This window comes from Dipteris shenzhenensis, chromosome 13 (genome assembly GCF_047967505.1).
Source record: "Dipteris shenzhenensis isolate YYH24624 ecotype China chromosome 13, Dip_SZ_1.0, whole genome shotgun sequence".
Lineage (NCBI taxonomy): Eukaryota > Viridiplantae > Streptophyta > Polypodiopsida > Gleicheniales > Dipteridaceae > Dipteris > Dipteris shenzhenensis.
In genome coordinates this window covers 8,795,214-8,918,315 of record NC_141608.1, presented here as the reverse complement: position 1 = coordinate 8,918,315, position 123,102 = coordinate 8,795,214, and the positions used below count along the sequence as shown (strand labels likewise).

The following is a 123,102-nucleotide window of genomic DNA, read 5'->3' as shown; positions in this document are numbered from 1 at the left end:
GGGCTACACTCAGATTCATCTCCCACATGCACTGAGAATCTCTATGGTGGTGTAGTTTAGGGTATCTCACATAGACTACAAGCTCAAACAGCATGAGTAGAGGGCATTCCATGTGAGACGGATCTGCACTTTATGTGATATGCAAGGGACCGAGATAGAGGATCACTATGCTTTGTAGATGCCCTATATGCTATGAGATTCGCAAACGACACCATTGTCTTTTTAGTACCAATTGTGAACCACTCAAAGAGTCCTAGCATATCCAAATCAATGGAGGGAGGTTGTTTTCCTTCTTGAGGCCCAGAGACACAAAGACTAGCTCATGCGAGCATAGAGGAGAGCACTTGAGGGTCTGGCTGAGCCCAGTCAGAGCACGATCATGGAATTTTTTTCCAGTGATTGAAGCTAGGGACAACACAAGATCACATGTAGGAGAGAGCCAAAGGACATGACCCGTCAAATCCAATCCGGAACACTCACATGAGAGCCACAGACATTTCCTCTCCCTTTGATGTGTGGAGATATACCACTGGAGTGACAATAGCACTTGTTAGACCATGGGCCAATCACGGAGACCATAGAGGAAGATAGATCTAGATAGACCAAGTGACAACAACATTATATATCACACTGATTTTCTCTCTCAATGCTAGCCCTTGCTAGATCTTGAGCCACTATCAGATTAGCTCTTCTTGCCTCCGCTCAATCATCCAGTCGTGTTGGTTCCACAGATAGCATACACAGGTCTAGTCACTCGGGGATAGGTGATAAACTGATAGATGATCAGGGGATTCTCCTTGGAGTTTGATCCCCCTTGATGGGTTTCACTCGCAGCAGTGATAGAATGATGTACTACTTTTATTTCTCCTCTTAGGCATTACCTTGGGCAAAGGAGCCCATTTTAGTGGCCCTTCCCTTAGGTTTCATTGTATCTGGTTCATTTCAGTCTTATAGGCCTTTTGGCATTTTTAAGACATTAATGAACTTTCTTTATTTATGGTCTAGATGCATGAGACTTGCCATGGGAAAAGGGTCTCATACAATAGAAAATCATAGACTTCATCTCTCACAAGAGAAGTTGATGGGAGACATCAAGATGAGACCTTGATTTCTTGTCATGCCAAGAGAGCAAGAGTATGGATAGAGTTCCAACTAGCAAGCACTCATCCCATGTAAGGTACCATCATTTGTGACATCTCAACATTATATTACCGCATGCCACCCATGAGTACATCCACCAAGGGGAGCAAAGGATGCTAGATCTTAGACATGTTCTTGCAATCCATATCTAGCATGGCACACATAAACCTCAGGTTACTCATGTTTGTCACGGGACATATGAAACATCATAGGAATTCCTTACGATACGTGAATTTTCTCCTCTGCATATTCTAGTTTCAACAACAATAGTTTCCTTAGAGGTATGATAGACACCTCAAGTTCCCCTCATGAGAAGTACACTCTCGATGATTGCAATTCTCATGTTGTAGGAATGCATTTGAAATGTTGGACAAAAACCTATGTCACCTCCTTTGTGAGCAATTGTGTACCACCACAAGCAATGGTGGGCAACCAAGAAGTTGCAACTAACTATGGGGAATCATGAAAATGACATCTTTGCTGCTACATTCAAATTAAATGACCATGTGACACTAGCCCTTCTATCATCAAACTATATCATTGTGAGGCTAAGCAATACATAGGTGGTAGCTTGTCTATTATGCCCCTCAACAAGTACTATATGCATCCTTCAAAGGTGATTTTCTTGTATCTCATGCATCTTTCTACTACTAACATTCGTTATCAATAAAGTGATTTCCTTAGCAAAACTCAATCTTCATAAGTACCAATGAATAAGATTTGCTCTAAGCAAACACATGGTATGAGGCAAGTCACCTTTTCTCACAACTCACTTGCACAACTCACCTACATATCTTGCTTACGCCCACTCAACAAACATTCTAGAATTGTAGGGGCCCGAGAGATGGAAATCATATCACTCTTAAGAGTGTGAGAAGGTAATGGCCCCCTCAATACTCATATGAGGGGAGATAAAACTATAGGCTTTTATGACAACTACCATGGAATCCTTAAAGGTTGGTGAACCCAAAACCTAAGCAAATCCCTATACACTATTTTTTAACAACTAACATCTAGTCTTAAAAAACCTTACTAGGTGCTACCCTAAAGGAATTTCATTAATGCTTTTTATGCTAATGATCAAAATATATGGCTCATGTAAATATGTGTGTAAACCCTTGAGTACATGAACTAAGAAGTATTTAAATAGGGTGATGATCATGTGAATCGTACCCCATAGAGCATTGGTACTAGTGCAGGAGAAGGGTTGTAGAGGTAGTTGTGGCCTTTGTACCAAAAGTAAACTATGGTAGAAAATGTGAGAAATGTTAAACTCGCTTAGGTCAAAGGAAAGGACATGTGTCTTAAACATGCATATATGAATTTATTTTAAATGGAATATAAGCTCCTTATTTATTTTTCCAACTTGCGTGCATTTTTTTAGCTGTGCATAATTGTGAGTGAACCAATGCTGACCTTGGAATGGCAGTGAGGGACATTTTGCAAATACCATGAGTGCATTAGCTAGATCTCACAAGAATTGCATGGTCAAAGTTTATAACACTTTTATGCTCTCTCTCTCTCTCTCTCTCTCTCTCTCTCATGTTTGCATCATAAGTTTGAATGTCCTTTGAACTTTATCTTTCCTACCCTTTATTTGGCATTCCAATCATTATGCACATTGTGCACTAGAGTAGTATCCCATTCAAATAAATCGTGTGAGCAATTACCTCACTCAACTCCTTTTTATTCTTTGTTTTAGTATTGATAGTCACTGTTGTGCCTCGTACTCCCATTTGATATAGAGTAAAGTGATAACTTGAGAGAAATAAAAAAGGGAAGAGAGGGATGTGGACAACATGATGGTGTTGAGCCTATGAGATGGTAGCACATAATAGATTGAGTATGGTTGAATGGAGCTACAGTGTCACCCTTTGGTCTTACCTAGGAGGTTTCTCGAAGACCACCAACAAAGATTTTGTCTTCTACACTGAGGCACATGATAGGCTAGAGAGAAGACTTTTCATAGTGAAACGAAATACCTAGAAGTTGGCTGACACGAAGGAGATGAGGAAAGACAGTAGGATACAATGTTTTGGCTTGTAGTTATTCTTTTCAAATCGCACTTGAGACAACTTATAGCTGTGATGCAAAAGAAGGAGCATTGATAGCACATGTAGATATGATTTCAGTTACTTGATGCATGATTGTTTTTTATTTCTATGCGCTACTTTCCCCAAATACATTGTCCTATGCACATGAGGTTACCATAGAGGGTCACAGAGCATATGAAATGATATACGATGATATCACAGAGTTCTCTAGGTAGGGAGCGATCTGCCTTCTAGGTGACTTCAATGTACATACAAGAGATGAATAGGTGGGTCTACTAGAATTTGGAATGGACCCCTTAGAGTATCAGAGATGGACCTAGTAGAGCTTGGCATAGAGGCACTTAGAGGATGCACCACATGTGAAAATGTGTGGTAACACTTGCTGGAGATGCGAGCAGTAGATGACTTTATCATATCTATTGATCTTTAGAGTTGGTTGTCATCCGGAGTGGTCACGTGTTTCCCACATGGAGGGGGGATAAGGACCATGGATTAATTGATGAGTACCCCAACTTTTGTGTCATGATTACATGCCTTTATTGTCCCTTTCCCTCACTTGACATTGACCTCTCCTATCTGGCATTCAACATCTCAAATACATTATGACTATCACATAGGCGGGACGTACTGATCCTCCTGCCGCCACCATCGCATCCCAATATACTTTGACCATGTCGTTATTGTGATCTATGCGAGCCACTTGTTCCATAATCTGCTGACCTCCCTTAGAACACTCTTGTATCAATGGTTCATGGATTTCATGATAAAAGCATTCCCACATGACTCGATCTCCAGCATGCCTTCCAGCTGAGAAGATGCCCTATAACCCATGGTTTGATCTTGAGTGTTGATATATGAGATCTCACCTCATACATGAGCAAGATTTGGGGCACCTAACGATGCCCAAGGTGTGGAAAATCCTCGCATTGCCTAACATGCCGTAAGAGATGGTCGCATATGATGGATGAGATGATATAATATTTCTAAGGAGGGGATCCCACTATTGTATGGGGGTTCTCTTTGATGTAAATCCACTTACCCCCATCACAAATCTTGGTGTCTATCACACATATGCAACATCAATCTACAATGTCCCGATCCATGCACCACCTTATATGTCCTTTCTCATCTTTTCACCGCATAGGATGTGCGATCTAGATTGCATTGGCTCCAGAACTATAGAGTTCAAGACCTGAGGGGCTATAGTTTGAGCACTTTACACATGGATAAGACGTCTTGGCTTTTATCTTAGCCCAAATGTTCAATCATGCTATATTCCATGACTTCCCTCTTGCTTGAAGTACCACCACCATCATGCCAATGCACAAAGTAGGGGATGCCATGGACACTAGGAACTAGTGCACTCTCATGATTGGTCACACATTGGCCAAGATTTACAGATGGATACCAGAGATAGAAATAGAAACGGCTTGCTTTCTAGACTTTCTAGACTTTTAGAAGCCTTTAACACAGTCTCATTTGATGGGTGATGACTCTACTTGAGTCAATCAGAGAGAGAGTGCATACCCCTAGAAGCCTATCGGATTAGATTGAGAGCATGCTAGGAGTGAAGCAAGGATGTCCCCCTCTCATTGACACTCTTTGGGATCTACATTGATGAGATCACAACTTTCATTGATTGCCTAAGAGGTGAGGGATCACTGCTTGCTGATTTGATTATATAAATACCATTGTGTGTAGATGCCATAGTCCTCATATCCTCTTTAGTATAGCAAGCCTATAGAGATGTCTGCAACCCTTAGAGGTGTTTTGTAGGGAGAGATACTTGACATCAACCATCTCAAGACCAAGTCTCTGATTTTAAACACCTCACAAGTAGTACTTCATCAACACAACTTTACTTACAGAGGGGAGTTGATGGAGATGGTGCAGTCATACACTTATATAGGGGCAATCTTCATGGCACCTATTTTCATGATGACTCATGCAACAAGGGCACGACTTACATGAGAGTAGGGAGCTCTAGCCTAGCTAGAGCGATAGTGTTTTTAGGCACACTTACAAGCCCCCCATTTAAGGTATGGTTGTTGTTGTCAATGTCTCTCCCAAGTGGTTATGAGGGTGTTGGTCACCTATAACCATGTCATTGCTCATTGTAGCATAGGTCTTTACAAGTGTAGCATAGGTCCTTGTGTTGTATTCTGGTGAGAGGTGTAGGCTAAAGTGTGAAAATTAGATCTCATGGGTGCATGGGTGAGAAATAGGTCTTGATCACAATGATGGATGGAGGCTATTGCCTCCACAAAAGTTCAAGGGATTAGAAGGAGGTTGCATGGTTTAGAATTGAGAGAGCTAACTAGGAGCTCCAGGGTTTAGAGAGGGGTGTAGGGTTTAGGAAGGAGTTCAAGGTTGAGGAGTGGAGAGCTAGTCTCCTTTGTGACTTCAAATGGTAAAGGGTTGAGGAGGAGAGTCAAGGGAGGGAGGAGGAGGAATGCTAGAAGATGGTAGTGTAAGGGAGCATGGATGCAATGGAGATCAATCACATGAACACAGTAGTAAACTTGAACATTGAACCCAAAGAGTGGGAGATTCATTCCATTGAGAGAGATTTATACATGTTGATCTCTACACAATTCGTAGGAATCTCAAGGGGGGGACCTCTTTTATAGGAGACCTCTTGGGTAAGAGTCCCTCCACTTTTTGCAAGAGCCTCAAAGGTGGGACCTCCTTTGTAGGAGACCTCTAAGAGTCCATGCACTTTTTGGGGGGACCTCTTGGGTCTCTCCACTTTGTGGGGAAACCTCTTGGATCTCTACACTTTTTGGGGGGACCTCTTGGATCTCTACACTTTTCGGGGGACCTCAAAAAGTGTAGGCTTTTAGACTCTCTCTCTAGTTTTAATATTTATCTTTCTAGATATTGATTTTGCAAGTATGATTGGATCTTTTCTAGAGAGAATTTTGGCGATTACCCATCCTTGGTTTATGGTTGAGTTTATAGCCAATGTTGTGATGCGGTTGCTTTTACCCAATGAGTATGGTAAAGATGGCATTGGTGATAAATGGATCGAGCTTGTTGTCTATATTTTCTATGTAATCCATGAACACTGTAGATTGTTTGCTCAGTTTTTAAGAATCAAGTATCAACCATCTCTTCAAACAAACACACATACCACCCTTGAAGAGATATGGATCTTTGAAAGAGGCCATTGGTTGTTTGAGCATCTATTGATGATTTGGGTTGAAAACTGAGTGTGGGTAGATGGTCATCAATGGTGAGGGACACCTCCAAGATTAATGCTAGAGCTTCACTATATTTGGCACTTTCCTTGAGTGTTTTGTCATAACTACCTTGCATCTGTGATGCATGTTTGTCCAAGGCTCTGATAAGTGTTTCTTGGCTTGCCGATTTGACCTTGGAGTATCTATTTATTAGGGGCAAATCATGAGGAGCATCTTCCCTTGTCTAGATCATGCCTATTGGCATCCTACTTGTAGCCACGAGGAACTGCATCAAATGTGGGATGTGTATAAAAGAGAGATGGAGCTTGTAAATAATCAAGGTGGTACTTTTCTCTAAGCAACATTGGTCTATGCCATGTAGGTTGTGGGCCCAATTTGTCACTAATGTCTAGAGTGATTTGCGATTTGTGAATGTGCATGGAAATCCCAGAGAGATCCCATCCTCCTCTTGACTGCATGTCTAGGTATTGCCTCCAAAATTCACCTATGGGATTATCAGGCATTGAAATCATGTATGTATCCCTATTCAACTGCCATGTGGGTGTTCAATTTGGATTATCCAAATCGTGAAGCTCATTATTGAATCATTGATGGCACCTTCCATTGGAAATTCAATTGTGATCTGAGGAATATGGGGCAATAGGGGACAAACATGAGGTGGAATCAAGTAATAAATTAGAGAATGGGGGAGGGATGTTGGTGGCAAGTGGACGAAGAGCAAGGAAAATGGATTAGTGACTTGATAATTCTTGAGGGAAGGGTTTTAAAGCGGTGGGAAAAGTTAGGTGTTACTAGATGGTAGGATTGAGACTCTTGGATTACTAGGAAGTGTTACGAGGCATAGGGAAAGAGGCATGGCAAGGAATCTTGGCTACAATGGATTTCAGGAAAGATACAGAGGATGTTACTGGAGCTAGGGAGAGATGTGACAAAATAAAAAAAGAGAGTGGCGAGATAGGGGAGATTAGATTGAAGGTAGATCGCATCTTCTTTGGGCAGCTCTTTGTCGAATTTTGAAGACATTATCAATTTCAATGTTGGATTTGATGTAGAATTAAATCCCCAGCGAGGTTGATGATGTTGTAGTAGGGGTAAAAATCTAGCTAAGGTTTGCATGCACTGAGAGACAAAAGATAGTTTGCTCATCCTGGTCCATTCTTTGGCATAGATTGCAAAGAGTCTTTGTGCTCACTGGCCTGGTCCAATGAAGACCATATACCACATGTAGCATCTTGAGTTGCAAATGTTTCCACTAAATGGAAAATCTTCCTTTGAGATGATCCTCTTGCTTAAGGACTATAACAAGATCTTGGTATAATGTGGTGGTGCCTTAGAGAAGGCAATGGTCAAGAAGGACATTGCCTCTTTTAAGACACTGACAAGACACATGTATTGCTTGAAAGGAACGTTTATAAAGGACAATAATCTTAATGGCCTCAAGTCCCATGATTGGTACAAGCTCTTATAGGTATTCTACATGTTTCATATTGTTATTAGTGTTTGAACGCTCTTATAATTGTGATGCATTACTATAACTAGGATTGCAATACATTTCTTTGTTGCTTGGATAGTTTATCCTCCCAATTATGGTGAAAAGATGCTTATCAAAAGAAGTTAGAAAAGCTATCCAGATGATCAGTGGCATTGTGAGTATGCTTACTATCACATCATCTTTTATTCTATTTAATTTTGAATGAGTATAAAATTTAGAATCTTATCTTGGCATATGAAATAGGTAGATATCTCGAAACTATATCTCCTCAATGAGCATCAATAAGGCTAGGGCAGACTCCATCACAGTTGTGTGCTTGCTTGAGAAGCACTTTCCCTCAAGCCTTATGACAACTCAGGTGCACTTTCTTGTACGCATATAAAGGTCGCCATTGTAAAAACTACTCATATTCATTGGATATGTTTCCTCGAATGATTTATGAAAACTTTGAAAAGATTTGTAAGCCAAAAAGCATGGTAGAGGAGTCGGGTGAGAGGATGGAAGATGGAGATTGATATGGTGTTAGTGGCAACCTCCTTGACCTAAGACGTTGCATTTTGCTCCCCTCCTTCCTCAGACCTAAATACGGTGCCATCAACAAGATAAAGATGGAGATAGATACTCTTTTAGTGGGCACTATTCATCCGTATAATTTTGATTCAAGATCGTGGTATATGGTCCAAGTTTCTCCTCAAAGTAAACCAACTTTTGAAGATAGGGATGTGGATATAGAGATGCCAATGAATCCTAATTGATGCCGATGGATCTAGAGAAGAAGTGAAAAAATCACGATATGAGAGAAGAAGGTGGAAATAATGACATCACGATAGAGGAGGGTGAAGATCATGACATCGGGGAAGAAGATGGGGATCAAGCAGAGTCCTTGCCCTATTCCACGTAGCCTATGATCCTGACAAGCTGAAAAGGCATGCCCAAAAGATATCATTTGGAGAAATAGATAGCCTACCACTTGACTATACATCAAAGACCAAGGCATCCTCCTGTTAAGAGAAGGAATGACCTGAAGAGGAATACCTATACTCAAAAAATTCCCCATCCACTGTGAAACAAACTATAGGTCTATCATTTGTATCCACCCAATCATGGGGTAAGGCTGCATCTATATGAAGAATCGTCCTTGCACTTCCTTTGAGGTGACTGACCAAATGCTATTGACGATCTTATGGAAGGTCTTGAAGGCTTTCCAAGAACCTACCAAGGGGGAGGCCCTGTCTCCCACCTGGACCACTGCATATAATGAGACAGATGCCTACCATGCTCATTAAGCATATTGTCATTCCACATGATAGGTTGCCTATCAATATCTTAATGTGAGTGGAAGCATTGGTGCTCAACTCTGGTGAGTGCGGCATTTCCCTTGCCCAAATGAGCCTACATAGCCGAATCCTAGCTAGTTGCATCTTGAAATTTGAAACTAAAAAGAGGACACCCAAGTATGTGTAGGATGCAACAATCGCGATGGGAGCTCCGGGAGCTCCATCCAAGGTAAAAATGCTCTCTATGTACGGCCACCCGAGATGTGTTGAAGGCAATAACCCATTTTTTCACCTAGGTTGACCTTCAAATCATGTGTATCACAGAAAGATTGGAGCGTATCTAAATGTAGTTTGAGACCCTCAATTGAGGAGGAGAGCAGGACCATGTCATATGCATATAATAGGATTGGAATCAAGGAGCCATTTAAAGAAGAACCTATGCCTCCTAGAGTCATGATGAAGAACTCGGTCTCATCGATTTACAAGCCAAACAAGGTTGGTGACTCCGATCATGATTATGATCTCCTCTTCCCACCTCATCACAGTCCTAACTCTACCTAATACAAGTGCTCGGACTGCCCAAATAATGTCCTAACCCAAGATCAAGTAGGCATTTGAAAATTTAAGCTTGTGGTACTATGTCGAAGGCTTTGTGGAAATCCAGAAAGCAATAATAAACTCTCTACTTTCGTGCTCGAGCCTTCTTGACAATAGCCTGCAAATTAAAGATGTGATCTAGTGTGCTATGATCTACTGAAAAGCCTGCCTGTCCCATCGCTTTGTGTCCCGTGTAATCTTCCTCTCAGGTAACATGAGTATCAAGTGTACTGCATAAATCTTGAACACGACATGTCCAATCATGACGGTCCTGTAGTCTTCTAGACTCATGGGATCCCTTGCCTTGTGAATTGGAATAATAGTGTTAAGGGTCCAGGTGTTGGGAAAACCATGCAAACCGCTTCATTGAATAGCTTGTTAAGATCGGTGCTAGTCTATTAATACCATGTGTACTATACTCTGTACAAAGAACTTCATGATCTTGATCTTTGGCTCTACCATTATGTGGCTTGAGGATAGCATGTTTAATATCACCAAATAGTGAAGAGTGCCCAAGAAGTGGGGTGTGGTAGAGTTGTTGGAGGTTTGGTGAGGGCTGGTGAGGAATGTCATAGAGTGTGCGTGTGTAGGTGTGCTAGATGATCGGGTCAGTGAGGATGTGAACCTTTGCTTGAGAAACTTTCGGCAAAAATACTTAGAGTTGTTGCTAATAGAATGTTTAGTAGTTCTTCCTCATTCTGACGGATAAGGTCTCTCTTCTTTCGATGTAAAAGGTTACGATATTCTTGTAAAGTGTCGATCGCACTCGAAAGATGATGCTACGGCACAAGCCCTTACACTCATCATTGTACCGCTATTATAGGTGGGTGGGTGGATCTAGTGGTATGTGGGAAACACTGAATGGCAGCATCATGCAAGGAATGGGTGATATGTGGGAAACACATCATGCAAGGAATGGGTGATAAGTGCAGCTCTGCCCTCTAGAAGATAAGTGTAGCTCTGCCCTATAGAAGTAGGATATCATCAAGGTCCTCAAGCATACAAGAGAGGCGAGCAGCATAGGCAAGGCCTAGTTTATGCTCAAAATGAATCTCTTGAAATGTAGTGTAAGTGGGACGTGGTGTGCTTTGAGGAGGTAGGGGGATGGATAAGCTAAAGAACATGTAGGTATGATTGGCTCCAGGGGTGGTTGGGGAATGGAGAAGTCTGTGATGTAAGAGGTGAAGGTAGGGGATCCCATGATATAGTCAACTATGCTGGCCCCTCCTCCATGGGGGAAACAAGTGAGCCCACCGGAGGATGGCTATATCTCTAGACCATTGTCTAGGATTAGATCATGCATCCTACCCATATCAATAAGAGCGTGCCCATATGAGGTGATCGGGGATCGACAATCTGCAAATACTCGTGAGAAACCTCCCTTATGTATATCGATCTCATGCAACAGAATCAAGTCATGCTGAAAATTAATGATGGGTACCTGGCGATCGGCGGCCCTAACGTTGAAGGACCTCCCCGCTATGACTCAAGAAATTTATGATATCCTGATATAGCACAATGTACAAAAATGTCTCTCCATTCTCCAGAAGCTTGATGGCAAAATACGATGTTTCTAGAGGAAAGTAGTAGACCACAATAAAAGTATCAAGAGCAGAGGTGCTCCTTATCTAGATGAATCTGGCATGTGGGTCTCTCCATGGTGATCATCCCTATGAGAGATGATTCATATGTAACCGCTACTCCATCGGGACCATGTACTCCACCACCCTCCTTGGTCTTATCCTGATAGGCAGACTCCATGTGTATCCATGGACTAGTGGTAGTGGGTGCTCTGGGCTCTGATGAGTCTCCATAGAGAGAGAGAGAAAGAAAGATGTATTAACATCCTTGGGAGGCCTCACGGCGGGCCTATGGGACAAAGTGCAACAAATGGAAATGAAAACTCATACAAGCCACAAAGGGCTGAAGCAAAGGGCTTGCTAAGGCCCTTGTTGAGTGCGATGCTTAACTAAACTATATAATAACCTCATAGATAAAAACTCATTGCCAAAACCCAATACTGTGGCAGCTCTCTGGTGGTAGCTCTCATTGCCGAAACCCAGTACTGTGGTAGCTCTCTGCATCTGTCGGGTTGTCTCCTGCTATGGCAGAGGGCATGATCTCCTCAACCTCTATATCTAAAGAGCAATATCAAGGGTGACACCAGGTCTCAAGTGATCTCCTCCAAGGAGGGCGAACATGGGTGGAACCTTGAGTGTGCGTGCTTTGGTTGCTCTCCGTATCATGCGTGCCAGACTCTGCACCCCTCGCTGGATTGTACTATGTCACCCCTTGCTGTTGCATGTTGCTTACATGTATGCTAACTCCTCATCCTCCATTCCTCTATGTCTTAGAGTGGACTCGAATGCATAGAAGTCTGCGACGACGTTGTGACCGGTCTGCCTGAGTGCCCTATGGTGCTGTCAATATATGTTGTTGCTGTTTGATTTGTCATAGTACCATCTCTCTATGTCGTCTCACCTTGATCATATAGAGTCCAATACAAACCTGATCATGGAAGTGGATAAGTCGGTAGAGTGGGCCAAAGGCATGACCCTCCGGAAAGAGGCAATAATAGCATCATCAAATCTCATAATAGGCTGGGAACACACATAAGAAATGCTCCTATGTCTCAACTGTATCCACCAGTGTGCATAGTCCACAGATCCCCTGCTCTCTAGGTATTCATGCGGCTCTCCCTAGCTGATGTGGCGAGACCTGCATCTAACCAATAGCGATTCTCAATGCATTCCATCCTTTGATACTCTCAAGAAATGATCATAGTAGAACTGGATCTTAGTGGGGAACTCATGGTTCCCTCGCCAAGTCCGTGATGTATAGAGCTGGAGGAGATCTAATCATATGATGCGCTTAATCTCATCCCGAGGGAGCAACTTCGGTGGTGCGGCCATGCTGTACTAGAAGGGGGCTAACCAATCCATCTAGATACTGTGGCTAGCAAACCATGTGGAGACACGTGCATATCGTGTATTAATCCCACTCTCTACTAGTCATCTGGAACACTCTAATGCTAGCCTTGATAGTCTCCCACAAGGTAGGGCCCATTCTCTGTGGAGGTAAGTCACTGTTTGGAAGATGGCGTTGACCTGGCGAGGTGTAATGGTGAACTTTGCTTGTTCTATCTGATGTGGGACTGAGGGCTACTTCGAGTTATCCTCGAGCCCATAACCACTTGTAGCTGCTCAAATCTCTTCCACTTTGCTGCCGAGTGGCCACTCCCCTAGAAAGGTGTTGTGTACATGGAAGTCGGCCTCACTAGGGTGTCGAAAAGCAAGCCCTTTGTCAATGGGTCTTGAAAGTGAGCATAAAAGTACTACCTCTCTAATCGAGCCAAGGCTCCCTGTCCACATAGGTCCACATGTGAGTCTAGGATTTGTTTACATGTATCATCTTGTAAATTGACCCTGTGAGGACTGCCCCCAAGTATGTGTAGGACTGCACTATCTCTACTGGCTCACCTCGGTAAGTGAAGTGATGTCGGTGTAGCACAGCATAAGAGGTCTTGAAGATCATGACCTTGGTCTTCCCAAGGTTGACTGTCAAGTCTCTCTCCTTGCAGAACACCTCTAGTGCCTCCAGATGCTTCTACATCCCCTCTGTGCAGATGATAGAAGGACTATGTCATCTGCATATAGCAATATCTGTATCATCAAGTCGGCCAGTAGTGATCCTTCGCCTCCTAGGCGGTCAATAAAGGATGTGATCTCATCAATGTAGAGCCCAAAGACGGTCGATAAAAGAGGGCATTCTTGCTTCACCCCAATGGTGTTCTCAACCCTATCTGATATACCTCCTAGGGCTAGAACTGTCCCTTTGACAAACTTGTATAGACTCATCACCCCCCAAATTAGGACCTCTCGGATCTCCATCTCTTGAAGCCTCCCGATCATATGGGAGCATGGGATAGTGTCGAAGGCCTTCCGGAAGTCTACAAAGCAAGCATAGACTTTCTAGCACCTCGATTTTGCCTCCTCGATGATAGCCCTCAAAGCGAAGATGTGGTCAAGGGTGGAGTGCTATCATCAGAAGCTTGCTTATCCTAGAGCCTACTGCCCATATGGCTATGTGTGACTGTTGATCTCCCTCTCGAGTATCGACCCATAGATGTTGGCCAGAGTGTGGCCAATTATAAGGATGTGATAATTACCCAATGTCAATGGGGTCTCCCGCTTTGTGCATTGGCACATTCGTCGTAGTGCTCTAAGTTGATGGGAAATCGTGGCATACAACGTGGTTGAACATCTTTGCTAAAATCAGAGCTAAAACCTCCTGTCCATGTACGAAATACTCTGTCCATAGTCCCTCATGATCTTGAGCTCTCCGATTATGGAGCCGACGAAGTGCGCCCTGTACATTCTCTGTAGTGAACAACCAACATGTGGTGGGCTTGGTGGGCATGGACAACATATTAGGTCGTGTCTACATCGGGACATCATAGAGTGAGCTCACATAGGTGTGCCAAACCCTTGGATCTGTGATGAGAATAGGCGACCTCCCTTTGGATAAGAGCCCCCATCCAATGGTAGGATCTCCTCTTCGAAAGGATCGGATCACCACCTCCTCCATCTTGTGTGTGAGGAAAGCTCGCCTCTTATGACGTGTCAGTTGTCGTGTAATCCATTGCGCCTCATGTGCTATAAGATGGGCCAAGGCTTGCTCACGTGTAAGGTAAGATCTCATTTGTCTGCACTCGTCATCATACCACGGATTCTGAGGCATCACCCCAACTGAGGGATGTGTTGTAAATCTTGTCATGGGAAAGGATCTAGCTGCAATGTCCCATACCACGAGGGGGGTGTCACACACGGTGCAACGGCTTGGAAAAGGCCCGTAGATGTGGTGCGGGAGCCTGGAGCAAGCCCACGGGTGCAAGCGGAGCTCAATTTTGTTATTATATTAAGTTGTCAATTGTACTCCTAAAGTCGATCAATTTTGGAGAGAGAGAGAGAGAGAGAGAGAGAGAGAGAGAACTCCTCATTAATATCATTACACGGGCATGGTCTTTGTTTCTTTTAATATTTTAGAAGCAACTATGGGTAGAGTTGATGACCTACAAAGTTTTCATGCTTTATGTATATACTTATGGAACATTTCAATGAGCCATGATTGGCAGTAATAGAGACAAACAGCCTTGCCAGACATGTGAGGTTTTTTAGAATGAGAATATATGGGTTGGGTTTCTAATGAAGACATTGCAAGGTTACAATTAAAGAAAGCAATTAATTCATTTCTTTGCAAGACCCAGTTGCAAGGCCATTTCCTTCTCTTTTTACTAGTATTGGCATACTAAGAAACAATAATATCCCAAGGAGTAAGAGATTGTTGAATATAAATTCTCCATACAAGTCCCCTTAACAATGCCCATGTCCCAGCTTGGTGAAGTAGGTGAAAAAGTATAACAACCTTTATTGTAAAGGGCAAAGGTTGTAATGACTTCTAAGTGATGGTCCAAAATAGATCTTTTACGTATATTTAAACCATTGGTTAGAGGGCTCTTTGCTGATGCCTTATTAAACCATTAGCACAAATCAGCAAGCTTGTTATAAATGAAGACTCAAACAATACTCTAAGAACACTTGACAAAGGTTTCTCTAAATCTTCAAGCGACTTGAGCTAGAAGTTTTACTAGATTATTTTACCTTTCTGTCTTCCAAAAACGTCTGTTTCCCACAAGGCGACTCTTAACCTCACAAAATTATTGCAGTATCCAATATGCTGCTTTTATCAGACAACTTTTAACAATGACAAAAGAATACAACAAATTAAAATCTGTATTTAGAATGAATAGACAGGAATTCAAGCTAGTATTTGTCATATACAAGGAGGCTTCACTATCACCAGAGACTTTCATCTCCTGATGGACATGCTGCAGCTGAAACTTTTTAACCAGCACTAGCTTGAACTGGCCACTAATTGTGTTATAGTGTCTTGCACCGAAGCCACTGCATCCATTGCTGACTTTGTAAACCAGCTGAGACCAACTTTCAATCTGTGTTCGTTTGTTGGAAGGCGGTACAGGTACGCTAGTTTCCGAGCTGTCAATTTTTTGGAACATGCATAAAATTACCAGGAGATAACATTATTACTGCTTCTCCAACCAAAGAATACAAATATCAAACTAGTTTCTTAAGTGTAAGGTGATTCATCTTTATAATTTGCCGACATCCCAGTTAAACTTTCTAATCCTGCTTACCTGTGTGACCAAGCGGTCCATCCAATGTAAGGCCATCAATAAAGCTCAAAGTCACAGCAGCATCATTCTTCCCAAGTGTCATCATTTCTCCTAGATTTTGATACCTGCAACTTATAAAATAAGCAGCTCATTAGAATATTCTGTTTCAGAAATACAATTCTAGTCTTCTATTGTCCACGACTTAGATTAGCATCTAAAAGACACTCAAACATCAGCAGCTCTATTTTAAGTAAGTTTGGAATCTTTCATTCCCATCCTTCAACCCGAAGGATGACAAGGGACAGATCCAGAAGAATAAATAAATGGGGAGCATGTAACCTGAAAGGTAGCAAAGGTCTGCCATTGATTGCAGCCCATAAATTCCATCCAGCATAATCTGCCTCCTGAAACGCCACCTGTAATGAAAACTTTCAAGTTGCAACTTCAATACCTTTTAATAAAGGAGGATTTACTTGAAACCTGCAATATAGGTTAAATGTATCATAAAAAATGTGATAAAAACAGGTTTTCAGCAAGCTGCAACAAAAGTTCAAAGGAAAATATGAGGCAACAAAAAATGGCACAATGACAGCAGACATTAAGCCTACGAAATGAGGGAAGCGACACAGAAGCAACTCAATCTTCCCAATGGCATATCAAATGCACGAATTTGAAGATGAAGACAATGCAGGGTATACAGCCCCTTACCTGAGCTGTGGTTGGCAGTGGCCTGCCTGAACTATCCCTAAGGCTAGCAGAGTCACCGACTGCAAAAATTCTTGGATGCCCTTTTACTCTTAAATTCTCATCAGTCTCCACTTGCCCACGCCCATTCAATGGAAAGGGTTGAATGCCTGCACTTGGAGCCTCAGGAGGTATGCATGGTCTGCTTCCGACGGTCCAAAGAATTAAATCAGCCTGTAACGTGACAGTATACAGCCCAGAACGTTTTGACGTCTTATTTGCAGGCCTTAGGTCAAGTACGTAAGGGCTCACTTGGGACTGCTCTGCAGAACCGTCTTGCTCCAAAGATGCTTTCCTAATACTGCTTGCAAGGAAACCTAGAATGAGCTCAACATGCTTGGATGAGAGCACCTGCACAACAAGAATTGATGAATCCATCATAGATGTCTTCTTCCCCCACTCAAAACTCCTCGCTCTGCATCCAATAATATGAGGCATGCTTACAGGCCTAGATTTGCAAATGCAGATATGCACAATTCAACTCAAGCAAGTATAATTAAAACGTGCATTCATAGATCAAAGTACTTCAAAGTGGTTGCCCGTGACCAACTCTATACACACGTACATGTTTGTACACAAAAACATAGTAAGGACATCTGCATGTTAAGGTCCTCTTAACTAAAGCTCACAGATTCAAAGTAAAGTGAAATGTCATCTGAACTAGCCAAATTTTGTAACGAGATTGCTAACTTAGATCTTCTTAGTGCTGAGAAATGTCAGCTTGAATTAGCTAAGTTATAGTGAAGACTTGTATTTCCAAGTTTCTACAGCAAAGCATGAAGTTGAGGTACACACGAAGATTCTTCCCGCAAGGCATTTCGCAAAAAATTAAAACGATGTAGTGACTATTATGCACTTCAAGTGTATTGGACACAGTTAGTTCACACCCCGTAACTTAAAGAAACAGCACACAAAATTTGCCACTCATGTGGGATGTGAGTCATGATACGCTTTTTGTTATCTCAAGAACCTTCTATGTTTGCTACAAATTCGAAACTCCAATCCTCGGAAATCATGATTTGTTATGTGAAGTAAAGAGATTCAGAAAGACAGATTTGGATCTAGCTGTCATTAAAAAATCAAAATAAAATCAGAAAACAGATTTTGTAGTGAAGAGAGGCTATATGAATATAACACAATGGCTCTTTGAACTTGGCTAATAAATCCACCCCTTTGTAAACAAACTCCTCCAGCCTTATCAGCCGGTTTTCTTTAATGGCATTTCAGCAAGATTGAATAAATTTATGTAGCTTGGAAGAAATGAGATCTCTAGTGGATGCAGAGACTCATCCATGGGCCCACACCACAAATGCATTATCCTATTGACTTGTCCAATAAGCCAGCATTGTTTTTGGACAGAGATGCTTATATTTAGAGAATCTCTGAGATGCCCATGGAGATCACTGGATATCAGAACATTGATTGCGTATTCTTTAAATCCACATCTAAAAGGGAAAAGAATACCCTTGAGTACTAGGAGACATACGTCTATTCTACTCCTTGGGAGAGGGATTTAGCTCTAGGATTTTATCACAAATGTGACCTTATTTGGTGTCCACAATTCTACAAATGATTTTATTGGTTAAGGAATTGAATTTGATCATTGATAACATTTATTCCATGATCCCTCTTGTTGCCAAGTTGCAAATTGCAATTGCAACCAATAGGAGTGTTCAATAAGGGCATGTGAGGGGAACTGGAGTTCCTACTCAGCTTAAACAAAGATAAAAAACCGTTGAGCACAAGACAACTGGAGCAGTTGGTGTACTTCCATGCAAATTCGAGACTTATCCAACAGCTTGTCGTAAGCTTCCAATTCATGAATCGTGAGACTTGGGGTATGAGTCAAGACTCAAATGTTCATTCATGATGATGATGCTTTACAACAAGTTGAGTCTTAACAATTGCCAAATGGTAACTTGGTTTCACAACAATCCAGATAAAAATAGCTGCCTACTTAAGCTGAATTATAGCTGACGATGAGGACATACATGCACAACTTCATGGGGAGCTTCAGACCATACATCTATGGGTTAATTGCTCACGCCACAGGGTGGCAGTTTTAGCTTGGAGGGGAAGAGGCAGAGATGGAGGCAGAGGCAATGATGGAACCAAGAGATCATGGTTGTACTATTTGATGAGGCTACAGTATCCAACGTGGCTTGAAAACATTGAGAACCTATACATGTCAAGGCCAGTATCTCCCATCCTAATCTTCAGGAGTTAGCTCAGACTCAGAGGAGGAGGACAAGAATTGCTTCTCTCTCTAGGCCTCTAGAATGGCTGTCTCTATCTCCTAAATCTGATATCACGGTCCCCTCATGTGCACCAACGTACTGAGATGCAGCTCTGGCTGTTATAGTAGGCATCTTCATGTCTCCATAGACCTGGGATGGGCCACCATCCCTCTATGCCCAGCCAATGTCCATCTTATGCCCTCACATGAAACTCTCTAGACCTTGGACCTCTGGCTGCCAAATAATCAACTCACGTGCAATATCCTCTCTGCACTGTGGGCTGGCCCTGATAAGACCTGTCAAAAGACACATTCGAACCTCACCCAATTTTGCCTCATCGGGAAGCCTTCCCAACGAAGGGGACCTTTGTGACGATCCATCTATATGTAGGCTCCCACTCCTCTCATGTACCGAACTTGCAATTCCATAGTTATACAAATTTCACTTTGAATTATCTACTCATTCATATAATATTTGTGCACATGCTTACTGATCACACGTGGGAGTTTCAGAGTCGATTCTTGTTATAGAACTTCACACACCAGCTGGTTTGCTTCTACAAATCCAATGCATTGGTCTTCACTTGTTACCCAGATCTCTTTCCAAGCTTTTCACGTAAGGTTTCCACCATCCAACTGTAGTGGTGGAACCTTGCAAGGGTAGCACATCTAACACTTTTTACAGTGTTCATGAAATCACACCAGGTGGCAAGATGTTGGAAACTGAGTAGAATTATTTCAGACTATTAAGCTTGTTCAATTTTACCGAATCACCTTCCACCTGATCTTAGATTATCAACATTTCATACCAGAACTTCGCACATCCGCAGGTTTCCATACTCGGTAAAATTTTTTACACCTTTCAAGTATTACAAGATTTTTTATAGCTATCCCTTAAGGCAGACGTAATACAGGGAGCCACATATCTTTTTAGCGTCGTCCTAGATTTTAGATTACCTTGTTAACTCACATGCACTCCAGGTATTGAATGTTCAGAGACCTAACCATTGCTTTCATTTGGGGTTTAATCCAAGAGTTGTCTTGCATGAGTTATGGCACTAGCAAACTTAGGATAAAATGTTTGTTCTAGGCCTAACGTTTATGTATTGTGTGGAAGGGTGTAGGGATCAAGGGACAAATTTTGTTGTTCTCCTAGAGAATAGTCAAACTTCGGAAAACCAAGGTTATAATCTCAACACACCTTGGGTAGCCACCCATCGATAGCTCTTCACTTTTGGACAGGGCAACAATAGAGATTGTTGCATCTTATAGGTGCTTGGGAGTTTTCTTTTCAAGCCCAATCTTCATGATGAGACCAACTATGTAGGCTTGACTAAGTGGGTGATATGCCGCAGCGTCAGTGCTTCCAATCCCATTTTTGTTACATTATGAGTCAGTGCTTCCAATCCCATTTTGGTTACAAAACTTGAGCGTCAGTGCTTCCAATCCCATTTTTGTTACATTATGAGTAGTGTGCACACCTTTGGGACAATTTTTCCTCAAGTTAGAGGTTTTTCCTCTGAAGTTTGCATAAGGGTTATGATATATTTCTCGTTTTGGTTATTCTTTGTAACACAACTCTTGCATTCTTAATACATCACATTTTGGTGTTCTCCTCTGATCAATAGATGAAGGGTGGGTGGGTGGGAGTGCCTTCTAGTTGTTCATGCAACTGTTTGTATGGTTGTTCATAATTGTAACCTACTCCAAGTTCCATCACCTCCCGCCTGAGTATAGTGAGCCTTGTTAACTGTTTAGATGACCACGTTATACTCTAGTGTCCGGATATCTCTCTACCTCGATAGAGAGCCCAGATCGCGGGCTGACAGGATTAGTGTTAGATTTGCACGACCTTTGGGCATTTGTCAAGAGATTGCCCAAAGAAGAAGAAAAGGCCTAAGAAGTCTTCAACCATGCTGCTGCCTCAAGCTGTAAACGGCGCCCAATACGAGTAGTGTACGAGAAGAAAGAGACCTCCTCCAGCCGGTCTGAGTGTCTGATGCGACTTGGCCACAACCACTCCCTTGGGTCCCGCTGAAAGTCACATAAAGGTCTGCCCTCCCAAATCCATAAGCGCCATACTGATCCCTCTGGGCTCGATAAGACTATGGAAGGGTCAATGTACCATGCCCTGCCCAAGCGCCCACTATCCTGACCCTCTGACACTCGTCCTCTAAGTCCACCTCTGTCACCTCCTCCATCTCCGACTCAGCCTGCAAAGATCCTCCCGGTCCCACTCAGTAAAAGCAAGACTGGGGGAAGCCAAGAGTCTCTCGAAGGAGCGTATCCGGAGCTGTACTCCTGTCCGTGAAAATTGTCCTGACCAACAATAGCCAAGGGCTCCGTAATCCCTCCCACAAGAGTCCGGGATCGCCTCCTCAATCTCCTATATCCTGGTGCCTGCTCCTCAAAGGTAAGAGAGAGCTTGTCTACGAGCCTCTATCTCTCTGGGAAGCCGTCTCCACGACCCAAAAGATCTGGCCGGTCCACTGTCCCATTGTGCCCATCCGACATGAGTCCGCTGCCCAAGCATGCGCCCTCCGAGTCTCTGACCTCCGGGTGCCAATTAGCACATGTCTCTCAAACTTCTCTCTGCAAGACGGCCTAGCTTGGATGAGTCCTCTTGCCAATCTCTGCCACACTCTATAGAGACTCCGCATCAGAGGAGAACCCTTCCTTGTCAGCGGAGCCTCGGAGAAAATCCACCTGTAGGACTACTGCCATTGGCCCCCAATTCCCAAGAAGCCCCTCCTGTAGTAGAAGCTTCCAAAGTTCCACCCCCGGGGTGAGGCCTTGCACTATCAGCTTGCCCAAGAGGGCTCTACTCTGCATCTCAAGATCGATAATGCCAAGTCCACCTTGTGCCTCGGGCAAAATCATTGTCTGCCAAGCCACCCTGACTCTGGTGTTGCCGGTGCCATCCGATCCCGACCAAAGGAAGTTCCAAACCAATCGGCATAGCTGCCCCATGCAGCCTCGGTGAAAGCACCAACAAGAAGCGATGTACCAAGATGTGGCAAGGAGGACCTGGTTCACCACTAGAGCACGACCTGCAAGAGAGAGTTTCACGGAGCTCTAGTACAGGAGCTTTTGCCGAGCACTCTCCAGAACCAGGCTGAACTGTTGCTCTGCCACATCGATGCCCACCTGACATCCCAGGTATCTGGCCGTCTCTCCTTTCGAGATCCATCGAAATCCAAAATCTATGCCCCAGCCTCGAACCTCTTGCCTCTCCTCCATGCCTGTGAAGAAGCCAACAGATTTGGTCCAATTTATGCGAGCTCCGGAGGCCTCGCAATAAATGGATAACGCACCTCTGACCCACTCTAGACTAGCTATCGCACTATATCATCTGCAAACTCCGAATCAAGGAGCTTCCTGCAAATGCTGGTTCACCAAGTTCATCTCTACATTGGGACCTAGACTGTCAATAGCAAAGAAGGCTTCCACCTACATAGTGAAACAAAAAAATTCTGTTAGAAAAAAGAATGTAGAAAGTAGAGACGAAGCATCAGTTTTGCTTCCACAAACAATGGAAAGAAATGCACTGGTATTGATTTCAAATAGAACTAAATCCCCTGAAGGACTGATTTTAAAATTTTCTCCCCATAACCTCTAAACTCACTCTTCTACCTGTTAGAATTATAGATATAATTCAGCAGTGACCAATGTAATTTAATAAGCTAGTTAGGGGCACTTTTCCCTCTTTAAGAGGTTTTTCCCCCTAACCGCAGTTAGTCCACTAACTATGGTTAGTGAGCTCCTCCTCCTGTCGGATTAGCAACCTCATCCCTGTAAGGCCAAGTGTCTGAGAATGCAGAACATAGCCCAGGGCTTCCACCACAAAAAGAAAAAGATAAGGAGCCAAGGGACATCCTTGTCTCACTGAGTGGGAAGATCTCGCTTGTATGGCTGAAACTAGCCTTAACAACGTAAAGGGTAGTAGGATCCACTTAATTACAACATACACAGTAAATTGACAAATAATTATGCACATATTAGATCACAAGGGAGCTAGAGTGCTCCTACTCAGATATAAGGACACCGATTGGCCCCAAACATTGGCACCTCTGTCACCAGAAAACGCGTTTCGGGCATTAGAAATGTGAAGAAACGTTTCTAAGAAACGTGAAAGTTTTTTTGAAAGTTTTTAAATAAAAAATACACTATTTTTATTATTTATATAAAATATTTTATATAAAATACACTAATTTTACACGTTTCTAGACGAAACGTCTGTCAAAATCTAGAAACGTTTCTCAAAACGCGTTTCTAGAAACGTTTCTTGTGACACTGATTGGCAGCCCTTGCGGTATTCATTTAACATTCATTTGAAGTCAAGCGGCTGATTACAAAGGTCTCTGGGAAGCTGCACCACAAGCAAACCACGCAGACTCCCCGTCCATCCCACCCTGTATTTCCTTGCTCAACTTCAAACGGTTAAATGGCATCCAATTACTAGACAACCCTCTGTCCTCAGCCAACCAAAGAATGCAACAGAGACCCCAAAAGCATCCACTGTCTATGCCACACCTGCGATTGCACAAGTGCCCAACCAGCCATTCACGGCTGAACAACTGCAAGACAAGCCAAACTCTGGTGCAATCAATCAACACAACAATTCCAAACAAGTTGCCTCAATCTATAGTCTCTTTGGCCACTGCCCAATAGCATAAATCAACCTTTCTTTGCGAGGAAAGAAACCCAAACGCAATAACTAGCCAGCAACCAATCAAGGAGCAGCAAAAGCAGACAAAAGCAAGCCTTCTTCTACCCAGAGTCCACAGAAGATAGGTCACTCGAGCTGGAAAACCCTAGATCCTGCAGAGAAAAGCTGATTCAGCTCTGGCACAGCCCCCAAAAGCAACTTAGAAGAGAACACCCACGCCTGGAAAGTTACCAAAATCAGCAGCAACACCCAGAAAGCTCCAAAAATCAGATCGCAAGTTCCCTGCAAAGCCTGAATAAGCAAATCACAATCTTCTACAACAACCTATACAACTTAGAATCACCTGGAACAAGTCGCAGTCACCTAGCACAGCCCTGAGAGCCTGGAGATCAAATCGCAATCTGAAGAAGACACCTTGGCTGAAATGACAATCTGCAACAGGCTCCTGGATCAAGTGCGATTTCTTCTGGCAAGCCCTAGATGCATTGGAACTGGCCCTGGCTGATGGCGATTTCCCCTGGCAGGCTTTGGATGCTCTTGGCAGATGGTGATTTGGATCTGGCAGCTCGCAACTGATGATTTGGCTCCTTTTGCCCCCAAAAACAGGGCTCTCTGCTCTTTTTGGAGTTCTGTGCTAAAATTACCAATTTTTTATTGCACCACTCTTTTGGGCCTCCTATTGCACACTTTGGCCCTAGGAATTAATTGCCTAGTAACTGGGCGCCCTTCACAATTTCCAAGGGCCCACTAGGGAATTTTAATTCCCCAAGTCCCGCACACATGGCCGGACCCTCGTGCCCCAGAGGCTCAAGGCAGTCATGTGCAAATTACCAGAGTCACAAAACAAAAGTTCCATAATTTCACGTCCTCGTGACAATGGCCTCCGATGATCACCTGGCTGGAGCTGCCTGCATATAGAGCTGAGATCCCTCAAATACACCTCTCTAAAAAGCCAAGTCTCTGCATAGTCCCCTCCAGGAAGGACCACTCAACTTTGTCATAAGCCTTCTCAAAATTAAGGAGAAGGATAGCAAGAGGCTATGCCTCCTCCCTGGCCCAGTCAACTGCCTCCCAGAAAGTGAAGATATTATCTCGGATGATGTGCTCCTAGACAAAATCGGTCTACGTCTCATGAATGATATCCGGAAGGTGGGGTCAGGTGCAGACTCAAGACCTTAGCCAAGGTCTTGTAAGCTGTGTCTAGAAGAGTGATTGGTCTCCACTGTTGAATATTTGCTCTATCCCCCCCCTTCGGAATCAGGCATATCCAACCTCAACTCAGGGAATGGGGAAGAAGTCCTGAGTCAAAGATCTCCTGATAGGCTAACTAAAATGTGGTGGAGACGTGCTGCCAAAAGCAGCGAAAGAAGGTCGGGGTCAAACCATCCTCTCTAGGGCAGTTCTGAACTGGAATAGCCTGTAGGGCCTCCCACAACTCCAATTGTCTGCTAAGGCTTGGTGAGACAACTGTGGGGAACTGCTCCCAAACTGCCTCTCTAGCCAGAAGAGTGGTAGCCGAGGCCTCCTCCGACTGGGAAAATTGGCTATAGAAGGATGTAGTCATCTCAAGGATCTCCTGTGGGTCTGAGTGCATATGTCCCTGGGAGTCCCTAAGACATTGTAGCAATGCTGACCGTGGTCCTGTGGCCTAGAAAAACTGGCGGGTCATCCTGTCCCCCTGTTGGACCCACTTGGCCCTAGAAGAGTGGTAAGAAAACTCTGCTCTACAGACCTCTAGATCCTATAGCTCCAAGTGTGCGCACTCCAGGCGGTCCCGAAGCCACGGGGATCCTCGGTCCTGCTCCGTAAGTCTCTCAACGGACACATGATCTTGACGCATAGCCCGCTCTCGCTCCTGAAGAGCAGCTCGTCGTCTCAAGGCCTAGCTCTATAGCTCATGACTACTCTGTTGTATCCGCTCGCCCACCCACTCCGCCCACCCCTCGATGGGACTATCCACGGGCTGACTCCAAATCTCTACCAACACCAGCTAGACAACGTCCTACTGTAAGAGACCGTCTGGTATGCGGACCCCCTTTTGGGGGAGTCCACAGCGGGGCTGCTTGACATGGAGAACTGCTAGCAGTGGTTTGACATCGTGGTACCTGCTAGAATGCCGATGGCCCCGCCACAGAGTAAAGCCCAATCGCCAATATAAAATTTGTCCACATGCTCTAGCAGTCCATCCTTTTGTCTCTGGCCAAAGGAAAAGCGCAGGCTGCATGGAAGTCTGGTAAACTCTGGCTCCCACCAAGGATCCCTGCCGCTAACCGCAAAAATAAACTGCTCCCAGGTGCTCTTCTCCCCTACTGGCATCTCTGCGAAAGAGGCTCCTCCCTGCTTATCCTCTATGAACTCAAGGTTGTTGAAATCACCCCCAACAATCCATAAGTCCATCTCTAGGAGGCAACCGCCGCCAAAAAGCCAAGCGGTGCTACACGTTCAGGATACCAATCCATGCCTCTCCTGCCTGAAGACCCATCCAAACTCCGTGGCATGGAATGAGCTCACCTTGTGCAAAAATCTCTGGGGCCAGCACCTACGATACTGAAATGCAAACCCCACCGCTCCTACCAATTGCTAGGGACCAGATCTCTGGGCCTCGCCCAGGGAGAAGGTAGTGACGGCGTGCCACGTCTGTTGCTGAGAACATATGCTCCTGAATCAAGAGAAGATCAACTGACCTGCCTACTAGAGCTCGCTATAGTTCGTGACGTAAAATCAGGTATTGCAATTGGCTTCGTGCACGGTCATGAAGCCCGCGCACATTCCAACTCACCACCATCAAACTCATGAAGATGGGACGGTAGTGAACAACGCTCCCCTATGTGTAGGAGCCTGCTCAAGGAAGCTGGATTTTAGTGACTTTCCCGAGGGTTCAGAAGGCGAATAATTGGTATCTGTGCGGTGCAAACCAACGTAGCCACTGGCTCAATCCCCACTCTTTGAGCCCAATACTGCATGAAAGAAACATCTATGCCAAACAGGTCGGTGCATCGCTGAAGCACCCAATAGCGAAGCTATGAAAAAATTGTCTCTGTAGGTAGGCAGATCACGGCTACAACCAAGCTTGATGCAGGCTTTACTGGAGAAAAGCCAAGCTGAAAATATGATGAGCTACCATGGGCCAACCTTACCTCCACGCTCATGCCGGATCCCAGACTCCATCTACTCCAGAGCAGCGGTTCGCAGCAGGATAGTGGACCTGTGGGAGCAGGATTGGGACCCCATGGGGGATATGGCAGCTCAGGTAGCTCAGGTTCTTGCCGAGTCTAGTCTCATCTGTCAGCAGGAGGCGATTCAGGTCAGGCAGCAGTGGTGGGCGAAGGAGAGGGGTCTCAGACGAGATCTTGCCTCGATACAGCGGATGCGGCAGTCTTCTCCAGGCTCTGAGGAGCTCATACTACAGGAGGTTAGAGCCCGAGCCATGCTAGAGGAGATCACTCAGCGACGCTCAAAGTTCTCGTTTCATGCTTCCAAGTCCTTTTGGGCTAGGAAAGGCGACAAGATGTGCAGAGAATTGTTCAAGACTCATGGCCAGAGGTCAGCAGGGGAACAGCTCCGATCTCTTAGAGCGCAGGATGGTAGTGTCAGGACAGATCCAGACGAGGTCCGGGACTTGGCGACAGATTTCTACAGATCCCTGTTCCAGCAGGAGCCCCCAGACCCTCGTGCCCGCCGTTGCAGGGAGGAGGTGTGGAGGTATACACTGTCGCTCGTGCAGCCTAGCATGAGTGAAACCCTTCTCGCCCCTTTCACCGTGGCAGAGATGCAGGATGCGGTGAGCGCTATTGATGGGCAGAAATGCCCAGGTGAGGATGGGCTCTCTAGAGCTTTCTTCACCACCTTTTGGGAGCACGTCCACCAGCCCTTGCGCGCAGCCTTCCAGCATATCTTCTCTAGCGGACAGATGCCAGAGAGCCTTGCGACAGGCTTGATTTGCCTCATCCCCAAAGGGGGGGACCGTCAGGAGATCAGACACTGGCGCCCTATCACCCTCCTCCCGACTGCCTACAAAATCCTCGCCAAGATGATCAGTAGCCGCATCCGCCCCCTGCTACATGACTTGATCCATGACACCCAGACTGGTTTTGTCCAAGATCGTAGCATTTCGGACAACATTTTCACATTCTCAGAGGCGACGGAGTGGGCCCAGCACAGTGGCCAGCACCTTGCCATACTCCTTGACTTTGAGAAGGCGTACGACAAGGTAGACTGGTCCTTCTTGGAAGGTACACTCTCTCAGTTCGGTTTTCCGGACGAGTGGATCAGAGCTATTGCTAGTCTCTACATGTCGGCCTCCAGCCGGGTTATCATTAGCGGCAGGATGGGGGAGAGATTCACCCTCGAGCGCTCGGTGCGTCAGGGCTGCCCGCTTGCGCCCTACCTCTTCCTATTTTTTGCGGAGGCCAGGACTCACTTCCTATGAGCCGTACCACTGGTCTTCGAGGGATGCGCCTCCCTATTCGGGACGATGCAGAACTTCTGGACTCCGAGTATGCAGACGACACGGCCCTGTATGTGCAGGATGATATCGAGTCACTGGAGCGAGTGAGACTGTCTTTAGAGGTTTTTTGCCTAGCCGCTGGGGCGAAAATCAACTGGCATAAGTCAGTTGGTTTTCTTATGGATCCGAGAGCCAGCTCACACTGGGGTATTTTCCTGGGGTTTCGCTGGATCCCTAGAGGACAGACGACACGTTACTTGGGATTCCAGGTAGGTCTGGATATCACGCCGGCTCAGCAGTTCTTACCGGTCCTAGTCTCCATACGACGGAAGCTAACCTTCTGGAGCACGGCTCGGCTATCTTTGGCAGGCAGGGCCCTTGTGGTCAATCAGGTCCTTCTTGCCACCGCTTGGTACGTGGCATCTTGCTGGTGTTTCTCGAGATCGTGTGTAGCCCAGCTGAGGAGACTGGTGCGGAACTTTCTTTGGTCTGGCTCAAATGGTTCCGGCACCACCAGAGCCGGGGTCGCCTGGCAGACGGTCATTCTCCCCCAGACAGAGGGCGGGGTCTTGGCATCATAGATCCAGAACTGCAGAGTCAGGCATTACTTGGCAAGTTAGTCATCCGCGGTCTGACCCCAGGAGGGCAGACGTGGAAGCTCTTGCTTCAGCATGGTCTCAGCGCGTGTATCCCCCAGCGAGGGGGTGATTGGCAGCCGTCTATCCAGTGGATTTTCTCTTCTGCCCCACTAACTCAACCCCGTTCCCCCTTCCTCCGTAGCCTCGTCTCGGTCTGGAGGAAGTTGCGACACAGCCTCTCTCAGGTTCCCCCCAGCTGGCGAGAGGAGATAGACATAAAGCCCCTGATCTGGAGCAGCCAGATGACAGATGATACAGGTTGCCAGCTTGGAGAGAGATCCCATATCCCATGGGTGCTCTGGGCGCGTGGGCCTGCGCGCTCGCTCCGGGTTTGGAGGGACGTCTATAGCCAGTTGAGCCCAGGCGAGCTGGCAGCAGCAGTAGGTACGGCACGTGGGATCCAGGCTCGGCGAGCAGAGATCGATGCTGCCATTCCTGCAGGTTGGAGGATTCCCATGATCACCAGACAGCTCCTCCCGGGAGATGAGAGGTGGCTAGGGCAGTTCACACCCCGTGGCATTCCTTTGGTGGTTGCAGGCCTTTTCTCGGACTCCTCGATTCACTTCTTCTCCGTCGCTGATGGTAGCCGTCTCCAGAGCAGAGAGGCCGTGATCGACCCCCAACTTCCCTGGCAGCGCCTTCGCATCATAGGGCTGCAAGGGAAAACGTGGCATATAGACCCCCTGATTATGCAGGACCAGGTTTGGAGACTCTAGATTTGGGAGGGCCGCTCCTTGACAGAGGTGGAGTGGGACCCAGGGGAGTGGCGCTGGCCACCACTGGAGACCTCAGAGAACCCTACCCCCTTCTTCTCATACAGTGCGCGTACTAGTAGGCGTGCTCTTGGGGCTCTCCAACGCAGGCTACCCACACATGCACATAGTTGGTATGCCCAAGGGATATCTCTGGTTTTTCTTCGCACATTCTGGAAGACTCTTTGGGCAAGCTGGCGGCCGAGGAAGATCTCTTACTTTCTTTGGATGGTGGCCCACAAGGGGCTACCAGTTGGCAACTGGCTGAGGCAGATGGGGCAGGAGGGGCACTGCCAGATGTGTTTTCAGGAGGAGTCGTCCCTGAAGCACTGCCTTTGGAGCTACTCGCATGCTCAGACAGTGTGGAAGGGAGTCATGGGGATCTTAGCGAGGGCTGCACCCGAGCTAGGACCGGTCACTTGGGGAGCCGTTTGCTGGTGCAGCACCGAGATGGGACATCACTTGGCTTATGAGTTCTCTAGGCAGGATCCAATTTTCTTCATCACGCAGGCCACCTGGGCATACATGGACAGCTTCCCTTGGCATCTAACAGAGACAGATGCAGGAGCAATGACTCGGCACCCAGTTTGGGAGATCATAGGGAGTATTGTAGGCTGGCATATCTGGACTTCCAGATGCGCGCAGACCTTAGGAGATCAGGCTTCTTCTGCTACCCAGACCCTAGCGGACATTTGGAGCACGATCATTCACACGCTCAAGGGTTAGTGGGATCAGATTCACGGGGAGTCCCGGGTAGGGAAGGAGAAGAGACGGTGCTTCCTTCGCGACTGGGACCATCGAGAGCTGTTCTTCCAGCACTCTGCTCAGAGTCTTCAGTGGCATTACTCCCCCCCACCATGGCTGTTTGTCCACACGCCGATGATTATGCCTTGAGAGGCTTGTAATTAGTATTCCGTTACCACGGGCTGTATCCGTTTTGTGATTACAGCCCGCTAGCCTTTAGGCCCTCTTGTACTCTCGTTTTCAAGCAATATAACTAGCACTACTTTTTGCACAAAAAAAAAAAAACCATGGGCCAACCAGAGATCCATACCCTGAGGTCCCATCCACTCGTCCATCGTCTCGTATACCTGATGTTCCATCATCTCATCAAAAATCTCTAAGGCCCACTTCTCCATCCCGGTGGAGGCGAAATGGAAGATCCAGACTGGACGAGTGCGGGAGCCCACTGCACTAATGCCCCCTTTTTGGGGCAGTAGAATCGGAATGATCAGCTCCAAGGGCATAGGGTACGTATCCCGGGATCCCCAAATAGTTCCAGGGACCCAGTCGCCAAAACTCCCTCGACAATGGCTGGCCCGCTCACATGTGAAGGTCTGAGGGCTCAATCTTGGAGGCCCTCTTCTCGGACTTGTGAGAAGAGGCTATATCCTGAGTGGGCTGCAACCTGGGAGAGGTAGGCATAGAAGCTTATGCCTTCCCCTTACCCACGAAATAGGAGCCCAACGTTGGGCCTAGAGTGGTGCCTGAGGAGACGGCCCTGAGCGAGGCTGCTGCTGTCTGTGAGGAGGGAGAGGGGATTGATGGGGAAGGGCAGGTAGCCTCCAAGTCCCACCCTCTCTCATGTCACTATGCTGCCCTCGTGATTCCTGTGAGGAGGGATGCACCCTACTCAGTCCTCTCGTACAATCTCTGGCTAGGTGTCCCTTCTGCCTATACCTCAAACACTACCTTGGTAGACTGAGGGGTACTCTAAACTGTGCCAAAGGCCCGCCCTATGGAAGGGAGGATGGACTTGTATTCCCCTTGCAAGCCCCGGGAAGTGGAGCGTCACAGGAAAAGAGGGGACATGGTGAGTCGAGTCCATCTCGTCCACCGTAAATCCATGGTACCAAGGGATGAGATAAACCAAGTGAGGGCCCAAGAGAACGGGGCTCCTCTCCACGAGAGCCAGAGCACGCTATCAAAGAGCGGAGTCACTAGGATAAGCAGTAAACTGCACCTCCCGCTGAATGGCGGGAATTGGGAAGAAGAGGGTGAAAAGAGGGAAGGAGAGAGCCTGTGAGGAAAAGGTCCGCCAAGAAAGCAACGAACATGCAACCACCCAAGAAGAGCCTCTAGCTGAACTTTGGATAGGAGAAAACTTGGAGGTGGTTTAGTAGAGGAAGATTGAAAGGGAGCCTTGCAAAGATGCTTGCACAAGCAAGATCAAGCTCTCAAAACCAGGATGGGAGTGGAAGGAACAAGAGCTGTTTCGAGGCTCGAACTTCAACAAAGGACTGGCTGTAACTTCGAATGAATGGCTAGCTGAACACTTTCACCAGTCCCAGCGCCAAAAGCGGTAGGGGGATAGGACACTGAAGAAGGCCACTTGATGCGCTGATGGAAATGCTGGCTGGTCGACGTTTTGAGGCGAGCTTGGGCACTGGAGCGGTACCTGGAGGGGCACAAGACCTGTCTACAGCCAGCCCTTGGAAGGCGGGCTGCTGTACGTGGCGGCCACAGCCCGAGTGCTGTGGCGACAGACTCACCTTTCACTGCAATGCAGCGAAGGCGAACGAGCTGGGGGCGGTCTTCAATCGCGGGAGCAGTGCCTAGCTGCTGATCAAGGTCCGCGGGCTGGAGCACACCCTTGAGAGGCAAGCTGAACGGAGGCCACAGCCCGTGCGGTGCCGTGCAGTGAGCTGTGGCGTCGATGTCGCAGGGGGGGTGTCGCAAGCCCATCGCGCCCCAACTTGGAGTCCTGGGGTAGCGCGCGGTCGACCAGCAGGCAGGACAAAAGACCAGAGCAGGCCAGGGGGCCACAGGGGGGGCGCCCAGCTCGCAGGGAGGCAGTGTCATCTAAGACAATGTTGTGCATACTCTTTGGAGCTGTGCCTGGGCACTAGAGATTGCTAGAGTCCTGTTCAAAATCTGAAGTTGGTTTGCATCTCCTTTACATGCAATAGCTAGAAAAATACTTTTGGTAATCAACCCTTGAATTGGGTGGGCCATATTCACACCGTGTCTTGTGGAAGTGCTATCGCTTTTAAACCTTACTCCTCTTGGATGATATGTGAATGGATGCTTTCTGTTCTCTTTTTCCACATACTCTTCAAACGGTTAAAATTCAAGCTTATAGATGGGATGCAGCATACTCCATTGCTAACTGATGATAAGAAACAAAGCAAATAAAGATATAATGCTTCATTTTCTTGGCGACTTTTCAATGTTGAGTTATGAAAACTACAATTAAAAAGTATTCCATGAATAACCCGCTAATGGAGTCATTTTAACAAAAAACTGGTGGTATCCAATTTTGCATACAGTGGCTCTATATCAGACAAAAGTTATACCAAAATTTTACCTTGTAAGCAGCTTCTCGATTTCCAGCTGGTGCAGAAGGACAGATATCTGAGGTAACATCAACCACCTGCACCTTACCCCGTTCCCCAAGCCTTTCCGCCAAAGTTGCAGCCAGCTCCACTCCACAGTAGCCCGCCCCAACAACAACAATTTGGATTTGAGACTTTTCCATCCCAAATTTCTCTCGCTCTAGCTTTTTCAACCTTTTGTCCACTTCCTGCCATCATATCTCACATGCACAATCCAATAATTTTCAGGCTCTAGACCATGTGTTAATGCTAAAAGCGGAACACTTTCACTAGGATATACATGATTTATGCATTCCAGGGTTCATAGGCATTCAACAACAATGGTATTGCCAGGGAAAAAAAACACAAAAGTGTGAGGGAATTAAAGCACTAACAAGAACATCTTCCAGTGATGAAAATGGCAGTGCATATTCCACAGCCCCTGGTACAATGTCCCTCTTGCTTTCAGCACCCAAAGCCAACACCAGCCTGACTGATCCACCAATTCATCAGAGATTCAAACCTGAGTATATTACTCATTCTCGTATATAATTTTGACTGGACAGCCATAACTAGTTAAATAAAAATATATGCATTTCCAAAACTCAGCTGCATAATTACCAATGCCTCTTCCACACACAACGAATCAACTCAAGCATTCCGAATCATAAAATTGAAAGACACAAATCTGAAGTTAAAGCAAACACTACAGAGGGTTCTGATTTTCTATATCTTGATTTCAGGTCAGTTACTTTGCTCTACTTGAGGAAAACAGTCCATGCATTTGTTGAAAGAAGACCTGACAATTATTAAAAGAAATGGCAAGAGAGATAGATCATCTACAAATTAGATCAAACCTAGAACATTCTGTATTTCACTTCTGATCCCATAAGAAGTCAGATTAACCTCAGGATTGTCATCTTGAAGATAGGCTTCTAAGATGGGGAAACATTCCATAGTACCTTCTAAACAATCTTGTGAGGCCCCTGAACAGGAAAGTTTCGCACTTACAGTGACAAACTTTTGAGATATTGGGCATGTATAAACTTAGAAAAAACCTAATTTGTTTTCTGATTATTATGGTATTCCTAGGCATGCCTCTTGATCTCATAAAGAGGCATATGGTAAAGACCAACACTTGAAGACATCTAGTTTTGTAATACACAAAAGAAACTTCGCTAACATTACAACCACCCACTATTTGTCTCCATCCTGTCAAACTCCCTAGTCACCCTTTCCCCCTTCTTGCCTTTACAACTCCTACTCTCCCTTGCTTCTTGTTCCCCTTTTGATCTCCTCGAATCAGCCAGACCATCATGCCACTTCCATTTTCCCTCTTTTGTTGCCACTTAGCCCTAATATGGCCTGGTAGGCCAGTTAGGACTTCTAGTCCACTTTGGACACCTACTACATTAGGTAGGACACTTGGTCCACCTAGGACAGTAGGGTGTACTTGGGTCTACATAACCCTTCATTTGTAATTTCTCATTATCTATTTTCAAGTACACTCCATTGCTTTCAGCTTGTTGTCTCCTCTCTTGCATTCCATCTTCCTTCCATTGCTCCCTGCATCCAATAGTGGTATCAGAGCACATTGTGTGATCCAACCTGCCTCCCCCGATGCACTTGCTCCCAATTGCAGCTGCTTTAGCTCAAGTTTGTTGTAGTTCAGCCTCACCATTTCTGCTATAGCTCCTACTATAGTTTAGTGTCGCCACACAACAATCCGCTGATTGTCCCGCGACTAGCACTTGTCATCCTGCTTCAACATGTATCCACTTGCTTGGTACTATTTCTTTTTGTTTTTCAATAGTATGCTTATTAAGAAATGAAATGTTTTCCTACTGTTCAGTTACGGACAATGGGGACTAGGTCTAGCATTTGAGGGTGGACCCCCTTGCTTGGGGTTATGGGCATTAGTGACCCACAAGAGTGATGGCCTCTCTTTGAGAGGGACATCTGGAAACCACACCCCACCTGAGTACCCAAACATGGGACCAATCAAATGCACACATTGCATACCGACCTAGGAACCATTCAAGAGAATGTTCCCTGAGCTTTGGGTGTGGGCCTGGCAGCATGCTAAGAGTAATGGAGATACAAGATAAGACGACAAACAAATGAGCTTAGTATGGCTCAATTATGACCTTAGAGTATGTCAATAGATAGTCCAAGCTGTTAGGAACCCGTGGGTGCGATCAGAATTGAATTCTGACAACTTTGAAATTTTAGGGTTTTTGGGAGTGACGTGGCAGCTGACACGTGGCAGGCTGACACGTGGAATCTGAGCTGGCAGGTCAGTCCACCTGTCCCACACATGTGGCAGCATGCATGGCAAGTGGCAGGGCATGCAGGCCAAGTGTTTGGCCCCAAATCTGGTAAATTTGGGGCAGGTTGTGGGCTGTCCTCTTTGGGACTGCAGCCCACCAAAAATCTGGGACAAGTGTCCACCTTCCACTCTAGGCCTTGGGGGGGGGGCTGAGCCTATAAAAGAAGGCCTCTCCCCTTCATTCTCTACATGAAAAATTCGTCACTTTTCTTCTCTCTCCTTTTGGTTGATGCAGCAGAACCTCTCCAGCTCCTTGGGTGCAGCCAACTTCTCCCTAGGCCATTCTCTCACCTCAGCAGCACTTTCTCTCTCTACAACAGCACATTCTCTCTCTACAGTTCCAGCCCTTCCTCTCCAGAAATATGCCCCCTCCCAACTCTTCTGGAACAGCAGCAGCATCCTCTCTCCTTCTCCTAGCCTGGAGCAGCCACAGCCCCGTTCTCTCCTGCTGCAGTATTTCTCTCTCTACTACAAAATTTCTCTCTCTACTGTTCCAGCCCCTTCCCCTTGCAGAAATCTGCATTTCTGTGCACCTCTGGAACAACAGCAGCTCCTCTCTTACATCCCCTCCCTTGGGATCAGCATTGGCACTCTCTCTCTACAGCTATCACTCCATAAAAGCTTTCTCTCTCTAGCCTACAGGCTGTTTTTCTAAGCTGTTCTCATTCCAGCCCCATTTCCACACTCTCCTCACCCAAGGTAGCTTCAGAGGCATCAAGGACTTCATCTACAAAAGGGTCAAGTCACGAAGGGAGCCTGTATTGTCAAGTTTATCTCATTTACAGCACTATTTCATGTTGTTTCTACTATCTTTCTAGAAACTAGTGCTTGTCTCTAATGTTGGATGTAAGTGGTGATTGTTGCAGGCTTCTTCCTTGTGGATGGGGCAAGCCAAGAGTTGAAACCTGAGCTTGAAGTCCTCCGTTTTGTTGTCTACCTTGTACATATGCTCTTGAGTCTTGTATCTAGGTCCTAGGTTTTCACTGAGTTCATCAGTTTGGAAGGTGCATTGCACTTGGTCTTGTATCTCCATTTTCAAGAATAAAGTGAGCCTGGATAAGAGGGGGGGCCGTCTTGGCCCCTCAATCATATTGCATTTTCCAATGATGTGACTTTGTGTTTAAGCTGTATAAGTCTTAATTCCAGCTTAATTGCAAACTCTTAAGTTCAAGTATATGTATTTGGCAACTCGCAATCATCTCATTCAAACGCCTCTGCAAAATCCGTTGTCTGAATTGATAGAAAGCACCGAGTAGTTTACATTGGTATCAGAGCTTAGGCAGTGGTCCTGTACTCTGTGCTTTCTCTTGTTGAGTCTCTCCTTCATTGAGTCATCTTGTCATCATGGTAGCCAATGGACCTGACCCTCCTCCTAACCTGCATGAGTTGAGTGCTCTCTTGGCAAACATTGCTCAACAGGTTCAAGTGCTGTAAAGCAGCCAAGCAGAAACTCATGACATAGAGCCCCAATCCCAAGGAAGAGGCCGTGCGGACAACACCAACTCCAACAAGGAGGGAAGATCATCCTCTTCTTCCCCTCCTCGAGGTAGACGGCGTCATCGGAGTCCATCTCCTTCGAGACGTCCATGGAGACGAAGGTATGCAAAGCATAAGGTACCTCTTGGAGATAAGCTCTTCAAGTTTACCAAGTATAAGTGAGACAAGCCCGAGGTCTTGCTGGCCTGGATCCGCTGGCCTGGATCCGAGACCTTGAGTATTTCTTTGAGGGGGACGAGTACGAAGACAAGGCGAAGATCCGGTTTGCCGTCCTGCACATGCAAGACCGTGCTTCACTCTGGTGGCCAGCTATGGTCAACACTGGACAGCAAGCCCACACCTGGAAGCGCTTCAAGAAGAACTTGATGAGGCACTTCCTGCCTAAGGAGTTTAAGAGAGATACAATGGTGCAGTGGGACATCCTCCGCCAACGCCAAGAAGAGAAAGTCAGTGAGTATGTTGATCGTTGATACTTTGTTAAAAGTTCAAGCATTCAGTAGGAAGGATAAAAAAGAGCAGCAAAGGAAGTTCTTTGCTGGCCTACGGTATATCGTTCAGCATGAGGTGGACATTGCCACTCCTACTTCTCTCGAAGACACCATCAACATCGCCTTGAAGGTGGAGAAGAAACAATCTTTCTCCAACAAGTGGAATGGCAGCAACAACAAGTGGAAGTCCCAGGGAACCTCTTCCAAGGAACAAAAGGGTAAGGAGACAGCAAAGGACGCACCAAAAGAACAAAAGTCAGCCAGCCAGCCTCCTTCGAAGAAAGCAGCCCGCACTTTCAGCTCATTGTCTCCACAACAAAAGCAAAAATATTACTCCAAAGGGCGGTGTTTCAAGTGTGGCGATCGAGGCCACAACTTCTATGAATGCCCTCAAGCTGCCAAAAACAGCAGCAACAAAGAAGCAGCCCTCAAAAAGCCAGTTTTGGTAGTTAACAAGGTGGAAGCACCTCCAGAAAAGGAAGCTGTAAACGACACCCATAGTTTGTTGAAAACATGGGGTCACATAAAGGATCAATCCGCTTTGTTTTTGTTCGATAGTGGAGCTACTCACAACTTTATTTCTCATGAGATGGCACAGAACTTGGGGATAACCCCAGAGGATAAAGGAGAAGCCTTGGAGGCAACTGCAGCCTTCAAGAACCAAGAAGAGAAGGTGTACCCCATCATCGGCAAGCTTCAGGTACACATCCAGGGGTACTTGGATCATCTACCCTTCATGGTGGCACCACTTCAAGGATCAGATGTAATTCTCGGCATGCCCTGGCATAAGCAAGTCAACCCCCGAATCAATTATGTGAAGAATATTCTAACCCTCCAGCATAAGGGTAGAGATGTGAGCATTACAGCGGGAGTTTCAGGAAACACCATTCCTATGTTCGAGCAGCCATTCAAAAGGCACAGGAGAAACAAAGAGCAGCTGCAAATAAAAGACGGAGGGCGTTTGCAGTGAAAGAAGGCCAATGGGTCTTATTGAAATTTGAGAAAGCCCGATTAAAAACCAAAGTGGGCAAAAAGCGCATCTACTTCAAGCTATCCTTTCGATATTATGGTCCTTTTCAGGTGTTGCAGGTAAAAAATGATGTCTCAGTTTGATTGAGACTTCCAGGGAGCCCCCCTATTCTGATCTTCAAAGCATCATCACGCCTAGCTGCATGTTCTTTAATCTCTTCCTGAATGTCAGCCTTATTTATCTTGCATCAAACTCCACAATCACTTCCTTCTTAGCGGTTTGTACTTTAATGTGAGCTAGATCTTTGACTGTGGAGACTAGCTGGGGGGGTAGGGGGAAGCCTTGCAAGACTTTACAACCTCATCAATTACTGCCTGCTTGCCAGGTCCTTCTAGAACCTGAATTCTAGCTACTGCATCCGCAAGTTGCATCTTTAGCTCTCTTACCTGCTCCAATACATAGAAATATGTTCATGGTGCCCAATGATGGATCAGTTCACACCTCCTCGTAGGTATGTGTGTGCATATGGAGAGGGTGTCTTGGCTGCAACATATCGGGCGTTTGCATACGTAGATGGTGTCATAGCTGCAACTGTGCAATATTAGGCCCTGTTGTTTGAGGTTGTTGGGGTTGGAGGGGGGGGGGGGATTCGAAGAGAGGCTCGGCCCTTCCTTACTGGCCATGTCTGCTCCTACCCCCTGGCTGAGCTAGTCCCCCGTCTGGGCTGGGGGTCTACCAGCCCCTGGGTTGGGTTAACTTTTGTCGAGGTTAGGTTAGGTCAGGGATGCCTGGGTTAGGTTGTAGGAATATAAAAGAAAGAGCTAGAAACTAGAAAACTAGAAGTAAAATAAGAACAAGATTGAAAGACAAAGAAGTACCTTGAGATGAGTGTAGACAAGACACAAGCTAGATAGATTGCAATGATGTGACCCATGAATATATGGGCCAAAGTACAAGACATAGAGCAAGAGTGCTCATGGGATAATTGTAGAGGTGCCACATGGCACACACTCAAGACACAGAGACTAAATTGAGACTAGACAAATGTAGACTAGGGAAATAGTACACTTAGTGTGCACTTATCTCCAACACCCTCCTTAAGTGGACACTAGGAGGAAGACAGAAAGACAAGACTAGAAGACAGACATAAAGACCAATAGACTGAGAGACAAGACAGAAGACATGACAAACAAAGATCCTGAGACACCCCTCCTCAAGTGATATCCTCATATGGGTCCACAAGGGTAGGGACAAGATGGATCTAAAACAAAACACAGTCAGATTGATAGACAAATAGACAGACAAACAAGACTAGATAGACAGAAGACTGACTGTAGACAAAGAGATAGACCTTGGAGACATTCCCTCCTCAGGTCCAAAAGCAGAATGAGTAAGACACTAGAACCCCTTGACCTACATCATCGGTGGTCAAAGTGGTAGACAAGAAATATGAAGTAATCAGAAAGCCCACTTCTCATCATATGAGGAAGGAACAGCAAGATCTGCTGATGGAGATGTTGCAGCAACATGGGCTGAGGTAGATGCAGGGGCTGATGGAGATGTTGCAGCAACATGGGCTGAGGTAGATGCAGGGTTTGGAGTAGCAGTCCTTCTCCCGGTGATTATCACGGCCATAAATGGTGCATGGATGAGCCTTGAAACAGTCCTTCTCAATATGATTAGTTTTGCCACAATGGGTGCAAGGCTTTCTTTTTTTTTTTTGCGCAAAAAGTAGTGCTAGTTATATTACTTGAAAGCGAGAGTACAAGAAGGCCTGAAGGCCAACGGGCTGTAATCACAAAACGGATTCAGCTCGAGAAGTCAAACTGCTAAATACAAGCCTCTTAGGGCCTAATCATCGGAGAGTGGACAAACAACCACGGTGGAGGGGCGTAATGCCACTGAAGACTCTGAGTGGAGTGCTAAAAGAATAACTCCCAGTGGTCCCAGTCGCGAAGGAAACGTCGTCTCTTTTCCTTCCCTGCCCGGGACTCTCCTTGAATCTGATCCCACTGACCCTTGAGCGTGTGAATGACCGTGCTCCAGATATCTGCTAGGGTCTGGTAGTAGAAGTAGTCTGAGCTCCTACAGTCTGCGCGCATCTGGAAGTCCAGATATGCCAGCCTGTGATGCTACCTATGATCTCCCAAACTGGGTGCCGAGGCATCGCTCCTGCATCTGTCTCTGTCAGATGCCATGGGAAGCTGTCCATGTATGCCCAAGTGGCCTGCGTGATGAAAAAGACGGGATCCTGCCTAGAGAACTCATAGGCCAAATGATGTCCCAGCTCAATGCTGCACCAACAAACGGCTCCCCAAGTGATCGGTCCTAGCTCGGGTGTAGCCCTAGCTAAGATCCCCATGATTCCCTTCCAAATCGTCTGCGCATGCGAGCAGCTCCAAAGGCAATGCTTCAGGGACGACTCCTCTGGCAAAGCCCCTCCTGCCCCATCTGTCTCAGCCAGCTGCCAACTGGAAGCCCCTTGTGTGCCACCATCCAAAGGAAGTAGGAAATCTTCCTCGGACGCCAGCTAGCCCAAAGAGTCTTCCAGAAGGTGCGAAGAAAGACCAAGGATATCCCCTGGGCATACCACCTATGTGCCTGTGTGGGTAGCCTACGCTAGAGAGCCCCAAGAGCACGCCGACCCGTGCGTGCACTGTAAGAAAAGAAGAGGGTAGGGTTCTCTAAGGTCTCCGATGGTGGCCAACGCCACTCCCCTGGGTCCCACTCCACCTCTGACAAGGAACGGCCCTCCCATATCCAGAGTCTCCAATCCTGGTCCTGCATAATCAGGGGGTCGATATGCCACGTCTTCCCTTGCAGCCCTACAATGCGAAGGCGCTGCCAGGGAAGCTGGGGGTCGATCACGGCCTCTCCGCTCTGTAGGCGACTGTCATCAGTGATGGAGAAGAAATGTATCGAAGAGTCCGAGAAGAGGCCTGCCACCACCAAAGGAATGCCTCGTGGAGTGAACTATCCTAGCCACCTCTCATCTTCCGGGAAGAGCTGTCCGATGTCTACGGGAATCCTCCAACTTGCAGGGATGGCAGCATCAATCTCCGCTCGCCGAGCCTGGATCCCACGTGCTGTACCTACTGCTGCTGCCATCTCGCTTGGGCTCAGCTGGCTGTAGACGTCCCTCCAAACCCGAAACGAGCGCACGGGCCCATGCGCCCAGGGGATATGGGATCTCTCTCCGAGCTGACGACCTGTATCATCTGTCACCTGGCTGCTCCAGATCAGGGGCTGTCTGTCTGTCTCCTCTCGGCAGCTAGGGGGAAGCTAGGAAAGGCTGTGTCGCAACTTCCTCCAGACCGAAATGAGGCTACGAAGGAAGGGGGAACGGGGCTGAGTCAAAGGAGCTGAAGTGAAGATCCATCGGATAGAAGGTTGCCAAACACCCCCTCTCTGGGGAGTACACGCACTGAGACCATGCTGTAGCAAGAGCTTCCATGTCTGTCCTCCTGGGGTCAGACCGCGGATGACTAGCTTGCCAAGAAGTGCCTGACTCTGCAACTCTGGATCTATGATGCCGAGGCCGCCCTCTGCCTGGGGGAGAATAACCGTCTGCCAGGCGACCCTAGCTCTGGTAGTGCCGGAACCGTCTGATCCAGACCATAAGAAGTTCCGCACCAGTGTCCTCAGCTGGGCTACACAAGACCTCGAGAAACACCAGCAAGAGGCCACATACCAAGCAGTGGCAAGAAGGACCTGGTTGACCACAAGGGCCCTGCCTGCCAAGGAAAGCCGAGCCGTGCTCTAGAAAGCAAGCTTCCGTCGTATGGAGGCTAGGACCGGCAAGAACTGCTGAGCCGGTGTGATGTCCACGCCTACCTGGAATCCCAGGTAACGTGTCGTCTGACCTCTAGGGATCCAGCGAAACCCCAGGAAAATACCCCACTGTGAGCTGGCTCCCGGATCCTTAAGAAAACCAACTGACTTATGCCAGTTGATTTTCGCTCCAGCCACAAGGCAAAAAATCTCTAGGGACAGTCTTACTCGCTCCAGTGACTCGACATCATCCTACACATATAGGGCTGTGTCATCTGCATACTCGGAGTCCAGCAGCTCAGCATCCTCTCGAATAGGGAGACTCATCCCGCGAAGACTAGTGGTACGGGCTCGAAGGAAGTGTGTCATGGCCTCCGCAAAAAATAGGAAGAGGTAAGGCGCTAGTGGACAGCCCTGACGCACCGAGCGATCGAGTGTGAATCTCTCCCCCATCCTGCCGCTAATGATAACCCGACTGGAGGCCGATCTGTAAAGGCTAGCAATACCTCTGATCCACTCGTCCGGGAAACCGAACCGAGCGAGTGTACCTTCCAAGAAGGACCAGTCTACCCTGTTGTACGCCTTCTCAAAGTCGAGAAGGAGTATGGCAAGGTGCTGGCCACTGTGCTGGGCCCATTCCGTCGCCTCTGAGAAAGTGAAGATGTTGTCCAAGATGCTGCGATCTTGGACAAAACTAGTCTGGGTGTCATGAATCAAGTCGTGTAGCAGGGGGCGGATGCGACTGCTGATCATCTTGGCGAAGATTTTGTAGGCGGTCGGGAGGAGGGTGGGTGCAAGGCTTTCTTACCTTAGAACTTCCTTTCTTTGCTAAAAATGCAATGTCAGTTACCTTTCGTTGTTGAGTTCTTTCTTCTTCTTGGAGAGCATTGATGATCACTTTAAGAGTAGGACTATTGTGATACTTGGAGGTAGTGACAAGAGTAGCATAGGTGTTAGGTAAGCTTTTGAGAAGCACAGCAATAGCAATATCTTTGGAGATGGGGAACTTCACTGATGCAAGCTGAACCATAAGACTGCGAAGATAATTGACATGAGAGGCTATAGTAGCTCCTTCCTGCATATGTAGATCAAAGAATGAGATCATAAGTGCAATCTTAGAGTTTTTAGATCGGGGTCCAAAAAGGGTATCCAAAGTGATCCATGCTTGAGAAGCAGACTGTATGTCGGAGATGTGATGAATGTAATCATCTCCAAGACCGGGCAAAATGATAGCATAGGCTTTGTCGTTCTTGGCAATGACAACTTGCTCAATGTTGGAATCTTCGGGAGCAGCATGGTGAACAGCGTCCCAAAGACCTTCTTTCATAAGATGGCACTTGATTTTGATTTGCCAAGTATGAAAGTTGGACCCATTGAATTTGTCAATAGACATGAGAGAATGAGTAGAAGAGGCTATGTGGGAAGGTCTTACCTCTTGCTAAGATGCAAGGGCAATGTCTATTCCCTTACAATATTGCAAAAATGAATGAAAGAAGAGATCCAAGAAGCCGGCTTGCTCACCACTTGTCAAGGCCATAGCATGTGACAGCCCATCGAAGCATGAGGAACCAGCAAAAAGACTGCTCAGCAAACTGAAAGAGGCAATGCACAGTACCTTAATCCCAGGCAGAGGCAGAGGCGCAGAAAGGGGCGCAGTCCAGGAGGTGCAGGCAGCGCGAGCTCCAAAGCAATGCCCTAGGAAAGACGTGGGCAGCTCTCAGGCGATCTCCGTGGTTCGCAGCAGCAAGACCTTGAGCTTGAGCATCAAGGGAGAAGATGGCGCAGATCACGAACAGCAACTGGAGAGGTGCAGCCTGTTGAAAGAGGTGAGCGTGCAGATCTGGCAGAGAGCGGAACTGCGCACAATGGCGCGCAGATCTAGCAGAGATGGCGCGTTGAGCGCAGCAGATCTGGCAGCGCAATGGCGTGCAGATCTGGCGCGCAGATCTGGCAAAGAGAAGTGGTGGCGCAGAGAGTGGCAGGGCAGACAGGAGCAGCCCGTTTCGGAGATGATGGCGTGCAGATCTGGCGCGCAGATCTGGCAGAGAGAAGTGGTGGCGCAGAGAGTGGCAGGGCAGACAGGAGCAGCCCGTTTCGGAGATGATGGCGACCAACTGAGCGGGGCAGAAATCTGAGAAGAGGCGGCTCCTTCAGCTCACCAGATCGGGGTAGAAGCAGAGGATAGTTGGGAGAGGTGCGGCTATGGCTACAACAGACTGAGGAGAGAGAAGAGGGATCTACATGGCTCTGATACCATGTAGGAATATAAAAGAAAGAGCTAGAAACTAGAAAACTAGAAGTAAAATAAGAACAAGATTGAAAGACAAAGAAGTACCTTGAGATGAGTGTAGACAAGACACAAGCTAGATAGATTGCAATGATGTGACCCATGAATATATGGGCCAAAGTACAAGACATAGAGCAAGAGTGCTTATGGGATAATTGTAGAGGTGCCACATGGCACACACTCAAGACACACAGACTAAACTGAGACTAGACAAATGTAGACTAGGGAAATAGTACACTTAGTGTGCACTTATCTCCAACATAGGTTAGTTTACTGCTGGCTAGCGGCTCTAAAGAACCAAAGGAAGGGCGACAGGATGAGAGGCTACGACGGGCGATGGGCTGTGCGACGCGATGGGAGGCTGAGCAACAAGCGACATGAGGCTGTGCAACGGGAAGTGAGGCTTGACTGCTATGACGAGCAATAGGAGGCTGAGATGGGCAATGGGACGGGAGACTACGACGATATCTTATGGCACATACTTGTGCACATCGTGGCAAGATGTGTGTCCCTCACCTCCCTTTTAGGCATCCTTTTAAAAGAAATTCCATTCAAGTGCACAATCAAGAAAGATTGTTACAGCTTGACTCTTTGTTTCCCCCTCCTTTCTTAGTGAACAAAAGATCCTTTTATAAAGCTCGAAAAGAAAAAAGAAAGAGCGATGAGAAGGCCCCATACCACTAATTGGTCTACTGACTCACAATTCCCATCCTACTCTACAGCCTTGTGGAGGCTACTACCCAAAAAGGCCAATTGTTCCATCCGAGACTTTCCGTACCACTATGTTCCATATGGCGCTTGTCACAAGCACCCCTGCACTTGGGTGCAGGGTGACAACTAGCATCATCAACGAAGTGAATAGTTCCTATTATAGGATATTTGTTCGTATGCCGTGACCCCATTGTGAGCCCTTGTCCAGGGACAGTCAGGCAGCACGAGTTTTTGGAGGTCAGTCTCTCAACCTTAGGTCAAGTTAGAAGTAGTGATTCCTTCTTAGGGTTTTAGCTAGGTCTAGGTCTCAGCCTAGGACAGGAGTGCAGAAGAGCCCCCACAGGCTAGACCAAGGATTAGGGACAGGAGCAGCCAAGGAAGGAGCCCCAGAAGGGCCCCTGAGTCAGATCTCCATCAAAGGAAATGGGCTGGGGGAAGGTCACCTTTATAGGTTGCCTTGTGCCCCTCCCTAGGCAGCCAAAGGGCTGGGGAAATGAGCCCAACAGCCGACTGGCTGGTCGGCTATTTTGGGTGGTTGGCTCAGCCCTCCCAGACCCCTATATAAAGGGAGGCTGCCTGCCTTCATTCCTCACTCAGCTCCCCTCAGATCAGCCTAGCTGGTGCAGCTCTTAGCCCTTCCAAAAGTCCCCGCAAGACAGCCATCAGTTCAGCAGTCCTAAGGGTGATCCAGGAAGGTGTCCATGCAGCACCATAGCCCAGCTTGGAGTAGAGGTTTGGGGTTCCTGTTTCAGCAGCTTTCTTTTACAGTTTTCGGCTCTTTCACAGTTCTATCTTCAGCTCTCTTTAGCTCCATCTCTCTCAGCTTCCATATAGATCTCTCAAGCTCCATATCTCAGATTTCTGTCTTCCCTTCATCCTTCTCACTCACGCAGCTCCATTGCATGCTTGGGGACAGCACAAACCTCTTCAATAGCCTTGCACAGTGGTCCACAACCCTGGTGTGGGCAGCGTTGGCCTTGGTTGAGATTAGGTTTCTTCTCAAGCAGTCATGGGTCAGCTTTCAATGTCGAAGGGCCATCCTCAAAGTTGCATCCCGCGCTCTCTGAAGGAGTGTTATTTGTATATTTTGCAGTTCTCCTCCAAATATAAAGCAATTTCTTCCCAATTTGGGGAAGGGCGCCATCCGTGGGTACAAAGACCCAATCTGGTGTCGTCTACATTCTCTTCGTAACCCTAATCTCTCTTCCTCTTTATGTTGCATACGCATATGCCTCACACAAAGGTCTAAAGAAGGTCTCGCTGCGATTACACAATCATTAACCATTGCATGTTACAATGCTATAACCCCATGACATTGAGAAATTTTGCCACCTTGAACATGCCATTGCATTTGGCTTAAATCCCAGGACTATCATTGACTTATAGCTCTACAACAACTTTGTGGAAGGATAAAGATGCCCCCAAATTTTGCACCCATTATGCATAGCAAACATTAGCAATCAATGAGAAAAAGTGAAGAACACAAAGCAAAAGCATTCTGACGAAATATGACGGTGCAAAGATACAAGTAGCACAAATTAGGACTGAAACCCAAAGTAGGTTAGAAATACCCTAAGCCTAACCTCAAAACCTAACACTAAAAGGTGATTGTGTGGCATCATGACATGGCACACTCAAGTCACGATAAAACCTTTTAACTGTGATTGTTTGCTCAAATCCTCTAGTTTGATTTACTTCACAATTGTACAGCATCAGAGGCCTCTATTGGAATCGTACCAGTCATATTCAATCTCAAGTCCACTCTCCAGATAAACTGCCCCACCAATATCTTTATTTGTTGAGGCAACTGCTTCAGATCTTGTCAATCCATCACAAGGTGAAATTTTTTGAACCTTATCGCGCCGGAACTTTATATTTGTGTTGGCCAAAATATCTTCGAACAAAGGAGCTATCTCCCACAAATCAACCTCTGTAACAAGTTTTAAAAAAACTCTGCTTAGAGAAAGCATAAAATCTAAAGGTGTGCTTCAATATCAAGCTTGTCCAGCATGTCCTAGGATTGTAGTGAGAACTAACCTTTAGAGAGCAGCTCGTACATCATGGGCTTAAAAACAAATCTATCAGATTGGTCAACAATCAACACCTGCATACCATCATTTAAAGATTTAAAAGCCCTACTGGCTTATTTTGTTTGATTTTGAAGACCCAGCAAGCAATAAGAAGGTCCATCCAATACAAAAAGGTCAACAGAAAGTAGCCAATATCTACAATAAAATAATATGAATAATTGTTTTCTTGCATGGAAACATAGAACAAAGCTCCAATCAATCAGCTTAGCCTGTACAATTATATTCTCACATCATCACTTGGATGTGGTTTAAGAAGCAGAGTGGACTGCTTTAGCATGATTGGCTATGGTAGCAAGCTAGATATAAACAGAAACAAAAAAGGCAAGACAAGTAATATCGTCTAAAATTGAAAGGAGCATAGTAAAATGTAAAACCTTCATGCCTTTGTAGTTGAAAGGAGCATAGTAAAATGTAAAACTTCATGCCATATTTATATAAAGGCAAAACTTAACGGCCTAAAAAACATGTACAGCCAGCAAGCAATAAGAAGGTCCATCCAATACAAAAAGATCAACAGAAAATAGCCAATATCTACAATAAAATAATCTGAATAATTGTTTTCTTGCATGGAAACATAGAACAAAGCTCCAATCAATCACCTTAGCCTGTACAATTATATTCTCACATCATCACTTGGATGTGGTTTAAGAAGCAAAGTGGACTGCTTTAGCATGATTGGCTATGGTAGCAAGCTAGATATAAACAGAAACAAAAAAGGCAAGACAAGTAATATCATCTAGAATTGAAAGGAGCATAGTAAAATGTAAAAACTTCATGCCTTCGTAGTTGAAAGGAGCATAGTAAAATGTAAAACTTCATGCCATATTTATATAAAGGCAAAACTCAACGGCTACAAAACATTTACTACATTCAAATACCTCTTGGCCAGAAATACAATGAATATATTGCAGATCTCAAATCTGATTTCCATGTTTCAAGTTCCAATTTTTTAAAAACAAAAATCCACAATTTGAACCCTGAAATTTTTTCGACTAGCAAGGCTAGTTATTCTAATAGCATCAACTTCCTCACATGTCTTGTTTAACTATTGCATGTGGTTGGGCATAAGGTCATGGATCGCTTTCCCCCCCCCCCTTTCCCAAAAAAAAGTGAATGTCTATTAAGGATGAACAAAATACATACATCCAGGATAAAATCCTACGGAAACCTCATACAAATCATGTGGAAAAGAAATGAGGCTATCATAACCAAACTGAGAGTAGAAGTGCCATGAAGGCCCTATCGGTGTAGAAGCAACAATGATTCCACTTTGCCTTGAAGAAACCTCTCCTAGCCACAAGGAGATCCATCTACCATCTTGGTCAGTTTGACTGTCTAGGATCCCTTCACTGAAATGTGAGAGAAGTAGAGTCCTCAATCCTACCCCAAGTAGTATCTTTCAAGATTACTAAAAGTAACTAGAATCTGCCATGTGGTAAGGCTGGCAATGATCTCCAAAGCCGAGTCTATAGAAGGAGACTGAGGTCTGCACAAAGAAACAAGCATTGCATCTCACGTGATGAGCGGAGGGACTCCTCTGGCAATAAAGCTGGCCCTGTCCAAATCTGCTCCTCATAGAAGACTTGAGGACCTGCTTGTGCGAGCCAAGCCGTGATGTAACAAGTGCCTCTCTTCATCATGCCGAACAAGTGTGCAACCGTCATAAGTTCCTTCCAAGAAAAATCATTTCACCTTGTCATATGCCTTCTCAAACTCAAGCAGAAGAATGGCCGAGGGCCAATGACTCTCTCTTGATCACTCCATTGCTTGCCAGTCTGAGTATTGTGTATGAAGTTAGGTAGGAGTGGCGAGAGTCTAAGGGTTACTGCTATGGCCAAGATTTTGTACGTAGTAGCAAGGAGAGTAGCATGCCTCTATTGGGAGATAGAGGGTCCTATTGTCCCTTTGGGGATGAGATATATGAGTTCCTCGAAGAGATAGGGAGGCATGATACCGCTACCCCATATCTCTTCAAAGACTAGAGTGATAGAGCTTCCTTTGGAGTTCCAATGAGTGACGAAGAAGGTAGGTTGATCCCAAGAAACAATCACATTACATGGGGTGCAAACGAGGATCACCCCTTGCCTGAGCTAAGCACCTTGCGTATTTATGTATTCCAATAACAATGGTTTTTTGAATACAATTCTAGACGAAACCAGACGTAGATCCTAGGAGGAGCTAACTGAATAGGAGGAGATTATAAAATGAAATAAGGAAGTAGAACAGCTCCAAGATAGCTCGGAATAGCCAGTATGTATGCGAAACTCTAACACCACCTGAAAGATGCCAATACTCGGCCAAAAGATTATACGTGTAGAATTTAGGGTTCCACCACCTATCTTCCATGAAGACATTGAAACAATCACTACACACATAAGCCTCACCAGTATCCCGATCCAAAACACGAGTTCTAGTCGGAAACCACTTCAAAAATTTCAAACAATACTCAAACTTCAGTAGAACACTCCAATCGATGCCCAAACAGCTTCAAACTGTCAAAACTCCCAAGTAGATGCTGCTAGAAGAAGACAAACAATGAAACAACTAAAAAGATGCATGTTATGGTTAACTTATGTAATCTTGTTCTGTCCTAGTGGGATCATTACTGCCTAGCACACCAAGGCTCACCCCCAAATTCCAGTACAGAGGAATGCTGGCAAATGAAGGAAAGAATATCATGTCCTATGGACATGGACAGCCCTGTGGGTTGTGTAATAACTCCATATATAGTGGAGTACATACACCCCACGCTGTAGCTCCCAAAATCTTGTCACCTATATGTGACTAGCTACGCGCTATTAAAGTGTGAGATGTGGCTTACCCTCATGAAAGGCACCGCCACCATTGTGAATGGTGTAAGGTCACAGTGTACAAACTGTGGAAAGTGATCACTGAAACTATAAGTACAGATGCATTTGATTTGATGTAGATGTTTGGCTGCATGTGCAAAGTCTTGTATGAAAATTAACATAAAATACTTCCACATGTGATTAGTAATATGTGCACAATAAAATAAAATAAAACAGCTGAAAAAGAAGAAAACATGGTACCGGTGTCCATGGAAAAGTGTTGGCATGTTACGTTCCCTCCATTATGATAGCAGTTGTCCATGTTAAATTCCCTCCATCGTGATAGCAGCTGTCCCCAACTGGAAACTTGTACAGCTTTCTCATAAAGCTGAATTAAATGAGGATACTCAAAAAGCTACTATCGGTCTACCCTCTTAGCATCAGTAGTAGGATCATTCTGAAATTTCAGAAGATACTTGCATTCATAGTGTCCTCCACAGATATGCTTATCCTGACGATAGAGAATTTATTCGGGTACTATAAGTTCATCCTAATCTATGACCTGTGGTCGTGGCTCATCCCAGAAAGCAGCTGGTGTAGGTCCTTCATAATGCTTTAATAACTGACATGATAAGCATTATGGATCTTCCATTGAGGTGGCAAATGCAAGTTGCCACATGTGAGAACAGAGCACAAGGTGCATATTTGGTTTCTACATCCACCTCTACCATGCAAGATGCAGAGTTGTGGCATGCCAGGTTTGGGCGTCTAAACTTTGGTAGTCTTACGCTTTTTGCAGAAACTTCAGATGGTAGATGCCTTGCTTCCTTTGGAAGCTCCTCCTAACCATATATGTGAGGGGTGTACTCTTGAACAAATGCATAGATTCACATTCTCTAAGGAAAGTGCAATCAGGGCTGCAAAGTAATTGTAACTACTTCACAATGATGTTTGCAGTCCTATGAGGACACAATCGCTTGGAGGTCACTGTTGGAATCGGAGTCCTAGTGTGTGTGGTCCTAGTGTGCGTGGTCCTAGAGTCCTAGGAGTGTCCTATAGTTGTGTGAGTGTGAAGAGTCTTGAGGCCACTTGTGCCACCTCATGTGGTAGGTGTGATTCCTCCCCTAGATTATAGGATATAGATTCCGTTGTGTGTGACCTCATCTATGAGGTGTCTGTGTGGGAAGATAAGGCTTGCCCAGCCTATAAAAGAGGCAATGTACTTGCTGTGAGAGATAATCTATCTATCAATCAACATCAGTTTTTGCCTCAGCTCGTCTCCAATCATGTGTCTCTCACCCTCTCCCCATTTTCAACAATTGGTATCAGAGCGGGTCTTCCTTGACTGAGCCTTACCTCCACCGCACGTCGCCATCTCTACGTTGCCGTACAGCAGGCCCATACCAAACAGCCTCAAAATCTGCGCCACTCCGATGCTACTGCCCTGATTCTCCTCTCCCTTGCCTCGTCGTTACCCTCTCCATCGTCTTCATTTTCAGCCCGCAATAACGTGCCCAAGAGCTGCGCCATTTTTCTCTTGAGATGTATATTTTTTTTGGCCCACGCAGTTCTGCCCGCTATCTTCCCTGATGCTGCGCCATTCTGCCCGCTATCTCCCCCGTACACCTCCTGCTTGCCTGCCGTTCGTACTGATGGGCCATACTGTCACAACTGCTGCATGAAGGAGCTGATCTATATCGACATGTGCTACTGATACTCACGCTGGATGTTGCGCCCCTTTATCTCTGGTTCCTGCCCGACATATTCTTTGAAGTTGCATCGCTTATCTGCAGCTGTTCATCGCGTATCTCTTGGGCTGATCTCCTGAGTACAGGTCGTGAGGTAGGCAAAGGTTTTCTACGTGGCTGCTCTGCGTTTGCATTCTTCCCATGCTTTCCTCTGCAAACTACCCAGTTCGTGATTACCTATTTTGCAAGCTGGAGTCTAGATTCTGATGTAATGATGTTCCTCTATCTCTATTTTTGGAGCTACGCTGTTGATCTTCTTCGTTCGCCTCTCCACATGGGGTCCTACCCAAGCCTCATCATCGACTGCTCTTTAGCCTCAGCATCAGTGTACAAGAGCCTGTATCAGCCCGGACCTATTCCTCTCCACCAACATATGAAGATAATGCTGCAGCAATTCAGTCGTCATTTTGACTGCCACAGGCCCTGTTCGTGACCGATTTCCTGCCCGAAACCCTAATTTTCGCCCCTTTACAATTTATGCTCACCTTCTCGAATTTTTTGGGTGTTTTCATGATGTGAGGGTTCCCAACCGTTGAACGAGAACGCTTCTGTCAGAAATTTAGAAAAGCCCCAATTTTCTGCAAACCCTAACCCAAAAATTTAGGGCTTTTCTGTTCTATGTCTTCCTTTGGCATAATTGAAGCTTCTACTATGTAAATCTTTTGGGGATTTTGCAAAATTCGTGTAATTTCATCACCATTTGGTACATTCATTTGGGAATTTTGCCCCCCCTTGGGCCTAATTGCTCAAACTTGAGATTCTTCTCCGACATTTGGTGACTCTCACTCTGTCACTTTGAGAGTAATGGGATGATTGTCCCATGTAGCTGCTCCCATGGCCGACATTGACATATCTTCCGGGCATTCCCGTCATGCACTTCATCGACACTTCATCGATACGAGAGAATGTGCACACTCTTGAGCAAGCAGCTACTTCGGGCTTATACGGGTTCTCTGCCCTTGCTATGCATAAAATAAATATATATTTTCTATATTCCTTATGTGTGAGTCATTAGGTACTCTGCCTTGGGTAGTCCCCCTAAAATGATGTAATAATTTGTCATTTTTGTGTGCCTTGTCCTATAAAAGGCTCCACTTATTTCCATGTACCCAGTTAGGAGACAGGGGGGGTTGTTATGTCTTTCCTTTATCAGGCCTGGCCGAGTTCCAGGATGTTGGTGTACTCCCTAGACCTATGAGTTGGTCATGCATCCATGCTCAAATTTGAGTCTCTAATCACGTTGACACCTAAGCCATGAAAGTGCTTGGTTCAACCTCTGAATTATACTCAGCTGTTAGCCTCTGAGATTGCCTGGGATGCACAGTCTGGATGATGTCATAGTTTCTCACCCTAGCTCCGAAGGGGGGTTTGTTGGAATCGGAGTCCTAGTGTGTGTGGTCCTAGTGTGCGTGGTCTTAGAGTCCTAGGAGTGTCCTATAGTTGTGTGAGTGTGAAGAGTCTTGAGGCCACTTGTGCCACCTCATGTGGTAGGTGTGATTCCTCCCCTAGATTATAGGATCTAGATTCTCTTGTGTGTGACCTCATCTATGAGGTGTCTGTGTGGGAAGATAAGGCTTGCCCAGCCTATAAAAGAGGCAATGTACTTGCTGTGAGAGATAATCTATCTATCAATCAACATCAGTTTTTGCCTCAGCTCTTGTCTCCAATCATGTGTCTCTCACCCTCTCCCCATTTTCAACAGTCACGTCTATTTTGTTGCTTTTATAGATGACTTCTCAAGATTCACTTGGGTCTTTGCACTCCATAACAAATAAAAAATGTTACACCATGTTTAAGCATTTCATTGCTTTGGTGGAGATTCAATCTTGTTTGCAGGATATAAACCCTATCTTTGAACAAAGGGAGGAAGTACATGTGCAAGGAGTTAGCAAACTCATGGGCGAGAAAGGCATCATACATTGATACACGGTCCGCTATACTCGTTAGCATAATGGATTGGTAGAGAGGTGACTAAGGCCAAAGGACTAGCTCACAAATTTTGGATGGAAGCAATAATGTGCTCTAATCATATTTTTAATAGGTGTCCCACAAAGCACCAAAGGTTATGACACTGTATTAGGCTTGGTATGAAAGAAGACCAAATGTCAGTTACTTCCGTACATTTGGATGCATAGCATATGCACATGAACCTCACAAATTGAAAGGGAAGCTTGATAACAAAGCTGAGGAGTGTGTATTTGTGGGCTAGAACATTGAAAGCAAGGGTTATATACTCTAAAATTCAGCTACCAAGAAGGTTTTACTAGTAGAGATGTTATTTTTGCTTAGAAGCATATTTGCTCTTTGCTGTATTTGACGAAAATCACGGTTCAACGGCATTTGAAGGTCTATTGCCGATACTAAAGCTGATATGCTTGTTGAATTTGCAGTGGGATTCACAAGTTGTTGATGCCTCAGCCACTCGACAAGAAGTTGAGGATGTTGTGGCACAAGAAAGTCCAGCAATGCTAGAAGCTAGGACAGTCCCTCACTCACTGCTCCGCACTCTCCCTAGGAGAGCGAGCTCTCTGCACCACTTCCTTGAAGCACACTTCATGAAAATAGAGACACTAAGGATGCCAACTGTTTTTTCTCCCATGAAAAAGACTTCTATTAAGTACGAACAAAACACACGACAACAAGCTCAAAGTGGAAATACAACACAATGTGCAAGAAAATAAGACATCAAAGCGGGCCAAAAAAGCTTTTCAAAAAGAGCTAGAAAACAACCATGGTTGAGGCTGAAAATGCCATGTCAACCCTATTGTAGACTGTGAGAAGAAGGGGAGCCTCTCAATTCCCTAAGGAAAGTAACCCTCCTAGCAAAGCCAGGCCTTGCATGCTCATCCAAGTGGCCATCGGTGTATGTATAGTATCTATCCAAATCCTACCCAAAGTGAGGGGTGGGCCAGGGATCCATCCGAATGCTCTGTGCATCTGGCTCTCACGTTGAAATGCTCGATAGAAACTCCCGAGAGGAATCCACAGGGGCATGCACCGCTCTGAAGGGTGAGGTTTCAAGAACATCATCTTGATTCAACTAAGGCCAGTAATTTGCTACAGTTGGATAAACCTAATTGTTTTGATGATGCATGCAATAATGTGCAGTAATATGCAGGCTATGTAAGCAAAGATTGACTCCATTCTGAAAACCCACGTATGGGATCAGGCAAACTTGCCTATGGGCAAGAAAGCAATCTGTACAAAGTGGTATATAAGCTGAACTGTAGATCAGATGAATCTACTGATAGGTACAGAGCCTGTCTTGTCTATGCTCAAAAAAAGGGTATAGACTATGACAAGACCTTTGCTACCACTTCTCATATGACCACTATTAGGTATGTGGTTGCCATGGCTGCATTTTATGGATGGCAAATCCATCAACTGGATGAATGGGGACCTCTTCGAAGAGTTTTATGTGTCTCAACCCATTGGTTTTGTTATACATGGCAAGGAAGACAAAGTTTGCATGTTAAAGAAAGCCTTGTATGGCTTGAAGCAAGCTCCTACATCCTAGTATGCAACAAAGATTGATGCCTTTTATACCAGCCAGGGAATGCATAACAGCCTAATGAAAGCACCTGAAACCAGCCTCAACAACATAAAGGGTGGTAGGATCCACGTAAATACAGCATATACAGTAAATAGACAAGTAAATTTGCACCACACCACAAATCACAGGGGAGCTAGAGCGCTCCTACTCAGAAACAAAGACACCGATTGGCCCCAAACGTTGGCGCCCCTTGCAGTATTTATTTAACATTCATTTGAAGCCAAGAGGCTGATTACAAAGGTCTCTGGGAAGCTGCTCCACAAGCAAACCAACGCCCCCAAGCTTCCCGTCCAGCCCACCCTGTAATTCCCTGCTCAACTTCAAATGGTGAACGGCATCCAATCAATAGACAGATTTGAGTCTTTGTGCAGTAGTCTCTCAACTATTTAGGCAGCCCACAACAATATTTCTCAACCTGCTCAGTGAAAGGAACAAGCCAGTAGGAGCTAACGGGCAGCAAAGCCGCCCAAAACTTGCTGTTATACTCCCCCAAATTGCGACAATTAATGGAATTCAGCTCATGCCAAGCAGTCATAATGTCAACTTCAAAAGTCGTGGTAAGCCACGCGGCTGAAACCTGCCCACGTGTTTGGTGCAGTGTTTTGCATAAGCATAGTGGTCCACCACTACAGTGCGTTCCCCTTTAGAAAACTAGCAGCCCGGCGTATCTTAGATGACTCTGTGAAATTCCCTCCTGTGTTAGCTGCATCGAACTACAGCAAAAAGGTCAAGGCCTTGAGTTTTTCATGCACCCCACTGAATGTCTCAAATTTCACGGCTGCACCTGCCTCCTTAAAGTCCTTCAACTTCCCTTGAGGTGCCAAATTGTCATAAACAGGTGCCTGGGCAAACGGGACAGCAGCACTCACTCTATCCCCCACACTACCAGCATTAGGAAAAGCTGTACTATTCAGACCAGCATGCGAATTTTGCATATTTCCCAAAGCAAGGTTACCTGTTGCTGCGTTAAGCATACCTGTTTGCATCCCTGGGGCTGCTCCAACATTTGCATACATCATGTTCTGTCCCATGGGCTGTAACTTAGGCTGAAACCCAACTGTTTGACTAGCAAGCATACCCAAAAATTGGGCTTGGGGGCTGACCATAGCCTGAAACACTGAACCACCACAAAAATAGCCTAGCTGAACCGGCTTTGCCAAAACTCCCTGCTGTCCGGAAACCATGGACTGAAAATTATTACCTTGAGTTGGTCCCGAAATCGTGTTAGACTGCTGCTGACCATAAGGGATTTGAGAGGGCTGATCCTGAAAAGTAACATGTAGTCGGTTGTTAGCTTCAACATCCCTATCCCCATCATCAGGCTTCCTTTTCTTCGGTTGCACATCTAAGTTCATCATCTTCTGGAAGCGAGGATCCTCTGTGAACTTCGTGAAAGCACTAATGAAACTCTGCATCTGTGCCTTGAATAGTTCCACATCCTCCGCATCCGTCCGATCATCCTGATGCTCTGCAACATGCTAGGTCTCCTCTCCTACACCCTGGTCCCCTCCAAGAGACTTAGACATCTGCTCTTCCTCCTCAGTAAGGCTCACGGATCTCTCCTTGTGTGACATATTTACTGAATAGTATGCTATCTTCTTCACCTAGTCTACTGGACTTGCACCAATCCAACCACAGGCTCCCCTCTTGAAAAAGTTAGGTGGATCCCGGCAATGGAACCACTGAAATCAGCCTCAACAACGTAAAGGGTGGTAGGATCCACGTAAAAATAGCAAATACAGTAAATAGACAAGTAAATTTGCTACCACACCACAAATCACAGGGGAGCTAGAGTGCTCGTACTCAGAAACAAAGACACCGATTGGCCCCAAATGCTGGCGCCCCTTGCGGTATTTATTTAACATTCATTTGAAGCCAAGAGGCTGATTACAAAGGTCTCTGGGAAGCTGCTCCACAGGCAAACCAACGCCCCCAGACTTCCCGTCCAGCCCACCCTGTAATTCCCTGCTCAACTTCAAACGGTGAGCGGCATCCAATCACTAGACAATCCCGTATCCTCAACCAACCAAAGCATGCAACAGAGACCCCAATAGCATCCACTGTCTGAACCACTCCTGCAATCGCACAACCAAGTGCCCAACCAGCCAAACATGGCTGAATAACTGCAAGACAAAGCCCTCACAACAGCTGAACTCTGGTGCAATCAAACAACCAAAACACTTCCCAGTGGGTTACCTCAATCTATAGCCTCCCTGGCCATTGCCCAACAAGATAAATCAACCCTTCACGAGGAAAGAAACCCAAACGCAATAACTAGCCAGCAACCAATCAAGGAATGGCAAAAGCAGGCCGTGGTTGCTTTAAAGTTTCAAAGACCTCCATAAGTATATGGACATTATGCAAAGAACAACATTAGACTTATATTCTCACTGGAAAACGGGATGTCCCAACACGGGGTTGTACAAATTTATTCTTACAATAAGAATGGTGATGTGAAAAATGGAGAATAGTTTTTTATTTTATAATTAATTTATGGATATCAATAATTTAATTTCTAAATCTCTATTTTCACTATCTTAATTTGAAGACATTCTTCATATTTGAAGCTTACATATATTTTTAACATACACATGCCACATATGACCTCCAAAACATGTAACACTTTCACAAATTCTTGCTCGACTACAAAATACAGGAGTGCTCGAGATAGACACAAGTACTACTGGTTGACTGCCTCGTGTCCAAATATGCAATTAAATGCAAGTTAAGTACTACTGGTTGACTGCCTCGTGTCCAAATATGCAATTAAATGCAAGTTACCCCCTGGGAAGTAGCAAACCAAGAGACTGAGTACCTTGCATGTACCTGAAAACAAACTTCATAGTCCTTTGGTGTACATTTAGGCATTGTCACTGCAGAGTATTAGAAATATAAATCTCTGAGGCAATGGCCAATGTAATAAGGGTTAAGGACACTTTTTCCTTATATAGGGTTTTCTCCCCCTAACCACAGTTAGTGGTTGAGTTAGTCACCACATTTGTGTTGACCTTGGTTAAGGTCCATTCTAGGGTTTTTTCAAAAATGACTACCCTAGTGTAATCTCTCATGGTGTATTGCTGAATTCTCAATACAGCTTGCTCCCGCTTGTGTTCTCAAACTCTCGCTCTATTTTCAACACGGACAAGCGAATCCAAGGAGCAAGTGAACTTGGAACTCGTAACAAGTGAATCCAGAGCAAGTGAACCCAAAACCTGGAACAAATGGTCTTGGAACCCAGACGCCAGGACAAGTCAAATCATTATATTTGACATCCACACACATTGCAAATAAACAATAAGTTGAAGTAACAAACAATAACGCCAAAGACATACTGCATGTGAAGCTCAATCAGCAAAGTGTGAAACCAATTGCTGTCAGCAAAGTCATAAAACCAATTGAAAAGTTGCAGGAACACAAGCTTCACAATTTCGTCACTTGCTCGATCAGAAGTGTTTCAATGTTGGAGAGAGAGGTTTACCAACAACAAAAGCTGAAAGTACCTGTGGCTTCTTGTCAGCAGGCCACACAAGAGATTCCAGTCGTAAGGCTGTGTATAGCCCACCAAAACCTCCTCCTAAGACGCATATCCTCGGCTTCTAATGCAAAACAACAAAGAAAGCAGTTAAGGATGACGTATATGTCATGATATGATTCATACTCGAGCAAGAAGATAAAATTCCAGGCTTTAATAAGCACAATTCCACATTGAAACCTTTAAAGCGTGGGAGGGGCATCAAAAAAGCATAAGACATTGTAAAGCTTCTCACATGTAGATATGTGATATATACTCAGGAATGCATCCATTAACGACAATGCATAAGTGCAACACATATCATTATATTTGAATTCTGTGTGCAATGCTACTAACACTTATATCAAAATACTGTTTGGATCTCTTAATAAATCACTTCAAATCTACACCGTCTAAATAGAACTGTCGATTTTGCCGATTAGACAATAACTTTTTCTCATTCAGCTACTCCATGCATTACTAGTATCAAATGCGATAAGCGCTTTCTTACCAGGCCCCATATGAAACTTGCAATCCTTCTATGGGTGAGTCAAAATATGCATCAGAGATGATTGATTGAAAGAACTATGCACTGGTCTGGCCTTCTCCCGCTTCTCCCCATTTGGTATTAAAGAGTAAACAAAATCATCAATGTTATATAGGAGATCTAAGGTGTAACTTTACTAACTCAGCATCCATGCCACAATGCACATATCTTAGCAAGGATGTTGAAACCAGCAAGCCCTCCATTTTTAATCAATGCCCGCACCCTCTTTAGAAGCTGACTCAAACAGCAGTAATAGAGCAAGCCTCTGAAACTATTCTGAGCATACATTAGGAATCCTTCACTTTACCATGAAAAAACCTGTAATTATCTGATACCTTAGGCCTTCACTCTCCCTTAGTATAATCTCACCAGATGGCAGAAATCTGCTGACCACTAAAGTCATGATCCCATGGCGTTGTAACAAATACAAGCCTTCCATCTAAAACGCCTCTCTTTTCAATCACATTAACATGGCGCTGTCAAGCTATGCTTGTTGCTCTATACGTCAAAAGGATTTGATTTTAAAACTTATGTAGGTCTTTTGGATTCATTTGCAACCGAAGTCTTCCTTATCTCTATGCAGCCTGGAAGTTTCATAAAAATCCTAAGAAACCTAGATTCATTGCAGCGGCTTCTACGACTTCTCTAACGGATGTCTCAAAGTGGTTGAGTTATTGCTTCAAGGCATTTTACTAACTGTCCATGAACTTTGGAGAAACTTATTGAGAGAAGCTGATGTTCCAATAGATTTAAGTTGGATTTTGAATGATTCGGTGGGTTGTACCAATCATAAAGTTTTTTAACTCCTCTTGGAGTGTTAGAAGAGAAGTGTACTCCAATCTTGCTTGAAACATTTGATTTTACTAACACTCTAAACTAAGATAGACTTGGAAGATTTAAAGTCACGAATAGGAAAGCTTGTTTCACAAATTTTCAACTATAGATATGAAAAAGATAGATGCAAAGTTTTAAGAGTTGAAAAATCAGCCTTGCATTTTGATTTTTGTTGGATGAAATAAAAAAAGCAAGACTTGGATTTGAAAAATAAAAGGTGCACAAAAGTAGTAGCTGTTGAATATGTCCTTTGTTGGTTTAACTTCCTTCTACATAATTTGCTCATAACTCTAGGAGACTCTTTATTTCAACAAAGCATTGGTATTCCAATGGGCACTAATTGTGCTGTTTTCTTAGCAAACTTCTACTTTTTTACTTATGAATTCGAGTTTATGGAGTGTTTGATCTCTTGTGAGACTTGTCCAATTGCTCTTCATAAACTAAGTCATGTTAGGAGATTCATAGATGACTTAACTGTCCCAGACATTCCAAACTTTAAAGATTATATGTACAAAGATCCAAACTCTTTTGGTGGAGGAATTTATCCTCCAGAGTTTTGTGAACTTACTTGTGCAGCTAGTGGAAGCTTTTTTTTTTTAAGAAAAAGTGATATATTCCATTCAAAACGAATCATACAACAGGTAGGAGAGAAAGTACTCTATCCCTAGCCTCAACAATGTGGCAAAAAAGCCATGGTGGTGGTCTAAAATGCCACGACATCCCAAAAGGGGTCAAATGAAAAAATAATGAGCAGTTTCATGTCCTCAAGAAGGATAAAAGTCTCCCACGAGCTACCAAAGAGGTGCCTGTACACCGCTCCCACTGACTCCTGAGAGTGAAGATAATCTCCGCCCAAATGGAAGCGAGAGTGTCAGCCTCCGTGCATAAATGGCCCCCAAGGACAAAAGAACATCGCGAACACCATATCCGCCATAGGGTAATGCTGGAAATCACCTCCCAAGCTGACCCTGCAGGTGAAGTAGGCATGGAATCCTGAGCTGGTACAGGTACCAAAAGTAAATCCTGCGGCTCCATGATGCTGACATCTGTGGGACCCCGTCTCTTGCGATGCTGCATGAAGAAACCGTGGTCTCTTGGCTCTGACTCAAAGAGAGCAAAGGCTCCAGATCCTCTCCCCCAAAGGGCAGCGCCCCATGTCATCAGAAAGGACTCGGATGTAACATATGAGAACAACCTGAAGATACCTGTCCATACCACTCTAGAGCTAGGGCAGCTCCATAAACAATGCTTACTAGATTCCTCTGCAAGCTGACAACGCATACACAAGGAGGGTCTACCCATCTGCTAAAGCCAAGTACCCACAGGTATACCCCTATGTATAGTGAGCCAAAGAAAGTAGGAGACTTTCCTGGCTCTACTGATGCCCCAAAAGTGAGTCCAATAGCTCAGCAAGAGCTCTGCAGTAAGTCCCTGTGCGTGCCAATGCTGTGAGGCAGATGGTAGGTGATGAGAGTCTCTCTGTTGAAGCTTGTAACCTACCCTTGTCGAGTACTGGAAAAAAGGAAGAGGAGGAACGCCTGCCACCGGAGCAGGCCACGCCCACTCACCTGGGTCCCAGTCGAGCTCCGCATGAGGTCGACCCTGAAAATTCCAAAGTCTCCATCTAGGATCCTCTGCAATGGTCAACCTGGAAGGATCTGTGGCCTATTCCTTACCCAGGCAACCAATGACCCTGACTCTCTGCCAAAGGAGCTCCTGTCGATCTAGGGGCTGAGTGGGATACAATCTGTGAGAGGAGTACGTCTCAAAATAAGTAAACGGTGCCGGTCCTAAACGAACTCCAATGCATAGCCCAGCCTCACTAAAACAACCTGACCAAGTAGAGATGGGATGAACATAGGCTGGATCTGTAAGCATATCCCTCCACTCCTGAGGAATAGCTCTCATGATCAGTAATCTGGTGGCAGCAATCTGTCCAAGTGGCCCGTGTCTATCTCTGATCTCCTCCTCTGACATCTCCACACCTCCCCTGAACCAATCTCCGACTGTCACAACCCCCTGAGCATGCCATCTGGCCAAGGGAGTCCTAAGTTCTGTACCAGGGGAAGATCCCTGATACCCAACCAGGGGGTTATGATAGAGTGGCTGTCGGGCAATTTCCTCTCTGGAGGAGGGAACTACTCTGATGAGGTGTTGTCGAAAATGATCCCATATCTGAATAAGCCTTTTCACAAATGGTGAGGAAGGCTGAGAATGCTGGTCCGTCAGAAAGATCCAACTGACTCTACCTGTGACCTGCTGCTCTGGGGGTGCACTTGTGAATCCCATGCAGTAGGAACTCCTTCCACGGCTGATCTCTTGGAGTCAAATCTCTAACAAGAAGTTTAACTAAAAGGGCTCTGCTCTGCATCTGGATCAAGAACCCCAAGTCCTCCCTACGAGAAGGGTAAAGTGATAGTATCCCATGAAACCCTGGCCCTAGTGTCCTCAGAACCGTCGCCACCACTCCACAGGAAGTTCCGGAGCAATCTCCTCACCTGATGGATCGAGTCAGCATGAAAGCACCAACATGACGCAACGTACCACATACTCGCTAGTAGAACCTGGTTGAGTACCAGCGCTCTTCCGGCCAAAGAAAATCTAGCCGTGCTCCAGTAGGCTAGCTTTCTCCGGATACTCTCAAGAACTGGGGCAGATTGTTGCGTCGGGGACACCTCAATGCCAATCTGGAAGCCTAGATATCTCGTGGAGGTGCCTCTGGGAATCCATACAAAGCCTCTGTCTCCTCCCCATGCTGGGGTATCCTGCTGAGCTCCTGTCCAGATGCCTTTTGATTTGTTCCAATTGACAAGTCCCCTTGAGGCTAGGCAGAACTTGTCAATTGAATCGGCAGCAGTAGCGAGACTATAAGCATCTCCTCTGACTGTCAGTGCCGTGTCGTCCGCAAACTCAGTGTCCAGAAGCTCCTGCTCCTGCCGGATAGGCAGATGGAGGCCCAAAGTGCCATGACTGGTAGCCTGCATAAAGTATCCCATAGCCTCCGCTACGAAAAGGAAAAGGTAAGGTGCAAGCGGGCATCCCTGTCGTACCGATCTGGATAGCTCAAAAGCCGGTCCTCTGCCTCCACAGACCACCATCCTGCTAGAAGAGTGGGAGTAAAGTGAGGAGACCCAAGAAATCCATCTATCACTGAAGCCTAGCCTCCTCATAGTGCCCTCCAAGAAACCCCAGTCCACCCTATCATAAGCCTTCTCAAAATCGAGAAGAAGAACTGCAATCTCCTACTAACTCTCCTTCGCCCAGTGAGTGGCCTCCCAAAAAGTGAAGATGTTATCCAAGATACTCCGATCTTGGACAAATCCTGTCTGAGTAGCTCTGATGATATCTGGCAGCATAGGCTTTAGGCGAAGAGCCAAGGTCTTCGCTAGGATCTTGTAGGCTGTTCCTAGAAGTGTAATGGGTCTCCAATTACGTAGAACTGTCTTGTCTCCTCCTTTCGGGATGAGACAAATCATACCTGTGCATAATGTCTCGCCCAAAGATCCTGTATCGAGAGCCTCTAAAAAGGCAGAGAGTAGATGAGGCCCAATCGTATCCCAAAGAGCTCTAAAAAGAAGTGGCGACAAACCGTCCTCCCCCAGGCATCTGTCTCTGGGCAGCTCATGTAACGCGTCCGTGATCTCCAGGAGTGATAGTGGGCTATCCAAAACATGACTCATCCTGTCTGAGACCATCAGGGGGACATGGCTCCAAATCTCCTCTCTGGCTTTGATCATCTCCTCGGTGACTGGATCGGCGGTGTAAAGAGTGGAATAGAAATCAGAAGTGATCTCAACAAGACGGTGAGGGTCCGTCTGAAGAGACCCGGCCTCATCCACAAGTCTACGAAGACTGTCCGAAGAGTATCTATGACCCACTGCCCTGAAGAACTCTCTAGAGCATCTATCCCCCTTCTGAATCCAGAAAGTCTGCTGGGAGTAAAACCTGAACTCGGCCCTCCTGCCCTGAATCTCCTCTAGTCTCTCCTGAGCCTCCGAAAGCTGCCCTCTGATGAAAAGAGAATGAGGAAAACTCTGAATCAATCTCTGAAGTCTGGATACCTCCGCTCTTGCATTCCGATCTCTGATTCTAAGCTTTTCCTTCTCCTCTTTTGCCCTCAACTGGCAGGCCATGCTGACTCTAGCTAAAGCCCCCTCTACCCACATCAACCAGCCCTGATCAACAGAAGTGTCCACTGACAACCAAGTCTCTCTCAACCGTTCCACGAACTCTGTATCCTGAAAAACAAAGTCCGGAACTCTCACAGAGCCTGTGCTCTCCAATCGAGAGGTAGGAAGAATCTGTAATAGGACTGGAGCATGGTCACATAAAACATAACCCGGGTGGATCTCAATCTGTCCTCTGGCCTGACCCCATTGGCCAATATAAAATCTGTCAAGTCCGACCAAAGAAAGAGAGCCATGGAAAACCCCAAACCAAGAGAACTGAAGACCGTCATCCAAGTGACAAAAGTCGTCCAATCGAGCTGCATCATGAAGTCTAGCATGCAAAACAAAACTATCCCACTCCACTCTCTCCCTATCAGAAAGGCCACCCTCTGTCTGACCCGACTTGTCTTCAGCGAATTCAACCATGTTGAAATCACCTCCAACAATCCAGGTGTCTGCCTGAGGAAGGGACTCTCTGAGCTGTCTCCAAAAAGCACGTCTGTGGGCTGGATCCGTGGGAGCATACACATTGAGAACACCAACTGCTGTGCTCTCAATATGAAGAATAACATAGCATGCTCTGCTCTCCACTAGTGTACCCTCTTGGGTGATCTCTGAGGCCCACCTAGCTGAAACTGAAATGCAAACTCCTCCCCTCGTGCCATCCGCTGGGCTCCAATATGTCCGGCTCTGTCCTCTGAGTAAGGATCTGCATCTGTCAATCCTGTCCTGGGAGAGCTTATGCTCCTGGATAAGCACAATGTCTGGAGGGGACCCTGAGGAAATAAACCGAAGGGAGTCCCTAAGCAACTACAATCTAGGAACTCCCAATCTACGACCATCTGCATCTGAGGTAAATCTGCGGCCGTTCAATCCTCACATTCCAAGAAATGATGGACAACCTAGACATCGGATGGAAGTGAGGGTGTGCCAGTGGCAACCGCACAAAACTCTCTCTCTGACGGCGCAATCCAAAGTCGGTCTCTGATCAAACTCCAAATCTGCCCCAACTCATGTAAAATGGCTCCATCCAAGGGAATAGTACTCTGGCGCGAACCGAGGAGCTGAAAGTTAAACCAACCAGCACTCCTGGGCAAATCAAACGAACCGAGGAAGCTTTTGTAGTTTCTTGAACCTTAGCGTTACTCAATCTTCCTTAGGTTTAGAAATTGATATCTATGATAAACAACAACAACCTAAGTATGTTATGTTGAATGTCATACGAATGCCTCACATTGACTCAAACATCTCTAATATGACTGAATATGGAGTGATTACTTCCCATTCTATAGGTTCTCTCGTCTTTGCAAAAGTAATGAAGAAACTCCGCTCTGTCCTTCGTTGTAGTCATTGTATCTTCGGAATTTCGGCTTTGGGTATGTTTAGGATCCTTGATCGTAGAATCAAAATCCAAATTGGGGAGCTTCATAGCCCATTCTCTTTTTAATTCTTAGATTTGTTCTATTTTTGGAACTCTTGTACTCTTAGTACCTGTTTAGTTTAGCTCTGCTGTGTGTGTATATTTTTTCCCCCATTTCTTTTATATATATATATACTTATTTACTTATTTATTTTTATTATTATAAATTTAAATAAACAAATAAAAACCCAACTAATTACAAAATAATGATAATAACTGTTTCCTGATAGGTGAGAAAAATTGAGTGTATAAGATCTAAGCAAGGCACTCTATTGTCTCACGCAAGCTCAGAGGATGAATGAAACCCTACTTTTGAAACCATTTAAGATATGGAATGGTAATATAGGTTTCAACTTCAGTTATGAAGAAAAACGGATAGTATTTTTTATGCAATACACAAAACATGCGCTCTCAACAGAATTTGCATACTTTGGGATATTTTACACTAATTTTGGCATTCAAATAAAAAAATGACAGCAAATAGCATGAGAATTATAGTGGGCGCTACATATTTTTCTAATTTTTTGTTTTGCAGAGTAGGTGACAAATGGCACTCTTTTTTTTTCCATTCATTGAGATATTTGGAGTAGCATTATGCACCCCATCACAAGGTAAAATTTTGTGATAATAAAGACAAGCAAGAGCTCACCCCACATGCTCAACAGCCTTTCCCTGCTGTGCATAGAAGCAGCTCAAGCAAACCAATAAAATTAGCAACTAAAACCTTTGATTCTTTCTGTTTTTGTCAAAAAACCAATGTAACAAAAATCAGCAGCATGTGAAAGTATGTCCTATTGGTATGATTTATTATACATATAAATAACCCTAAAGCATGACAGAAATATTCTGCAGCAAGATATACAAACAAAGAAACATGCATGCAGGCATATACACACTGCAGAAGCAGATTGCAACATCAATTAGATCTCAATATCAAATCTTTACTTCGAGATAGCATATTTGAGCACAGAAAAAATCCAAACCTTTGCATCATCCCAAACATATGGCTTCAGAGAAGGCTCTTCTACATTCGACGAGCTTTCATTTTGCACTTGTTCTCCCTCAGTAGCAGAAGCAAAAACTAAAAACCAGTTTTTGGTGTGTGACCGCAATCCTTTGATGCATTCTCTTCTCTTTGGCGAAGAGTTTGCTGCTGATAAGAAACCATGGCTCTTGCAAAGATCGTTTGCTGCTTTGATCGTACAAAAGGAGCATTCATGTATGCAAGACAAGTGCACTTGGTAACTGTGCATTCCGCTGAATATTTTTGTGACCAACACTTGATCATGTTTACTGCACGATCCTGAAGAAACAAGCAACCAAGGTTACTCTCTCTCTCTCTCTCTCTCTCTCTCTCTCTCTCTCCAGCCGCCAGCACTCTATCTCTGACTTCATGCCCTCACTACCTCGTCCCCCTTGATGCTCTGATGATGATGATGAGGATGTTAGTGTTGTTTAGACGATCATCATCTGGACATGACTATGTAGCACTCAGCACTTATAGCTGCATTGAAGTGGATGCTCATTTAGTAGCTTTACCCACACAGCTTGTTGCATCAGGTTCTTTTCCACAGTCTCATAGACCCATCAGTCTTTCGAAGACTTTAATAAACTCTCTCTCTTATCACACGCCTACGGACACTGGGATTTGATCAGGAGATCATCTGGGCAGTCATGGCACTGTATGAGAGAGTCTCAGGCCGAGTTCGTATAGGCGCAGGTTGGACAGATGAGATCCTGAGTACCATAGGGGTCAAACAAGGTTGTCCCTTATCACCGACCCTGTTTGGCCTCTACATCGATGAGCTTGAGACTTTCATGGGGACGTTCGGAGGGACCGGTTGCTCACTTAACGGGATCATCATCAGGATTCTTCTGCAGATGACGTGGTACTCTTGTTGTCCACACCCGAGGGGCTCCAGCGACAGCTGGATGCACTGCAGGCTTTTTGCTTATCCCATGATTTGGAGGTCAACCTTGGCAAGACCAAGGTCATGATCTTTAACACCTCTCGAGCAAACATGCAACGGAAACAGTTTACTTTTACTTTGGGTGGGTCACCAGTTGAGATCATATCCTCATACACTTACTTGGGGGTCATCTTCTCCGGCCCGATCTTCATGATGAGACCGGCGATGCAGGCCAGACTGAGCAGGGGATACGCCTCACTGGCTCGGCTAGAGAGACAGTGCTTTCACTCCCACTTCCAGGACCCTCGGACCAAGGCTCTTCTCTTCGAGTCCTTGGTCCGACCAGCCGGTATGTATGGTAGCCCTTGTTGGGGGCCTGACATGTCAGAGGTAGAGTAGACACGGGTGGAGCGCTTGTAGATCCTCATGCTCTCACGGATGATCCGGGGGAAACCGTCTGTACCACATTACATCATTCAGGCCGAGTTTGGTGCTTCTCCACTCCAACTCGATGCAGCCTTTCAGACCATCACATATCTTAACTGGGTTAGATCATATGGGGACTGCACATCAGGGAGACGAAGGTTGCCGTGGTTGGCTCTCGATTCCTCCATGAGGTTGGCAGCAGAGGGAGACGAGCGATGCTGGTATGCACGGACTCACAGATGGTTTGTGAGACTAGGGTTCCACATCGATAGGATACCTCCTTTTCAGTACAGTTTAGATCCCCCTCCGGTACTCCCACCCACCATCCCGATTGGGCCACATACCAACCAGGTCATTCGAGAGGATCTCCTGCAGCTACACACCTTTAGGACCTGGTTGGAGCCGAGGGAGCTTCCAGTGAAGCTGAGTTTCTACAGAGATTACTGTCTTCGCATTTCGGAGGAGGGATTCATCACACCACCGGGGTACACTGAGCTTCATATGCCTCACTCACTATGGATCTCCATCGGACAATTTCGGGTATCATCACACCGCCTCCACATAGAGAGCGGCAAAGCAGAGGGGATTCCTAGGGAGCATCGCTTATGCATACTGTGCGACTGTCAGGAGGTTGAGTCGGAGGAGCATTTTATTTTCAGGTGCCCAGTGTACTACGAGATCCAAGGTCGCTACCACTGCCTCTTCAGAGATGGCTCCGGGCTCCTTTCGAGATTCCTCGCCTACCCAGATCAGAGATGCCTCGCGGCCTTCATTCACGAGGGAATCCGACATAGAGAGTACTTACTCAGGCGACGGGGCTTGGTCACATCATCAGACACCTCTCAGAGCAAGATCACAGAGTTCTTCCCATCGAGTGACATTGATCGTCCAGTCTCTAGCCGCCGACGTGACAGAGACCCCGACCCGACGATCGCAGCACGACACACGAGACATCGAGGGGACACACAGATCACTCTGGGCTGTCATTGTTTAGACCCGGGATACGTCCCACGGGAGTCACGGTGGCTCTGGTCTTGCGTCGAGCCTCGTCCAGGAGACCGAGACGCACGGCACCCATTGACGGGCACCAGCGTCCCATCACCAGCTATGCTCCAACCAGGGGGACATGACATACGGAGGATTCCACTCCGCTCCACCAGTCCTTTTCTTTTCATTGTTACATCCAGATGTATTTGATTATGTATGATCAGACTTAGGATTCAGCACGGGTGATGATGCTCGTTTCAGTAGCTCCACCCTTACTGTGATTTGTATCAGGTTTTCTTTCAGTCTCATAGACCCATCGGTCTTCCGAAGACTCTAATAAAATTTCTTTCTTTCTTTCTTTCTCTCTCTCTCAGCTTTTTGCACATTTGCATTTTAGCACTTAGTACTCAGCAAGGGCCTTAGTGAGCCCTTTGCTTCAGCCCACAGTGGCTTGTATGGGTTACATATATCTTGTATCTTGTCTCATAGACCCGTGAGGTCTCCTGAAGACTTTAATACACCTTTCTTTCTTTCTTTCTTTCTTTCTTTCTTTATCTCTCTCTCTCATCGAGGTTATTAGCTTAGCTTAGCACTCAGCAAGGGCCTTAGCAAGTCCTTTGCTTCAGCCCATAGTAGCTTGTATGAGTTACTCTATTCTATTGATTGTACTCTTGTCTCATAGGCCCGCGAAGCCTCTTGAAGATGTTAATACAACTCTATTGATTGTACTTTTGTCTCATAGGCTTGCGGGGCCTCTTGAAGACGCCCTCTCTCTCTCTCTCTTTCTTTCTTTCTCTCTCAGTGTATCCGTTTCACAAATTTTCTTTTCATCACATATCATAGAGGAGTACTACACACCTCTAGTTCCACTATCTAAGTAGTATGACCATGATGTATTTCAGACCTTGGTTTCATATGTCCCTTTTTTTTTTTTTTGGTTAGGGGGGGGCGGGGGGGGAAGGCAATGCATATATATCCTTTTTGTAGACGGCAAGACCTAAGGTCCCTAGAGAAGAAAGAATATGAAAAATGTTCCCGCCAGGCAGATTTGATGAGCAGCATGTACACCTCAAATGTCGGGCCCACACACACATCAGAGAAAGGTATGATGACAACGGAGGCAGCCTGAAAATTCTATTGAAGCAGCCAGAAACAAAGCTAGCAAGTTACCTAAAAGAAGTGTTGGAACACTGCAACAAGGTACTTGGGCTAGCACTACCATGGCTGGCCTTATCTTCCTCCATGACCTTAGCAGCTGAGGGTGATTAGAGATGTTAGTATGTATACACGTGCAGGTGGTTTGAGAGTTTGGGACTCCACAAGGATAGATTACCCCCTTTCTGTTAGAAATTACCCAACAGAGGGTACACACAGCGGAAGACTTATAGTAATGCCCAGGAGCTCACACAGTGTGCGTGTGGGATGTGGAATCACAAACTTCTTTACTTAATGTGCATCACATAGATGTGCAGACTCATCAATAGACAATGAAAACCAGCCAGATATAGAAGACACCAAAACTTATATATTTTCGTCCAAAACTATGGACACAATACAAAAGAGATAGATCCAGAGTCCCACCAATGGTGTGGTCCTCTAATCTAACCACAAGGTCCTTCTCCTATCTGCCGGCTATCTCTAGACTCGAGCCCACGTGCTCCACCTCGAGCGTAAGTAGACTTTCCGTCCAGTGTGTTCTTCTCCAACTTACTGCCTGTGAATCAGCCTAGGTGGGCAGCCCCTGCCAAGCTTTGTCTGCAGCACACAGGTCCCTGTTCCACTGCTCCAACCTGCTTGTGAATGGCTGCTCCAGAAGGTATGATGATCTCAGCACCTTGCTGCCCTAGAAGACAGCCAAGGTCCAGCCTCTCTCTAGAGCTAAGTCTGCAGCACCTGTTGCACTCTGTCACCTCCTGTAGATAGGCCCAGAGAGTAGGCTTCCTGCTGCTCCTTTCTGCCCTGGAACTGCTGGCTGCTGGATACTGAAATGAGGCCAAGAGCCTCTCCTTATATAGGCCCTAAGGCCTGCTGAGAAAACTGACCAGCCAGCCTCATACTGGCCGACCAGTCTGCTGCTGGTCCAGCCCTTTAAGGGCTCACAAAACTAGGCCTTTATGGCCCACACTTTTAGGGCTTTTGGCCCTCCAATCTAGGCAAGGGCCCAGCCCCTAGGTCAGCCCTATATAAGGCCTGGTTGGCTGCCTCAAAGCAGCCCAACCAGCCTCTCTCCTAGCCGACCCATGTGCTGGTCTGTCCCGCCTCTGCTGCGCCACTCTGATCTGCCCACTTGCAGGCCCGCTCCATCACTTGGATGCCTCGCCATCTACACTGTAGTTCGTGTCATCTGTTGCAGCCTTCTTCTCTTGTGAGGTGCTGCCCATGTGGCGGCCCCCTCTCTCTCTCTCTTTTGGGCATCTTCTGCCCTAGGTCTCCCTCCCCCACGCTCTCCTCATTTGGGGGCTTACAGATGGGGAGGTGACCTTTCCAACACTTTCCAATATGCATTGAGGCTGAAGGTACGGAACGAAGAGAGAGAGAGAGTGCAGGTACAAGACAAGTCGATTCAGAGTAGTCACGTCAAATCTTAGATAACATAAAAAAGACACAAGTCTGAAGGTACGTGTGTACGGGAAGCTGGTACAGGCTGCTGACGACTGATCTGTAGGTACGGTGCAAGTACCTTGTACGGAGTTCCTACGCACGTACAGTTGTACGGCATAGGTACCTTGTACGGAGTTCCTACGCAAGTACTACTGTACGGTGAAAGTACCTTGTACTCCTACGCATGTACAGTTGTACGGCGTAGGTACCTTGTACGGCGAACTGAAGGTACGGACGTGCAGTACGGCAAAGCAACGCGTACGTACGGACGTGCAGTACGGCAAAGTGACGCGCAGGTACGGACGTGCAGTACGGCAAAGTGACGCGCAGGTACGGACGTGTAGTACGAACGCAAATACCAGGCCTTCTGTACGACTGTACGGAAGGGAATGCAGTTACACCTTTTGTTTGGGAAGCTGGATGCCTCGATCTTGGACAGTAGCTAAAGAGCCTCGAACAGGCTGGGGATGTGTCGACCAGCAGGGCAGAAAACTCCCAATGAGCAATGGAGGACTCAAGGGCTAAGGCGAGCTGAAAGACTAGAGCAATACCTACTTTGATACCATTGAAGTACGGAACGAAGAGAGAGAGAGAGTGCAGGTACAAGACGAGTCGATTCAGAGTAGTCACGTCAAATCTTAGATAACATAAAAAAGACACAAAGTACTTGTACCTAGACCTAGGACTAAGTGTCCTAGGTGTCACATAGGACTAAGTGTCCTATGTGGCCTAGAAGGCACTAACACTATAAGTGCCTACACTTATGCCTACAAGGCACATACCATGGCCTATAGGGCATCACTAGAACCACCAGAAGATGGCCTACAGAGGCTCCTTCAGTCCCGCTAATGTATCATGAGGTCAACCAAGTCATTCAAGAGGACCTCTTGTAGCTACACATTCAGGACCTGGTTGGCACCCAGCCAGCTTCTAGTGAAGCTCAGCTTCTACAAGGACCATTGTTTAGGGATTTCAAAGGAGGGCATCATTGATCCATTAGGATAACCCGGATCCACCTCCTACATGCGTAGAGGATATCAATTGGACATTTCTATGTCTCATCACTCCGACTCTAGAATGAGAGTGGATGGGCAGAGGGCATACCTTGAGAGAGCTGCAAGTGCATCCTGTGTAATTGCTATGAGATCGGTTCGAAGGAGCATTTCAATGTCAAGGGCATTTCAATGTCAAGAGCATTTCAATCCCTTGTGCAATATGAGATTCGAGGTCGTTATCATTGTTTACTCGGAGATGGTTTCGGGCCCCTCTCCAACTTCCTCTCATACCCAAATCGGAGATGCCTTGCTGCCTTCATCCATGAGATATCCACACGATTTGCCAAGCACGGTATCCTAATGGATAGACTTCCCCTCTTTCAGGGTAGGATGGACACGCCACCTAAGTTAATCCCACAAGATGAGATCAACCGTATCATACAGTTAGATCTTCTTCAGCTACATACATCTTGGACTGGGGGGAGAAGGGACCAGGAGCTCTCCACCAAGATCCATTTTTATCGCGACCACTTCCTGAGAGTATCGCAAGAGAGATTCATCTTTAGATCCCATTATCTCGAGGACAAAGAAGTCTCACATGCATTGAGGATCGCCATTGGACAGATGTAGGTTTTGTCCCATCAATTGACGATTGAGGTGGCGAGAGCCACAGGTATACCCAGATAGTAGTGGATCTGCATGTTATGCACATTGGGGCTGGTTGAGACAAAGGATCATTTTCTTCATGCTTGCTCGACCTACTATGAGATCTCGGGTACACTACCAATGTCTCTACCTAGAGGAGAGCGGCTTCGGTCCACTCTCACAACTGATCTTCCATGGTGAGGTTTGCATTGGGTTCTATCTAATGGAGATACGCCAACACGGGGAGTCCAACCGTACTATGACAAATTAGAGAAAGAAAGAAAGAAAGAAAGTTTATTAAAGTCTTCGGAAGACCAATGGGTCTATGAGACTATGAAAATCCTGATACAACAAGCTGTGGTAGTGGAGCTACTAAACAAGCGTCCATACCAATGCAAAATGCAAAAATGCAGAATGGAAGTACTAAGTCCTAAGTACAACATAGTCATATCGATGGTCGACTATATATCAATCTCAGCATCGTCATCAATATTATCATCATCATCGGCAGTAGCAAAATATCACGATGGATGAGGCAGTGGAGGCATGAAGTCGGCAATAGAGTGCTGTCGGCCACGTCCTGGCACGTCTCCTGGTCGTAGCTCTGCGTCAAGGGCTATGTGACCCCCGTTGGTCGGGCTCCGACTCTAAACAAGGAGGGGATGTCCCCAAGTGTGATCTGTGTGTCAACCCTCTGTCTGAGCTGTCGGGTCACGGTCATGTCGAGGCCTCGTCTCGTGGGGATTCATGTCATCTAGTTGAAAGAACTCCGTGATAGAGCTCTGAGAGGGATCAGCCGAGAAAGAAGTATGCTCATGTCTCCATGCTCGGAGTATCCTCTCAGGTGTCTAAGTGCCTCATGAATGAAACTTGCCAAACACCGCTGGTCTGGGTAGGAGAGGAAACATGCCAAAATCCCAAAACTATCCCAGAAGAGGCAGTGGAAACGCCCTCGGATCTCATAGTACACAAGACACCTGAAGATGAAATGATCCTCTGTCTCAACCTCCTGCATGTCACACAGTGTGCATATGCGCCTCTCCCTAGGTAGTCACTATGCTCTGCCGCTCTCGATACGAAGTCTGTGTGAAGAGATCCCGAACTGCCCAAGAGAGATCCTTAGCGAGTGGGGTAGGTGAATCTGCGTGTATCCTGGTGGGTCAATGAAGCCCTCCACTGTGATGTGTAAGAAGTGATCTATGTAGAAGCTAAGCTTCACTGGGAGTTCACTCGGTCCCAACCAGGTCCGAAATGTGTGTAGTTGTGGTAGATCCTCACGGATAACCTGGTTGACCTCATGTGATAAGAGGGGAGAAAACGGAGCATCCATGCTGTACTGGAAGGGAGGTAGTTTATCCATGTGGAGCCCCAATCGCTCAAACCATCTCTCTGTACGAGCATACCAGCACCTCTGGTCTCCTCTTGCTGCAAGTGCCACAGAAGAGGATAGAGCTATCCATGGTAGCCTGCTATGCCCCGAGGTATAATCCCCATATTCCCTAACTCGGTACAGATACGTGATGACCTGAAATGCAGCATCTAGTTGTAAAGGGGGTGACCCAAACTCAGCCTGAATGATCTGGTGAGGAACGGATGACTTACCACGAATCATCCGTGATAACATGAGAACCTGTAGCCGCTCCACATGGGCCCACTCTGTATCCGACAAGTCTGGCCCCCAACAAGCACTGCCGTACATCCCCGCTGGGCGAACCAAGGAGTCAAAAAGCAACCCCTTGGTGCGTGGATCCTGAAAGTGCGAGCGGAAGCACTGCCTCTCTAGTCTGGCCAATGAAGCATACCCTCTACTCAAGCATGCTTGCATCGTGGGTCTCATAGTGAAGCTGGGTCCGCAGAAGATAAACCCAAGATAAGTGTATGATGAAACTATCTCAACAAATGACCCCTCAAATGTGAACTCCTCCTGACGCATGATGGCTCGAGATGTATTGAAGATCATGACCTTGGTTTTACCCAGGTTGACCTTCAAATCATGAGACTCACAAAAGGACTGTAGTGCGTCTAGGTGTCTCTGAAGCCCCTCTGCTGAGGAAGACAAGAGAGCCACATCATCTATGTAATCAGCGTGCCCGCAAGAGAGCAACCTACACCCCCCCGTGTCTGCATCACTGTCTCAAGCTCGTCAATGTAGAGGCGAAACAAGGTAGGCGACAAAGGACACCCTTGTTTGACCCTGATGGTGCTCATGATCTCGTCTGTCCACCCAGATCCTGCCCGAACTCTGCCTGAAACTCTCTCGTAAAGTGCCATGACAGCCCAAATGATCTCTTGGTCATAACCCAAGTCCTATAGGTGCCGTATGAGGCGGGCTCTCGGACCGTGTCAAATGCCTTGCGAAAATCCACAAAGCAACAATAAACCCTCTGCTTCCGTGACCTCGCCTCCTTGATGATACATCTGAGCGTGAGAATGTGGTCCATGGTTCCATGATCACGTCAGAATCCGGCCTATCCTGCTGCTCTAAGTCCTCGACACTCTGCAAGTCTGCTACCCTTGGAGTCAAGTACTCATGCATAAATCTTGGACATGACATGTCCAATCATAATGGTCCTGTAGTTCTTTGGGCTCATGGGATCCCCTGCCTTGTGGATGGGTGAGATAGTATTAATGGTCCAAGTGTGTGGAAATCCCAAACAAACTTCATTAAAAAGCTTTGCTAAGATCGGGGCTAGGAGGTTAATCCCATATGCAATGAACTCAGTGCATAGCCCCTCATGATCCTTCGCTCGGCCACACGATACAAAGGCTAACCGAGCACAACGACGCATCACAGACTTCTAGTCAGAGCACGACTCACACGGGAGTAGAGTGCTTTGTCCTGACTAGAGAGACAAATTTTCAGGATCCACCAACGAAGGGCTGGCTCTTTGACACTTTTGTGCGGCCAACTACCATGTATGCAGCACACTTCTAGGGAGTGATCTTCCGATGACAAAGTGGAGGAGATTTGAACCGCTACAGGTGCTATGGGGTTTAAGATGATTCAGAGTAAGTCCTCAGTCCCACATGAGCTAATACAGGCAGAGTTCGCCATGACACCTCTCCAGATTGATGCCATTTTTCAGACCATGACATTCATCCATAGAGTTTGGGACTTCCCTCACTGAAGACTAACAAGGCTAACCTAGAGTCATCCAGACGACTAGCAGAGAGCGGAGAAGACATCTCTCTCTCTCTCTCTCTCTCTCTCTCTCTCTCTCTCTCTCTCTCTCTTTCGTATAACTTGTCGTACCCTCTCGCCCATCGTACCCTCTAGCACGGCGTCTATTCATCGTCCGTACCCTCCCGCCGTCGTTCATACAGCCGTACAACCCATCGTCCGTACACTACACCCCCTCTAAGCCTGTCATCCATACAACCTCAGTTCATGACAGCCCGTACCCTCTCCGTACCAGCCCGTACCCTCTCCATACTAGACCATCATACAATCCGTACGCTCTCCGTACAATCCGTCGTACCAGTACCGTACACCTCTTGTACAAGCGTTTGGTCTTAAACCCCAGGCTAGGCTGAGCCCTTGGCCTAGCCCTAGGGGTTAGATATAGTCAAAGGGCAAGACAAATTCGCACAATGCATTTCTAATGGAGTTCCCCAAGACAAAGCTATTCCCCTCAACTCCAGCCAACAAGAAGCCATCCTATGCTGATATGGCTTCAACACCCTCCCCCTATGCCTTAACATACCACATATTACAAAGCCAAGGAGACCCACATGAGAAGATTTATTTCTTACAGCAAGAACTCAGGGATGCAAAGCTTCGAATTGCTTCTCTGGAGAAGACCATTCAAAAATGAAGAGCAATGGCAAACAAGAGGTAATCCACGAAGTTTTACAGCAATGTAGTATTGCAGCTCCTACACCACTTGTGTCTAAGGTACAAGAAATTGTCACTACTCAACTCAAATCTATGGTTTACACCAAATCATCCTAGACCCCATAATGACCTGTAGCCGCTTAAATCTCCTTCACACTGTCGCCAATAGATCACTCCCCAAAAAAAATGTATACATGGCAGTCAATCTCACTAGGGTGTCAGAAATCCAGCCCTTTGTCGTCGGATCCTGAAAGTGTGCCTGAAAGCACTGTCTCTCCAGTCGAGCTATAGCTCCCTGTCCTCGTGTGAGTCATGCCCTGGCTGCTTGGGTCATCGCCAACACTGGCCATAAGAAGACTGCTCCCAAGTATGTATAAGACTGCACAATCTCCACTGGCTCACCTCGATAAGTGAAGCTATGTCGGGTGGAGCATTGCATGTGAGGTGTTGAAGATCATAAACTTGGTCTTCCCAAGGTTGACTGTCAGTCCCTCTCTGCAAAACACCTCCAAGGCCTCCAGATGTCTCTGCAGTCCCTCTACTAAAGATGATATGAGGACTATGTGATTGACGCGACCCTAGCTCTCCTGAAACCTCTGACCTACAAGCAAACACAAGAACACACCAAACGTGAGAAATCTGAGCAGGCTGCTCACCACCCAACCATGACATCTACGGGATGCGATCCGGAATCAAGAGATGTCCCCTCCAAGCCACGAGCTGAGCTACTGGCACGAACTCCCAACCAGATCCTAACCAGCCTGGTGTCACATACCACCAAGTGGCGCCGTGAAGCCTAGGATCTACTGCTGGGCCTTGGGCTTCGCTATGATGCAGGCGCGCGTCCGCGACTCAATCCAGGATTAGACCTAGCACCTGGGAACAAGACTTGCTCCCATCGGCTCACTGAGAACTGAACCTCTGGGCCCCTTATATAGACTCGGGCCCAATGTGCCAAAAATAGCGAAGACCTCTAACTGGTTTCTACCCTTGCCACTCAACCTGAGAATCAAGCATGCCTAGCCCTAAGCCTCCCCAGGCTACCTGAGCTAGTATTGTGTACCCCGTACACGTCGGATACCAATCCGTGCACATGACATACTTCCCCTCCTCTAAGAACTCACTCTTGAGTTCGCTAAAAAACCCAGAAATGTCCTCTGGAGGTTCTATATTGTCTCCCATGTTGCATCCTCCTCAACACGATCCTTCCACTTGATCTTGTATTCCGTGATAGTTCTATTACGAATCTGTCTTTCACAAAATTCAAGAATACTCTTAGGTTCGTGTGGAATAAAAGTTAAATCTATAACTTCTATTATTTCTTGAGGAGAAACAAGTTAATCATCGGCACCCAGTAACTCTTTCAGTCTGCTGACATGAAAGACTGGATGTAGTTTAACATTAGGAGGCAATTCTAGTTTATATGCAGCTGGTCCAATTCTTTTAATAATCTTGAAAGGACCACAGTATCTGGGGGATAACTTCAGAACCAAACCAGTACTTAGGCTCTTGGATTCCTTGGGAATACGCAAATATACCATCGTTCCTTCAACGAACTCTCTGGGTGAGCGATGTCTATTAGCATAAAATCTGTCCCAATCTTGGGCACTTTTGATAGACTCCTTGACAAACTGCAACGTTTCTTGCATGTCTTGCAAGAATGTCTTTGTAGCATCATTTTGGATTCCCTTTAACCCAACCATAACTGGTGACTCAGGTTGAAACCCGTACATAAGCATAAAAGGATTGTAACCAGTACTCGAATGCTTTGCACTGTTATAAGCAAATTCTATCATAGGAAGATAATCTTCCCATGAAGATTGTCTCTTAGAAACATATGTCCAAAGCATATCTTCAACCAATTGGTTGACCTTCTCTGTACTGCCATCAGATTGTGCATGATCTGAGGAACTCATACTTAGAGTAGTTTCCAACTTCGCAAAAACAAGTGTCCATAAGTTACTTGTAAACTTCCAGTCCCTGTCGATGACTATGTCAGACGGCAAACCATACAACTTAAACAAGTGGTCCACAAACTCGTGAGCCAGCTGAACAACTGAAATAGTTGTTCTAGTAGATAAGAATCTAGCCATTTTTGTCAATCGGTCCACTATGACCCAAATGGAGTCATGACCCTTGCGCGTTCTAGGCAACCCCGTAATAAAATCCATGGAAATACTTTCCCATTTATTACCTGGGATTTGCAATGGCTGTAATAAATTCGCGCTTCTGTAATAAATTCGCGCTTCTAAGGCGTTCTGTCTTAGTAACCTGACAAACCCGGCAACCTACAACATAGTTTTCAATAAATGCACGCACCTTAGGCCAATAAAAGGTATGTTTCACAAGAGACAAAGTCTGATGTATACCTGGATGTTGTGCACTAGGAGCGTCATGACACTCCCAGAGAATCTTGGATCAAAGATCCAAAACATCTGGCACACATATCTTTTTATTTCTAATCATCCACTAACCTCCTGCCGCCTGTACCGTAGGTGATACAATCCCTGAGTCCTGGTCAACCATGGAGCTCCCAACCTGAACTTTCTGCCAATAAGAACTGAAATGACTATCAGTTGCGCAAAGCCCTCTCAAGGATTGAAATAGGTCTGAGGATGTTTCCGTAAATGACATAGCATTTGCAAACTTGATTCGACTTAAGGCATTCGCCACACTTTTCATCGAACCCTTTCAATAACGTATTTCAAAATCAAAATCTACTCTGTCCATCTAGTCTTTCTTCCTCTCAATTCAGACCCGTCACACACATACTTGATTGACTGATGATCGATAAATACAAGAAACTTCGAACCATACAAGTAGTGTCTCCAAACCTTCAAAGCATACACAACTGCATAGAGTTCTTTTTCTAGTGTGGGCCAACGATATTGGGTGTCGTCTAGCTTCTTACTCTCAAAAGCTATAGGTCTGCCCTCTTGGAATAAAGCTGCCCCAATCGCAAAATCACTCGCATCGGCCTCTAAAACATAAGGCCAGGTAGCATCGGGTAATGCAAGAACGGGTGCTTCCTTAATACTTAACTTGAAGGTTTCAAAAGCTGTGTTCAATGCATCATTCCAAGAGATCGGCTGGGTAGACCGGTGTCCACGACCTTTCAATATGTTGGTTAGGGATGCCGTGATGTGTGAATAATCATGCACAGACTTTTGTAGAAAAACTGTGAATCCTAGGAAAGAACGAAGTTGTTTCACAATCTGAGGGATAGGCCATTCCAAAACCTTCTGGATACGATCTAGATCAATGCTAATACCTTCAGAAGAAATCTTGTGTCCTAAGTAAATGATCTCCTTCATAAAGAAGTCACATTTACTCATCTTGGCATAGAGCCTATGCTGTCTTATAATCTATACACATTCTCCACGAACTTTCTTTGTTCATTCTTAAGAGGACAGGTGCTCCCCAAGGTGTCTTATAATCTATACACATTCTCCACGAACTTTCTTTGTTCATTCTTAAGAGGACAGGTGCTCCCCAAGGTGATTTACTCGGGCAAATATAGCCCATATTCAGATAATCTTGTAGCTGTGAAGCTAACTCATCCTCTTCAAGTTGGTTCATCCTATAAGGTGCAATACTAATAGGTTGAGCCCCAGGTGCTAAATCTATGCGATGATCTACTGCCTGTTTTAGAGGCAAACCTTCTGGCAGTTGAGCAGGAAATATATCCATGAAATCATCCAACAACGTTCTCAATTCACGGTGTTCGAACACGCTTAAATCATTTTTGTTATTAACAGAGACAACAAATGAAGAAAGCGGAATCAAAACACATTGATACACATCATAATGAGAAGTGTTTATTATATTCCAAAGATGCATCGCAGATACAATAGGTCCCTGAGAAGAGGGAATATTATCACACTGAATATAAAATTGGGTGTCCTTGAGTGTATGCTCTTTCCATCCAATCCAAATATCGTGGGTTTTAAACCACTCTATTCCGATTAACAAGTCCACATGTTCCAAGTGCATGACATAGCACGTAAGAGCAACTATGTAGTCTTAAATCCGGATAGAAAGTGCTTCAATCTTGCGATCCCAAAACTGCTTCCCAGTTGGAAGCTGCACCTCGTAGGTGTGATCGCTAGGTATCGTAGACAGCCCCATCCTCTGCAAAAGTTTGTGATTAACAAAATCGTGAGAGCTGCCCAGGTCAAAGAGAATGTGAACTCTTTGGTCACTGACTTCTCCATAAACTCGAAAAAGATCATGGGAACCAAATAACGAATTATTAAAAGTGCAATTACAAGAAAGTGGGCAGGTAATGACATTCACAGAAATACCTATCATCGAAACTTGATTAGCTCCCTTAGCTTTGGTACCTGGACCCGCATGGAGCTTCGGTCCCGGCGCTTGCATCGGGTTCTTGCGCTTAGGACAATCATTATGAGTGTGGCCCCACTCCTCACATATGAAGCAACGTCCTTCTTTCTTTAACTTCAATGTGCAAAGGAAATGGGCACGACCAATCTTCGTCTGAGTCGAGTTTTTCTTGGAGGCGTTGTCTATAGACTTCGACTCCCCGATACCAGTGGTAGACTGGAAGCACTTCCTCTTGTTCTTCCCACTCGTGTCGGCAATGGTGCTTACCTTTGCGCTGGCCATGGTATCATCATAGATGCACGCATAGTTCATGGCCTCTTGCAAAGTGGTACACTTGTTCTTAATCTGAAGCTTGTACGAGTCAGGCAAACCATCCACAAAGAAACCTAAGAAGATCACTTGATCTATCTTTGTAGCTCTAGTCTGCAAATCCCGAAACCTCTAAAGATAAACCTCAAAAGTCAGATTCAGCTTGGACATATCGAGGACTTTGAGCTTGCCTACGATATCGTAATCTTCCTCCTTTAGAAACTCTTTCCTGAAGACCTCTTCGAATTCTATCCATGTTACTGGCTTGGGTCGGAGTTCCTTCCACCACAATAAAGCCTTCCCTAACATATACCCTGCTGCAAGCTGCATCTTCTTGTCATCTGGATAAGGGTGAAACTCGAAGTGTACTTGCCACTTCTGCAACCAAGTGTCAACCACCTCCTTGGTACGAGACTTCTGATCTTCGAGAAAAGGATATGGAGTGATATTTGGACCTAACACTGAAGCCAAAGCATTCACATGCGTGAGCGCCTAAACAGTGCTAGTCAAAAGTGAGAGTGAAGTCTGAATCCCTTGGAGTTGCTTTGTCAACCCCGTTTGATTCACATTAACTCGCTCGAACTTTTCATCGAGAGCAGTGGTGAATTCACTAAAGGCAGTCTTTGTAATCAAATCATCGTAGAGGCCTTGGTCACCATCATCTGCAGGGTAGTTCATATCTTGATCACCCATAGCGAGCCCAGGGTCTACTGAATAAGCCATGAAGAAAGTGGAGTAAGGGAAACTCTGTAGGCCAAAGGGAAGGGAAAGGGAATCATGAGGAAAGGAGTAGGCAGCAGTGAAGATGGAATCCCAAAGCAGGCTGCAAGCAACGAGCTGCCAGGAGATTGTGTCAGGAGGGAGAACGATGAAGCAGAGAGGTAGCAGGTTGATGAACTGGAAGGCGATGAGAGGGGGGCTGGTCCGTATTGCGCCTAAAAAGCAGACCTCTACTTTTAGTAGAGCCTTTGCTTTTCTTAGCTTTCCCAGCCCAAATTGGACGTAGCTTTCCCAGCCCGTCCAAACCAGTCCCGAGAGACTGGCATCTGCTACGCACCACTTCTCGCTTCCGCCATCAACACCGGCTCCCCAGGTACTCATCCCGAAGGATGCACGCAGCCTTTCATCCCGTCCTTGCTCCTGGCATTCCCTCCGGCATCTTGCTCCTACTTCTTCCCTGCGCCATCCCCTAGAACTAACGATCCACCCCGAAACTCTTTCCCTATCAACAATCTTTCTCTCGGTCATTCTTCCTCTCCACCCTGCTTCCTTTGCATTCACCCTTCTCTCTCTCTCTCCTTCCTTCTTTCCCAATCCAGCACCACAACCCTTAACGATGAACCAATCAAGCACTTGCAGGGCATGAACATGAATTTCAAAATTGGGGCATACCTGGAGAAAAATTCATCCAGAGATTCCTACCTCAGGAGTTGGCTATAATACCAACTGACACGACCCCAGCACTCCTGAAACCTCTGAGCTACAAGCAAACACAAGAACACACCAAACGTGAGGAATCTAAGCAGGCTACTCACCACCCAACCATGACATCTACGGGATGCGATCCCGAATCAGGAGATGTCCCCTCCAAGCCACAAGTTGAGCTACTGGCACAAACTCCCAACCAGATCCTAACCAGCCTGGTGTCCCATACCACCAGGTGGCGCCGTGAAGCTTAGGATCTGCTGCTGGGCCTTGGGCTACGCTATGATGCAGGCGCGCATCCGCAACTCAATCCAGGATCAGACCTAGCACCTGGGAACAAGACTTGCTCCCATCGGCTCACTAAGAACTGAACCTCTGGGCCTCTTAACTGGTTCGTACCCTTGCCACTCAACCCGAGAATCAAGCATGCCTAGCCCTAAGCCTCCCCAGGCTACTTGAGCTAGTCTTGTGTACCCAGTACACGTCGGATACCAATCCATGCACATAACAGTCATCCCCATATAACAGTATCCGTATCATCAAATCAGCCAACAATGATTCCTCGCCTAGGAGGCGGTCAATAAAGAATGTGGTCTCATTAATGTAGAGCCCAAAAAGAGTCAGTGAAAGAGGGCATCCTTGCTTCACTTCGATCGTGTTCTCAACCCAATCCGCCGATAGGCCTCCTTCGGCACGAACTCTCACTTGGATAGACTCATATAGGCTTATCACCCCCTGTTATCATGACCTTTGGAATGTGCATCTCCTAGAGTCTCCTGATCGTGGCCTAGTGTCAAAAGCCTTCCGAAAGTCCACAAAGCAAGTGTAGACTTTCTAAGATCTCCACTTCGCTTCCTCAATGATAGCACACAAGGTGAAGATGTGATCTAGGTGTTGAGATATCGAGCTCCACTCGTGATGCTCCACTCGTGATATGCCAGGGTGACCGTTGTGCATTTATGTCACCGACTTGTTAGCTGCAAATGCGGTTGGTACACCGCCCATGAATAATAGCTGGATGACAGCTATCCTTATGTACTCTAGTTAGTGGCTCAGTTAGTATGCCACCTTAGTTAGCTGAGTTTGGTTTGAGACCCACATATAGGGTTCACCTATTCCTTTTGTACTTGAGAGTTCTTTTGGCTTTCACAACTTAGAAGAGGAAAACTGTTTTCAGCCTCCACCTTTGCGTGTATTCCCCCATTGTGTATGTGAGAAAGCCGCAAGTGAGACTCCTTCCTTCTCTCCCACTCTCTTCACATGGTATCAAAGCTCAGTTCGTGATCAGGAGCTCAAGAAAGCAAACCAAGTTCGCGGTGTCTTCGTAAGAGGATCAGTGTTGCTTTCCTTTTTCGAGTTTAAGAGCAAATCTCTGCAAGTAGCACAGCCGGAAAGTGCAAGAGTGCACTGTCTCAGATTGGGACACCCTTCGCGGTGTGACGAGAGGGCAGTATATGCTGCGGGAGAGGACGAAGCCCTTGGTGACATTATTTTTTTTAATTCGAGGCCATTTCGGGGCCCGTTTTGGTGGCGAAAGTTTTCCGCAGGCACTCAGAAAAGTGTCATGTTTTTGCTGTGCGACCACTATTCTACAGGTCGGTGAAAAGTTGCCACAGAAATTGCATCGTATGTCTGTGCGCAGAGATATTGGGAGTGACAGAATCATTCTTATTGCCTGTTGATGCAAAATCGTCACTTAGGAAGTGACTGTGTGGTCAAATACCACTTTCGTCAGTTTTGCAGATTTGCCCTTGTGAGACAGAAGTTGTGTTTTTTGCAGTGACAAAATATTTTTGCAGTGTTCTGTAATGGCGTCTAATGCTCTTTCACAGATAGTTTTAAGAGAGTAAGAGGCCATTGGAATTAATCCACTCTGATGTGTGGACTACTAAAGCTGCATCTATTAGAGGCTGTCATTATTTTGTCACTTTTATTGATGACTACAGCAAAAAAGTTTGGGTGTATTTTATGAAAAAGAAAAGTGAAGTGTTTGGGCATTTCAAAGCTTTTAAAGCTATGGTTGAAAAAGAAACAGGCCTGCAAATAAAATGCCTAAGATCAAATGGAGGGGAAGAGTACCTCTCAAATGAGTTTGCAAGTTTCCTACAGAAGCATGGCATAAAGCAGCAATATTCATGCAATCATACCCCACAGCAAAATGGACTTGCAGAAAGGAAAACCACGCATATTGGAGAGGTATCTCGTGCCATGCTTAACGAAAAAGACATGCCAGATTATTATTGGGCTAAAGCAGTTGCTACAACAGTCTACATAATGAATAGAACTCCCACTGCAGCAATACATGGCATGACGCCAGAGGAGAGGTATACTGGTAGGAAACAAGATATTTCTCATTTGAAAGTTTTTTGTTGCATTGCCTATGTTCATGTGCTAGATGAGTTGAGATCCAAGTTGGATCCAAAAGCTGAGATGTGCATATTTATTGGTTATTCTCTGAGGCAGAAAGGGTATAGATGCTATAACCCTTCTACTCGTAAGTTTACAGTGAGCAGAGATGTTATTTTTTATGAGATGAGCAGCTGGTATAAACCAATAAATGTGATTGATGATGTAGATGCACAAAATGGTAATGCTGCACAGAATTCACAGCAGCAATCACAAAATATTGGTGTACCTGTAGTGTCCTCTAGCAGTGGTTCACATACTTCGCCATGGACAGGTAGATTGAGATCAGGAGGATCTCCTCAAAGCAATGCAGATAGTGGTATGCAAGTATCACGAAAAGGAAAAGAGAAAGTAGATAAGTCCATGGTTGATGTGAATGCAGGTCACTCTTATGTGGATGGTGAATCCAGTGGCTCAGAACAAAGCCTTGATAATGAGTTGGGTACTCCTTCTGTTGTTACACCTGGAGTAAGGAAGACAAGGGATGTTTTGAGAACACCTGGTAGTGAGCCTATTTTGCGCAGGTCTACCAGAGCTAGATATCCTGTGGATAGGCTGAAATATGATGGATTTACAACCATTCACTATGCCTATATGGTCAAAGTGATACATGAACCAGAACCCACTTCTTTTGAGCAAGCCATGGGAAAAGAAAAATGGAAGAAAAACCATGGATGAAGAAATGGATGCCTTGGAAGCAAATGCTACATGGGAATTGGTGCCTTTGCCTAAAGACAAGAATGCAATTGGCTGCAACTGGATTTATAAGGTGAAGCACAATGCAAATGGTTCTGTGAATAGATACAAAGCAAGATTAGTTGTCAAGGGGTATGCACAGACATATGGCATTGATTATGAAGAAACATTCAGCCCGGTTGCAAGGATGGCAACCATAAGAGCAATCATTGCTATGGCTGCATTAAAGGGATGGTCTTTACATCAGATGGATGTAAAGAATGCTTTCTTGCATGGTGATTTGCAAGAAGAGGTCTATATCGAGCAGCCACCAGGTTATGTTCATGATGTTCATCCTGAGTTTGTTTGCAGGTTGAAGAAAGCCTTGTATGGCTTGAAGCAAGCACCTAGAGCATGGTCTGACAAGATAGGACAATATCTTGTCACTATTGGCTTTCAGATTTCCAAGGTAGATTTCTCACTTTATGTGAGAAAAACAGAGAAAGGCATTATGCTGCTTGTCATTTATGTTGATGATTTGATCATCACATGTGATAGTGATGAAAATATTCTTCATGTGAAAATGCTATTGAAGCATAAGTTTGAGATGAAGAATTTGGGAGAGCTGCGTTACTTCTTGGGCATTGAGGTGATTAGATCCACAAGTGGGATACGGCTCTTGCAGAGGCAGTATGGATTGAACATGATGTCCAAATATGGGATGACAGGCTGTAAGCCTATTTCAGTTCCCTTGGAGCAGAATGTGAAGTTGAGCGCAAATGCAGGTGAGCTTCTGGAAGACCCTACTATGTACAGACGCATAGTAAGAAGTTTGATTTATATGACTATTACCAGGCCAAATTTTATGCAGGCTCCAAGGAAACCGCATTTGAATGCGGCTAGACACATACTGAGGTATGTAAAGTCCACATTGCAATATGGACTATTTTATGAGACTCGGGTTCACATACAGTTGCATGGATACACTGATGCTGATTCGGCTGGTAGTATTTCTGATAAATGATCTACCAGTGGATATGTGTTCTCTTTTGGGAGTGCTGCAATCACTTGAAGCAGCAAGAAACAGCCTACAGTTGCCTTGTCGAGCACAGAGGCTAAGTACAGGGGTGCAGCAATGGCTGCATGTGAGGTAACTTGGTTGCATAAGCTACTTTATGATATGCATCAGTCTACAGATGGGCTAGTTGTCATTTATTGTGACAACATGAGCAGTATACACTTGGCAAATAACCCAGTCTATCATGCTAGAGTAAAGCACATTGAGGTGCATTATCACTATGTGCGGAAGAAGGTTCTAGTAGGTTTTATTGATCTAGTTTATGTCAGCACAGAGGATCAGATAGCTGACATATTCACGAAGGCATTGGACGCAGAGAAGCTGCGCAAGTTCAAAGAACTGCTTGGTGTGCAGGAATTCGGATTCGGCTCGAGGGAGAGTGTTGAGATATCGAGCTCCACTCGTGATATGCCAGGGTGACCGTTGTGCATTTATGTCACCGACTTGTTAGCTGTAGATGCAGTTGGTACACCGCCCATGAATAATAGCTGGATGACAGCTATCCTTATGTACTCTAGTTAGTGACTCAGTTAGTATGCCACCTTAGTTAGCTGAGTTTGGTTTGAGACCCACATAGCACCTATTCCTTTTGTACTTAGAGAGTTCTTTTGGCTTTCACAACTAAGAAGATGAAAACTGTTTTCAGCCTCCACCTTTGTGTGTATTTTCCCATTGTGTATGTGAGAAAGCCGCAAGTGAGACTCCTTCCTTCTCTCCCACTCTCTTCACACTAGGGTGGACTGCTGTCTCCAGAATCCTACCCGTCCTAGAGCCCACCACCCATGTGTCTCTGTGTAGCCACTAATCTCCCTCTCTATTATTGACCCCCGTAAATCTTGGTCAAAGTGTGCCAATCATAAGAGTGAGGTAGTACACAGTGTCCATGGGGTCCCCTACTTTGTGTATCAGTACAATGGTGGGAAGCCGTGGCGTACAGCGTGGTTGAACATTTGCGCTACAACTAGAACCAAGTTCTCCTCCCTATCCCTACTTTATCCGTCGCAACCACAGCACACTCCGTCCCCACCACTGTATGAGAAAGGCTGAAAGACAAATACATCTACAGCTTAGTCAGCAGGTTTCACAACTCTGTAAGAAGCTTGTTGACATATGCCATCAGGTGGCGATAGCCCCAAGGGGTGGGCCAACAGTCAGAGGCTCCATATGGACATATACACTTTCTAAAGTTCCAAACAGCATTGTGAGAGCTGTGTTAGACGATACTCCCAATCATTGCGCATAACGCAGGAAACTCGTCAAGCTACAAAGCCAAGGTTGCATCCCATTATCGATGAGCACGTTGAGTGCTCAATTTTAAGACCATGGATTATGGCCAATTACTCTTTTCGTACTTGTATTTTAAATCGGAACCGTCGGTTACGCTCAAAGGCAACCAAGTGGTGACTTGCCTCAACACCAGCTGTGGAATACGCTATCATGTGCATGATTTGACGCTACCATCCTTTGTATTCTCCTGCATGCCCTCCATCTTTGTCACCAAGTGCGAGCTTTGTATTCTCAGTTTTCTCACACATTCGCTAGCAAAATGACCCATCTGCTAATAGATGAAGCGAGCATGTCCTACAGATCTGTAGATCTGATTTCGCAACGTAAACGTTTAAAATTTTCCTTGTTACTTCAACACTATGCACAGTTGAAGAAGCAGGAGAGGATAATCATATAATCAGGAGTTTATTCCCACGAATCCAAGATAGAGCATTAATATAATTTGCAAGGCTGGCTGCGGTCATTTGGCGTTTGTTCCCAAGGAAAGCATTTCCATTCCTCACTGATGAATGATGTCCAATTCAAATGCACGCAACGACCAATAGAGAGAGATTTCAATTTCTACACTTAAATCTAGTTATGCGAGACGAGGGTCCAATCACAACAAAAATATGAAAGTTGTCCAAGCATGAAGGGAGCAGAAGAAAGGACCTTTACTGAAAGAGGCGGAGCTGAGAAAGAGAGGCTGCGCAGCCATAGCCAAGTCTATCTAACTCGAAACTCGGACATGGAGGAAAGCCACCATCTTTGGCTTCAATGGAGGCCACGATAGTCCTTTCACCTTTTGAAGAATGTGTGACTATAGCCTTTCCTACACCAAATGTGTCCGCACTATAGGGGCATCTTGCTATTGTGGCGGGATGCCATTTGTCTGTCAAAAAGTGCTCGCTTATCCACTATGCAAAATCTTGTCCGGTGTCAAGATGTCGCCCAAGGCTCAAAAAGAATAAAATTTTGTGGATTCAAATCTGCCTCTATGGACGTGTGTGAATGGAATACTCGTTCGGATGGAGATACTCAGTTCACTTGTCCACCTATGTGGGAAACCTGCCTTCTAGAGAAACCAAGGTGAAGACCTGTCCAGCCCCATAACTTACCCATCACTTCATTCACTTGTCCATGTTGAGCTACTACAAATTGAAGAACAAAGTGTGCCCATGGCAAGCTACCAATCAAATTGACTATTACAACTTAAAGAAGAAGGTGTGCTCATGGCAAGCTATCAGTGGAAACAACTGATAACTAGCAAATAGACAACTTACAAAGTCCACTCCCATTGTGCTAACATCATGCATGTTGCTTCAAAACAAAAGTCTAAGATATTCCACAGAGAGAAGTACGCACAAGATTGACTCCTTGAGCCTATAGAAAGCTATCAATCAAAACAAACATAAGTTAACAATTCAGTGATATTCGGAGGAATTCAAACTCTGGAAACCTACAAATGTCCGATAGCAACCACAACTTCAAGTGAATTCTTACAAAAATGACACAAAACAATGATTGAGGAACCTTTATTTAAAGAGAGATGAGGTCCGACACGAGCTTCACCATGGCCCCAAATGAAGGCAAAATGCAAGAATAGGGCGCCTTTGCTTTAATAGCAATGATGTCTTGTGTTGAGCCTCACTAAGGCTTCAATGAAGGTGTGTTGTCCTTAGCTCTGCTTATTACATAATTCCAACATTTTTCAAGTACTACCACATTGTGGGTTGATTGAGCAATGCATAAGGTATTACCATTGCTCTCATGCATAAGTAAACCACAATATTGTGGAATTTGAAATAGAGACAACCAAACAATCCAAGTAAACCTTTCTTAGCTAGCAAGCATCATAGCTTGCTATAGCAAAGAAAGGCTTATAGTAATGTAGAGCAATCCACATCGCTTGATGCTCTATGTTTCAATGTACATACCCTGTTGACAAGGACTAGTGATATCCTCAACCTTCTCAAATAGTTTAAAAGGTGATTTGATGTTTCGATTGGTCGATATATTGGAAAATGATCAACAATCTTTTCCAAGGACTAGTGTACATACACTGTTGACAAGGACTAGTGATATCCTCAAACTTCTCAAATAGCTAAAGGGGTGATTTGATGTTTCGATTGGTCGATATATTTGAAAATATCAACAATATTTTCCATCTCTCTATGGTTGTTGTATTCATAAAATGGAGAAGAGCACACCAAGCAAGCTCTTTATATTAGGTAGACAAGATGATGATTGTCATATTCCTACAACGGAAAAGAGCACACCAAGCAAGCTCTATAAGAGGCAACGTATGGCATCATGTTCATCATGCATTGATGAAAACCTTCCATACCTCAAGAGGATTGAGATATAGTACCAAATATAATAAGAAATACTCAATGTAATATTACTCATCCCAAGCACATTTTTTTGTATTTGATAAATGATTGTCACTTTTTGATGAATGATTGTTACTTTTGGTGAGAAAATGATGTTGATAAAATGAATCAAATAAGCAAAATCTCTTCCCCCTCTTAATTTAAGAAGTGTTATTGCTTTTGTAGTAAAATTTACATAACTCTTTCTTTCAAGGATTCATGACTCCTTCACAACTTAAGGGTCCCATGTTGCTTTTGTAGTGGTACATCACTTGTCTCTTCCCAGCTTCTTATTCAACCATGCATCACAACCTTAATTCTTGATGATATTTCATCCAACCGTATGAAAGGGGATTTCCAATCCCGCTTTTAATCTAATGATAAATAATTCACACATTACTATTGATTGTGTTGGAAAATATGTATACTAGGGATAATGCATGTGCATATCATGAATGGTATAGTTCTAAAAAATGGTAAAGATGAGAATACATATGAATACTATGATAAAAAGATAATGTAGGTATCTTTTTAGGATATACACTTAAAAATACAAAAATATGTCTTTGACTTACAATGTCTAATTATATATTCAAATTTTCATTCTTTAACAATGTAGACACATACATACACTCCGTAGACACCTTTTTGATTTGAGATGCATGCATATTGGAGCTTGGTGGCTCTTTTTAACAATAGCATTAGTGCTATTGCTACTATTATTATCTATAAAATGTCCCATCATATTGCATAAACAAAGTAGCACACTGGTCTAATGTGTGTCTTGAGATGACAGACTAAGATACAATATCAAATCTACATTTTAGAGGCAATTCAAGATCAAAAGATACCAAACTTGTAATTTTTTGTAGCTTAAGATAGACAATGTTGTTCTTCAAATTCCATATGTCTTCATTCCTTTTCAATAGATGGGACATTTGTACAATTAGACTATAAATAAACAACCTAAACAGATTTTTTAAATTAAAAAAAGATTAGCATTGGATGGGGGAGGATGGCTTTCCAAACATGAATGTCTGCCTCCATGCCAATTCGATAAGCATCTTGTAGCTCATTAAAATCTACGACATAATCCTACGTAAAGGCCATCCTAGCCGCTCCTAAGAATTGAGATATGATGTAGGTGTGGATGGCTCTCATAAGTGATCCCTTACATATCATAGGATTCTCATTCCTAGAAATTAGAGCTTTTCTAGACCCAATAAACGGACGGAATCCTGCGGTGTTTTCTCAGAATGAATACATTATGATATGTTAGGAATCACTTATGAGAATCATCTGCACTTACAACGTATCTTAATGCCTAGGAGTAGGCTGGGATGGCCTTTACGTAAGGATTATGTTGTACCTGATTTTATAAGCTATAGGATGCTTATCGAATTGGGATGGACGCAGTCGTTCATGTTTTGAAAGCCATCCTCCCCCCCTCCAATTCTTGAACAGTCTATTTAATCTTGTGTGGAGCCAGAGGCATTGGGCTTTGTGCTACTGGGCAATGATTGCTTCAAGAAGATAGGTTGTGGGAGAGGTGGCTTTGGGAACTGTTTCCCACAGAGGTAGCATGAGTACACAAATTCACCATATCTAGAATAGGAGTCCACTAGGGACACCTACCTTCCATGAATTCAGCTGTCTAAAAGTAACTTCTTAAGCTAGCACACGAATGTTTACGAATTGAGGATCAAGGGAGCCACCAACCCGGCAATTAGTTGGCAAGAAAGGGCTACCTAGATGGGGTTTTGAGTGAATTAATTGGTAGATCGACGCGCCCAAAAGTCGAATGATGTGGGAGCAATAGATCGGAGAACTCCGATATTGATCATGGCATAACCAAAGACAAGTTTTCTAGGGAAAGTAGGGACAATATAACTAATGAAACCAAATCATGGAAGAATAGAAATACGAACCTCTAGATGACCGGGTGAAGTAATGAAGGTGGGAATGATGTAACTGAAACAACAAAACAAATGGGGGTAATATATGCATGGTCATTCTAGGTCCATGGATGTTGGAGGTAGTGGTTATAGAATTAATAGAACCTAAAATAAGGGAAACACCTAATCCTGGGGCGCCAAATCAATATGTAATATGTTACTACCCTCGTCCAAAATCCAAGGTATGGGGGACAAGGTCCATATATAATATGCATGGATTTCCTTAAAAATTTGCAAATATGCAAGGGAAAATTATGAAAATTTCATGTCCCCCCTCCCACAGAAGATAAGGTATATACCTTGAAAAATATGCAAGATTTTAAGATTTGTACATATTTTTCATAATATGTGAGGCCCAAGGGGGGGGGGGGTCTTTTGGATGAGGGGGGCAAAACAAAAAATACTCTAAAATATGAAAACCCATCTTTCAAATTAATGTAACTTTTTCATGTGTTACCCAAATTTCAAGGTGTAAAAACATATTTCAAGCTCTTTTAGTGTAGAACACAACCATGTTAATATGAATCATTTCTACTCATGACATATTCTTATATTCATCTCATACTCAAGATTTTGATAGGTTTTCACTAAAGGGAGTTGGTGCCCCAGGCACCTAATGAATGAGGATCTTTGAATGTTGACCTCCTCCCAAAGAATGACTGGTTATACATTTGAGAGAGGGATGGCATATATGTTAAATAAACTCAACAACATTGTGCTTGCTTAACGTTATATGCAATGTATCTCTGTATGGATTGGACTGTAACTTTATCTATCATCTTCTCATGACACCTTTCCTTTGGAGAATCCTTTGGGTCTTGCTTGCTTGCTTTTTAGGTTAAAAAATGGCATGCATGCATTCTATAAGGTGGAAAAATAGCACGATTTGGAATTCGGAAAAGAAATGGTATGAAAATTGCTTGCTTTTTGGGTGGCTCTTCTGGATCAATCGCGAGTCAAAACATGGTCACAGACCGAGATGGCTATGAAAGACCCGTCACTTGAGTGATGGAGGAAGAAATCCTTGTGGGAACTATTCAATTTCTCTTGACAATTAGAGACCCCACAAAAAATCCCAAAGCTATATGCAACCTTTGAGGAGTCATCAGTACTCCACTGTCGCTAATCCTTCTATAATACTCAATTCAGGGGGAATACCAAAGGTAAAATTCATGGAGTTATGTTCTTGGCACTGTATGGGATTTGAACCGAGTAGTGGTAGCTCCAACTTAGCTAGCAGTGCTTCTACTTCTAGCTTATGCCAAGGGAAAGCATAGGGAAAAGCAGATGGAAAAGCTTACGGGTGAGTACAATTCTGGGAGAGTAGATGTTCACGACAAAAGCTTCTGCCGAGGGAAAAGCATAGGTGAGTGCGATTCCAGGAGAAGTAGAAGCTTGCTGTTCTTACAATTCATATTCCTTTTGCTTCTAGCTTGTCGGTGAGAGCTATTCCACTTCTACTTCTAGCTGCCACTGAGGGAAAAGCTTGCTGGTTCCTACAAGATTGGGTTCTTCAACTAGCAATAAAAAACTATCGGGTTCAAATCCCATTTAGTATCGAGCATGTAACCCTACTAATGGAATTTGGTGAGAAGAAGAAACGATATAGTATAGCTGCATCGGGCACCTAACAATCAGACTATTTTGTAGTACATTAGAGTGGTTGAACCGGGGAAGAAGGAGAAGTGGGGAAAACAAAGAAGAGGAAAAAACTATCATTGGTGCAATTTAGCATTGTTTTCACCGTTAGATTTCCCCTAAAGGGGGGGAGAGAATGACACATAGGAGGACCACAAAATGGACCAACCAAATAGAGGTGTGGAGCGGGCTATGCTCCATTAACCCATTAGCTGTCTAATTTAGAGTATAACTAGATAAAAGATCTTTTGGACCACGGGTGTGCCTTCTTCTACCAAAGAGGGAAAAAGTGGATTGCTAGGGACCCTACAATATGGCCTTCTCACCTTTGCGAAAAAGGGGAGTTGTGCCCCCCATTATCATGCGATGTAGTGGGGCTAGAAGTAGGGTCATTCTGCCTGGAGTAGGTATAATAGATGTGGATAACAAATTTGTCAGTATAGCACATCACAACAAATGGGTTCCTTGTGGGGGGCTGCTATGGAGGAGGGTGAGTATGTCACCACCTTGAGTGTAGAAACCACCCTGTCTGGGGGCTTACACATATGGGGGGCGAGCCTTCCAAAGAGCACTAAAAAGGTGGGGCTATATTGCAGGTGTACACTTGGAGTATTTCCTTGTGATGGTAGGCTTTGATGTCAAGACGAAGGAACAAAATATGGTCATTTCTAAGAGGAGCAAGAGGATATGAATATATACCTACAACAAGTCAATAAGTATAGTTGCATGCAAAAGCCTTTAGCCAATTACACATATAGAGTTTAAATTACATTTTGCAAAGAAAAGAGTGAGGATGCCTGTAGCCATATATTTTGTTATAGCATTGATTATTAGTTCAAATCCTTGATTTGGCTACATCTAAACCAATTGGCCAATCATCCTAAAGTAAACATCTGACCGATGGTAGCCAAAGGCGTCATGTTTTCAATCTTGGTTCGATGATGCCCTTACAATTCAAGGAAATAAAAAGATGATGTGTTGATTGTGAAGCATAACCATACATACCATCACCAACTCTAGGGCCCATCAACTCCTCTCACCTCAACTTTCCCCCCCCCATGACACTTTAACAACTTGCTCAACCTAAACAAGAAATGTGAACCCACACTTGGTTATTAGCTACATAATCCAAAATGATATTTTTACAATCCAAACAATTATTCTCAATCATGCAGCCAAAGGCATGGTGCATATGCAAGTTTAGTGACTAGGTAAAATATCCCTCTATACTAATACTAGGTGATCTTTTTCCAATATAGCTTAGAAATGGTGCCAATATGGCAAGGCCTCTACATTGCATGTAGCCTTGCAACATGCAACGAAAGCTCCCACCACCACTGAAAGATGGGGTGGGAACACTAAAGAGTCACTATAACAATCACGTACATAAAAAATGGACCTTTTAATGGATGCTAACAAATAATCCTAGGTGATGTCCCCAAACTGATATGACTCCTTCCTTGAGTCTACTACCATCATCATTTTCATCAAGCCAAAACCTAACGACCAGTAAATGCAGACTTAGCACCCAACCATAGAGCCATGATGTCACTCTTGAGCATGGAGGTCATAAGGAAGACACACGACCCCAATGTAGGTCTGTGTCCAATATATAGATGCCCATCCATGAGGGATGAGTCGGCTTAGCTTATTAGGTACAATCATTCCTCTAGCAAGAACTACTATCCAAATATTAATTAATGTCATGAACATGAGCCCCCTATGCCAATATATAGCCATAATCCATAGCTATATTTAGCATATAGGTCCCATTCCCTTCTAGACATCCTTCCAAATATAATGCTTTAGTTAGGATTACACATCAACCTCCTAACACCACCCATGAGCGTATCCCCTAATCCATAGGATAGTCTCACTAGCTTAAAAAAGTTAGCTAGAGATGTAACATTCTTCTCCCTTCAGATATCTATGTCCTAAAAAATAAAGCCAGGAAGGCTTTTCTTTACATTAGCTACAATGTTCCAAGTTGGACCTCATTCTAGCCTGTTTTTCCACTTAATATAATACTTAGTAACAATATTATTCCAAAATTATATATGTCTTTTGTTTAGAATATTCTACATAATTGGATGAACCTAGTTAGAATTAATAAGTGCATAGTGTAAAAGATTTGAGCACTTGAGTGTTGAAACTTGCAAGCACCACTCTCAGTCCCCACTCTCAGTCCACCCAAAATACATTAACTACCAACTATGCATCTGATTGTAGTCTCGTACTCCCACAATAATCATGCCCACTCTTCTTTTAATCATGATGCCCAGCTCTATGATAGCAATTAAAAAACTTAGGCTCTAAGAGCAAGCCTTGAATCATAACCTATAAGCTAGGTAGGCTAACAAATCTATAGGCACACAAAAACCCTTCGTTGACCCATGATGTAGTATGCTTCACTACTCTCTCACCCTTCACAGTTCAATGCCCACATAGTACTCTTCTACTACACATCAAATCTATGATGAGGTATTAAATCTTACATGTGTGCCGCTCGATATTAACCAACTATTATAGATTTTTTGATGTGTGATATCCTATCATGTGGATCCTTGGAGATATTGATTGGTAAAGCAAATCAAGCTCCTCCCACCTCTATATAGATGTCTAATAAAGGTAATCTTCCCTTGAAATGATGGCTTTTGGTTTTCAATATACAAAGAATGATGGCTTTTCATTAGATTCATCAAGCCTTTCTCCCTCCATCAGACACTCTCATTCTCTACCTAGAGAGGTTATCCCCAAAGAATAGACTAACAAACGAGGCCAAAAGCTCTCAACCAAACAATGACCAAGAAGACTCAACCACTCATGGTCCATGGGCCGAAGGCATCTTTGTCCTACCATGATTCTCCATGAAAATATCTACTTGGATACTATTGAGATGACTCCTTCATAAGTCTACTACTAAGATTATCTTCACCAAACCATGGGCTAGGAATTGAACCATTGAGTGCATAACCTAGAACTCCCCACCCAACTCTTTATGAAATGGCTCCTTCCTAAGCCAACTACCAAGATGATCTTCACCAAACCTTGAATCCATCCATGAAAATTCATCCACCTAGCTTGTCAGGTATAATTATGCCTTGAGCGAGAACCACTATCTAAATACCAATTAGTTTCCTCAACATTGAGTTCCCTGTGCCAATATATAGCCACCCCCCATAGACATATTTAGCATACATGTCCATTCTCTTATAGACCTTCTTCTAGATTAAACACTCTTGAGGGGATTACTCATCCTCACTCCTTACTCCACTTGCTAGTGTCCCCCTTGAACCTAGGTGAGTCACTAACTGAATAAGGTTAGTTAGGGATGTAAAATAAACCTTTTGGAAAAAATGTAAGATGTTGGTCATGTTTTGGTTTTCTTCACATCGCAAGCGTAGGGACCATGTAAAATATCCCTTTATACTATCACTAGGTGACCCTTTTCCAATCTAGGTTAAATCTGCCAACATATATAATTTCTACATTCCATGTAGTCTTGCAACATTCCTTGTGGGTTCCCATAAAAAACCATGGGATGGGACACTAATGAGTTACCATGACAATCAGGCACACTAGAAAATAGAGTTCTTGATGGATGCCAGCACATAATCCTAGGGTGGTGATCGTAAATATTTTGGCAAAATAGTGGGATGTTGGTCGTGTTTTTGCTTTGCCAAAGCATTGTCTCGATATTCCTAAAATCCCAACCCAAAAAACACTATACAAAAACATGAAGGGGTAAATCCTAAAATTTGTGGAATACATATAGACACATCAATTAAGTATTGTTGTGACCCTAATCATTGTTAAGTATCAATTTGGAATCTATTGTGCTGTTACACACTTTTTCATCACCAAATGATACTTTTACCCTCGTGCATGTGCACACACACACACACACACACACACACACACACACACACACACACACACACACACACACACACACACAAATTTGATTAGTAGATGCATCTCACACATACAAACACTTATTTCTTTACACACACACACACACACACACACATGTATACTTTCCCAGTAATGAAATTTGATTAGTAGATGCATCTCGCACACACAAACACTTATTTCTTTACACACACACACACACACACACACACACGTATACTTTCCCAACAATGAGGCACACTAGACAATAGAGTTCTTGATGGATGCCAATGCATAATCCTAGGGTGGTGACCCTAAATATTTTGGCAAAATATTGGGATGTTGGTCGTGTTTTTGCTTTGCCAAAGCATTGTCTTGATACTCCTAAAATTCCAACCCATAAAACACTATATAGAAACACAAAGGGGTAATTCCTAAAATTTGTGGAAAAACAAATAGACACATCAATTAAGTATTGTTGTGACCTAATCATTGTTAAGTATCAATTTGGAATCTATTGTGATGTTACATCACTTTTTCATCACCAAATGATACTTTTGCTCTCATGCACGCACGTGCATGCACATGCACGCACGTGCATGCACATGCACGCACGCGCACGCACACACACACACACACACACACACAAATTTGATTAGTAGATGCATCTCACACACACAAACACTTATTTCTTTAACACACACACACATGTATACTTCCCTAACTCTGAATTATTCTTTAATTGAAATCTTCTCTTTACACTCTTTTTTAACCACCCCACACACCAAGCCCACTAATCGTCCCATACCTCCTCTAATCTCGTCTCAACCCATGCACTCATTCGCTCCTTCTCAACTTGTGACTTATTTTTTTAAAAAATTATCTAAGAATCCATATGGTTGTCTATATTCCTAGGTAAAGCAATAACAAGCCGGGGAAAATAGGCATTACCTATCTACCCAAATGTAACTATGATGTTCTAACACCTAGTTTGTTTAGATGGTGGCAGGTAAGTGGACCCTGAACTTGGAACCTGGACTACCTGAGGATTCGACATCTTTTTTCAACATTATCTTTATCCAACTCAATATTATTCAAAATTCTTAATTTTGATCGAAATATTTGCAAACTCTAGTTGTTGCATTTTTCAACTTAGATGTCTCAAACTTTTTCTCCTTAATGCTTCCCTTTTTTAACTTTTTATCCAATTGATGAAATTAATTGTATGGCTCAATTATTGATGGGACTTTTTAATCTAAACACATGCTTTGATTTCCCAACTAGCCTTTGGTTGGGCTAGTACCATACAGTTAATTCACATCCACTGGATAATTCTTTAGCATGGATAATCCCTAGTCATTTTGTGATTCGCCTTATTTTTTTCTAACTTTTATATCTATTTTGCAGAAGTGGTTTACACATTTACTATTGGCATCATTTTTTCATTTTGACACTTATCATACAGATCCACTTTTATTCATTTATTATCAGTAGGTGGAGAGTAAATTCCACATGGTGGGCATACACCCCACCATGTAGTCTTACCCTTTGGGTTGGGGGTGGGCGGCACACACACACACACACATTTATCATACCTACAAGCACTCATGATGTGTGCACACACTTCCTCACCTTTACTTAATACCCCACCCCCCCTTTTACTTACCTTCTCTTACTTTAAGTACACGCTCACACACAATTTTTTCTTTTCCCCTCCCTCCCCATTTTTTTTGATTGGGAATTATCAACATCAATTATGTCTAATGACATTATTGGCATGTTTTTTCTTGTGCGTATGGGCATTATTTTGTTTATTGGTTTTGGCCATTTTAAGATTCTCTTAGGTTTATGGGCATTCTTTTATTTATGGACATTTAATGTATCCTTTCTTTCACATAAAGTGCACACACACTCAACCTTAAATACCCCTCACTAAATGTTATACTTTAGTCACCCTCTTGGAATCCACTTTAAAAGTTTCTTTCCTCTTTCTTAATATAAACTAAACTTTTTCTAGACTAGTTACTGTATTAGGATGTACTCTAATTCTTCTCCTCCTTTATTGAACATTTATGCATTATGTCCTCTCTTCCTAATTATTGGTGCTTTATTGATATTTATATAAACAACTCCCCTAATTATCTTATGGCACTCTAGGCACAAGAACCTATTGGAACCCTTTTTTTCTTATCTAGACTATATGTATAAGTATCCTATGATCCGTTAAACCTCTGTTTATGCTTGTTGTCAATGTCGTAACATTATATATATAGAGTTACAAAAAAAAGAAAAAAGAAAAAACCCCCACTCACACTTATTTAGAAGTTGTAAACTATCCATACTCTTTTTTGACAATCTACCCTTTTAGTACACACACTTCATAGATTGTGCATCCTTACCCACATCCTCCTAACCTAACCCCCCAACTAATTCTCCCAAATTAAGCTTTCAAAGGTCCTAACTAAACCCAACCTCCCACTCTAACTTTTTTTAAAAACAGAGTAAAGAACTTCTATTAATGCTTAAAATCCAACCATATAGATTGGCAAAACCGAAAAGGTGCCAATCGTGGCCAAAAACAAAATGGGTTGAAAGAAAACCCGCCTGTTGTCAGAGATCCCAGCTCACTGCCTAGGGATTCTTTGTAACAAGGTCTAACAACCACGGTGGTAGACTATACAACCAGCGAATCCCTCGTGGCGTGAGATCATAAAATACACCTTCAGGCCAAGCCTTACAAAAACGTGCCCGCCTATTATCGGTAGCTCGAGAACTTGGAACGCCGCGCTCCCAAATGGATCGTAGCATATAAATGATATCCTGCCAAATGGCAACCAACATAGTTGTTGGAGGAACATGGTGCTAGCCCATGACCTAGCTAGGACGGGCCACCCAGATGTTCCAGGTCGTGATGTGGCCCAGATGTTATAGGTCGTGATGCTAGCCACCGTCTCCCAGACACTATCCTCTCTCGACTGAGGGGGATGGTGAAAAGGGGGGGCAGTAGCCAAGTGAAGCTCAATGTTGTGAATGCTCCAACCTTGTATCCAGTAAGCTGGTAAGACCATGTTTATGGAGAAGGCGTGGCCCCCCTCTGTAAGCCAAGCTGCCATACCCCACTTGAAATCTCTCTGCGTGCTCTGAAGCCGTGCCACAATTCGAAGCATCCAAGCTAGATCCTCTGAGCTACTGGGCAGCTCCATAAGCAGTGACGAATAGTCTCCATAGCTCCAACTGTACATCTATGGTAGCCACCCGCATCTGCTCAAGCCACAGAGACCACCATGTGCGACCATCCAGAAGAAATAGGATGTCTTTCGTGGACACAAGCTTATTAAGAAAAACAAGAAGAGAGATATAGGAAGCAACCAAGAGGGAGCAACAGTCTCCTCCACAATCAGGTCATATTCACCCCACACAGTACAATTGTACAATTGAACACTACTAAGGTCACACCCATACATAGTAGATAAGAACTGACTATGGTTGAGTTAGTGTGACTTACCTTATTCACCTACTCACACAACAGGAACAATAACCGAGAGCTTGATTCCCAACACTCCCCCTCAAGCTCAAGTAGGGAGCATAACACCAAGTAGCTCTCTGAAGTATGTAAACTTATCTCTACCCAATGACTTGGTAAAGATATTTGCAACTTGATCTTCAGTCTTCACATGTATGAGATCAATCTTCTTTGATAACACCATCTCTCTGATGAAATGGTAGTGTACCTCAATATGCTTAGTTCTAGCATGATAAACCAGATTACTTGCCAACTGCACACTACTCATGTTATCACAATAAAGTCTGACTGGTTTTTCCACATGCAGTCCCAAATCCTACAAAAGCTTCTGAAGCCAAGAAATCTCACATGCAGCCAATGCTGCACCTCTGTACTCTGCTTATGTACTAGACAATGCCACTGTGGGTTGCTTTTTACTACTCCAACTCACCACTGCACTACCAAGGCTGAATGCATAACTACTGGTGGATCTCCTGTCATAGGCACATCCTGCCCAATCTGTGTCTGTGTATCCAACCAGTTCTATATCCTTTCCATACTCATAAAAGAGTCCATACTGATATGTTGCCTTGACATAGTGCATAATCCTTCTCACTGCATCCAAGTGAGGCTTCCGTGGCTTGTCCATAAACTGACTAATGAGTCCCACATCATATATTAAATCAGGCTTGGTAATAGTCAGATAAATCAAGCTTCCAACCATCTGCCTATACATGGTAATGTCATCAATCTCAGCTCCAGAATCAGCCATCACATTGAAGTCAGTCAATCAGGTCACCGGGAACACACAACAAGGGGGATGGTCCCTCATTTATATGTAAGCACAAATTCGGCTAGCAAGGGGGTCGGTTCATCCCCATGTTGGGTCGATTGTTTTGGGGGTAGCTTTTCCCTTTACAAGCAAGGTGCGGAGGATTAGACACACGGAGACTAAGGTCTACATAGGCCTATCAGGGAGCACGCAGACTCAGGGATCTAGGAGTGTCTCAAAAGTAGTAGGACAACATCTTTTGTTGAGGACAAAGGAGCATGGTTTGATGGGACTTTAGCCCTTCGTTGCATTGTGTTCATTGGATGGAAATATTTTGTTGGTCCTATATCTCTTCTGAGCATTGTCTATTTGTTGTTTTGCAAATCTATGTGAAGCACATTAAGTAAAGAAGTAGGCGATTACACCTACACCACACACTGTTGAGCTCCTGGACTATTCTATCAGTCTTCTAGTGTGCGTACCCTCTGTTGGTTGATTTCTAACAGATAGCTTGAAAGTGTGTTTGTAGGGCATGGTAACAAGGCCCACCTAAGCTCATAGCAAGCAAACAAGCTAAGTGTTTTGAGAGTGACTTCCACTGTGCATACTCTCTATTGGATTTTCTTAAAGCCTAGGAGGAGAACAAGACAAGGCATCATAGACATTAAAGAATGATGCCTCTCCTCTTGAGACATAAAAGAAGATAATCGTTGAAAATTTTTGGTATGGCTTAACTGGGAATTTCGTAGAGGTGCCTACTTTTATGGACAATTTCCCAGCAAAGGAGCAATTAACTGCATAGCTACAGGTCTTACCCTATAATTAAATAGACTGCTTGGGAAGAGTGGACATGCCATGAATCTATTCAAAATAGCTCAATTGTTGGAACATGAGGGTCACCTCCCCACTTGTGATCCCCCATATGGGGACATGGGGAAGAATGGCATACCTTAAGAGAATGATAAAAGAGGGTAAAGAGAGCTACCATGTCGGTAGCATAGAAGCTTCCTTCGTACTACTTCAACTTTGGGGCAGCCCAAAGGGCCACCAAAGATTTCCTTCATGGGCTGGTTGTGGGGCTGGAAAGAGCCCAAACATGAGATCATATAGAGGACACAACTTCTACAAGAGTACGCAATAGCAATAATAAGAGAATGGGTACAAGAAAGGGAGATTACTTGGTCAACAGTAGGCGTGGGATGAGGGACAGTAGTACAACAAATATAGTAAGCAAATTGCTTTTGAAGGCTATCCACACTCTCCTAAGATCATCATCTGTAGACATTGGATCAAGTAATTGGTTTCGAGACATCTTATACTTTAATCAAGATCCATTTCCCAAATATAAGTAGTCAAATCTTTGGATAAGCTCCTCATCGAACACCAACAAATACACTCACATGCCCTCCTATAATGAGGTGATTTTCCCACAAATGGCATAGTATCTGGCAGTCTTATGAGCACTATGCATACTATCCTTTTCCTGCTATATAATATTTTCCATACCATGCAAACAAATCAGCAGTTACTTTCACATTGACCAGGCTTGATGCTAGCTGCTATGGGTGACCTCAACTTACAACATACATAAGCATAGAGGGGCTGAACCCTAAGTCTAAATTCTTATTGCTTTTATATGTGGACTCAAGAACATTTTAAAGCCGAAAACATGCTGCTGAAACTTGAGATTTTGTGTGGAAATTGGTAAAAGTATTTCATGGATTTTATTGTGGGTTTACCATAGACCCGAAAAGGTCATTGGTTCTAGTTGGCATACAAATGAAATTAGTGTCCAACAAGGTCTTATATCAGCAAATTTGAAGTATTTGTGGAGGATTTATTCAAGCTCAATGGGTTGCATGGAGATGTTGTGAAGGACCATGACACTTTAAGTTCGATATTATAAATGACCATGACTCTTTAAGTTCACTACACAATTTTGGAGTCAGTTTTTTAAAAGCTTGAAACCACATCAAGTCTGGGTGAGTTGAAGCAGCCAAGGCAAAACACTAGCAAGCAGCTCAAGCCTCCATCCATGCATAATCATGATCTTCATGATAAGGATAATGTTGCTCATTCAATGCTTGTGATGTAACAAGTAAGCCAATGCCCTCGAGGCATTTGTGGGATGCAAAGAGGGAAAGGAGCACCTTGTATCACTAGGCTATCCAAGTAATGCCATCCATCTTGGGAGACCTTAGGAGTCTACCATCACCATTGACTGGACCCAAGGAGTCCAAATCAGTCCCATGCTTCCAAATAATGGAAATTCATCACTTCATGCTTTTAGGATTGAGTTAGGTGCAGTAGGATACTATAGATAGGTCAGGGACATAACCTTTTCTAGATCCCCTATGTCTAATACCTCTTTATCACCAAGCAACTTATAATGTATCATGGATTGCATGTCAAAGATGAAACTATCCATGTATTTCATTGAGCTTGTTGAGCTTGTCCTTGTAGAGGGCTCGTGGTCTTCAAGACTCATGATGTTTGTGGTATTCCTCACGATGTCTATGGCGAGAACCCCAAAGGGAAGATTAGCATGACCCAGTTTAAATAAGAGGTGGAACTCCTAATGAGAAAATGGCTCAAAAAGCTGGAAGATGATCCAAGTTTATCTAAAGATGACAAAGTCAAGACCAAGCATTGAATTTCGCACTTAGACTTTTACGCCCTCACATGGTGGATGATGTAGATAAATGTGAATAGACCAAACCCATTGTTCCTTCCCTCATCTTGGACAACTTCAATTGCCAGTGTTATGCTATTAGGGGATTTTGAAGAGGCAAGAAGGTTTGGGAGCTAGAATGCCTACGAGGGAGAGAGCTGCCAAATGAGAGAGGTAAAATTTTCTTGCATCGGTGGCAATTCAAAGGTGTGCCTTCTACTAGGTGCCTATGCGAAGCCTTTCAAATGCTATGCCTTGGGTATTAATACTTGATTAAAGATACCATAGTATAAAGATCTAGGGATTATTGATGTGTTTGAGCTATCATGAAATCAGAGCTAGATAGAGCCTTGGAACAGACTACCAAAGTGACAATTCTCAGTCATTTGAGCCTCCCAATCTAGCGAAAGGAGAACTTGGGCCTCGATCTTCTATGAGGTAGTAGCCTACACAGTTCAAGAGATCTATAGCAACTCCATCTTCCTCATGGGTAGCCATCATAAGTACAGGGTGGGACAGCAATAGAGACTTTCGACAAAGGCAAGGACAACAGCATTGAGAGTGCTCTCAACAGAAGCAAGAACGAAAGAGGGAGAGAGAGAAACAAAGAGCCACACAAGTTTTGGTGGACAAGTTTTGGTGGGTGTAGAACCACCCTAATCTTCTTTTTTCATTCATTTATATATGTGTTTGAGTATTGTACATAACCGGGGTAAAGGCACAGTGACCTTTAACCCCACAACCTTCCACTTAAAGGACAATGTGCCTTTAAGGGAGGACAACCAGTGAGCATACTATCCAATGCCCATCAATACATGACAATACTCAAACCGCTGACTAGGTAGACTCTTCGTCAGCATATCTGCAGGGTTATCATCTGTATGAACCTTGACAAGCTCTATGCGCTTGTCCTCAAGTACCTCCCTGATGAAATGGTACCTGACCTCAATGTGTTTTGTCTTTGCATGAAAGACCGGATTTTGTGCTAGCTAAATAGCACTCATGGAATCACTATGCAATGTCGAATCACCTGTATGAATCCCCAAATCTCCCACTAGTCGATCAAGCCATATAGCCTCCTTGCAACCCTCTGTGGCTGCAACATACTCGGCCTTTGTGGTAGACAAAGCAATGCACTTCTGTGCGCGAGACATCCACGACACTGCACCACCTGCAAAGGTGAACACATAACTAGAAGTGGATCTCCTACTATCCACATGCCCTGCATAGTTTGAATCTGTGTACCCAAGTACATGCATGTCTCCTTTACCAAAGCAGATGCACATCTCCTTAGTACCCTTCATGTACCTCATGATGCACTTAACTGCCTCCCAATGCCTCTTTCCTGGATTAGCCGTATACCGGCTCAACTTGCTTCCAAAAGCAAAGTTGTAGTCTGTTCTGTGAACTACAACTTTCCAATTCAGCACAAAGTGCAATTTCGCACTAGGAAAGAGATATTCAGTCCTGAAAATGACTGTTTTGTCATAAAAACAGCAACAACAGCTTCCTTGTATGCTTGCTGCCCTTTATAGCACTCATCTGCTCCGGCAAAACAGCCCCAAAAATAGCCTTGACATATGCCAATTGTAATGTCCTGACCAACGGCAAACACAATGCCATAAAATCAGCCCCGAGTACGGTAACAAATCAGCCCTGAAACAGCTCCAAACAATGCCAATCTGACACGATCTCAGTACATCACCGTACCACTGTATGTATCCAACATATGCAAATAACCATGCATCAAACGAACTGTCAATGCATCTCAACCAGGCATGTACAACTGTCAAAGCATGTGTGAACTTTCTTTTGTCTATGTCTGACACCTCCTTCTTGGCCACTGATGTACCCATTCTCGGTGATTGGATGTTAGATCCATGTGGTTCACGTCATATGACCCCTCATATGTCATGGTTCAGTGCATATCAGGAATGCATTATGGAGAGTGGTTTAATGGGCATTGATCATTCTATGGATGTCTATGGTTATGGGGATATCCACCTTGTTATGCTTAGTGGCTCTATTCTTGTTCTACAGAGGGTTAGACATATACCAGGACTTGCTACGAGCAAGATCAGTATTGGGCAGTTGGTTGAGGCAGGTTATCATGTCTCTTTGGGTGATCATGCATGGAAGATTGCTAGAGGCAATCTGGTTATGGTCTCAGTATTTAGGAGGTTGCTATCCTTCTGAGGTTACTTGCCATATGGTTCCTTATGGACAGGGATGCTTTGCAGTGGGAGCTGCATGGTCTTGATGATGTTTGTCAGATACTTGGTTGTTTCAATATGGAGAGGGGGAAGTTACTGAGTACTCCATTGCCTGTATTGGCTCCATACTTGAAACACAACAGGTTTGACGATCACAGATCAGTTGAAGCAAGTTATTGTTGATATGGCAGCCATAGTACTTCATGCATCCATGACTGTGTTGAGACTTGGTTCTCACATGTTTGCCATTGGGGCTACACTTTCGGTTCTTGCTTCCGTTGCAGTGGGAGTTGGTAGCATGATTATGGCAGTAGGCAAGCGGTTGTGGACATCAGGTCCTTATGATTCCAGGAGCAGCATGCAAGTGATGCAGGTTGGATAGACCAACAGAGGTCTATTGTAGGGCATGTGCTTATGGTCACAGGCGGTACAGAGACATTTTCTTTGCACAGTGACAGTTCGGGTGCTATGGACTTAGCACAGGAGCACGTGGTGGTGAGATTTCACTCTCCCAGTGAGATCTGGCATGAGATCTTGGTTGACAGGCATCTACAACTTGTCATTTTCTATCCTGCAAACCTGATGTCTACTAGCAGATTATCCTCTATGCACTTTGCACATTGTAAAGTGCCGATGGGCATAGGATGATGGTCTGGTCATCTTGTTTTTTAGCCTATGGCTGATTGTATTATATGTGTACTATACTCCCTTAAAGGCACACTGCCTTTAAGTGGGAGGTTGTTGGGGTAAAGTGCAGTGTGCCCACCCACTTGTATAGTGCCCATGTATACTCATATATATATGATAGAGGAATAAGTTGGAGTAGCTTTTGCTCCACCACTTTTGGTGTCTCCTTATCCCTTTGTGTGTGCTCTCCTCTCCCACAAGCATAGATTTCAGTTCAACCAATACTTAATTTTGCAAAGACCCTTTCCATATCCATTGGGAAGGTGCCTTCCACATCCAATGATAGAAAGACAGCACATCAGAACCGAAGACACTGGCCTGGTAGCCCAGAAATCTCCACACGTTGGCGAAGTGTGCTCCCCTCGAGGGTCTCAAGGAGGATCAACTCTGGGAGGGACTCTGGGCTCTCAACCACCAGTATGATCCTGGGGACTCCATTTCTGCTACAACTGAGGCAGCTGACTCTAGCAGGGACGACTCGAGCACAGTGCCAAATGCCTGACCAATGGAGCGGATAATGGCTCGATACTCTTGGGGAGCCCTGGGAAGCAGAGCATAACCAAAAAACGGGGAACATGGTGTGTCGTGTCCATGTCCTCCACTGTAAATGCATGATACCAAGAAAAGAGGTAGCCTAGGCGTGGGCTAACGAGGATGGGGCTCTACTCCACGAGTGTCGAGGCAATGTCGAGGGAGCTTAGCTAGATGAAGAAAATGCCTCTTCCATAGGTGGTGACCTCCTGAATGCAGTCGCCCTCTAATACCAAGCTCGCTTATATCCACTCATGCACCTGTCTCCAAGTAGGCATGAGGCCCACAATTTTGCCCATGAGTTCCTTGTCTTGGAGGGACTGAACTTCCTACTGTACTTGTTGCTTGTCAAGTGGAGAAAGAAGAACCTTAATGGCTATGGGAGTCGAGGGTGCTACCATAGAGCTCCTCTAGCCAGACCAAGGGTCACCACCAAGATTTTCTTTCACCTGAACAAGCACAAATGCTCCCGCTGCTATAGGGAGGAAGATGAGAAAAAAGAGCATCCAAGGGGGAGGCAAAGGTGAGGTGAAGAGGCAGAGGAGAGAGGTGGAGGAGGCAGGAGGGAAGGAGAGAGGAAGGATAGGAGAAGAGGAGGGGGGAGTGAAGGAGTGGAAGGAAGGTTGGGGGGGGGAGTGCCTGTGGGGGGAGGAAGAGGTAGAAGAGGGAGGAAAAGTAGAGGAGAAGGGTGGAGGGAGGAAGCAGAATGGCAGGGGGAGGCATGTGGGTGCGAGAGGCAGGGAGTCAGTGGGAGGTGCAAAGTGGGCGGGATAGGAGGCGGGGAGGCGGGAAGGTGGGAGGGGCAGTGCGGGGGCAGAGGAGCAGCAAGGGGGGCGAGAGAGTGAGATGGCAGGGGAGGCAAGGCAGAGGAGAAGTGAGGCAGAAGGGAGGCAAGGAGGAGCGGAGGGCAACGGAGTAGCCAAAAGCAACGAGCAATGGGTAGCGGGGTAGCAAGCAACAATACGATCTGACCTTCACTGCAAAACAATATACAGAAGTTGGTGTCCCTACTTAAAGTGCAGATGCATGGAATAACACATTGATTGTAAGGCTTAGCCTCTTTGGTACTACCATGCAATATGGTACATTGCTAATAATCAGCCAACCATGTCCCCTAATCATCCCTTGAAGGAGGCATTCAATTCCTTTCTCCTTTTTATGAAGTCCAATGACATGGTGTAGTTTTGTAAGGCTTCACTCAACTTTCATTACAAGAGGGTGTTGTTAAATTACATGGTGCAGCAGAATAGAAAGTGAACAAAGAATAGAGAGTACATAGCAAACTGGAGATTAACAAAATTTTCCTTCAATACTGATGTAGTATAGATGATGGCTCCGTCCACCCATGCGCTCCCACAGTGGAGCTTAGATGGCGATCTAGATAGATACTAGGTGAAGAGCTACTAGCTGGAAGATCTCTACTGGAAGATCTGATTTGGTACAATGGACTGGGTAGGTCGCCTCTTTATAGCTATGAGGGCGGTAGTCGGATCAACATAGTTGATGGAACCGACTAGTCAACCTAGTCGGTGAAGCTGACCAATCAACCTAGTCAGTGGAACCGATTAGTCGTCCATGGAATATTTAGGAAATATTCCCTATATTGTCGCCTCGAGGGCTCTCGCCCCCGAACCCCCACTAGGGGGGCTAGCACTGGGGGCTAACTGGCCCCTAGTACCCAGCAACAATAAGGGGCTCCCACACAATCACCTTTCTACCATCAACGGTTTCATTGATAGACCTCATCTGACATGCAAGTTAGGATCCATCTAGTGTCCCGGGCTCACATGGCTTCTCCTCATATGGGGGCTTACAACTTGAGCACCTTGGACCACTGGTGGTTACCAGGAGGGTGGGGCATTGAGCATATCTAATAGGAGTTGGTCTCGACAGTGGTTAAAAATATGGAAAAGAATCCGTCGCAGGCCCGCTTGCTCTTGTAATCATATCCTAATGTCATTTCCTATGGGGAGCTGATGTTGAGGTCACCAGATTTACCGCCTATGAGATCGTATGGCCATGCTAAGAGAGCAAGGTTTGCTAGGTGGAGTGGTATGGCCCTGGTATGGCATGAGGACATATGCACAACACCCCTTACTAGCCAGAGAGGCCAAGGTGGCAACATCAACATGCTTATTGATTGGCAGCCCACTTTAGAGAGCTCCATCCGATGTGGAATGACATGGATAACAACTATGCATTAGCATTGAAGCCTACCTTCCCATTATGAGCTAACTATGGTTGCTTTTTTTGGATGTTGGTATGTGAGCCAGTGCATTTTTCTACAAGATTTTCATGAATACGCCTATGGAAGCTTTGGTAGGATTTGAAGGGAGAATTGTGACACGATCTCTAAGAGCTCTTGTCTTGGAACTATAATGGAGAAGGGAAAGTACCCTGGCTCTACGACATAGGCCTTGGTAGTTTTTTGTTTCCTGATGCAGAATTTTTGACATGGACTACTACTAGTTTAATGCTTTTTATAGTTCTAGCACTATGTGTAGTTAGTGGGAAAACTTCTTAACTTTTGTAATGTAGTATTCTTGCACTTTATACAATTTTGGAAATTGACATTTACTTTGGGGGTACTTAACCTTTCCAAAGGTGTTTTGTGGAATTGACTTGAATACCCTTACACTTTTTTCATTATTGCACAACACTTAGGATCAACAACAATGGGGTCCGTATGTACTAAAGTTTCGAAATACAATTATAGTACTTTGACTTGTACTGGCAAGGTAGGCAAGAGTCCCTTGACAAAGAGAGATTGGGCCTGCATTATGATTGGCTGCTGGAACTTTTGATTTTGTTTGCACTTGGTATGGTTTTAAAATGCATGGATATGAGGGTGGATCCTACTTGATTGGATAGTATCATTGCACACTGAATGCTTGGGTAGTGTTTATGTCAAAAAAGAGAGGATAAGGAATGGAGGCCTAAGTATTGATAGGCTAGTTATGGATAGGGAAAACACACACACACACACACACACACACACATATGTCCTAAGGGTTCTTTTTCAAAACCAAGGAATACACACACATATAAAAAAATAGGATAGTCTACTCAAACGTTGTTTTTTAAAGATTAGTGTGGTATACAAATTTACAGTCATATTTTGGTCATAAGCTGCATGTAACTATGATAGCGGTGCTGCTTTGGGTTGTGACTCCTCTTCCATTAAACTACTTATGTATTGCTAGACACACACCCAATGCTTCCAGGACATGTACACATGTATGTAAATAAAAAGGATAATTAAGGCACACAGGTGGTGCTCCCAATCCGATAGGAGGAACTGCTTGACTCTGAGTTTGCAGATGACACGGCCTTGTATGTTGAGGGCTATGAATCATCCTAGATCCCATGGTCACCTATAGCCGCTCAAATTGCCTTCACTCTATTGTCAGTAGATCACATCCCCAGAAGGGTGCTACACACATGGCAGTCGATCGCACTAGTGTGGAGAAGAGCCAGCACTTCGTCGATGGGTCCCGAAAGTGTGCATGGAAGCACTGTCTCTCCAATTGTGCCAAAGCACCTGCCCTTGTGTGAGTCGTGCCTGGGATGTATGTGTCATAGTGAAACGGGATCCTGTGAAGACTGCTTCAATGAGTTTGGAGAGAGTCAAGGGAGCCTTGGCTATCTACTACAAGGCCTCGAGTGCGCAGATCAACTGGACAAAGTATATAGGTTTCTTCACGGGCCAGGACGAGACACAAGAGATCTGTGAGTGGGGGAGTGATTTTGGCTTCAGATGGATACCGCGGGGTCAGACAGCAAGATACCTCGATTGCCAGGTTGGTATTGATATTACAGCAGAGCAGCAGAGCAGAGCAGCAGATCACCTCAGTCCAAGAGAGTATTTGGTGCAAGTTTCTCTATTGGAGCTCCCTAGCAAGGCGTGCCTTAGTGTCAAACCAGGTCCTTCTCACCATGGCTTGGTATATCGCCTCCTATTGGTGCTTTCACAGAGGATGCATTTGGCAGCTCCGACGGTTGGTTGGGAACTTCCTTTGGGCAAGATTGGACAGCACACGAAATACTAGAACCCAGGTTTCTTGGCAGACAGGTGATCATGCCATAGGCACTCGGAGGCTTGGGTATCATAGATCTGGAGATGAAGAGTAGAGCCCTCTTGGACAAGTTGGTTGTTCACGGCCTCACTCCAGGTGCAGACCCTTGGAAGCTCCTCTTATAGAGAGGGCTTCTCAGGAACACCCCATGCACCGAAGGATAGTGGCAGCCTTCACATAGGTGGATCTTCTCAGAGGCTCCCCTTACAGTAGGGAAGGGTTCCCTTTGATGCAGAGCCTTCACAGGGTCTGGTAGAGGCTAGCAAGGGGTCTCATTTGTGCTCCGCCCAGATGCAGAGAGGAGTTTGAGCATCAACCCCTTATGTGGCACCCAGAGATTCAAGATCAGGAGAAGCGTATGCTTGGACAACGGACACACATTGGTTGGGCACAAAGGGATAGTGGCCCGACCAGATCTTTTGGCAGATGGAGTAGATTACCCATGGAGTCAAAGGCGAGGCTAGGCACCACAGAGCATCTACAAGGGGCAGGGCAGGGCAGCAGATGAGAGAGATTGACCTAGCCATCCCTGAGTCTTGGTGGGAGGGACTTCACGCTTGGAGGGACAGCACTTGGCTAGGGCAATTTTCTCAAACTGGTGTCCCTTTGAGGATGATGAGGCAGTGAGGTAGCATGCACCCCAACTTCTATTGTGTAGGATCAGGAGGCCTACTCCATCTGCTCACGAAGAGGGACCCTGAGATGGATGGGATTCACTAGCAGATAATAAGAGTGGTGGGATGTTTGGGGAAGGAGTGGCACATTGACCCTCCTAGTATTTCAGAGTAGGATTCCCCCAAATGGCGCCTCTGGCTGTGCGAGGGTAGACCCTTGAGGGAGGTCCAGTGGGATCCAGGAGAGTAGTTCTGGCCCTCCAAGGTGGCCTTGCCAAGTAGATGGATGAGATGCCATTCTTTTCATATACCACACGAATTGGTAGGAGGCTTCAGATGGACTCTTCAAGGTGGAGGATTACCAAAGTTCGAGCGACTGCGTTCGAGCGAGGTGGAGGTTCGAGCGAACATGGCTATTGATTTCAATGCAAATATTTATGTTGCAAAAGTGTCATTTGACTTTGAATAAAATATGTTCTTACATAGAAATAAAACAGCACCCTTATAATTTGGAAAATGAAAAATTTATTTCTTAGCATTCAAAAAAAAAGAAAGGTAGCAATGTCCTCAATAGAGCAATTCAATCCATGATATATTCAATACTTTCTTAAAGATAGGAAACAGGAAACCTTTAAGCATCTCATTTAAGCATCTAACTAATACTACAAGCATAAATTTCTAACAAGTCTAATAGCATCGGCCAAATAACATTAATTAAGTAGCATTATCCAAAACAGCTTGAGCATACAATATCCTTCCATAAGTTCCCAAAGATAATCCAAAGCTTCCCCAAATACATTTCGAAGCCGCTTGAGAGCTTAATATACTTGTATATGTCCCAAATTGACACAATAGATATGCCAATTGTACAAAATGGTTTTTCAAAGATAAACCCAATCTCAAAAATCAGCCAAGCATGTGGCAAACAGTTGCTTGGTTTCCTTAACAACTACAAAGGTAAGCTTATGCAAAATAGTCCCAAAGTTCAACCAAGTGGATGTGACACACTTGGCTGGTTTCTGCGAGAACTAAGAGCTTGAAGCAATTCAACTTTTGTAAGAGCTGCTTGGTGCATAAATTGATGCACTGTCACTCAATTGCAAAACATCAATCAAGACAAAGTACATGTGTTTGCATGGAATATACATCCCTTTCTTTGCATCTCGTTGAATGAAGTCCTTGCAAGAACACCGTGGAAACTCTGATATTGTCACGGTGTAGGTAAGGCCCTTTGCAATAGAACTTTCTGTTCGCACATGGAACAGATGCATTTCATTAGGACAGATAATTTTCTCTTGCACCACTTCTGCAATCAAACATTGAGCTTTTTGAATCCTGTCTTGAAACTCCTTACTTAGCTTGGATCTCCATCTCACTATCCTGTTATCCCTTCTACTGGCCTGATCATGACTCAATGGTGTTGTAGTCCTCTGCAAGTTAGGTCCTTGCACATGAAAACTCTTATCCTCCTCAAGCACAAAACCTGCCTCCTTCAATTGATCCTTTTCATGTTGCTTTATGGAAGTCCTGACGGTCACCTTCCACACCCCTGGGGAGTGGCCAAGCACACCAAGTATAGACTGATCAACACACCACGTATGGGCAACAGAGGTATTGCAAAACCACACAAACTGTTCTTTGATACCATTAGGATGTTGTTGAAGCAAGGTGCAGGTACACCCTCAGTTGCACTTTGACCCAATGTATTTATGAGTGCTCCACAACGAGACTTAGATTCAAAAATGAATCCAAAGCATGTCACCACACTTCTTGGCTCTGTTCTTCTGCTAGCCCAATTTGTCTCATGCACAACACTCTCGTTGCAGCTAATCTCATCTCCATTTACAATTCTAGTGGGAGGTCTCCTCCCTCCCATTGGTTGCTTAGCAGAGACATAAATATACTCTGGCCTATGACTGTCATGTTCCTTAATTGTAGTTAGAGTGGCAGAACCTCTTCTCCTTCTAATTTGAGTTTGCTCCATTTTGGGCCTTTTCATTTTAGGTGTGTGAAGGCCAGCCTCTTCCATAACACTGTGGGCAACATCAACAAGTCTCTTTGTTGACACATTGCCAGAATCCCAAATCAAAATCCTCTCCCTCAGCTTCTCCAATGCAGGTCCTGTTCCCAAGTGTTTGCCTTCCATGTAAGCACAGACATTGCCAAATCTATTGCGGTGGCCTCATATAAGCTTATGTATTTAGCATACCCATGAGTAGCCCTCATGCTAGAGTGCTTGGTCTCAACTAAATTCACAGAGGGCACAAATCCAGTGTCCTTATGTTGTTGCATGAATGAACCTCCCCACTGGGAAACCCGGACATCCCACCATGCCAACCATGTCTCAAGGGCAGACAACTCATCCTCTTTAACATGAGTAGGTGTCCAAATTCCTTTATTGCCTCCTTACAAATTCTTGCACTACTATCTGATGTTGCTCTTCTCCAATTCCTACACAAATGCTTATGCTCTTCTTGAAATGGACCCCTGATGCATCTTCTAGTATGCTCTACCATGCTCATCTCCCAGTGAAAACCACATGTTCTCTCTTTACCTTCCATGACATTGTCTGGTCCACCATTATATACTGTTCTAACTCTAAGCCAATTCACTCCCGCACCATCTGCCATGAACCCTCTGAATTCAGGCAAAGGGAATCCATTCTTCAACATTTGCTCATTCATAAGTTGCCAGAACTTTACTTGTGCACTAGCATCTTCAAGCTTAAATTCACATATTGCAATGGTGAGAAGCTCCCTGATGAAAGGGTCATACACATGGGCACCCATGGTGGACCATCCTTTCACCTGATGAACATGATCAAAGTGCAACCATTAAAAACCCAAGTTACCACTTGGCCTCATCCTATTCACCAAGTCAAGCCCAGAACCTAGACCAATAGTTGACATCTTAAAGACATGAGGTTGTTGATTAGCTACCACGGTCAGATACCATTTCATCCACTTTTCTCCATTTACCTCGAGTACTTCGCTCACCAATTGGATGCTCATGTACTCCCACATGAATGGCACATCTTGTAGTATGTTCACGATCATATGGAATGCAGTAGTATGTATAAGCTTTACATTGCGAAACACAGATAGGAATCTGACAACAATGAATGCAAAACAAGGAACCACATTCCCTTTCAACTGGACCCACAGGACATATTTTTCTTAGTTTCCCCCTCCATTGTGTCTCATTGTAGAGACCAATCCGTTCCATATATGGACAATCCAAATTGCAACACCTCAAGTAGCCTGTACACCTACTTATTCTAACCATCCCGTTGAATGACTCTTGCGAGCTAGTAGAGTACAATGTCCAAGCATGACCATCATTCTTTTGGTCCATTCCAAACATAGCAGACCCTTCAAGACAAGGTGGGAGCTCAAACAAAACATAACCATTATAGTTTTGTGGCAACTCTGATACTTGCTCTATAGTCTGAGCAGAGGCAAAGGAAACATGTAAAGCACTACTAAGTGGGAGCTGTCTGAGCAAGGTCATCACACTTACAGTCTCCTTACATGTCAAAACAGGTGCATGCCTTTGCTCTATGACGATAGAAAAAACACATTCTGACTTTGCTTCTATCTTGAACCCAAGCTCTCCTGCTTCAAGTTCAATGGGTCGATGAATGACACCAACATCCTCTAGTCCAATCTCCTCTTGGAGAAGAATGTTGTTGTTTTGTAGTTGAAAGAAATCTCTCAGCTCCAAAAGAGAAACCTCACAGATACTTGTGTCATATCTGATATCCAAAGTTTGAGCTCCATGCTTGATCACAAGGAAAGATGGCATAGTTAGATACGAGTATGGATGGCAAGCAAAAAGCAATCCAAGTGGTCTAAGAGCTAGGATGACTGGTAGGAAGGAGATTCAACTGAGTATCAAAGAAGGAGACACGAATGACTAGCTAGAAGGAGATTCAGTTGAGTATCCATGAAGGAGACCCAAATGACGCAAAAGAAGGAGACTCAGCTAAGTATCCAAGAAGGAGTTTCAACAAAGTATCCAAATCAATGACGCAGCAAAGTATCCAAGGTTTGGTGGTCGCCATCCAATAAATCTTTGAACAAGACACCACATAGCCGCCATCCAATAAATCTTTGAACAGGACATCTTATCATTACATGGGATGTGCAAAGATCACGTATAAATGCTCACAAGGAGGCATTACCCTAAATGATGGCAAGTCTCTGATGCTCACAAGGTGGCAGTAGCCTAAATGATGGCAAGTGAGGTGTCAACAAATTCAGCCATTCAAAACTAACCAGATAGTGCTAGTTCCCTAAACCCAATCCCATCATCTTTGGACACCTCTCTCCCCTCCTACACCTCCTTCCCCTCCTCCTAACCATCACCTACCTCCACAACTTGATTAGGAGGAATCGGTGATTTTTCAATAATAGATACCGATTGAGAATCGGCTATCTTAGTTATAGCTTCAGTTAGGGTTTTTAATGTTTGACTGATAACTCCTAACTGTGTTTCTATATTTTGCATTTGAGTTTCAAGTTTAGTGAATTCCGCATACGGAATTCCATAATCACCATAATCAATATCCTCCATTTCTACATTATCCTCTTGAGTTTCAGTTTGTACCTCCTCATGTATTTCCTCTCTAACTATTGCTTTTCCCTTTCTAGCCCTTTCCTTGGCCTCCCTAATCATACCATCCCTTTCTGGATTTGTCATTTTAAAAATGTATATTTTCCAGAAAATGTAAAGCAAAGCACTTTATATTAGATAGAAAAATGTGATGCCCACGTGTAAGTCGTCTCGCTTTCTTTGATTGTTTATCTTGCCTTCGCTTTCCTTGAACTCGATCCCTAAAACCTTCTTTTAACTCCGACCTCTTGTGCTTTCTTCGGTCTCAAAATCCTCGCTTCAATCTTCTTCTTTAATTTGGTGAGGCTAAAGGAATGATATGGACCTTAGGATTTTCTTTAAAGATATAGAGGATTAGAGGGGTTAAAAAGACTAGAAGTGAGGTGGCTTTTCTTCAAAGGTTATTGAACCTTTGAATGACGAGGCAATAAGAAGTAGGGATGACGAAACGAAAATTGGTGACGCAATGTCGCGTGCAACTATCTTCTTGTCTTGCTCTCCTCACGCACCTTATTGAAATAATCTGATAGAAGCTTTGCTAGAAGTTTGTTTGCTTCTCTTGTCCGCTGGCTGCAATACGCAAACAGACGAATAGCTAGTGGCGAACCTCCAAATCCCACTCTTAATCGCCTCATCCATCCTTCACGTGATCATCTCAACTATCGGATCATTCGCTCCTGATTTGGTGCATGGCAGTTGTTTGATCTCACGTAGAATTGGTGGCGCGCAAGGGAGCGAAGAGATGTTGTAGGATTTACTTCTCCCTGTCGATCCCCCTCATGAACGAGTCCTCCTTCCAGATCTTTTGCAGCTCACGCTTCCGCTGTGCGACAGCTTTTAACTCAGCGCCATACGAATTTCGAAACGGGCCACTGAGATAGCGTTCCAACTTTCGAGATAGCGTTCCAACTTTCAAAATGGTGCGACAGCTTTTAACTCAGCGCCATATGAATTTCAAAAACGGGCCACTGAGATTCCATATGTGATATGTGTTCGTCCCCTTCGCTCTGATACCAATGTCACGCTACTTGAACAAGAGGGCCTCTGCTCGCTCTACCACCAAGCCATGGATTCCTGGAAGTCCTATCAACTTACTTTCTTTTTTCAGTTCCTTCTGGAATCCTCCCTCCTAGCCTAGTGCCTACCACATGGTGTTCTCTTGAGTGCCATGTGTCCATTTGGACCTTAGAGTCTCTATGCCCATTTAGGCCTTACTTATGCACTATGTATTGATGCAAGCACTATCAAGCCCTCTGGTTTCCTGCTTCACCATAACCACACTAGACGATTCCGGGATTATGGCTGACGTAACACCATCCTCTTTGAACTCTCTGTTACTCTTGGTACCTTTAGTTTCTTAGGTGATGCTTGAGGAACCTCCTTCTTAAAGTGCCCCTTCCTTTTCAAATTGGGAAATTTGTTGAACTTTGGAACAAAAACCGTTTGTTCTGAAGTTCCAACTTTGAATTTTCATCGTATATTTAGGCATACTTAATGGCTTCCTCAAAGGTTTTAGGAGAACTTCTTTTCACCTCAACCTTATAAGTGTCTTTGAGACCTCTCACGAAACCCCTTATCTTTTGGAATTCGTCAATTCCCTTCAACTTAAGGTCTGCCTCCCTATAGTTCACTATGTACTGGACTACAGTGTTTTTACCCATAGTGCAATTGTCCCAAGCCTCCCACGCTCTTTTTGATTCATTTTCTAGTAAAAACTCTTTTAGGAAGGCTTGTTCAAACTCAGTCCAATACCTAGGAATTCTATCATTTTTCGTGAGGCTCATCCATCATTTATAGGCTTTATTTCCAGGGGAAAGACTTGCTTCCATGACTTGATTTTCAGGAGGGATATTCCTGAGTCGATGGAAGTCTTGCCACTTTTGCAAGAACGTATTAATCACATTTTTATTATGCTCTTTTTCTTCCCCATTGAAAATTGGCGGTTTTAAGTCCTAAGGATGTTAGAGGTTTCTCTAAGTCGAGAGTTGGACCTCTCAACTTGATTAGGAGGAATCGGTAATTTTTCTGTAATAGTTACCGATTGAGAATCGGCTAACTTAGTTATGGCTTCAGCTAGGGTTTTCAATGTATCATTGATAACTCCTAGCTGTGTTTCTATATTTTGCGTTCGAGTTTCAAGTTTATTGAATTTTGTTTACGGAATTCCACAATCACTGTAGTCTATGTCCTCCATTTCCACATTATCCTCTTGAGTTTCAATGTGTACCTCCTCATGTGTTTCCTCTCCAACTATCACTTTTCCTTTTCTAGCCCTTTCCTCGGCCTCCCTAATCATTTCGTCTCTTTCTGGAGTTGTCATTTTGAAAAATGCATACTTTCTAGAAATAATAAAGCAAAACGCTTTTTGTCAAAGAGAAAAATATGATGCCCACTTCCCTTATATTTGTTCGAGGCTTTGGATATGTCTTTGAAGTCGACGCATCCTGTCACACTTTTAATTCATGATCTCTCTTCCTGAATCCGCTCTCCGTTATACTTTTTGCTTCGAACTTCTCAACCCGTTCTTCGATCTTCTTCTTTCACTTTGGCAAGGCTAAGAAGATTGGAAGAGTTAGGGGCCCCTTTAGGAAAGATGAGATTGCTTTTTAAGTCCTTGGTGGTGGAAAAAAGAACCTTAAAGATGAGAGGGGTAAAAAGAGGGTGCTGACTTTTGAATGAAAATGACATGGCCTATCAAGCTAAGCTTTGATTGAAGGTTGCAATGCGCACTCCGTTCTTTTCTCTGATCGAAATCCAGAGTTGTTTCGCCGTTGAATTTTTGTACTCTGGAGGCTTCTATATAGTTTATGAGAGCTTTGGAGATAAAGGCAGAAGTGGCGCATCAGCGAAACGGCGCGCTTGATTCTCTGTAAGTCTCTCTGTAGGTCGAGGGAATCGCAACTCCTTCTTTCTATATGCAGGTTGTCGGATATGCATGTGACGAATCCGATCGCTTCTATACAAAGACTTCGTTGCGCAACGATTTGCAGGTCCTCAGAGAGTCTCAGTACTAGCAGGCTGCAGTGCAGTAGCAAAGCTGAGAGCCTGACACTCGCAGTCTCGCACGACCCAGGCACCCCGCAACAAAAATGATGCCCGCCCTTGCATAAACTATGTAAGCCTTGTAAGGGAGTAGCCGAGTAGAGACGAACTTCAACGAAAGGAACTAAGAACTCAAAATGGAGGACATCAACCGAGGCTCTTATACCAATGTAACAACTCCTCATTCAAAGAGGGCTTCTGTGCTAAAATCCTCCCTATCTTGTGAGTCCGGTTTCCTTTTTCATCACCATGGTGATGAAGAGCTCTCTCTCGGAACCTCCCCCTAGCCAATGCTTGCAAAGTGGCCTCCTCCCTTGGTGCCATGCACAAGGGACCTTACCCTTCTAGCCCTCTCATGGGCTCCCCTTTGCACCTCTTAACTCTCATGGGCTCCCCTTTGCACCTCTTAACTAATGTCTAGGCCTAGGCATGACCCTAGACCCAAACCCTCAAGGCCTCATAGTATGCAAGCACTGTCAAGCCGTCTGGTTTCCCACCTAACCACAATCACACCACATGGTTCCGGAATTATGGCTGACGTAACATAGGAAGAGGTTCTAGTAAACCTCACACATGTAAGAAATTAACCACAGAACATAAAAAAGATCAAAAGGAGGAGACTGACATGAAAATTAACGATTAAGTAAGCTTGACATCCCTTTAATTCAAATCAAGAGGCTTACTTTAGAACAACCTTATCAGACCATCTATCATCCAGTACACAATAGCCAAAGGGCACCTACAAAACAACTAAAGACATACACAGCAAAAGACTTTCCTCAATAAGATCAATGCGAATCCACAATGCCAACCATATAAGATCTCCATGTAGCAGCATAGTAATATGTAATGAAATATGTTTCTGCAATAATATAAATAGTTAACAGTGGATATCATCTGAAAATTATCCGTCGTAGTAAGCATAAAAGTTTGTTGAACTTTGTAAAAATTCATAGAGTGGAGTTTGATCCTTCACACCCCATGACACACACTTGATTGTGGTCTTTTATAGTTGCACTATAGTCTCCATGTTTTTTCATCATACCGTTTTGAAGTTAGTAGTATCCTGGTATGTTTTTTCTAGTTTGAATTTGGCTTGTGCATGCATGCATGCGTGTGTGAATCTATTCCTACCTAGCAACCCTCCTGTGTTTTCTTTCATCACAAGTGTGGGAAACTCAAGCGGGTTTAAACTAGATGTTTAAAAAATCAAACAAATATTGTAAGTGGGCCTAGGAGATCAATGAAAAAATCATTTATTACGTCATGCATGATGAGATTGAGGCCGCGGAGTTCACATAAATTATCCAAGGTTGGATTGTCAAATGGACCAATTCAAAATCAATGCCATGAGATTGAAAGGAAAGTTATATTAGAACATAGTTACTTGGTGAGATGACTGGTTTTATGAGTGTTTTGTCCTTGATCGAGAGATATCACATCAACACACTTAGTTGATGTAACACTCATGTAACAGTGGAGTCTTGTACTTCTTTTTTAAATTGAATAGACATGACTGTTTCAAACGAAGAAGAAAATAAGTTAACTCTAAAAGATGTAAGTAAATTGGAACAGTGGGGGTAAACATGGGCTTTATAAGGCTAAATGAACAGAAGTGTAGGTGAATGGTAAGATTAGAGAGCCTCATAACTCCTCTCGGATGATGGCATTGAATCTATTGACGACTTGCCAACAAGCATCATACAAGAATGCTTGCTTTCTCTCAGTCATTGGGTCATCTAGCACAATATAGTATATTCCACCAAGTTAAATTTGTCGCCTTTCTCTATGAATTAAGCATGCTCTTCATTGCTATATAACCTATTTTACTAATCTAAATCCTCACTTATTGCGCCATAATTTAATAACTCCTTAAGCTTCCACTAATAGAATATTGTGAGGCCAAAAATTGATATCTTTTATTTGCCTTGTTGCTCTTCTCTATGTTTGATAAGAGTGTGAGTATCAAGTGATAGCCTAGTGGCTCTCAATTGTTTTCATTTTTAAAAAGATATTGTATGGGATTGAGAAGAGGAGTGGAATGGATCATTGTAAATACCATGTGTATGAATGATAGATACCTTGGTATGGGGTGAGATTTATTTGTGTATGGGATATTATGTGGTTTTCAGAAAATAGAAAGAGTGACTCA

At 44.6% G+C, this 123,102-nt stretch overlaps 2 protein-coding genes across 2 annotated transcripts; one reads left to right on the top strand and one right to left on the bottom strand.

The window, feature by feature from the left end:
• Positions 1–15,433: 15,433 nt before the first annotated feature.
• Positions 15,434–89,189, bottom strand: NDC1 (NAD(P)H dehydrogenase C1). The gene is made up of 11 exons (XM_087383652.1): positions 89,051–89,189; positions 66,454–66,773; positions 58,490–58,585; positions 46,847–46,913; positions 46,547–46,739; positions 33,152–33,245; positions 32,750–32,965; positions 16,665–17,051; positions 16,296–16,372; positions 15,978–16,081; positions 15,434–15,819 (listed from the first exon to the last, which is right to left on the bottom strand). The coding sequence occupies exons 1-11, from the start codon at positions 89,088–89,090 to the stop codon at positions 15,677–15,679; spliced, it is 1,737 nt and encodes a 578-aa protein (XP_087239778.1). The 5' UTR covers positions 89,091–89,189; the 3' UTR covers positions 15,434–15,676.
• On the top strand, positions 59,791–65,497 carry LOC147894996 (uncharacterized). Its single transcript, XM_087384213.1, has 2 exons — positions 59,791–60,446; positions 65,146–65,497. The coding sequence occupies exons 1-2, from the start codon at positions 60,211–60,213 to the stop codon at positions 65,495–65,497; spliced, it is 588 nt and encodes a 195-aa protein (XP_087240339.1). The 5' UTR covers positions 59,791–60,210.
• Positions 89,190–123,102: the final 33,913 nt, after the last annotated feature.

Coding starts and splice junctions, on each gene's coding strand:
- LOC147894996 (XM_087384213.1), top strand. CDS start 60,211: ATGGGCACTAATTGTGCTGTTTTCTTAGCAAACTTCTACTTTTTTACT. Junction 60,447..65,145: donor CCTCCAGAGTTTTGTGAACT/TACTTGTGCAGC, acceptor GCACTCCTGGGC/AAATCAAACGAACCGAGGAA.
- NDC1 (XM_087383652.1), bottom strand. CDS start 89,090: ATGGCTGCGCAGCCTCTCTTTCTCAGCTCCGCCTCTTTCA. Junction 58,586..66,453: donor ATGTTTGGGATGATGCAAAG/GTTTGGATTTTT, acceptor GTTTTGCATTAG/AAGCCGAGGATATGCGTCTT. Junction 32,966..33,151: donor CATCACTGGAAGATGTTCTT/GTTAGTGCTTTA, acceptor ATATGATGGCAG/GAAGTGGACAAAAGGTTGAA.